This window comes from Achroia grisella, unplaced genomic scaffold (genome assembly GCF_030625045.1).
Source record: "Achroia grisella isolate CSIRO2021 unplaced genomic scaffold, CSIRO_AGI_Agris_v1 utg17285, whole genome shotgun sequence".
NCBI lineage: Eukaryota > Metazoa > Arthropoda > Insecta > Lepidoptera > Pyralidae > Achroia > Achroia grisella.
Genome location: NW_026712674.1, coordinates 45 through 126,845, shown reverse-complemented (window position 1 = coordinate 126,845; position 126,801 = coordinate 45). Strand labels below are relative to the sequence as shown.

The window sequence follows — 126,801 nt, the reverse complement described above, 5'->3', positions numbered from 1 at the left end:
GGGCTCGCTGCAGCGGAAACATATTCCGCTGCTGTCCTCCGTAGCGGTGCATCGCACTCCCACGTGTCCCGTAAGGAGGCAGCGATAGCACCGCTGGGGACGCGGGTCCAGCGACTGCACCCGCGCCATCACCCACCCTATCTTAAGCCGGCCGGCCTCGGCCAACTTCTTTGCGGCGGCCACAGGGCACCGCACCCACACGGATCCCGTTCCCTGGGTGTTGCGCCGGATCTCCCCGGTTTTCACCGAGGATTCCAGGCAACCCCCCTCACGCATCACGGCTACGACCACGTCGGCCACCATTACCGAGTCGTCCAGATCTCCAATGCGCAGTTCGGCCGACTTCACTGGCCTGGAGACCCGGACGGTGTCCTCGGGCAGGACCTCCTCGATTTTGGCGGCCAACGCGTCTGCCGCCTCGCCTGTGTGCGTTCCGGGGATCTCCAGGATACGGGACCCGGTTCTCCCTACTTTGAACCTCAGGTCGGTGATACCGAGCTGGGCCAAGGAAATCTTGGCCTTCGCTTCGGTGAGCACCGACCTGTAGGTGACGCCCCTCTCCTCGGCTCCCGGCCTCATGGTTAACACCACTGCCGATGAGCGAGGGGGGCGTGCTTTTACCTTCTTCCGCGCGGGTGCCTTCCGCTGCGGAGGTGCCTCTGTTGGGCCGCCGCGTGGCCCCTTCGACGGGCGCGCATTGGCAGGAGCCGTCTGGCTAGCGCCAGCGCCCTTGCGCTTCCCGCGCCGAACCACCGTCGACCATCCCTCCCGGTTGGCTGATGTCGACGGTTGCGGGTCTCCTCCCCCGCTGGGCTCCCCGGTTTGCGGGACCCTAGTGACCGCTGGGCCGGATGATCCGGCAGCAGGCGAACTCTTGGCAGCTTTTGGCGGCCGCTTGCGCTTCGCCGAGATCCGCTCCTCCATCTCGGCGAAGCGGCCGCTCATCATTTCGCCTACTCGCCGGATAATCCGGTCTTCGGCTTCTTCTGTTAGGGTCCGGGGCAGGGCGGTTTGCGGCGCTTCCGCCACCGTCCCCCCGATGTTCACGGGCAGGAGCTCTACGGCCGTCCTCGCCTCGTCCAGGTCCCGTTGCGCCTGCAGCAGAGAGGCCTGGGTCTGAGCGTTGGTCTTCTTCAGCTCCTCAAGAAGCCTTCGACTCTCCCGGGCCTCCCGCTGCAGTTCCTCCCTTTCGGCCTTCAGCTGCGCAATTTCCTCTGCCAGAGTGGCAGAGGAATGGGCCGTTTTGCGGAGCGCGTTGATCTCGCGCTTATCCGCCTTTGCCTCCTCGATCGACGCATTGGCCATCAGCCTAGCGTGGGCCAGGTCGTTTCGCAGGCGGGTGTTCTCTCTGTTGAGAGTCGCCACTTCGACATTAGCCGACCTCTCCTTCAGGGATTCGGACGCCGTCAAGATGTTAGCGATGGCGTCCTTTATGTCCCTAATGATGGTGCCCTTAAGGTTGCCGGAAACCTTCACCGCGGCAAGAACCTTGAGGGCACTGTCCGCAATAGTGGCGCCCAGCTCATCAGCGCGCTTCACGTCCGTGCCTAGTAATCGGGAGGCAGCCGCCGGAGCGGAGACCGATCTGGAGGGACCGGCTTCAGACGCCGAACCCTCTGTCTCCATTCGGGCAGCTGGCGCCCCCTTTCCACCTTGCTTCGGGCTCGCGCCCTTTTTTGCCCTTGTTGTGGGCACCTCGATGAGATCGACGTCGTCGTCGGAGTCCAGATCTTGCGGCCTCTCGACGACGCGCCTTTTACGCCTGTACCTCTTGGGCGACGTGCTCACCCTGAGGCTATGGCCGTCCTCGGATGTGACCGACAGAGAATTGAGGCAGTCCTCCGAAGCGGCCGACATTCCGGACCCCGTGCACTCGGAGTCCATGCCGGCCACCTGGATTTCGAACTCCTCAATTCCCTGCACGGCCTCAACACACCTCAACACATCCCTCTCCCACTCCTGCCTACGACTGTCCGCGTCCCCCCCAGAGTACTTGGGACGGCCCACCCCCGGCAAACCCGGTGCGGTGGGGGAGGATTCTCCGGCCGCGGAGCGACCGGTACCTCCCTGGGGTATATCCTTTTTACGTGCAGCCATATTCATGTTTTTCCTTTTTACGGGTGTGGTCCCGGACTCCCGCCAACGACGAAACCGAAATAGAAAATGAAACCAAAAAGACAGAAAGATAACAGACAGACAAAGACAGATAAAAACCAAAGACAAACTAAAACCCGAAATAAATTAAAAGAAAACAAAAAGAAGTAAAAACCCAAACAAAACAAAGAAGAAGGAACAAACAAAAAGAAGACTAAAAAAAGAAAGTTGGGCGGGTTCCTGACTCCGGGATCCTCGACTTTTGTCGAGGCATAGGAATCCGCAACCCGCCCAACCTGCCGGGCTACTGGCCGACATAGTAGCCGTATCCCGAAGGAACGACTACTATCCCGCCCGGGGCGTACCAGAACCAAACCATTGCTCGGCCACCGTTCCCCGCGGACGTATCCACGAGGATGGGGAAGCCTCCCAATGGCAGGCCCATACTTGGAGGTTGCCCGACCCACGCCCCTAACCTAACCTAACCTAACCTAACCTAACCTAACCTAACCTAACCTAACCTAACCTAACCTAACCTAACCTAACCTAACCTAACCTAACCTAACCTAACCTAACCTAACCTAACCTAACCTAAACCTAAACCTAAACCTAAACCTAAACCTAAACCTAAACCTAAACCTAAACCTAAACCTAAACCTAAACCTAAACCTAAACCTAAACCTAAACCTAAACCTAAACCTAAACCTAAACCTAAACCTAAACCTAAACCTAAACCTAAACCTAAACCTAAACCTAAACCTAAACCTAAACCTAAACCTAAACCTAAACCTAAACCTAAACCTAAACCTAAACCTAAACCTAAACCTAAACCTAAACCTAAACCTAAACCTAAACCTAAACCTAAACCTAAACCTAAACCTAAACCTAAACCTAAACCTAAACCTAAACCTAAACCTAAACCTAAACCTAAACCTAAACCTAAACCTAAACCTAAACCTAAACCTAAACCTAAACCTAAACCTAAACCTAAACCTAAACCTAAACCTAAACCTAAACCTAAACCTAAACCTAAACCTAAACCTAAACCTAAACCTAAACCTAAACCTAAACCTAAACCTAAACCTAAACCTAAACCTAAACCTAAACCTAAACCTAAACCTAAACCTAAACCTAAACCTAAACCTAAACCTAAACCTAAACCTAAACCTAAACCTAAACCTAAACCTAAACCTAAACCTAAACCTAAACCTAAACCTAAACCTAAACCTAAACCTAAACCTAAACCTAAACCTAAACCTAAACCTAAACCTAAACCTAAACCTAAACCTAAACCTAAACCTAAACCTAAACCTAAACCTAAACCTAAACCTAAACCTAAACCTAAACCTAAACCTAAACCTAAACCTAAACCTTGGCCTTACACGCCATCTAGCGCGCACGACTATGATACTTTCCGCTTGTGCAGTAGTGGGCGGGCGCATTACTTTTAGCCGCTATTATTTGGTTTGGACATGGTTGAAGTTTCGTTTTCATCTCCAATGGATACGGATACTTTTTTTTTTTTTTTTTTTTTTTTTTTTTCTGCACGATTGTTATTAAAATTACATAATAGACTACTGGAATTATATGTCAAGTGACAATTAAATTATTAATGTTGGTACCATCGAGACAATATACGGTTTGTTTTTTTTTTAACGTACATACACTATTCAATATGTCTTCAAATTCAGTGGAACAGTTTTGTTCATTTCTATATTAACTTGCTGAGCGGATTGCTGTACGTAACCTAGCTATACGACCTTTGGTTAGAAGTTTAGGTTCTTTTAATGGAATAGCCATCGTCTCGCCACGTGATATTGCAGCTTCTCGTTCTTGGTTGGCCGCTTCTTGCATCGACTTTTTTTTTTTTTTTTTTTTTTTTTTTTTTTTTTTTTTTTTTTTTTTTTTTTTTTTTTCCAGCAGGTATACGCCAAATTTATGCAACATCGTCGTGTTTATTGCTGTATATTATATGTTTATTGTATAATTGGCAAATCTATTGAAGCATTGAGCTCGTTGGGATTTGACAAACCAATTCCCACCTTAATGACTCCGGTGGGCACACCAGCATTCACAGAGTGTGGGTCGGAGCAAGCACCATCGACAACGATCTCGATGCTCCGATCAGCGAGAAAGCTGGCGACCCATTTGCATACCTTCGCAGGCAACCCGTAGGATGGCAACTTTCAAAGAAGAGCTTTGTGCCAAACCCGACCAAAGGCCTTCGCAATATGCAGACTAACAGCTAGGGCTGTGATGTGTCAAATACACTAGAAGATCAGCTGAGCGACCCTGGCGAAAGCCATGCTGACGGTCGGAAATCAACTGGTTCACTTCTAGGTATCGTATCTTTTACACAATCATTGTAAGTTCACATTTTACAAGTCGAAACATGTGAATACTAATTACAAACCAGCACTAATTTATTTGGGTTCAATATAAATATACAATAAGATTAAATCAGTCGTAGTGCTAAGAGCAGACCAGTCTCTACGAGCAGCACTCGTTCACGGGTATGACGGATGAGCCAGCCATCATATGCGCTCTACCATATTTTAGGGAGTCCGATGACCCTAGAATGATGGCTTAAAACGCCGCCAAAAAAAAAAAAAAAAATTCTTGTTAGATATTGCTACCATCTTATTTTCTTTCTTTCTATCTATAAGTTCATCTATCCTATAATAGGCTTTTGAATTGCTTCTCTGTCAGATTGAGATTGTCAGATAAGAAACCGGCTGTCTTATAAAGCTATAAATGCTTTAGTTTTTTTTTTTTTTAAAGCATATTTCATCAGACAGAGTAAGCTGACCTAATTGTTATGTATCTGTCTGTCAGTATGTTCAGTTCCTCAACGTGAGATGTTCCATTGATCTTGCAAAGTTTTCATTTGTTATATTTTATATATATATGCGGCCGTAAATGGTGCTGCGATTATAATCTATATTTATTTCCTGCCTAAATTTAAGATATTAAAGTTTTCTTTCATGTATTTTTTTTTTTTATAGCAGCTATTGGTCAAGCCATAAACAGCGAGCGCGATGATGTCCCCGGGGAGACCCGGGGGCGCGGGGCGTCGGACAATATCGCTGCGGCCGGCTGCCGGCCGCACACAGCGACACACTGATTTTTAACGCCGTAACAACCGCACGCGCATCTTTAGTTTATTTTCATAGCGTTCCGTACTATTAATGTCGGGCTAAAGCATTGTAATATAAGTTCTAGTAATAAACGCATTGGAGAATCTATAACAGTCCACTCTTTCACTCCCTGACGCCAACAAATTGGTCCTTCAACCACTACTTGGACGACTGGAATTTTATTGCGACGCAAGCAGCATCTAACAACGGCGCACTGGCTTCTTTCAACGGCGCATTGGCTTCATTCAACTGCGCACTGGCTTCTTTCAACTGCGCACTTCAACGTTGCTGTTTAGTCTTCCGACCAGAATTCTACGGGTCTTACAACGCACTAAGAGAAGAACAAGAAGAGGATTACCTATATGGATAGTGCATAAAGACCGTGAGATCGTTCCATTATCTTATCTTTACACATCCATCCTAATATCATCTTCACTTTAACTTCTCCATTATCATAATCATTCCATCATAATTACCATTCATGTAATTATCATTTTCATTACAAACCATAAAAGGTTATTGCCATTTACTTCATTAGTTATTTGCAGTCATAGTATATATATGCGTGATTCCATAGTGTACTGCGTAGTACTGCATAATAATGCGTAGATAGTGATTGATTAGCAAATCTTATTATTATTTTAATCACACACAGTCATTTTACGAATTAATCACAATCAATATCATATTCATAACCATAATACGTGGCATTCTTTCACAAAATCATAACGTAATTAATAACATTATAACCTTAAAACAAATAATTGATCTTGCAACTTGTAAATAGTAGAAATGCAATTAATATCATTAGTCTGCGTTTAGTTGCTTCACTAATAACCAATAAGTATACAATATTTCTATTACTGTGTATTAATTTTTGTTTTTTTTTTCCTAGGTCGTTCGGTAGTTCGACTTTGTACTACTGTTTTGTAAAACTGCGAAGCGCGGTGCAGAAACATTAAACAGATTAGTATCGTTTCTATTTGCTACTTTATAAAAATAGTAATTTAAAACAATCACCTATAACAAAATAAAAATAATTATTCTTTTTTATTTCCTTTTATTTGCAATTCAACTTCTTCATCATATAGTATTCATTCAACTCATCTTAATTAACGTTTACAATGTCAGAATCTAAATCAACACAACTAACTCAATTAATTAAAAGACGTGGAACATTTAAAAGTAAACTTACAAATTTTTGCAATTATATTAATATTTTAAAAGAAAGTTCCGCTGTTAGCAATGCAGCCATTCAATTTGAACTGCAAACGCGTATTGATAAAATGGAATTACTATATTCTGACTTTGATAATCTTCAGGGTGAGATCGAGGAACTCGCTGACGATCCTGATCAGAGGTATCAGGAACGAGACGTGTTCGAGAACCAGTATTACTCGGCTGTCGCGACTGCTAAAACCCTGTGCCAGTCATCATCAACTTCGTCACATTCCTCAAATCACGAGGTAAGCTCTCATGATGCTTGTGCGCACAAACACAATAGTTTCGTACGTCTTCCCAAGATACAGCGACCTTTTTACAATGGCAGTTACCAGCATTGGCTTGAATTCCGCGATACCTACATTTCTATAGTTCATTCCAGCACGGTCATTGACGACATAAACAAATTTCATTACCTTCGTGCTTGTTTGCAAGGCAGTGCAGCCCTTGTCATCAAAAGCTTAGATTTTAAGGCCGAGAAATTATGCTGCCGCATGGGAATTGTTGTGCAAGAGGTACGATAATAAACGCTTGCTTGTAAACAATCATGTTCACGCCCTTTTCAATGTAAATGCCATCAAAAAAGAATCTAGTAAAGCCTTGCGTTACATAGTTGATGTCACAAATAAAAATCTTAAAGCTTTGGCTACGCTTGACCAGCCTACAGAAAGTTGGGATACTTTAATAATTTATATGATGTCAACTAAATTAGATATTGTCACAAATAGGGAATGGGAGGAATACAGAAACAATCGCAACGATCCACCTACTCTAGATATTTTTTTAACCTTTTTAACTAACAGAGCAGATCTTTTGGAGACTTTGGAGGAGGCAAAAAATAACAGAGGTAATTCTGAATCTACTCATATTCACAAATCCAATAGCTTTATAATTTCTTCAAGTAAAAATAAATCATTTTCATGTCCATTATGCTATCATGAGCACTATTTATTTAATTGCGATGCCTTCAGAAAGCTACCTGTTGAGACGCGTATTGAAAAGGCTAAGACCTTTAAAATATGCTTAAATTGCCTTCGGCCTGGTCACCACGAATCACGCTCTAAATTGTCACATTGCAAATATTGCAAATCCAAACACAACACGCTTCTTCATCTCGATATTCATAATGAGCCTGTCGCACATGACAGCGTTGTGTTATCTGCTGAACCATCTCAGTCTTTAATTAACACAAACCATATTTTGCTATCCACAGCTATGGTCCAGGTGCTCGACGGCCATGGAAAATCACATGCCGCTAGAGTCTTATTAGACAATGGAAGCACAGGAAACTTTGTCACAAAGGAATTTTGTGCCAAACTCAATCTTCTTACCAACTCTACGAATTCAAGAGTAACAGGCATCAATCAACAGGTATCCACGAGTTCATTGTCATGCTCTCTTACATTGGAGTCTTATTGTGGTGGCTACAGGACGGATATCAATTGTTTCGTTTTACCTAACATCACGGCCTTACTTCCAAATACATATATAGATGTGCATAACTTAGAAATACCGCCTGGGGTTTGCTTAGCCGATCCAAATTTCAACGTGCCGTCATCCATTGATATCCTTGTAGGTGCGGACGTCTTCTGGAATGTGATCGGTACAAATCGTATCCAACTAGGCAAGCACAAGCCAACTCTTTTGAAACCAAACTCGGTTGGTTGGTTTCTGTGGGCTAATTATGTAACTTCGTTCGCAACGATTTTCGTATGTAACGTAGTGAAAATGACGTCATCTGTCAATAATGCGATCATATTGACGCCATTTGACGCTGTCAACTAGCATTGCAACGTAAACGCAACTTTACATATCGATAAAAATTATTTCTATCGAATGTCGATTTAGTAACCTCGTTGCAACGTCACGTAATCGCTATTTTGCCGAAATGACAGCGTGGAATTGAAACGGTTTTTACATTATGAGAAACAATTTAGAAGGTGTTTCTTTTGGTTACAATCTTTAAAATATCAGCATTAGCAGCATTATTTATCTTGTTTTGGTAATTTTCAGTATTACATATATTTTTATTATATTAAATATTACGTAGAAAGTCGTGAAAAGGTTTTAAATTTATTAAAATGGGAAAATTGTCACGACTCACAACATGACATCAGTGTTGCCAATTCGATATTTTATTTTCGTCCCAAATCACATAGAATGTTGTATTAACTAGAGTAAATGTTTAATATAAAATTAGGGTTGATTATGATATTAATATAATTAAAAAACTATTTCAATGAATACGGTGCTCTGTGAACGGAATACAACGTTTATGATGCTCTGTGATTTGTTTAAAGTAAATAAATTTATTTGTTTAAAGTTTTTACAATTATGTACAAATTTAAAAAGATGTGCCCATATCATTCTAAATTTATATGGATACTTACGTACTTACCTAGGTATCTATAGCAGAAAAGAAAATTTAATTTGTAGGTTTTTTTTTTTTTTTTTTTAATACTACTATGGTGGCAAACAAGCATACGGCCCATCTGATGGTAAATGGTTACCGTAGCCTATGGACGCCTGAAGCACCAGGGGTGTCACGTGCGCGTTGCCGACCCTTAAGAAACCTTAATATACCCTTCTTGAAAAACCCCATGCTGTAGTCTCGTGAGAAAACCTCGGCAGGAAGTTCATTCCACAATCTAAGTGTACGCGGGAGGAAGCTCCTCTGAAACCGCACTGTCCGAGACCACTTAGGTTCCAGCGTGTGGGAATGAATTCCCTGTCGATGGCGAGCGGTGCGATGGTGAAAGGTGGCCGTAGGCATCATGTCGAACAATTCCTCAGAACACAGTCCGTTGTATAATCGGTAGAACACACAAAGCGAAGCGAAGTCTCGCCTCAAACTAAGTGGCTCGATACCGTCAGAGAGATTGGGATCATCGACAATTCTCATAGCACGTCTCTGAACCGAGTCAAAAGGACCGAGCTGGTATCCAGGTGCTCCTGCCCAAAGATGAGAGCAGTACTCCATGTGCGGCCGAACTTGAGACTTATATAAGAGGAGTCTCTGGTCCGCAGTGAAGTACCGCTTCGCTCTATTGAGCACACCGAGTTTTTTGGATGCCAGCTTAACCTTTTCTTCGAGGTGACTACGGAACTCAACTGTGCTAGAGATGTCGATACCGAGAATCCCAATACTCTTAGAGATGGTAATGGACGTGTTCTGGAATTGCGGAGCCACAGCAAAAGGGGTTTTCTTAGCGGTGAACGCGCAGGCTTGTGTCTTGGTAGGGTTGAATTGAACTAAGTTCAGTCGCCCCCAATCGGAGACTCTGGTAAGAGTACTCTCGATTTCAGACACAAGCTGTTCGCGGTTTGCCTCCACAACGGAAAGAGGGATATTAGCACGGCCCGTGTAAAATGCGTCCCCAGTACTGTCATCCGCATAACAATGAATGTTAACTGTAGTTAACAAATCATTGATATGCAGCAAAAACAGTGTCGGGGAGAGAACGGAGCCTTGCGGGACGCCAGCGTTAATGTCCATGCTATCGGAGCAACTACCGTCGACTACGGTTTTGATGCATCTGCCAGACAAAAAACTAGCGACCCATTTGCATAATCCCTCTGGTATACCGTACGAGGGCAATTTCGATAGAAGACCTTGATGCCAAACCCGATCGAATGCCTTCGCCATGTCAAGGCTGACTGCCAATGCCTCACCTTTACTCTCGATGGCAAGAGCCCAACGGTGTGTGAGATACACTAAAAGATCACCAGTTGAGCGATTATGGCGAAAGCCATATTGACGATCGCTCAATAGATCGTGATCCTCTAGGTATCCCAGGAGCTGTGTGTTAATTACACGCTCCATCACCTTGGAGTAGAGATGCGATAGCGATAGGCCTGTAGTTCGATGGGTTTGATCTGTCGCCCTTTTTTGGCACAGGGTGCACAAGGGTGGTCTTCCATGAAGACGGAAATTGCCCAGAGGAGTACGAAAGCGCGAAAAGGCGCGTGAGTACGGGACACAACTCCGGAGCACACTGCTTTAACACCAATGCCGGTATGCCGTCTGGCCCATTCGACTTGTGGACGTCAAGAGACAGTAACTCTCGCCGGACACGCCGTTGCGTTACGGATATTTCCGGCATAGAGTTACCACACCATGGGTTGGTAGTAGGTATGGTGTCCCCGGCGTCCAAAGTCGAATTTGAGGCAAAAAGAGCGCACAACAAATCGGCCTTCTCTTTTGCACTGATTGCCAAGTTATCATCCGGCTTCCGTAGTGGTGGTAAGGACGACTGACTAAAGTTACCTTCGGCAGCTTTGGCAAGCGACCAAAAGGCACGACTTCCAGAAGGATGTCGTGCTAGTCGTTCACCAATTTTACTGACGAAGTCGAATTTGGCTCTAGCAATTACTCTCTTACTAAACCTGGATGCAGCATTTAAATTCCGCCTTGCATCAGATACGTCAACATCACTGTTGGAACGAGCCGTGGTCCAAGCCAGATAAGCAGTTTGTTTAGCCTGTCTGGCTTCTCTGCATGACCTATTAAACCACGGTCGCTTTTTCGCCCCTGAAGAAACAAGCAGATTTGGAATAAAACATTCCATACCCGCAAGTATGACTTCAGTAAAGGCGGCTGTACAGGTATCGACGTCTTCTGATGCAAAGCAGTACTGCTTCCATGGGTACGATGCGTAAAATTCTCGCAATCTGTCCCAATCTGCAGATTTATAATGCCATATACGACGTTGACAAGGAGGTCGGGATATAGCAGGTTTTGTGCACAGTACCTGGGATCGGATAAGGCAGTGATCTGAAGAACCAAGTGGTGCCTCCACGGTCACTGAATATCCGTCCGGTCGTGTAGTCAGCAGAAGGTCCAGTAAGGAGCTCGTATGGGTCTCGATATCAGGTATTCTCGTTGGAGAATGAACCAGTTGCGAGAATCCATAGGCCAGAGCAAACTCGTGAGCAGTTCTCCCCGCGTGGTCGGTGAGCCGAGAACGGAGCCACTCGATGTGATGGGCATTGAAGTCTCCAAGTATCACTAGACTTGCGGAGGGATACTGCTCAAGAACTTTATCAGACGTCAATTGAAGGTGCTCAAACAGACGAGTCGTATCCTCATCACCGCTATGAGACCTGTACAGGCACGCATAGATGCCGGTGTAGTCACCCTGATCAATGCGAACCCATAGGATTGACAGGTCTTTTTCTTCTAGACCAAGAAGGCGGCGACAGCAGATATCTTCCCGGACATACAAACAAACCCCGGCACGACGCACAAATTTGTGCTCGAGTTTATACCCAGGGTACAGCAGGTATGAAGTGTCAGCCGGAGAGGATATCTGCGTCTCCGTAAGGAATAAGAGGGTCGGCTTTGCGGTCTCAAGGTGATGGTGGACCGCATTGATGTTTCCGTGAAGTCCCCTGATATTACAGAAATCCATATCTAATGTGGATTGGGGTGCCGCTGAAGTACTAAGTTTCCTTTTTTTAATGGTAGTATGGCAGTATTTTTTTTTTTTTAAGGTTAAAGGGGAATGGTTGCGCCGTTATCAGAAAGGACAAAAGGTGCATCAATGCACCCCAGCATTGCACAGGTTGGGCGACTTGATGGCACGGCAGCCGGAAGGGCTCCCGGTCCCCCCACTGGTGTAGCAGCCGGGTCCACTCCGGTCTCCTCCTCCGGCACGACTACTACACCAGAGATTATGCACAGGCGGCGGTTCAGCCTCCCAGGGCGGAGATTATGTAATCCCTGGGTTCGGGAACCCAACAACCTGCGGGCGGCCAGCGGTTAGCCGTTTCACCGGGTCTCCCTGAACGCCGCGCCACCACGTCGCGCCTATGCAATCCCGAGGCACTGTTGGACACACAGGTCCACCAATACCAGCACAACCCATCCCCATGGGGCTCTGGTCACCTTACTCACCACAGGAACACAGTGCTGTTGTGTAGTGCAAGTACAGCACTGTTTGGCTGTGGTTTTCCGCTTGGTGGAGGTACTACGCCAGTTCGGGCCGCCCCAAATCGAGCAAGATGTACCGAAATACATCTTGCTGTGCCCTCCCTTCTTAAAATTAATATTAATATTATTAATGATTATAAATAGTTTGTATAAAATATGCTTTTATATTCATAACTAGAGGGTGCGTGTGTGCGCGGGCCTCAAGAGGCCCGCGAGGCGTTGTCGTTGATTTTTTTTGTGAAGACGGTTTTCTTTTCGTTGTTAGAGTTGTCTGTTTTGATACGATTAGGTGACTTCCTATTGTAACAGTGAATTTCTGTTTCACGTGTACCATATATACCTGTGGCGAAACTTTGTATTGTAATGGTCACAATACAAAACCTAACCTAACCTACCTTTCTGTATACTATATTAGTCTGGGGTCAAAGTGTTTAATGTAGAGATCATAATACGAAACCTAACCTAACCTACCTTTTTGTTTACTATATTATTCTGAGGGCATAATTTCTACTGTAAGAGTCGCAATACAAAACCTAACCTAACCTACCTTTCTGTATACTATATTAATTTGGGTTCACAGTTTCTAATGTAGAAATCATAATACAAAACCTAACCTAACCTACCTTTTTGTATACTATATTATTCTGAGGCCATAATTTCTACTGTAAGAGTCGCAATACAAAACCTAACCTAACCTACCATTCTATATACCATTTCGACTTTTTATTTTTTTTTATTTTGGCTTAGCTACCCGGGTGACAAAAACATTTCGTCCATACATTGTCAACTCCTTCTAATAGTTTACTATGAAAACCGATGTAACATCTTACATCGGTTTTCATAGTAAAGTTTTCCAAATAATTTTGATAAAAGCCTTAGGGTTATTATTTATCGTAGGTAAAGGACCTATGATAAATAATAACCACTCAACACTCTTTTAATTAAAATATCATAAATATTAAAATCGGAGAAAGTTTTTAGCGCTGGCAATACTAAGATTCAATGCCATCCCATAAAAGCGGACTCGCTGCATGGTTACCATGTACCAAAATAAAAAAATCTTCCAAATTTTGTTCAAAGTCAACCTCGGCGGCCATCTTGGATTTTTCCATTTTGATACTTCTGACGTATATATTACATGACGACAGATATATTTCGTCCATATATTGTACAGAGACACGGTCCTTTTAAAATATTCGGTCGGTTCCTTAGTAAATATTACTTTCTACGAAAATCTATGCATGGTGTTGCCCCTAATTTTACAAAAAATTGCATAAAACTATTAAGATGAGATTTATTATAGATACCCGTCACTTTTATGTTTAAATGTCGAAAAAAAATTTCCCACATTTAAGGTTTGCAAAATTACCCAAAAATCGGGGAAAATTTGTAGCCTAGATAATATTTCGAATCGAAATCTACCATGGCTCAATAAAGGTCGACTCGCTGCAGGGAAGCCAGGTACCCCAAAATATATTCCTAAATTTATCATCAGAGATAAAATACTTAAACTCGGCCGCCATCTTGGATTTTTCCTTTTTGAATATTTTTAACTTATCCACTTTGGTGACAGTAACATTTCCATACATTGTACAGAGCTAAGGTGACTCCTTCTAGTAGTTCCTTAGTACTGTTTACTATGAAAATTAGTTAATACTTCGCACCGAGAGTTTCCATTCCTCAATACAAGTCAATTCGTTGCAGGGATGATAGGTGCCACAAAACTGAATTTTAAAAAGTTCTTAAAATTGTCATCATAGATAAAGTATCCTAATTCGGCCGCCATCTTGGATTTTTCCTATTGAAATACTTTTAACATATACACAGAGCCCAGGTTACATACACCTAGGACTTCCTTAGTACGGTTTACTATGAAAATCGATGTATGGTGTTGCCAGGAGGTTTTGACAAAAACCACCTAGGGCCCTTTGGGGGATGATTTTGGACCAACGCTCATAACTGTTTTGTTCAACTTAACGAAAAAAATAATTTCCCACGTTTTTTAATTTTTCTCCGAAACTAACCCAAAATCGGGGTATTTTTTTAGACCAGGTAATATTTTCCATCGAGAGTTCCCACTGCTCCATAAAAGTCAACTCGCTGCAAGGATTAAATGTACCCCAAAATTGAATTTTAAAAAGTCCCTAAAATTGTCAACATAAATTAAGTACCCTAACTCGGCCGCGATCTTAGATTTTTACTTTTTAATACTTTTGACGTATTCACCCAAATGACAGAAACATTTCGTTCATACATTGTATAGAGCCTCGGTGACTCCTTCTAGTACTTATTCTCTAAGAAAACAGATGTAAGGTGTTGCCAGATAATTCCGACAAAAACCAGCTAAAATCAATAGGGGGATTGTTTTTAACAGATTTTCATCATTCTTTTGTTTGAAATGTCCAAAAAATATTTTCCCACTTTTTAGGACCTATCTCAAAAATTACCCTATAATCGGGGAAAATTTTCATACCAGGTAATACTTTGTGTGGAAACACATCATCTCTCCATAGAAGTCGACTGGCTGTGGGGTTGCCAAGTGTCCTAAAACTACATTTAAAAATATCCCAAATTTTCTCCGAAAAGCAAAACTCCCCTATCTCTGCCGCCATTTTGGATTTTTACTTCTTAATACTTTTGACGTATTCACCCTAGTAGCAGAAACATTTCGTCCATACATTATGTAGAGCCTCGGTGACTTCTTCTTGTACTATTCCCTAAGAAAACTGATCTGAGGTGTTGCCAGATAATTTTGACAAAAACCACCAAAAATCCTTAAGGGGATGACTTTTGACAGATTTTCATCATTCTTTTGTTTGAAATGTCGAAAAAAAATTTTCCCACTTTTTAGGACCTGTCTCAAAAAATACCCCAAAATCGGGGAAAATTTTCATACCAGGTAATACTTTGTGTCAAGAGACATCATCTCTCCATAGAAGTCGACTCGCTGCGGGGTTGCCATGTGTCCTAAAACAACATTTAAAAATGTCCCAAATTTTCTCCGAAAAGCAAAACTCCCCTATCTGTGCCGCCATCTTGGATTTCTAAAATTTCATAATTTTCCCTAGAGGCCGGGTCCTTTGGCTATCCGACGCCGCACAGTCTGTTGAGCTAGCACACTCGTAGGTACCCTATCAATTTCAGTTTTTGAAGCTACATCTCAATTTCAAAATTTGTACCATGTTGTATGGGTGTTGCCAGCAAATATCGATAAAATCCACCTAAACCCCTTCGGGGACGATTTTTGGTAGACCAACAAGACTTTTTCATTTAAAATGTCGAAAAAAATTTTTCCCACTTTATGGGACTTTTCTCCAAATTTAACCCAAAATCGGGGAAATTTTTTAGGCTTTATAAACCTTTCTACTGAGAGTTATCCAAGTCCGTAGGAAGAGACAAGCTTCGAGGTTGCCATGTGCAGCAAAAACGCGATTGAAAATATCCCAAAATTTTTCCAAAAACTAAATCTCCCATAGCTTGGCCGCCATCTTGGATTTCTGAAATTTCATAATTTTCCCTAGAGGCCGGGTCTTTCAGCCTCCCAACGCCCTATAATAAGGATCGGTAGCTCCCCCGCAAGTACCCTAGGAATTTCAGTTTTTGGAGAGACACCCCAATTTCTATTTTGGTCAAACCATGTATGGGTGTTGCCAGCAAATTCCAACAAAACCCACCTAAAACCCTATAGGGGATGTTTCTCGATAGGCCTTGATGCCTCTTTTGTCAAAAATGCCGAAAAAATTTTTTCCCACTTTTTGGGACATTTCTCCCAAATTACCCCAAATTCGGGAATTCTTTTTAGCGCTGGCCATACTTCTTACCGAGACCCATCATCGCCCCATAGAAGCCGACTCGCTGCGGGGTTGCCCTGTATCTAAAAAATGACTTTGAAAATAATCCGGATTTTTAGGACCAAATTCACACGCCCCCAACTCGGCGGCCATCTTGGATTTTCGAAATTTCATAATTTTCCCTAGAGGCCGGGTCCTTCGAGTTTCCTATGCCCCACAACCGGTGTCGCCAGCACCCTCGCAACTACCCTGGGAATTTCGGTTTTTGAAACCCTCGAAAAATTACAATTTTCATTTCCATTTTTCACGCCGCCATCTTGGATTTTATTTTTTTCTTTTAACCTGAAATGCAACCGTTTGCGGCCCGCTACGAACTACCGCTTGAACGAAATCGATCCGACGGAAATTGACAAAGTTCAGCCGCCATCTTGGTCCGCCATCTTGGATTTTCCCAACTTTCGGAATTTTCTCGTGGTCACCCTAGCGTGAGGTACACTTCCCCCATACATCGTCACGACCCCCCGGCACTCCTTCTGGGAGAACAACTATGTCAATCAGTGAGTCACCGTAATGCAGCTTTATATATTATAGATTATTAACCTTATTTTTTCATTAGAATAGAATAGACTTTCTTTATTTTATTTTATTAAATGTCTATTAATAAAATTAAAATAAAAGAACAAGTGAACGCTGCAGTATATTTTGTAATTTTTGAACGCAATAAAAATTGTTTCAAATCAACCAACTAGTGTATTAACCCAATAATTTAAAATGTATCCCTCTAAAGGTATAAGCTATCTAATGTACTGACTTTTTAAATTGGTCGGATTAACAATATTCCGCTGCAACTTCATAGTAGTGTTTTATCGATAGAAATGATTTATGTTGCGGTCATTCGACCTTACTTGATCGCATTTTTTAAATTGAAATGATTTTATATTGCATCACAACTTCAACAGAAACAATTTCATATCGTGTTACAAAAATTAGCCCACTGGTAGCATTTTTCAACCTAGTCCCAAACAACATATATGTATGTTTTCAAACGACCATACCGACTTAACCCGCTTTTGGGAACTAGATACAATTACATCAAATTATGAGTTCACTCCAGAAGAACAGGCATGTGAACGTGATTTTATAAATTCTACACAGCGTAACATAGATGGACGGTTTGTAGTTTATATGCCGCTCAGGGAGCCTCCTGACGTTTTAGGCAATTCATATAATGCTGCAAAAAATAGATTTCTTTCCCTTGAGCGTCGCTTAGAAAGAGACGTACATTTGAAACGTCTATATATAGAATTTATAAATGAATATGCCAATCTGGGACATTTGAATGAAGATACATGTAGTAGTAATAAAAACACAATTCAATGCTACTTGCCACATCATGGCGTCCTTAAAACTAGTACAACCACACAACTACGTGTTGTATTCGATGGTTCTGCCCCTACGTCCTCAGGCAAGTCTCTTAATGACATACAACGCGTAGGTCCTACTGTGCAGGACGATTTATTAGCTATATTATTACGCTTTCGACAACATAAATTTGTTGTGTCAGCCGACATTGAAAAAATGTATCGGCAGATATTATTACATGAATCACAACGTCCATTACAAAAAATATTATGGAGGTTCGATCCCTCCCACCCAATTAAATCATATATCCTAAATACACTTACTTACGGCACGGCATCAGCGCCGTTTCTAGCCACTAGATGTCTCACACAATTAGGTCATGAGTCCAGTGATTCTCAAGTAAAACGCGCTATTTGTCATGATTTTTATGTTGACGATTTTTTGTCCGGTCATGATACAATTGAAGGCTGTATATCATTATGTCAAGGTGTTATTGATACACTTCATTCAGCCAAATTTAATTTAAGAAAGTGGCATTCAAATAATTTGTTTATTTTAAATAGTATAAACCAAAATAATGTGCAAAAACATTAGGTATTTATTGGAAGTGTTCAACTGATTATTTATCATTTTCTATTAATATTACACCTCAAGATAAAGTAACAAAGAGATTTATTTTGTCTACAATTTCGCAAGTGTTTGATCCTCTAGGTTTAGTATCACCATGCATTGTTGAAGCAAAAATATTAATGCAAAAATTGTGGATACATAAATGCTCTTGGGATGAAAGGGTCCCAAAAGACATAGAAATTATTTGGTCAGAGTTTATACAGTTTCTAGCACAGTTAAATAAACTTGAAATTCCTAGGTGCATTAAAAACGACAAAACAAATAAAACAGAAATACATATATTTACAGATGCTTCGGAGAAGGCATATGGTACATGCATATACGTAAGAAGTATAGCTAGCGATGAATCAATTGATGTCCGTCTTTTGGCTTCCAAAAATAAGATAGCTCCAATTAAAACCACCACCATTCCACGACTTGAACTATGTGGCGCGCTCTTAGGAGCACGACTATTCATGAAGGTAATGACGTCGGTTACTCTTGAATTTAGTCGTAGTGTATTTTGGACTGATTCTACCATCGTCTTAGGCTGGCTCTCTTCTCCACCAAACCATCTTAAACCATTCGTACGTCACCGAGTTTTAGAAATACAAGAAAATTGTCATTATTGGCGGTATGTACCTACCAAATCGAACCCGGCAGATTTAGTGTCTCGAGGTGTTAGAGCAGATTTATTAGGTAATTCCTCGTTGTGGTGGACAGGCCCTGCTTTCTTAAAATTAGATTCCTCTCAATGGCCAACTAATCCAAATAAATACACTTCCAATTTACCAGAAACAATTCAAACATTCCATATTAATAACAAGCTATCAATAAATAATAATAACACCAATTTAATTTCATCACTAATAAATAAATTTTCATCGCTTACAAAATTACAACGTGTACTTGCATTTGTCTTAAGGTTCATTAATAACTGCCATAAAAATGCAAGTAAATTACACAATAACTTATCATTATTAGAATTAAATAATGCCACAAATGTTCTATTACGTACAGCTCAGCAGGATTCATTCCCTGAGGAACGTGAGTTACTATTACTCAATAAGCATTTACCCCATAAAAATAGACTTCTGTCATTGACACCGTTTGTTGGTTCTGACTACCTCATCCGCGTGGGTGGCAGGCTTAGTGAATCTCACTACGACTACAACGTCAAACATCCTATCCTTCTATCAGGTAAACATCGCTTATGTGAATTAATATTCGAAATGCTTCATAAAACATCATCTTAGGCGCGTTTTGGACATGACTCACTTAAACTATGAAGAAATGGCTACTCTTCTTATTCAAATAGAAGCCATCCTAAATTCTCGCCCCCTCACACCTCTATCTGATAATCCATCCGACTTATATCCCCTTACTCCTGCTCACTTCCTTGTTGGACGATCTCTGATCTGTTTGCCACATCCTGATATCGTCAATCGCCGAGCTAGCTCTCTTCAGCGTTTCCAACGCATCGAGCTACTCAAGCAACACTTCTGGAATCGATTTTCTAATGAGTATGTTGTATGGCTCCAACAGAAAACCAAATGGCACCGGTCCTATGGCGAGCTGAAAGAGGGAATGTTCGTCGTTATCAAGGAGAAGACGTCTGCTCCATTGATGTGGCTTCTGGGACGCGTTGTACGTGTCCTGCCTGGAAGAGACGGCATAGCAAGGGTTACAGACATCCAAACAAAGAGGGGTGTCATACGCCGGGCATACAATACCATATGCCCCCTGCCTGTCAAGAGCTATAAACAGCGAGCGCGATGATGTCCCCGGGGAGACCCGGGGCGCGGGGCGCGGGGCGCGGAGCGCGGAGCGCGGGGCGCGGAGCGCGGGGCGCGGGGCGCGGGGCGCGGGGCGCGGGGCGCGGGGCGCGGAGCGCGGGGCGCGGGGCGCGGGGCGCGGGGCGCGGGGCGCGGGGCGCGGGGCGCGGGGCGCGGGGCGCGGAGCGCGGGGCGCGGGGCGCGGGGCGCGGGGCGCGGGGCGGGGCGCGGGGCGCGGGGCGCGGGGCGCGGGGCGCGGAGCGCGGGGCGCGGGGCGCGGGGCGCGGGGCGCGGGGCGCGGAGCGCGGGGCGCGGGGCGCGGGGCGCGGGGCGCGGGGCGTCGGACAATATACCTGCGGCCGGCTGCCGGCCGCACACAGCGACACACTGATTTTGAACGCCGTAACAACCGCACGCGCATCTTTAGTTTATTTTCATAGCGTTCCGTACTATTAATGTCGGGCTAAAGCATTGTAATATAAGTTCTAGTAATAAACGCATTGGAGAATCTATGACAGTCCACTCTTTCACTCCCTGACGCCAACAGCTATTTTTGTTTATAAAAGATAATGCTCGCATGACGCCTCTAAGCACCCAAGTACTCTCCGCTGGCAAACGTGATCTCAGTATCTCACTTGCGTCGAGTCACCAGCGAAATTCGCCAGACAGAGAGATACGAGTAAATTAGTTTTCGGCCTGGCCCATGGACTGCTTGTACTAATTTCCATCATGTATTGAAATTCCTATTTGCAGCCTTATTTTTTCTAACGACTTTTGTGCCTATTGTATTACCGAACGGATGAGACCGCTTCTAGGAAGCCGGTGGAAATGTGCAATCGTTGGTGGTGCGCAGGATCTCTTGTTTTCCCAGGTATCGTCTTGATCACGACGGGGTCACCAATGTTGCGGGTTAATATTACGATGTTGTCGGTCGAGACGATGTATATTACAGAGAGTAATAGACTGTAAATATGTACAGAAAAAAAAAAAATATCTTATATACTAAATGACAATAGGAAAATGTAAGGTGAGATGACACAGTTTAGACACGGCAGTGCTCAGTATACAATATTGGACTTGTCTTACTAGATATTATTATTTTGATGTACCCAGATACATCAAAATAATAATGGCTGTGTCCCATAAACTTATTACAAGCACTTTTGAATAGTCATAGTCAGTCGTTTTGATTCTACCACTCATTCAAATAACTATTTATATTATTTTCATTAATTTTCTACTGAGTTGATTGTCTCGAAGGAAAATTTAAAACACGCACACACGTGTGCGCTTACGGGGGTCGTATCTGGCGAACCGTAGACTGTGTGTTTCGATCGCGGACGTGAACCGCACGATGCGCTGCGGCAGTGAGCCGAGGCAGCTGCACGCGCCAGCGCTCTACACGAGGGGGGGGTGATGTTATGTCGCGCCCCTAGTGCGGCGACGTGTCCCATTTCGTTTAATGTTTTATTTAGGGTCAAAGTAACACGGTGTTTAAAAAAAAAAACAGTTTTATTTGTTGAATATTTATTTGAGATTCCGTTATATTTATAATAAACATTATGACGAAAAGGATAAATATAATAATAATTTAATTAATGTCATATTTGATTACAAAAAAAAAAAAATAATAATAAAGAAATAATAACATAAACTAGTTTATTTTGTTTGTGACTATTATTGTGCATTCATTACTCATTACTCTGACATACATTATACATATTTAGTTTTAATATACAGTGACTGATTCGAGACAGACTGGAATGAATCCTGTTGTCGAGGATTCCGCTTTAAATATATTATGTCGAATTCTTAATAATTTAATTAAATATATCGTTAGAGTGTCTCTTTGGCCTGTGATCTATGTAATAAATTAATCTTCAAGACGATCGGCGTCGGGGCGGTCTCGGGATGTCTCTGCGGCGACCGCGCTAGTGTTCGGGCGCGACCAGGCGGCGGCAGGCGCGGTCGTTGTCGGCGCCGAGCGCGAGCGTGCGGCCGGGCGCGGGCAGGCTGGCGGCGCGGCGGCCGCCGCCCAGCGCCGCCTCGTGCCGCAGCGGCGCGGCGTGCACGTGCGCGCGCACGCACAGCGTCACGCCGTCGTAGAAGTCGAGGTCGGCGGCCAGGCGCAGGCGCGGCGCGGCGGACGAGCGCGCCCAGCCCCGCAGCGGGCCCGCGGCCGCCGACACGTGGCCCGCCACCGCCGCGCGCAGCTCCAGCTCGGCGCGCGCGCTGCGCGACCACAGCGACACCTGCGCCTGCGCGTCCAGCGCCAGCGCCGCCGCCGCGCGCCGCCGCCAGTGCAGCGCCGCGCCCGCCACCAGCGCCGCGCGCGCCTCCAGCGCCCGCAGCGGCCGCAGCGCGCGCAGCACCGGCGTGGGCTCGCTGCCCGCGCCCGCCCACACGTGGCCCAGCAGCTCGGCCCGCCCCACGAACAGCCGCAGCCCGGCCAGCCGCGCGCCGCCCACGCCCAGCTCCAGCCCGCCGGCGACCGCCGCGTCCGACTCGTCCGACTCGTCCGGCTCGTCCGGCTCGTCCCGGTCGCCGGACGCGGCGCCTGGCGTGCCGGCCAGCGCCTCGAGCCCGCGCGTCCACATCTCGACGGCGAGCTGCTCGCTCTCCGCGCCGGCCGCGTCCAGCACGAGCCGCACGCGGCCGGAGCTCAGCAGCCCGCCGGCCGCCACCTGCACGGACTCGAGCCGCGCGCGTTGGCCCAGCGCGGCCCAGCCCGTGCTCCGCACCAGCACCGACGACGTGCCTGCACGGACAGAGGACTCCTTCATAACATATTTTGTCAAATATTATTTTTTTATGTTACAAATACAAGTATTAATTAAATTAATTTGATGTTCATAAGCAGCTACAATGTCCCACACGAATAAATGATTTTTGATTTTGAACAACTAATATCATGGATATTAAAAAAAATAATGCAAGTCTACCGTCAATTCAGAATGATTTCAAGATAAAATGAGCTAACAAGAAATTCAGCTTAAATTATTTTCAAATAAATGTTGTATATGTTTACAATGAAACATACTGATTCATAAGAGTGACCACCAGCACATGCTACTGCAAAAGGAATTAGTCTAATCAGTGTTCATAACCAGAACAGACCGGTCCCTGCGAGTATTATTTTGTTGCTATTTTTAAAATTTTGACTGTGGCCTAATTTCTTTTTCAGTTTTTCATATACAATGTGTTTATTTTTCTAAAGAGAGAAAACTCGTTCCGCACCGGGCTGCGCCTGAGCGTCCCAAGAGACTAGAGTGAGAGGCTGCGCGCGCAGGGCGGCGGCGACGGCGGGGTCGTCGGCGGCGAGCTGCCGCAGGCGCTGCCACAGGAGGCGGCGCAGCTCGCGCGGGCCGCAGGCGGCGGCGGCGGCGAGCAGCGCGCGCAGCTCGGCCGGCGCGGCGAGCGGCGCGCGGCGCGCGGCCAGGTCGAGCGCGGCGGCGCGCTCGCGCAGCGGCCGGCCCGCGCCGCACGCGAGCGCCAGCAGGCGGCGGCGGCGCGGCGCCGGGCGCAGCGCGGCCGGCGGCGCGGCCTGCAGCGCGTGCAGCGCCGCCCGCGCCGCCGCGCCCGCGCCGCGCTCCGCGTGCTCCAGCAGCGCCTCCGCGGTGTCCTCGCGCCGCAGGTTGCCCAGCGCCAGCAGCCGCACCGCGCGGCACTCCTCCTCCTGTACCGAACGAACCGATATTTAGATTCGCGACTCGAGCGCTGGAAGTGTCCGCCCGCAGGCGATCGGGCGCCTCGGACGGTGTACGGTGACCGACGATCTGCACGCGATGAAACTTAACGAGCAGAGTGGTAGCGACTGCGCGGCTGAATACGCGGACTTCCACCGTGCACTACGGGAGGATCCGTGGTACGACGACGCGAGAACGGTGATGCAGGACGGCATACATCGAGGGAACAATGAGAAGGAACCGGAAACTACCGGCATCCCGTATCTACGTTAGAGAATCGTAAACGGCTGTAAGAGTTCGCGTATCAGCGACATAGAAAGCGAAGCACGTCTCTGTGCCGTGAGTCATCACTGTGATATCTACTGCCTCAGAAAGTTTTCAAGGGACAAGGAACAGATATTAAATTATTTATAGGCCGTCGAAATAGATACTCATTCGCGTGTACTTCTCAGGACAGTACACTCGCGAGGTTGGAGCCACGGGTCGGTTGGAGGGTTTGTCCTCCTTCTTCTTAGACAGCGCGGCCGTCGTGAGACATACTCAAGAGGAATGTTTATATGTTTGTATAATAATATATCCATAATATTGGAGACAAACAGTGATAAATTTAGAGGTTTCTAATGTGAGGTCGTAAATAAACACATTTTTTTTTTGCGATCATTTTGCAAACGCTGGCCGAACTTCACGTAGTAAATCAAAATATGTTATGTATTATAGTATTTTACACCTTAAAAAGGTCAACAAAAGAAAAAAAAATGTTCACAATGGTGTATGTCTATTTCTTAAAGATAATATAACCATTTTACCCTTCTTTATGAAGTGATTTTAAGCAATTTTTTTTATCCCATTAAGTATCTTAAATACATTGTCCATTTAATGTAGATATAGCTCGATCTTATGTCGTTCTTTTAAAAATATCTCTAATCGAAGCATGGTCGTACTGTATAATGACAAAAAAGCTGTAGACGTCGTTTATTATATTATAAAGTATAGTGAATGCCGCAGTATAAACATTCAGTAGGAGCATCGCAGCCGTGCGATCGCAGTGGAGGGCTCACCTTGCACCTGGCGAGCGAGCGCAGCAGGTGGTCGCGGGCGGCGGCGGCGGCGGCGGGCCCGGCGCGGGGCGCGGCCGCCGCCGCCGCCAGCAGCGCCGCGCCGCCCGCCGCCGCGTCCCGCGCCTCCCCGCCCAGCCGCAGCAGCGCCGCCACCAGCGCGGGCCGCGGCCGCGCGGCCAGCGCCGCCGCCGCCAGGTACTCGCGCGCCAGCGGCGGCGGCGCGGGCGCGGCCAGCCGCAGCAGCCCGTCCGCGGCGCGGTGCGCGGCCGCCGTGCCCGCCAGCGCCAGCAGCCGCACCAGCGCGGGCCGCACCGGCTCCAGGCTCTCGCGCCGCAGCAGCGCGGCCAGCTCGGGCTCGCGCGCGGCCCGCAGCGCCGGCAGCAGCTCGGCGGCGGCGGCGGCCTGCTCCGCCCCCCCGCCGCGGCCGGCCTCCTCGGCCTGCAGCGCGGGCCGCGCGCGCTCCACCGCCTCCTCCAGCGGCTGCGCACCACACCGCCGCGTGTATTTCGATGGACGGTCCGCGCCGTCTTTTCGCATACTCTCACAAAATAGATTGCAGCGAGGTAAATGCATTGTATGTGACGTGGCGATAAACGTAGTCTACGCCACTTATCACATTAAATATCTTAGAATTAAGTCGTTTCAGAGATTAACAGTGTGTAATAGTAGTACCCATAGTAAGATGTTAGTTCCTATAAATAAAACTAAATGGCGTCACTGAGAAAATTAATTCTCGCTACCTTTTCGTTTTTGTTGTTTGCCATATCTTTAAAGAAAAATATTAAAATAAGTTTTTCGACAGTGTACAATCGAACGAGATTACGTTTGTTTTAGTTCCTAAGTGTGCCACTAGATGGCGTTGTTTAGTTTTTATACTTTTTTCTACATCACGCTATTTAGATTTTTTTTGGAACACATATAGTCTTTGAATAATTATTAATATAAATAATATAACAACCACTGTGGAAAGGTTTCCGTAGTTTAATTTATTTAACTACCCTAATCAAAGTACACCCTTGGGGATCCGTGGATAAGATTATTCATTGTGGTCTATGGGACACAGTCACTTTACAGTTAACTTTTATAATTTTATTATCTGTGTGTGTAATATATTTTTTTTTTCTCTCAAGGGGGGAATATCTATGGGACACAGTCACCTAGATACATAAAATAATAATTGCATTTAATAATGTCTAGTAAGACAAATTCAATATTGTCTACTAGGCACTGCTGTATCTAAACTGTGTCACCCCACCTTACATTTTCCTATTTTTATTTAGTATATAAGATCATTATTTCTATGTACATATTATCAGTTTATTACCATCTCTAATATACATCGTCTCGACCAACAACATCTTATTAATCACCCGCAACAGTGGTGACCCCGACGTGATCTGCCCGACGTGGTCGAGACGATACCTGGGAAAACAACGAGATCAAACGAAGAGATCTATGTCTGACGGCATCCTGCGCACCACCAACGATTGCACATTTCCACCGGCTTCCCAGCGCGGGTCTCACCGGCTCGGAAATTCAAGAGGCATAAAAGTCGTTGGCAATACTGCGCAACAAGGATCCTGCCGTGCTACGCCCCCAGTAAACACAACTGCCTGCTGGATATAATCTCTGGACGAAAAATTGAAACTGGAAAAATAAAGCAAAAATGCTGTCTACAAAAGTACAGCCAACAGTCACCGCCGACGTCATTGCACACCTGTCGTCACTAATTGCGACAGAGCGCGAAATTGCTGTTATACGCGAAAATCGCTCGCCACACACAAACAGAAGCAGCAACTACCGATCTGGGTCAAATTCGCACCTACGGTCATTGCATAGTCAGAAAAATGACTATTATTTATATTATATCATCGCAAATATAAAGAAAAGGCATACAAACGTGACATGCTCCTATAGACAACCGTCGGAAAACTAGATTCGACGCAGAATAAGACGGAACGCTGTGCTGTTCATCCGTCTAACCGCCTAGCTATAACCGACTCTAACAGTGGCTATAGAATTTTGGTGGACACCGGAGCAAAAATCTCGATGAATAAAAAACAAGCACAGACCAAAGAGAGCGCTAGCGAATTCAAACTATTCGCCGCAAACAATTAATATGAGCAAATGCGAGTTCTTCACAAATGAGTTAGATTTTCTTGGTTATCATATAACGAGCCAAGGGATGAAACCGACGCAAGAAAAATGACAAGCAATCGACGAGTACCCTAAACCCACGACAGTCGAAGATTTACGTCATTATTTGGGTATAATGAATTTTTATTGTTACTAAAGTGCATAATATCTTAGATTTTACAGTTAACTTTTATAAATTTTTTTGTGTGTAATATATATATATTTTTCTCTCAAGGGGGGAATATCTATGGGACACAGTCACCTAGATACATAAAATAATAATTGCATTTAATAATGTCTAGTAAGACAAATTCAATATTGTCTACTAGGCACTGCTGTATCTAAACTGTGTCACCCCACCTTACATTTTACTACTTTTATTTAGTATATAAGATCATTATTTCTATGTACATATTATCAGTTTATTACCATCTCTAATATACATCGTCTCGACCAACAACATCTTATTAATCACCCGCAACATGGTCCTTCGAGTGCCGGATTCGGCAGGCATCCTAGTGGTGGTGCATTTTTTGGCACATGAGAACTACGGGCAGTGGATTGCTGTTGCAAACGTAGTTACGAAGCAGAAGCAGAAGCAGAAGCGAAGCAGCAGAGCGGAGCTTCAGACGGCGTGGGGGCGCTGTCAGGACAACAGGACTGGAGAAGAGTAAAGCAGAGCTGAAGGCGAGAAGTGAGGCAACACTGTGTCTCATTGTGTAAGGCGAGCAGTGGCGGCAAGTACATCAATTTGTGTTGTGTTGAAATAGTGGGAAAACAACTGTGAGTACATTTTATAGTTATTTCGTTTTGCCAAGTGATTTTGAGTCTTAAATACTAGAAGATTTTAACTTAGAATTTCAATAAAATTTAGAAGATATTAAACTATTCATAGAAGAGTGAAAATTACAAGCAATATTGAACTTTATATATAGGAAAATAATAACTTAGAAATTTTAAAATTAATTGTATGTAGTTAATAGTAATTTTAGGACTTAGAATAGTTTTACAAATATTGAAGAGACGGGGAATCCATGCCCGATTTTTATTTAAGGTGCAATCTTTTCTAAACACTTAGAATAATTTTAAAAATTTTTATACATAGCAGTTTTAGTCACTACAATAAATATTAATTTACTTTTAAATTATAAGGAAATAAATTTTGTGTGTTTACTAAAGATAGAACTTTGTTTAAAATATTCTATTAAAAATTTGTTTTTTATTTGTTTATAATATTATTACTGTGTAAACATGGAATCTTTAGTTATGTTTCAAGAGGATCTTAATTCGCGTATTAAAAAGGCACAAGTTAATTTTAAAAAATGTCCGAAAGAAAGACTAACAAAGGAGTACGTAGAAGGAAGGTTAGAAAGTTTAGATCAGTATTGGTTTGATTTTTTAAATGGTCATAAGGATATAATGCGCACTGTAGAGCCAAAATTATTGAGATCTTCTAGTTATGTAGCGAATGATTATTATGATGAAACTGAACAAATGTATCTGAATTTTAAAGGTGATTTAAAAAGAATTTTGTCAACTTTTAATAGCGCTCAGTCAAATATTAATACGGAACAGTCGCGTGGTTCTACTAGTGGTTCTACGCATGTAAAATTGCCGAAAATAAATATAAAAGGCTTTTCAGGCCAATATTCGGAGTGGAGTGCCTTCCACGATTTATTTAAATCCTTAATTCACCAAAATCAAACTTTGGATGATGTCGAAAAACTACATTATTTGAAGGGCTATTTAACAGGCGAAGCCGAACAAGTTTTAAAGCATATACCTATTATGGGCAGTAATTATGAAAGGTGTTGGTCTTTATTAGAGGAACGATATAATAATAAAAAATACATCTGTCATCATATATTGAAAAGGTTTTTAAGTCAGAGAAATTTAACATGTGAATCCGCTACGGGTATCAAGGAATTGATAGATACAACTAATGATTGTTTGGCGACTTTATGTAATATTGGTGTTGATGTCAAGGGATGGGATATTTTAGTTATACATATTTTAACTTTAAAATTAGATTATGAAACTAGGCGACAATGGGAATTTAATTTTACAAATAATAGTAAGTCGTCTGATGAGTTACCGTCTTACGAACAATTTAAAGAGTTTTTGACTAGTCGCTATCGTGCTATTGAATTTTTAGATAATAAACCTAATGTAATAAATAAGTCTCAGAATAGTAACAAAGGGTTTCAAATTAGTAAGCCTAAATCATTTCATGTCACCAATGCTAAATGTCAGTTTTGTATGGAAGGTCACAAACTCTGTTATTGTAAAAAGTTTGCTAAAGAAAATGTTAATAATCGCCGTCAATTTGTACAAACAAATAATCTTTGTTTTAATTGCTTGGGTAGCAACCACTCTGCCAAAGCATGCTTTATTCCAATAAAATGTCGTGTGTGCAAAAGAAAACACCACTCTCTTTTACACCCCACGGGTAACAGTGATGTTGTTAATAGTGATGAAAGGTCATCGTCCAATGAGTGTGTTGTCCCGTCTACTAGCTCAGGTGTGGAAGTAGATAAACCAACTCAGTCTATAAGTTGTTTCTCGACAGGTCGAATTAGTAATCAGGTTTTACTAGCTACGGCGCTAGTCGAAGCCAAGTCGAGAAATGGTCTGGGTTACACTATACGAGCTTTGATAGATCAAGGATCACAATCTTCATTTGTCACGGAGTCTATAGTTCAATATTTGGGTTTAAAAAAGATCCCGATCAGAGGGCAAATATCTGGATTGGGTGGAGATAAGGATATCATCTCCAAGGCTATGGTGAACATAGAACTGAAGTCTCTAGTTGACACTAATTTTACTATTATTATAAAGGCATATGTTTTGAAATGTATTACCAGTATTCTACCAACAAAAAGAGTGGAATCATTAGAATGGGAGGATCTCAAGAATGTTACTCTTGCGGACCCAAGTTATAATACTCCCAATCGCATAGATTTATTATTGGGAGCGGAGGTATATTGTCGTATATTACAAGATGGAATAAAAAGGAGTCCATCGGAGACATTGGTAGCACAATCTACTAGATTAGGCTGGATATTATCTGGAGTAGTTCAAGTGTCTGCCAACCCGCATCCTGAAATAAAGGTTATGCACTGTATAGAAGAAAATGAAATATTAAAGAAATTCTGGGAATATCAGATACAGAATTGACAAGGGAAAAATTACTTACCGATGAAGAAAAAACGTGTGAAAAATATTACACTGATACTACTTATCGAGATATTGATGGTAAATATGTTGTTCGTCTTCCATTCAAGGAGAGTCCGTTGGTGAGTAGATCCCTGCAGATATCTGAAAAAAGATTAAAATTATTAATGATAAGATTAAATAAAAATGAAGATTTAAAGAAAAGTTATGAAGAAGTAATAAATGAATACTTATCTCTTGGTCACATGGAGGAGGTACCTGTAAATGAAATTGAGAGTGTTGATGCTATTTACTTACCTCATCATGCTGTAGTAAAAAATGATAAAGATACAACGAAAGTACGGGTGGTCTTCGACGCCTCCTGTAAGGGAACAAATGGACGTTCACTGAACGATTATATGTTAGTAGGACCTGCTTTACAGTCTGAATTAAGACATATTATGATACGGTGGAGAACTTGGCCTATTTGTTTAGCTGCTGATGTAGTCAAAATGTACCGTCAAATTCGTGTTAATAAACAAGATATTAATTTTCAGCGTATATTATGGCAAATTGAAGATCAAATTAAACATTATAGATTACTTCGTGTTACTTTTGGGACAGCATCTGCACCCTATCTGGCAATAAAAACGCTGCAACAAATAGCTGAGGATGAAGAAAATAGATACCCATTAGCTGCTGGAAGGGTAAGGACTGACTTTTACATGGACGATCTATTAACGGGCTGTCAAGATAAAGCTGAAGGTATAAAAATATATAAAGAAATGAATGATTTACTAATAAAAGGAGGATTTGAGTTACAAAAATGGACTACGAATGATAATGAGTTGTTAATAGAAATGAAGGAATCTAGAAAGACAGATGATCTGAAAGAAGAATTAAAAAACAGATGAAAGATTATTATGATCTGAAAGAAGAATTAAAAATAAAGACAGATGATATTTATTAAAATTGTAGGACTTACCTGGAACCGTAGACGCGATGCCTTCCACTATACTGTAAAGCTGCCAGACCTGAAAGAACCAATTACTAAAAGAAAAATTATTTCTGATATATCACGTTTTTATGATCCTCTGGGATGGGTAGCGCCATGTACAATTCTTTTCAAAATTATTATACAGAAACTATGGTTAACAGGAATTGATTGGGACGAAATAGTACCTGAAAAAATACTTCAAGAATGGATTAAATATCGAAATGAACTAACTATTTTAACTGAAATTGAAATACCGAGATGGATAGGTACCAAGGCAAGTGATGTTAAAGTTGAGTTGCATGGGTTTTGTGACGCATCACAATCGGCTTATGGGGCGGTTGTGTATGCTCGCGTAGTTGATTTGGAGGGAAATGTTCGAGTCACATTGATCTCTGCAAAAACAAAAGTGGCGCCGGTCAAACAAGTGTCGGTTCCCAGATTGGAATTGTGTGGAGCAGTATTACTGACTAAACTTTTAATTGAAACTGCAAAGGTATTGAACATCCAAAAGACTTACCTGCATGCGTGGACTGACTCTACAGTAGTGCTCGCATGGATTAATAGTCATCCAAATCGTTGGAAGGTATTTGTTGCAAATCGTGTGTCTGAAATTCTGACCAATTTAGATAGTCATTATTGGTCGCATGTTGGTACCAAATGCAATCCCGCTGACCATGCGTCCAGAGGGTTGTATCCATCAGAACTGAAAAATAATGTAATGTGGTTTGAAGGTCCACGATTCTTGCATGATAAGGAAATACTGTACGTAAAACCAAAAGATGTCGAAACAGAACTAGAAACAGCCAAAGTTCATATTACAGTTACAACTTGTTTTATATGGGATAAATATTCTTCGCTTAACAGATTGGTAAGGATAATTGCATACTGCAGACGTTTTCTAAATTTCAGAAAAGGACGGAATGATACGTCTCGTAGTAAGTACCTCTCTGCGAAAGAATTGAGTGATGCTCTGGAAACGTGCGTAAGGCAGTGTCAGAGAGAACATTTTCTAAAGGTTTTTAGTAACACTAATAGTACAATGAAGACAAATAAACTGAAGGGTCCACTGAAACCATTGAACCCGTTCATAGACCAAAAGGGCTTGTTGAGAGTAGGTGGAAGATTAGAACATTCCCAACTATCCTATAATCAGAAACACCCTCTATTGATCCCTAAACAGTCTTCGTTAACCACACTTTTGATAGCGGATGCACACATGCAAACTTTACATGGTGGACTGCAATTGACTCTAAGCTATCTTCAGTCAAAATTTTGGATATTGGGCGGGAAACAGCTAGTAAAATCATACTGCCGTAAATGTGTAACATGCATAAAAAACGCAGGTACAACTCAAAGCCAATTGATGGGACAGTTGCCATCAAGTAGAGTTACTCCTACACGTCCATTCAAGCACAGTGGAGTAGATTATGCTGGTCCCATTCAGATCAGAACAACTAAAGGCAGAGGTTTCAGATCCTATAAGGGATATATATGCCTATTCGTTTGTATGGTCACTCGTGCGGTGCATATAGAGGTTGTGAGCGACCTTACATCGGAAGGATTTCTAAGTGCTTATAAACGATTTGTGGCTAGGCGTGGTTCCTGTACAGAACTCTGGAGTGACAATGGCACGAATTTCGTTGGTGCAGCCGTTGAACTTAAAAAACTGTTCCATGCAGAAAATAAAGCTGTAATGGACGAAGTAGCAGAATCACTGGCAATACTTGGTTGCACATGGCGTTTTATTCCTCCGCACGCCCCTAATTTTGGAGGACTTTGGGAAAGAGGGATCCGATCAGTGAAATACCACCTGAAACGAATAATAGGCAATTCAACGTTAACGTACGAAGAAATGGCTACAGTACTCATTCAAATCGAGGCTTGTTTAAACTCAAGGCCTCAATCAGTACTCAACGATGATCCTGATAGCTTAAATGTATTGACGCCAGGACATTTCTTGATAGGAGAACCGTTGAGAACAGCCCCTGATTATGATTTTACGTCATCCAATGTGAGCTCTTTAAGGCGGTGGCAATATACACAGAGGATAGTGCAAGATTTTTGGCGTCAGTGGTCTAAAGAATACCTAACTAAATTTTTCCATCGTTATAGATGGGCATCACAAACTCCGCAACCAAATTTAGGGGATGTAGTAGCTATAAAGGAAGAGGGTTTACCTCCATCTCGTTGGCTTTATGGCAGGATAGTTGCTACTCATCCAGGACAAGATAATATAATTAGAGTAGTAACATTAAAAACTAAAAATGGATGTCTTAAAAGGCCCACTTCAAAATTGTGTATTTTACCAATAGCCAAATAATGGCAGGTTTTTGTTTAGTTTATATTATTTGTGTTCAAACTTCTTTGAGTAAGGTACTCTTTTGAATGTAATATTTTATTTTCGTTAATAATAAGTAGTTACAGTAAATTTATTTGATTAAAGTACATCACGGTGGGCAGGTTGATAATTGTAAAGGACAAGATGCAATTTGTCCTTGGTGGGCAGAATGTACAATCGAACGAGATTACGTTTGTTTTAGTTCCTAAGTGTGCCACTAGATGGCGTTGTTTAGTTTTTATACTTTTTTCTACATCACGCTATTTAGATTTTTTTTGGAACACATATAGTCTTTGAATAATTATTAATATAAATAATATAACAACCACTGTGGAAAGGTTTCCGTAGTTTAATTTATTTAACTACCCTAATCAAAGTACACCCTTGGGGATCCGTGGATAAGATTATTCAACAGTAAGTTAATGGAGTGCTGACAAACGATAAAACATTCAGAATTTTTTTTATTGTAAGACACCATATATACTTTTACATGGATTCAGTAGAAATTTATTAATGTTTAATCACAAACAAATTTCAACTTTATGTATTTGTGTAGGTTAATTTATCCATATCTGTCATCCCAGGCAGCCTAGCTTTTTAATATGATATACAAATTTCATTGTGTTCTATTTGTTTGACGAAATATATTTTCGTCAAATATTATTTACATAAAACAATGCGTCAAATAAAAAAATACATTTTGCAATTTTTTTATTTGAATTTACCTTATTTTTCAACTAATTAAACGTGATAACTTTACTCGGTGACAAGATTACGACGTGAGGATGCGATCTCGGGCAGTCATTATCGGAGTGCAGGGGTCGCGGAGAGATAACGCCGCACATTATAACGTTTACCGAGTGGAACAACACACGGCTGTGATAACACTATCGCGACCGCTTCATGTCGAGGACGGACTATGTAGCTTCGTAAATACGAAGCTATATAGTCCGTAAACGAGTACATCGTAAACATCGAGAGAGAACGAACTATTTCTTGCGAATGTGAGGTTCCGGTGGGGGAGGGAGCGTGCGAGTACCGTGTGGTCGGCTAAGGGGTCCTCCCCGAACACCGGCGCCAGCCCGAGCGGAGACAGCGCGGCCGGCAGCGGGCCGGGGGGGGCGGGGGCGGGGGCGGCGGGGGCGGCGGGGGCGGGCCCGGCGCGGCGCGCGCTGGCCCCCGCGCGCAGGCCGAGCGCGGCGCCGCGGGGCCCGAGCCGCAGCGCCTGGCGCGCGTGCGCCGCGACCAGCGCGCCGGACTGCGCGTCCACCGCATACTCCAACTCCGAGCTCGGCTCCGAGTCCTCCGAGTCCTCCTCGGACCCGTCCTCCGCCTCCGGGTCCTCCTCCTCCGCGGAACACCTCACCTGTTCGACGACCTTATCGTGACTTACGCCGCCCATAAATATATATATATATGTATATATATATATATATATATGTATATAAACAATCATACATATAGGTATATGAGAATGACTAGAAAATAACTCTACCAAACTTATTAGTCATCATTTCTCAGTTATTGAGATGTCAATGTCTACAGTAAATGACAATCCTGTGCAGGGACGAGTTGCCATACACAATTGTCATTAAGTATTAAAATAGTAAATTGTTATTTAATACTTTTTCTTTCTTTCTTTCAGCTAAATATGTTCCCTGTCTTAAAAGTATAGACAGCTGGTCACATGTGATATCTTAGTGCAGCGAACAGGTGCCACTTGTAAGCACCCGACTGCTCTCAAACATTATATTTTGTTGTCTACTTCTCTAGTAACTATATTTAATTTTGTACTCTAATTAATTAGTTCTATTCAATCATTTGTTTTCAAACAATATCTTAAAAAATGTAAATATGAGCAAAGCAACAAAAAACTTTATAACTATGACTATATTCCAAATCAAATACAATATTTGATTTATCAGAAATACATAATATGCTAAATTCAGATGAATTCTATTTTGTTTCTATCACTACATTTGTAATATAGTTGCAGATTGCATGTTAGATTGCAGATTATAATGACATAATTTGCCATATATTGAATAGACTATTATAATAATACTGACACATCTAAATGTGGTTGGGTTAGGTTGGCTGTCTGACAGTGACTATGACAACCTTGTGAGCAATATGTACATGGAGCCCACTACTATACTGTACACACTGTTATATTATTTAAAATAAAATTTTAATAACAGTTTCATATACTACATTTCAATACAGTGTCACACAGTTCTCTTTCTTATAAATTCAATATATAAACACTGGATAGTTCCCACCAGATACCTTCATGGACATACCTTTGTTTTCTTGAAGGTTGTTGTAGATATGGATTCATAAATCACATCACATTTTCCTGAAATATCCGACTCCACATGTTCTCCATCGACAGCTTGAAACTGAAATTAAATAGTAATTGTAACACATCATGTGTCAATATGATTAGCAAAGTATTTATGAACATGTCACTTGTTTGGAAGCTGACGGTAGTGAGTATTTACTTACCTGAAATAAACTGATGAGTGACTTTTTATAGTTGAGTACATCAGGCACATCGCTGGGGTCCAAGTGAGCACTCTCAATGACTCCATTCTTCCAATGGGCATAGAAAATTGAATCAGTATGTGAGTCCCATACGGACGGGTGCGGGAGGAACTCTGCCTTCAAACGATTACGTCGCAGATGCAACTTAGGAGACTGCAGCTGCAAGTATAGTAATGATGAGAAAATTATTATATTACTAAATAGAGCAGCAGTTTATAAAAATCTATACAAATTTATGTCTATTTGTAATTTAAAATTAAAAGTACATATGGTACTTGAACTTACATCAAAAACATATATAAAAAAAAATTGTCTGTCTGTTTGTTGTTCTTGCTAATCTTTGAAACGGCTGGACCGATTTTGACGGGACTTTCAATAGCAGTTAGCTAATGTTATAAGGAGTAACTTGGGTTACTATTATTTTTAAAAAATTATTAACTACAATAAAAAAAAGTTAACTTCTTTGCGGGCGAAGTCGCGGGTAGGGTAGCAGCTAGGTACTAAATACGAACGATGAAATTTCAATAAAATGTCACTATAATCGGGCGCCGCCCAAGTGGGCTCCACGAGCAGGGAGGCCTTGATATTGTATCCGGTGGAGGACCCGTTGTGGGTCTCGTCCGTCATCACCACCCAGCTCTCCACCTCGTACCTCGCCGGCGAGCGGAACAACTCCAGTCGGCCGAAGACGCCCGCCGGCGTCGTAGAACTTGACACTAGATTTACTACCACACCACATGGCTGGGACAACACAAATATAAATATAATAAAATACATCATTTTCCTTCAAAGTAAACACAAGTTCAGAAACTATTGAACATCATTCTAAACTTTTGAACTTAACAAAGTATGCGCAGCGTACACCAATAAAGTTTCAACAACAAGTGTCAAAAAGTATTCGATTCGAAACATTGAAACACATGACGTCATGACAGACGGAGTGACGGCTTTAGAAGCGTTTGACATGAACTTTGTGACTTGTATAAGTGACATTGGCAGTGGCAAATGATAAGATAAAATACTATTATATTTCTTGTTATGAATCAAGACAAATATAGCAAGAAATATCTGGTAAAAATAATAGTTTTGATTCAAAAAGCATTATAGCAGCATACACAGTAGCCGGCTAACCAAATAGATGTTATATTTTTTTCGATATGCGGCTGCCACAGATCGATCATGGCTACATAGTATGTCCCTAGTATCATTTAATGAATTATGCTTCGTACTCGGCCATTTGTATTCTACAGACTACTACAGAAAAATAGTGTCTAACTGAGAAAATATCAATTAGTATTTAATGAAATATATCGGTAATAATTTAAACGATCATAACGCTATATGCATGCATATGAACAAGAATAATCCATTAATGAATACACGTACAAATATAATTCTAGCATTACTCTTTGTATTTACAATATTCAGATTTATTATTATTACATTCGCGGTATATTGATCGAGATGGAAATCGAACTGACCGATAACAACTCGACGCCGACGCGGCGACGCGGCGAGGCGTCGTATCGCTCACATGTCAGAAATGTATCTCAGTCTCTGCGTCTGTGTATCGGTACTCATGTGAATCATAACATTCGTAATCGTAAGCCGTTCAATGGAGTTCATTGCTCTGTTCGCTTTATTGTATCCGTCTAACTAAATGAACGACCACAATCAGTAACATATGATTCTTTTCGGTCATTCGGTTGGTTAAAAAGACCAAATCACAAGACTTAGGAATGTATAGTATTATACATTTAAGAAAGGATTCTGTCTAGGACAGTAACTATAAGAGGATCGTTAATAATGTGGACTGATGACTATGTACCATATCAGTTTGACCTCCACGCGGTTACCACTGGAAACAGAAATCCCGTATGAATATCTGGGAGTGGAGGAGCGTCCATCCGGAGGCCGCGCGTGTTGCGGCGCGAGCCGCGCGTCCCGACCTCAGGTGGAGGTGAGGAGCATTGTCGGCACGGCTGAATATGACGGTGCCACTATTCCCTAAATATTTAGTGGAAAGTTAGGAGCCCCTAGAGGTAGCAGCAGTAAGTGTGAATCGTTTACAACAGTGTTCATTATGCACAATAACTCGGGACGATTCACACAGCGCCATTCAGAACCAAGCTAAGCAGAGCTCGTGTTCAGGGTACTAGACAACTGATAGAAATATATTTAATATTTTTTTTTGTGAATGGATGCCTACATTGTTCTGGATGTTTTCTATGTATGAACAATACAAATCATTATATATTTGCAAGGAATCGAACTGGCGACAATCGGAAGTAAGGCAGTGTGCAAAACAACGCCACGATCAATTATCAAAATAAATAGGTTCTGATAATTGATGCAGCCAGGCGGATGTGTTTTTTTTTATTCACAAAGAGTAAATAAAAGCGGAAGTCATCAGGAGCAGTAAGGACAGATTATTTTTACAAATAAATAATACACAACTGTAACTATTCATTAATGGTATTTTATTTGGTTTAAAGTTATACAAGGACTTGGTAGTGTCACACGCACACACACACACACACACACACGCGCAGCGCACGCGCACTGTGACAGTGACCACGCGCCGCTGCCGCACAGTATAGTGGCGGTGACCACTGCGGTGTGATACCTGCGGTGGTGTGTGGTCAGTGTGCGGGTCTACTCTGGAAATTAATTACGAAACAATGACACTGATTGGCGCCGTTTCTTTTTATTTAATTACACAATACAACTGAATTCCACATTTGGTGATGCTCGAATCAATTGAGCACTATTATCATCGGTTTCGGTTTAGTCTGGATTACATTTTAATAAGTGTCGGCTACAAATTGCTATTAAGTTCAGACTCCACAGTAGACCTGCTGCTCCTCCCTCTTCACATTTGTTGCCTTTACATGTGAAGTGACTATGTCAAAGAACATCTATTTTAAAAAAATTGCACACGATATATGTATATTAACTTAGTAGGTAATACCAGTATCTACCAGATAAGTACTTAGTTCCGATTATAAACATTCTTCAAAATAATATTATATAGTAACAGTAACATTGATGTCAATGTTTATGATATATATATATGTAATATAATTTGATATAATCTACTGTATACAATCACATATCCGAGAATTTATTATATTAAGAATTATATATTATCACAATTCACGTTACCAGAAGCAAGAACAACGAGCGTAGGTTTAAACCTAACTTTTAAAAGTTGTAAGTATATGTTAATATATGTTATGTATAGTATTTTGTACTGTGGACGATCCAGACAAATGGAACAAATAAAATCTTTGGTTACTGCACCGCACCGCACAGCAATACATCGACGTACGAACGTAGAGGTAGCCACATAAATACTGGACGGAAACATTCAACACACGCTACCTAGGTCTAGTCTCTCTCTCATACACACATATATATATATATATATATATATATATAGCGAGCAACTATAATATGTGAACACTTTTGTATCGAGTTACAATACATGTAGCAATTTGCAGGTAAGGTTATGTTTGGTGAATAAACAATATGACTGCGACAATGTAAAGTGTTTGCATATGATAGGTGGTCATGGTGTACTGCGTGCTGCGTACTGCGTACTGCGTACTGCGTACAGGAGGCAGCAGACGTGGCCTGTGGACGCACGCGAGGACGTCAGTACCGCGGCGCACCACCGCCGGGCTCACGAGACAACTAACGTGTGACATTATCTATGTACTTAACAACTATATTAAAATGTAAAAACACAACGAATGGGTATCAACGATAACAAAGTATTAACAAAACAGTGATCGTCTTGTAACTAGTAACAACTCGACCGCGCCCTGCCGCTCCTCGACAGGCACCGTCGTCTCACGAATAGATTGTCATCAAAATCATCTGGAAAATGAGAAAATTTCTACGTATAATGCTCGTTATTTTGTTATATAACTGGCTACTTGTAGTGTTGAACCTATGACAGTATGAAATATATTATAAGTTAATTGTAGATAGTTTTACACGTGTTTACAACGTACGGAACTCGGACATTAATAAATTATAGTCGGAAAATAAGCATATAAGGAAGTAAGGATGCACGAGTAAGAAATAAATAGGTCAGTAAAAACGTAATCAACGTTCACGTACGTACCTCTTCTAAGGAGAGAGGATTCGACTTCAGCTTAGTGTCGAGACTCCGATATCGTTCTGAAACAATAATCGCAGATATAAGTATACGGTATCGTGGGAGCGTGGGTGGGAGTGAGGCGGCGCGGGTGGCCGGTACGCACCGTGCGCGAGGTGGAGGCGGGCGAGCGCGAGCACGCAGGCGTCGGCGGAGAGGCGCGAGCGGCGCGCGTACCGCAGCACGAGGCACTCGAGCACCTTGTTGGAGGCGGTGAGGCCGGCCGCGTACAGCAGCGCGCGCAGCCGGTACGAGGAGCAGGCGCGGCCGCACGGCCCGCCGCCCGCCACCTGCAGGAACGCGAGCCGCCAGCCCGCCACCAGCGCCAGCAGCGCGGGCAGCTCGGCCGCCGCCACGCGCCCGCTCACCGCCGCGTCGCGCAGCGCCACCAGCGCGCGGCACGCCTCCAGCGACGGCCGCCACCCGCCCGCCGCCCGCGCCGCCGCCCGCAGCCGCGCCGCGTCCACCTGCCGCCGCGCATACACACCCCGCTCGGCTTCACTCGCATACCATAAACTCTAAGTCGAACCACACATAACATAATATGCTAAACCTGACGTCGTACCTATACAACACCGCTTCGTAGTGAGATCTGATATCGTCGAGTCGGGTCGTCACCATCACCCGTGTCGTAAAATAAATGTAGCTACTCCACTTTAGTGCACACACAAACGATACTTACCTCCTCGATGCCCCGCTTCCCGATAAATTTAGTGACGGCCGCCCGTATCTCCGCCTGCGACCCACAAACGAGAAAATATTTAAAAGCAAAATGTCACAACTCGCATACTAATATGTATATTACCGGCGTCAACACGGCACACAGTCATTTAAATCGATTTGATATGATAAATTTAGGGTTGTATAATATATTTATAAAGTCATATAAAAAAAGCCAAAAAAAATTTTTGACTACAAAAATTAGTTATAAACCTATTCTGAGACTGAGACCTACTGAACATACATATAAAATCGGTCATGCCGCTTCGGAGGAGTATATACACGCAACCTGTCACACAAGAATTTTATATATTAGATATCGACACAAGTTCATTACACAATTAATTAAAATTAAAATTAATTTGTCTAGTGGTAGTATTTATCTAGTGTATATATTAATATTTTTGAATCTGCAGTCCAGCTGCAAGAAAAAAAATATGAATATCTACAATAAACTTGACGTTCATAAACGACTAAAATGTTCTACACGAATAAATTATTTTGAATAATATTTTTTGGTTGTTTCTGGCTCGATGACATAATATTTATTATATTTATTTTAAGTTAAATGTATTTACTTGGTATCACACATATATAGATTACTATTTTATAATGTACTAACTACCGTCCTACCTTACGTAGGTACCGTCCTACGGTAGTTAGTAACGGTTCATAAGCTACTGACGGTTCCATTTCGACTACTGCGATAGCTATCATAGACAGAGACGACTCCACAACGACAAAAGTTAATAAAATCTCATATTACCGGTATAGTGTGCTCGTCTTCCAAAAACTCTGACGATATGTCTCTGATGATCATGTTGTCCTCATTTACTTCCCTGAGAAAGATTAGAAAAGCTGTCATAACGTAGGGTAAACAGGCCAGGCCAACAGCAGTTAGACGAGACGAGACATTGCGATGGACAGTCTTCTACATTTAAGATTTAACAGATTTTAAGTCTACCCTAGTCTCATTTATTTCAGTCAACAAGCAGCTTGCTACGTGAGCTACGATTCCGTTGAAGAGTGTAGATTAGGCAGTTACATGAAATTATTTATTTTATTATTTTTTAATTTTTTAATCATCTTAGAGTCCTGGAATGATCCTAGCTTTCAATCAACTCACAAGAGACATCACGATTGTCATATAATAACGAAATGTTCTTAGTGCTGCTCATGTATGTAGGCGACGGTCACCGCTTACCATCAGGGGACGCATCAACTCGTTTGCCATTCTGGTTACATAAAAAAACTTTATAATATTATAATTTCATAGGTGCGCGTGCACTAACCAGACGTCTGTGTGCTGGTCGGTGAGGATGCGCAGCAGGAAGGCGGCGTCAGTGTGGGGGCGGCGCGTGTGCGGCACCACCAGGTACTGTCCCGGCGGCAGCGTGAAGAACGTGACCACCTCGCGCGCGCGGCTCTCGTGCGTCACGTCCAGCGCGCGCTGCACGGACCGACAGGTTAGTGTGGGGCGGACGAGGCGGCGGCGGGGGGAGGGGGCGGGCGGCGTACCAGGCCGAGCGGGGAGCCGGGGCGCGGCGCGGCGGCGGCCGGCAGCTCGTACACCGCGAACCCGACGGCGTGCAGGCGGCGCGCGGCCGGCGCGTACTGCTGCGTCACCGACACCACCACGTGGCACTTGCGCGCGCCGCCCGCCTCCGCGCGCGGGATCTGCACGTGGAACCGCGGGTTGGTGCCCGTCGTGTCTGCACAGAGAGCGGCGCGTGAGTGTCGCCGGGGGCGGGGCGGGGGCGGGGGCGGGGGCGGGGCTGCACTGACCGCGGCAGGAGGGCGGGCCGCCGGCGTTGTACCCGGCGCGCCAGCGGCGGCGGGCGAGCACGGCGCGCCAGGGGCGGCGGGCGTGCAGCGCGGGCTCGCCGGTCCAGTCGTCGGGCCCCACGTGCACCAGCTCCAGCCGGCTGAACTCCCGCGCGAAGTCCGCGAACGACATCCTGCCGCCCGGCCCGATGTCTCATTAGTACGCGACCTCGTATCTGAGCCACGCGTAGCCCGCGAGCCAGGGACGTGTCCGATTACGTCATGAAGTCCAAAAATTATAAGACACATATGAGTTGTGTCTTAGTGAAAATCAGGTGGGTTCACGAGGGTGGGCCGGCAAGGTAAAACAGCAGCACCCTCGCAAACATATTAGCAAAAATTCAGTCATATTCTCCTGGTTCAAATCATAGTTAAACCTATATATAGAAGATAATAAATCAGCCGGCTGCAGCGTGGTGTACGTATACGACAGCTGATAGCACGAATATACCAACAATATTTATGGTTTCCTCTCACTCTAAAATTTCTCTAATGATAATTTATGATGATATTTTGAATAATTAAAATTATGATATAACTGTAATGTGGTTGTCTTCTGTGAGGTGCTGTTTCTCAACTCACATTTGATACCGCACCTGACTTTCACTAAGCGTGATACTCGGAACACAACCATCATAACCACTTTGTAAACTTACCACAGGAAATAATTCATGAAAAAGGCCTCTGGCTCGCGGTTTGTCTCTACACTCAAATAATTATGCACAATTACTATATATATACAATGTATATGTATACATAGCGCCACACACTAACTGTCTGTTACGCTCAAGGCGCCAAACTTACTTATGACGTTCTCACTGCACAACCGAGACATGTTCTGCCATGAACTGTTTTTTATTATTTAGTCGTTTATTGTATAACAGAAAGTGAATTAGCAAAGTATTATATATTATTGGAAGCATTGAGGTATTAGGATCGGTTCTCGTAGAACTAATGGAGCGTTGCAATGTAGTGGTGAGAGTGGCAATAATAGAGCGGCGGCGGCGCGAGGCGCGGCCGCCGACGCTCATGTGGAGCGTGGGAACTGCGGCCACCACGCCACCACACCACCACACCACACCGCCGCCGTGTTAATGTACTCCCAACTTAGATTATCATATGTCCTATTAACAATACGTACACGCTTCACCCACCGTTATAATTCAAAATTATAATATTGAATTTTGTTTTGAAATAATTTAAGAGGCAGAGAGGATAAATCAATAAACGTAATGTGCAGTCAACTTTACTTACTTTACAAAATTACCAACTACAATTACAAATCTCTGTTCAAAATGGTTCAAAGACAAATTAATGAAATGGCTGATAAATAAGTGGTTTTACTCAGTGAAAGATTATTTTACATGCTAAATAGATGACATTATATAATTTTTTTAATAATTATAAATATTAACATTAATTAATTTATATTGATATTTGAATGTATTTGTGGGTATTCATAATCTAATGACATAATTTTATATTAAATTGAATATGCTTTAATTTGATTATTTGCATACCTCTAAGGGGTGCTGCATGTCATGTACTTTTATTAGTTAATAATTATTAGTCTTCGTGGAAAAAAAAATAGAGATGAAAAGAGAAGAGCGAATTCTTAGTGATTTAATCATTGTTCATCGTAGGTACCGCGGAAATTGACTCGATAACTCGTACTGTACCAGGGCCCTCGCGGTACTGACCAGAAGTCGGCGGGGTGGTCGGCGCGCTGCAGCAGCTCGCGGTCGGCTGCGGGCAGGGCGGGCGGGCGGCGGGGGGCGGGGGCGCGCAGCCGCACCAGCGGGCCGGCGCCGCGCGCGCGCGCCAGCCCGGTCACGCAGGCCGCGCCCGGCGCCGCCACCACCAGCGTGGAGCGCGGCACCGCCGAGTGCAGCACCTGCAGCGTCAGCGCGCGCGGCTGCCGTCGCAGGCAGAAGCTCTGCACGATGCCGCCCGTCAGGTCCTGCAGCGCGCGCGCCGAGCTGCCCTCGCGCAGCGCGCGGTACGACCCGTACAGCCTGCGGGGGGCGCTCGCTCAGTGATCGTGCGACGGCGGCGCTAGCCGTGTGGCGGCGTGCATCACTCACTTGGCGTACGCCTTCTCCAGCAGCGGCAGCGTGAAGTCGTCCGCGAGCGCGGCGCGGCTGCCCAGGAGGCGACCGCCGCGCGTCGGCAGCCGGTCGTCCACGGTCACCTCGCGCCATGTGTCGAATATCCAAAATCTGAAACTATACCAAAGTTTATATGATGAGACGCTGGCGAGGTTCTCGGCTGATAACATCGTACACGACACGACACAGGCGAGTCCAGCGTGAGCCAGTTTCGCTAGTTTTACGTTTTTTATATTCTGTTTGTAAAATACCTTTTAGACTAATCTCAGTAAATATGCACGTTCTCAATGAATCGATCTCGGTTACATAAGGCTATGGAGACCCACGGAGCGCCACGGTGCTGTGTGTGTTACCTGAAGGCGCCGCAGTAGTGTGCGCGGAAGGAGTGCGGCGGCGCGACGCGCGCCAGTAGCCGCGGGGTGAGCGCCAGCGCGGCCACTGCGCCGCACACGTGCGCGTCCGACACCTCGCCCGCCTCCCCCAATATACACTCTATACACTCTATACACACGCCACCCAGCACACGGGCGACAAGCGCGGGGTGAGCGCCGCGTGCGCCGCACACGTGCGCGTCCGACACCTCGCCCGCCTCCCCCACCTCCCACCTGCGGTCACCACACACTCTATACACTCTATACACACTATACACACGCCACCCAGCACACGGGCGACAGCAGCCGCGGGGTGAGCGCCAGCGCGGCCACTGCGCCGCACACGTGCGCGTCCGACACCTCGCCCGCCTCCCCCACCTCCCACCTGCGGTCACCACACACTCTAGGCGACAGCAGCCGCGGGTGAGCGCCAGCGCGCCACTGCGCCGCACACGTGCGCGTCCGACACCTCGCCCGCCTCCCCCACCTACGTTTTTACACACTCTATACACTTTACACGGGCGACAGCAGCCGCGGGGTGAGCGCCAGCGCGGCCACTGCGCCGCACACGTGCGCGTCCGACACCTCGCCCGCCTCCCCCACCTCCCACCTGCGGTCACCACACACTCTATACACTCTATACACACGCCACCCAGCACACGGGCGACAGCAAATATGCCGCACACGTGCGCGTCCGACACGCCCGCCTCCCCCACCTTCTCACCACACACTTGATCTCTATACACTCTATACACACGCCACCCAGCACACGGGCGACAGGAGAGCGACACGTGCGCGTGCTGTGTGTGTGTCACCACACACTCTATACCTGAACACGCCACCCAGCACACGGGCGACAGCAGTGTGCGCGGAAGCGCCGCACACGTGCGCGTCGGCGCGACGCGCGCCTCCCCCAGCGGTCACCACACACTCTATACACTCTATACACACGCCACCCAGCACACGGGCGACAGCAGCCGCGGGGTGAGCGCCAGCGCGGCCACTGCGCCGCACACGTGCGCGTCCGACACCTCGCCCGCCTCCCCCACCTCCCACCTGCGGTCACCACACACTCTATACACACGCCACCCAGCACACGGGCGACAGCAAGGTAGCAAGCCTGTTCAGCTCTTCAGAGGAATTGTGCAAATCTTTGTTATACATGAATCAGTTCCCTCATACATGTATCAATTAAAGTAATATAAGAGAAAGAGGCTTCCTCCTGTTCTCCGTCAGCAACGCTTTAGTAGTTTGCCTCCCTTATGAGTGTCCTGGGATTAACACGACAAGACCCAACCGAATAATGAAAACACGTTGAACGTTGATGCAACTCCATTACGCAGTCAACTATTGCGATCCATTATAAAGTAAGCCACGTGTCTGGGCTGCTCCGGGTCTCTCTTACTGTCTCGTCGCTCGACACAATCTTTGTAATAATGGTGCTATATAGACACTATATATATATATATATATATATATATATGTCATGTTACCGGGCTGCGTAGTATTCGTCGGACGACGTAGAGTCTGCGTCGTCGCCTGCGTCGCCTGCGTCGCGCCGCTCCACTGTCTCGTCTCCGAGGAACGAGGGCCTCGCACACAGCTCCTGGTCGACACGACACGACACGACACGCTACAGTTCACGTTTGTAACAGTAACACGGTACACACGACAATCTGTCTTGGAAGTCATTTGAAGTGTGTAGTAATGTCTGGTAAGAGGTTTACCTGTCTATACACAAGTGTGATGGTCAAGTGATATTGAAATGAGTGCATACATAAAAAAATAATGACTATTCAAAAATGCTTATCTTACATCTATACATATAAATAAAATTGGAGTGTCTGTTTGTAATATTGAAATAACCGTTTTTTACTCCATGCATATGAATATATAATTTATATATTACATTTTATATAGAATATATAAAATATAATATATGTATATAAATACGATATATACACCAAGATAACATTTTTTACGATTTTTGTCCGTCTGTCGGACGTTTTTTTGGCAGGTACCCGGTATAACTTAGGCATTTATTTTAGAAAATAAAGTTAAATTCCACGCGGTCGAAGTCACGGGTACAGCTAGTACTTAATATATTAAGTACTTAATAAGTACTTAATAAATGTAATATGAGACATGTAACCTATTATATATTTCATAATACACATATTGCACACGCGGCGCCAGGGTCACGTGTCATCACATATAATCGATATAATTAAGGACATGCTGTTCATGTTTGTTGTCTTGTGTCGTCTCTGTCATTATTTGTTTTGATTAAAAATCCGCGCTGCGAGGCCACGCGTGCAATCCATGCGCGATCTACTAATATTGTAGGCAGTACACAATTAGTTTTTTTTATGGATGATAATATAATGGTGCTATCGCCTGCGCGGTTTACGCTGGCGGGGCACCAGTGGGGATGATAAGATGAGCACGAGCTCAGGTCAGTTGGTTCATCGTGATAAATTCACCAGGAATTTGGTTTCCAGGGGAAACCGCATGGAGGTCAACTTGAAATGGTACATTGCTAGTAATGGGGCTATGAGTCCACATTACTAACAATCCCCTTTCCCTCGAGTACTTAATTGGTTTAATTGGGGGGTCTGTGTTTTATACTATTATATATATAAACCTTTCTCTTGAATCACCTATTACAAAAAAATCGCTTCAAAAGTAGACAGCGACTTTGTTTTCTATTACTATGTAATGTAATGTAATGTATAGGTCCGGCGTTTGAGGTGCGTGGTGCGTGGTGCGTGGTGCGTGGTGCGTGGTGCGTGGTGCGTCCGGCGGCGGCGGCACCGGCGTGAGCACGTCACCGGCGACTAACTGTATCCATCTCATAACCTGGTTGCCGTATTCACATGCGTACAATAACAATCTCGCCGCTTACATTAACATATCTAAGTTGCAGGTCGGCTGGCGGCTCGCGGCTGTTCACATACAAACTGTGCAATAGAAATAGGTCAGAACGTGTTATGGGTCAGAGGGCAACGGTCAACACACTAGTAAGGAGCCGCGTCGGGCCGCGCTCCCGGCTCCGCGACACTACCACATATGTAACACTCACGTATATAATATGTATTAACTATATTAATAACTTTACGTGACATTTATATATTACGTAATATAGTCAATCGAACTCAGATCTACTATTTTAATTTTGATTTGCAGAACAGCAGCAAAAAGAATATGAGTACACAATAGGGTTTAGTGGTATTAGGTATTGAGGCAAATAATATATTTAAGTAGTCTTAAGTATTAGTCCAGTGTAACAACCAGCCGGTAATGAGATAGTTTGGTCCGTCCGTTGTACGAAGTAGCGGACAACGGAGATCTTTGTTAATTGGATAGTCATGTCTAAGATAAACTGATAAGCACGTAATACTCAGACTCTTTTCTTAATTCCCACGGGAACGGGAAATGCCGGTATCGGGCAATCGTTATATGTACGAGTGGAGACGTGGGGGTACATTCAATGGATTAGATGAACTATTGTGGCGAAAATGCAATAAAAAATGTATCTGGTGACCTTGAGAGGTGTTCGCACTATAAGTAGGCGGCCGCAGCCGAACAGAAGTTCAACAACCAAAGTAACTGTCGGCGCTCGGCCGCAATGAGAGCGGGAAGCGATCCGATTCACGGACTATTTCGCCGCACGCACGGAGCCGCGACTCCAAAATAGAGCATTACTGTATGCGCGCTAATACCTTCGGGTCCTGAACAACCTGCGGTCCACATATACTATATTCATCGAGATCAAATACGGCTTTCAATTGTAATAACATACGAAAATAATTATATCCCATCAAAAACATAAATGAGTGTGTGTGTTAATATTATGATCAAAACTAGCCAAGTTAGACCTTACCAGTATATTATCCTAAGTTATAAGAAGAAATGATTTTATTTTGTTATAAATACATTTCAGTACAGACCATTGAACTTGGCACCAATTTAGATCTCATCTCTTTTGTCGTAGAAGTCAACAATCAAGGCATATATCATAATATTAAACTGTTCATTTCACATTTATGTTTTTGATGGGATATCAAATAAATTATACGGTACTTATTTATAACTAAATTAATACCAAATTATTTTTGATAAATTACTTATTTTCAATTGTAATTTTCTATATTTTCTTGTAACTTTTAAATGTTCAAGAAAATTCAGTATCAGGAATTTTTGGGCAAATGACACAGTGACCGTTCAGAACAATCTCGATGACTTGGATCTAAATTGTTAAGACGTAACATCGAAGGTTTTAACTGTAGATTCCGCCTGCCCTTTATTAAATATAGAGGAGCCTATGTTGAGAAGAGGACTGCCAAAACTAAGGCCTTGTGATTTGTGGATAGTAATAGCATATGTAAGCAAATACGTAATTGTTCTCTGTCAACATATACATTATTTAATATCTGAAACTTTATTGACACGTTATATTTATTATGTAACAAATTGACTGTTATCTACTGAATTCTCAAGAAAACAATTTGTGACCAATGAGTTCTCATTCTCGTTAACTATACATTCCTACTTATAACTATACTAAAATTGTTATTAATTTTTTTTAAAATATATATATATTTACTAAAATAATGTAATAATAATATAACCACAAATATATAAGTATAATTTAAAATCTATTGTAATAAATCGCAACCTTATAGGTTAAAATTTTATCCATCCTATACCGAAATGCCTATTATTGAATAATTATTTATAAAAATAATGATCTTACACTATCGAGTGCGCTAAATATTGAAACAATAATTAATACCAAATCTCAGTTAATAACATAATAAATACGAAATTCACCATCTGGTACGAGTATATTTTAGACAGAATCTAAATTATAGCAACTAGTGTTTACCGCTCAATGCAATATTTGAAGTTTGCTAGTTATCGACACAGATGTGAAGGGGTCCACGTATATTGGTAATGATCGACGTTTTCATACAATATTACTTTCCGTCCAGTACAAGATGAGCATTTTCAGGGATCAATGTCAATTGGTGGCTATCGACGTTTTCATAGTTTTAGTATTCGTCCAGTATAAGCTAGAATAAAAAAAAAATTATAGTAAAATGATAACAATTTACCAGTTTCAGTTACCTATCTGCATGCCAAATTTGAACTTCCTAGGTCATCTGGAAGTGGGTTATAATTTTGATCTATAGTTGATCAGTGATAAAAATGACGATTTTTGGACATTAATATCTAAATAACCGTTTGAGATATGTTTATGAAATTTGGAACACATATTTATCTCGCAAGTCTCAATATATGAACCAAATTTGACAGGTTTATGTGAAAGAGTTTTTGAGTTATGAGGGGGTCAAAAGTGGCTCCAAATGGTTCGTGTAATAAATATACACACGGTGCTGCTCGCCAGTTACTTGAAACTCGGCTTGACACGCTACCGCGTGTCTAGATATCAGTGACAGTGACCGTTCAGAACAATCTAATCTAATCTAACACGAAGACGTACCGCGCCATCGCATCGCCATGTTGAACGCGACGAACAGTGTAAGTTTATATGTAATTTATTCAATTTGAGCAAAACTATTAAGAAGCTTTGTTAGATTCTTAATAGTAAAAGAACTTTATTAAAATATTTATATTAGCTACAATTATTAAAGTCAACACGAAACACAATAAAATATATTGTAATATTTAAAATACCATCCTGATCATCTGGATGAATGGCGGTCCTCCACAGTGCGGTTTTCTAGAAACTTTATATATAAACCACATTGTGGAATCACCTTATATGGTATTTCCGAACTGATACGATATTGAAACCTTCAAGAAAAATAGCTTATTCCTTCTTAAAAAGGCCAACAACGTACTTGCAATTCCCCTGGTGTTGCGGGTGCTCATGGGCGGCGTAATCATTTACCATCAGGTGAGCCGCAATTTCGTTTGTCCCCTGTGCTATAAAAAAAATATTAGCTATTTGAGGTCAGTTGATAGTTAGGAGTTTAAACGCGGGACGGTACACGCAGTGCAGTGCAGTGAGAAAGGCACGGGCCGGGCCGGGCCGGGTCGGGCGGGCCCACGGTGGCGCAACATGCAAAACACGAGTGTGCACATTTGAACTCGACAAGTGTGTGTGTTAGTACATCGTACTGTGTGTGTGTTCGAGCGACCAACAAGTGTGTGTGTGTGTGTGTGTGTGTGTATATGTGAGTGTGCGTGTGTGTGTGTGTGTGTGTGTGTGTGTGTGTGTGTGTGTGTGAGTGTGTGTGTGTTGTGTGTGTGTGTGTGTGTTTGTGTGTGTGTGTTTGTGTGAGTGAGTGTGTGTGTGTGTGTGTGTGTGTGTGTGTGTGTGTGTGTGTGTGTGTGTGTGTGTGTGTGTGTGTGTGTGGCGCGCGGTGTGTGTGTTTAGTGTGTGTGTGTGTGTGTGTGTGTGTGTGTGTGTGTGTGTGTGTTGCGTGTGTGTGTGTGTGTGTGTGTGTGTGTGTGTATGTGTGTCAGGTACTCGGAGGTATTATTCGGCAGTTGACTGAATATAGCTATATCTAGGCGTAGTAATTTCATTGGTGCGTGTTTCCTTATACCCCGTGCAGAGAAGACGACAGAATTAAATAGCCTGGACCTTGAATGATCTTATATATGTAATAAGTAGTAAATATCTTTCATTATATAATATAATACGGTTGGAATTCAATGAAATAATTTCGATACTAACACTACAGAGTATAAAATAAGTAGTAATTTTCAAGCAAACAACTGCAACACAGTTTTTATAAACTAATGTAGTTGTTTACGTTTTAAATGTTATTGTTATAATTTTGTTGTTGGTTTTAATAAATTCTTAATTTTTTAATATTAGAAAATAAAGTCGCTGACCGTCCCTATGTATGCATAAATCTTTAAAATTACGAAACGGATAATGAGGCGGTTTTTTAAATAGATAGAGTGATTCTAGAGGAAGGTTTATGTATATAATACATGTATATCCGTGCGAAGCCGGGGCGAGTAGCTAGTAGACTTGTGATTTGAACCTGTACCATAGGTTTTGGTGACGCGACGCGCGCGTTGATGTCTTTTGTAGGCGCACGCGCGGCCGCGGATGTTAGTCACGGCGCGGCGCGGCGTATACTCGTAATACTAAATTACTAACGTATTTGTATTCGTGGACCATAACAATCAGCGATTACAGCGGTGACAAAGCCATTAAGGCACTATGTCCCCGACAGAACAGTACAGAACATGCTATTGTGACAGTTTTATACAACAATAAATTACTCTAAAGAATTTTGTTCAAAGGATAAGGCAAATTATATCAACGTTTCACACTAGTCAGATTGTTTTAAACATAATTGCTTCAGAACTACACGTGACCGGAAATCTCGATTATAACAGAAGTATAAAAGATTTATCTTTAATTAATTCGTAAGAACAAATCAATTAAAAATGTGAAAGACTTTCGAATTATAATAAATTTTCATAATGAATAGAAATTTGGTAAAATAATAGAGTAAATCAGGAAAAAGAGGATAAGTAAGGAATACGTAAATATTTACGGCTAAATTACAAAGTATTGCTGTCACGCATAGGTGAGGAGAGACGCAACGTCTCTGAATAGAGTTAGGACGAAGATTGAACAATACCTATATCGTAATATTATTGCGTGGACTCACTCCTCTTAACAGAGTGCGAGCGGTCCGACACAGTATCCACCGCGGGAGGGGGGCGGAGGGGGGGGGGGGAGCTTTGTAGAAGCCGCGCGAAATTGTTACTGTAATATTATATTTCCTGGGCCACTATTACGTCGCGTCGCGTCGACTTATTGGATTGATGGATGCATTTCTATTTACAATCGCGTCCTTTACATATATAAATGACGGCCGCGGTGGTCTAGCAGTTTAGCACACCGCCTTACTTCCGATGGTCGCGGCGAACCCGCGACCATCGGAAGTACCTTGCACCGTATAAACATTTCTTGAGTATGATGGTTTGTCTGTATATGTGTGTATTTACGAAAAAAAAAGTATCTATGTATTTGTATCAGTTGTCTAGTACCCATCTTAACTTGGGTCTAGATAGCGCTGTGTAAATTGTCCTGGCATTATTATTATTATAAATTATTTTGATTGGTTATAAATGATTATACAATACAGATTACAGTTACTGTCTCAATATATTGGTACCAATTGACAGCAAAACGAGAGAGCGAGCCGGCGCGGCGCGGCACGGCGACGGTGACGGCAACAGTCGTCGCACCACCGTTATATCGCAATGAAAATAGACGCTGTTCGTGACTGGTGACGCTGTCAAATGGTGGACAGTACAATATAATTGTAAAACAACCAAAATGTAAAGCAACAGAACAAAACAACCGACTCAGTACAACGGTAATCGTGTAGAATTACTTACTGTTAAACGAACACACGAACACACAGCCAGACAACCATACATTTCTTAACAAACGGGACAATATCAACAATAGAGTGTAGAATTGTTGGTAGTTTGATATTAATCTAAAATGTCTCTAAATGTAGATAAAAACAACAATATTTATCATTATTTGTACCGCAACTCTTTAGTTTTCCACTTAACATACATGTGTTAGCGTCAACTATTGGCAAATTGGTCCAGGTCACAGAATTCAGATGTAGCCGGGATGAAGTTGGCTACTTACTGTCAATTGTGCCTCATCTCATTCTATATATATAAAAATTAATTGCTATTAGTTAGTCTCGCTAAAACTCGAGAACGGCTGAACCGATTTTGCTAAATTTAATCTTGAAATGTTCGTGGAAGTCCAGATAAGTTTTAAACGGTGATAAAATATGAAGAAATGCAAGTAAAAAGTAAAAAGAACAAATTTATATTACCATATAAACTGCGATATCTGTCAAACAGTGTGCGTTCAAATATGTATTGCGTAACTAAACTTAAAAAAACCTTTGATATTTTTAATTCTGAGGCGGAGCGGAGTAGGCGGGCCGGCTTGTTTAAAATATTTACAATGAGCAACGATTCTCTGGAAAAGAGACGAGTTAATTAATTCAATATGTAACTATTAGATTATGTTATCTGTGCTATTAGTTTAGTAACGACAATGATCAAATAAATACAATTGTAACGTCCTCGGTGGTTTAGCGGTGTAGCACACCGCTTTAGTACCAATGGTCGTGGGTTCGATTCCTCGCACGGTGTTAACATTTTTATTCATGAGTGTAATTGTTTGTATCGGTCTGGGTGTTTTCTATGTATAATACGTATGTCTTTACGAAAAAACGTATCTATGTATTTGTATCAGTTATGTAGTACCCGTAACACAAGCTTTAGCTAGCCTAACTTGGGTCTAGATGGCGCTATATGAATTGTCCTGAGATTATTTTTTTTTTTTTTATTTATTGTGATGGTGTCCTGTACTGGATAAATAACAATGGCCACTGTAGCGCCACAACACAATCGTCCTAGTGGGGGAAGCGGATTATTATTAGTAATGTGAAATCATGACTCCATTGCTGGCAATGTGACATTTGTCATTATGGGCTAACTGACCTGACCTCACGCTCATCATATCCTCCTCCACTACCGCGGTACCCCGCCCGTGTAAACCGCTATCGCGGAGCACCATTCCATTACTATCAATTTAAAAAAAAAACCTCGTCCCGGTGGACGGCGACGATCGCACGCGTCACGTGGTCACGTGGGACCGCACTAGCCGCGCTAATAAACTTAATCTGAGGATAATATTCACACCGTGATCTCAGCGAGTACGACGCGAATGTGCACTAACTGCGGAGTGTTGCGTGACTGTAGCTACGTCAGTTACGTTACACTCAATTAGTGGACGAGGCGGACGCCGCGGCCACCATCACGCGCACGTTGTCCATCCACCTGAGATATCTAGATAACACAATATTATTAAGACGGACTTCTGCTCATGTGTGGTAGAAATAAACGTGGATATACTCAATTTCTAAGTTCATCACATTCTCATGATCTTCGCTCTTCATCTAATCTCCTGCTTTATACTCCTTCTCATCGCTCTAATTTCTCATCTCAATCTTTCACTATTTCTGCCATTAACCTTTGGAATGCACTTCCTGTTGGCCTTAGAAGATGTCAAACCAAATTTACCTTGAAGAGGTCCTTGCGTGAACATTATTCCAAATTTCTTTAATAGTATTCAACCAAACTTCTATTGAGATATGATATTATATAAACTCCATGAGATTATATGAATATTTATTATTATATATTTAGTTTAAATTTATATTGTTTATATGTAATCCATAAACTAATATATTTTATATTGGTATATTAGTATTTTTATATATTTGTATCTGTATATATATGTACTATTTTTATGTATCTATTTGTTATAATTTTTGTTTTTCTTTTTTTCTTTCAATTAATTATTAAAGTGCACCGCCTTATTATCTCTAATCAACGCGACTGTTGACTGGTAGAGAATGCCATCAGGCATTAAGTCAGCCATGTATACATTTTTGTGTGCAAAAGAATAAATAAATAAATACTCTATACATAGCCCACAGTACAATCCTATTTATTTCTTAACTATGATTTAATTACTTAATTAGACTTTTTGTTTTATATCATATATAGCATATGCTGGTGGTCACTCTATTCTCACAAATCTCAATTTAAATCAATCTGTATCATTGTATACATGTACAACATTTATAGAAAAGAATACGAGCTGAGATTCTTGTCAGTTCTTCTCATCTCGAAATCATTCCGAACTGACGGTAGATTTGACAAATCATAAGAGTCTGTAATAGACCTACATGAATAAAGATATTTTGAATTTGAAATTGAAAAATGGTAATTAGTGATATTATATTAGGGTGGCCACGCGGTAACAATCTTAGTTAATTCTTGCCGAATAGACAATGATTCCTCTGGTGTACTGTTAGCATAAAATGATTTAAAGTGAATGAACATTGAATTGAATTGCAGTGATGACGTACGTTACGGTCGGAGTCGCGCCAACAGGCGAGTGAGTGTACCTCGCCGCGGGTGAGTACGACGGAAGGCGGTACCGTTGCGCACGCGCACCGATGGATATCGATGGATATCGCATTATGATGATAGTGTAGAGCTCGCGAGCGGCGATGCAGACATGAATATCGATTGGAGCACGATTTATTGTGACTATATTAGTACCGGCACGGGCAGGTCGAGCTGCGCCCGCCGCCGCGCCGCCTATTATTGTACAATCAAAAAAGGCATCACTCCGTCCGTACGTATGCTGAATACGCGCATTTATGTATTCTATTGTAGTGTAAATGTATAAAGTATTTTTATTATATTTAACACGGGGTGATGGTGATGTGACACCTGACCACCATGACCAGTACATATATACGGTACAACACACGGCGTTACTACCTACTTCACTATTCATGAGTATAATTATTTGTATCGGTCTGGATATTGTCTATGTATAATATTCTGTGTATGTATTTTTGTATCAGTTATGTACCTAAAACTTGCTTTAGCTAGTTTAACTTGGATGGAGCATGGCGCCGTATGAATGGTCCTGATATTATTATTATAATATATTATATACTATAGTTATTGACAGTATAACAGACAATACAACAAATAATACTTCACACAACTATATTTGTAACTGGCGACTGAAATACTCGTTGTAAACTCAAAGAGGCAACGGGATCCAGGCACACGCGTTATACGCGCGGACCGAAACTAGATACAGTACCTTATCTAGGTTCACGTGCGTTTATTACCGCGAGTGAAAATATACGGAACTACTGTGTTCTACCTGTTAAGTATTTAAACTAAGTTTGTAAATCTAATACAAACATTGTTAAAATCGCCGGTGTGGACGGCGACGGCCGCCTGCAGTGGCTGCAGTCACTGATAAACACTGAGTACACACGGTGCGCTGGTACCTACCATTACCTATTATTACCTACCACTACCTACCACTACTTACCTACCTACCCAGCTACACACACTTGCCTACTGCTACTGCTGCGGCCGACGACTGTACAATTAGCACAGTTGTGATTCAATACCAATGGATTGTTCGCGCTGTAAGTGGAACAGTGTCATTGACTAAAATATTTATATAGCTACAAATACACGTGTTACAAAACAAAAGAAACAGTTGCGTATATATTACCATATGGTATACAAGTAGAGCGCGTAAACAACAGCCCCTTTAACATGCCACCTGTGCGGACGTGCCTAACTTAATTTGGAGCAAACATTTGATTCGATTCCTTATACTTTAGCTCCGGTGTGTTAAAGCGAGACTTTGTCGCGATCTCGTCTACAGAGTCTCACTTAAGTAGGAGAGGGCCATAACCTATTGTATTTTATAATAGAAAACAGCAATTATCAAATATAGTTTATTAATAAAACGAATAATAAATGTGTCGCAGCAAGTAAAAAAGGCACAGAGCAGAATAGCCAACAGAGTAGGTTGGTATTTAGACGCACAAATGGCGCTAGTGCTAGTAGTATTTACAAAAGTTTCATTATTTCATATGACCCTGGGAAGAGGGGACGTTAGTGTGGACTAATAAAATAATCCCATTGCTAGCCACGTACCATGTAAGGTGGACCTCCATGTGGTTCTCCCAGGAAACCATCGTGATAAATTCTTGGTGAATTTGCCACGATGGGCTGTTTGACTTGACCTCGTGATCATCTTATAATCCTTCACTGGTGCCCCACCAGTGTACACCGTTAGCACAGGCGGGTGCACCATTCCATTATCATCCATGAAAAAAAACCTAGTACCCTCACCTGAGCAGCTCGCTTCTCGCGTCGCTTCTACAGAAACTAAATACCTCCACTGAGGGTGGTTAATGTATTGTGATGTGGGGGTGTTAAGATGGTGGGTAGTGATGTGGGTGTGTGAGTGGTAGTTGGTAGTTACGTGTGGTCGCATCCAGCGCACGCCGGCAGCGTAGCGCTTGTCTCCGAGCGCGCGCCACGTGGCCGGGAACTGCGCGTCCTCCCACAGCTGCGGCGGCGGAGGCCTGCTGCCGCCGGAGCCCTCCGACTCGCTCCAGTACCTGGAGAGAGTGGAGAGGTGGTCGCCGTGACCGCGGGCGCTGCCCGCCACCCCCACACCGCTGGTACCATCTGTAACAATTAATATGCATTAAACACATACATCAATTACGACAGCTTATTTTACTTGCGTTTCCAATTAGCAGGTATATGTTATACTTCGTTTATTGAAGTCGTGACACCATGTGTGCTATTATTACCATCGCTTTATATATTCTATACTAGCTGTACCCACGACGTCGTCCACGTGAATATTACAAAAAAAATATTAGATATTTTTTTTTGTCCAGCCATTTCAGAGATAGCCGGAACAAACAGTCAAACAAAAATTGTAAAAAAAAATATTTTGGTGTATGTACCATATTTATATTCATATGCATGTAGTAAAAGACGATTATTTCAATATAACAAACAGACACTCCAATTTTATTTATAGATAGACTAGCTATTCGCCTCCGGTTCGCACGGGTGTACATGTATCGTTATATATGTATATAAATCTTCCTCTTGAATCACTCTATCTATTAAAAAACCGCTTCAAAATCCGTTGGGTAGTTTTAAAGATTTCAGCATACATAGGGACGGACATACAGCGACAGCGACTTTGTATTATACCACAGACAGCACAATATTACATAATTATACTAAGTAATGATAATATGATTTGGGGTCACGGTTTTAATAACCAACCGTTTGGTGAAGCCTCTCAGAACACGAACGAATCTTAGACACTACAGACTTGTAAAGGCGTCATAATTATTAATGAAATTCCTTGTAGTCTTTTTTTTCGGACTACTCTAATGCTGTTGGCCGCAGCTGGCCTTTACAGCTTCACCGGACGATAGGGGGCGAGTGCAGATGACACTCCAAACCCGCGGAAGGACTTATGGAGCGGCTGAAGGCCAACTCCCGCCTGACGGATACGACTTTAGTTTGAAGTCACCGCTAGAGATTCGAACCACGGCTCAGGTCGTCGTAATATCGATCTCCGATTGAATTGGACGTGGGATCGGTCGGAGGGGCTCAGTATTCTTCGCGAATAGCAATATTTGAACAGATTGGAGGGTCAGGTTGTGTTCCCCATTTGCCAAGTGGTTGTATACATAACTGTACCCAGTGGTTACATAGTGCTAAGTAGTGATATTAACAGTCACATATAAACATAATACAGCTGGCGGATTCGGCTGCCACTTCTGTATTGTGTTATTGTAGACAAGTGCGTGTTACGAGCATGTGTGCTGTCAGATTGTTCGTCATTCCACCTCGCATCATACAAAATAATTTATATTATAATATGTACATTTAAAAGACACGAATCTGGAATTCAAATTCAAAAAACGTAGTAACATGTAGGTCAGTTTAGCCGCTTATGAACCTCAATTTTTTTATATTATAATTAGTTCCCTGCCGTATAGTTCAGTATATAGATCCAATTGAGAAGAACTGATAAGAAACTCAATTGAATATTTTATTTATTTACTGTAAAGCCAGTGTATTTACAATGACAGCCTCAGTGGTCTAGTGGTTTAGCACACCGGTTTCCTATCCGATGGTCGTGGGTTCGATTCCTCGCACGTACAAACATTTGTATTCATGATATGATTGTTTGTATCGGTCTGAGTATTTTCTATGTATAATATGTATTTATTTACAAAAAAATGAATCCATGTATTTATATCAGTTGTCTAGTACCCATAACACAAGCTTAGTTTGGGACTAGATGGCGCTGTGTGAATTGTCCTGAGATATTATTATTATATTAATGTATATTTATGTAGGTGTCTATGACTAACATTAAATGAAAATCCCGAACATGAACAACTATTGCCATGCTAAAACTTTGGCCGTATCAAATCGCGGCTGAAGTACTACATAATATATTAATAATACAAAAAAAATGTGATAATAAAAACAGTAGAGAAACAAATAAATTTAATAAAAAAAAAACTATTGCCATACACGCTCGTCATTCAAGTAATCGTTTAGTGAGTAATAGGCTTTGCTCAGTAAATATGATTTAACAGATGCTTTGAATTGACATAAACTGTTAAAAGTAATTAAGTTGTAATCTAAGTAACTGTGGTATCTTATCTTGGTATGAAATAACATGGAATCATAGTTTAGGCAAACCGTTGTGAAGGTCGATGGATGCTATAGTACATATATCAGTATAATGCGTGAGTAACTAACTAACAGTCGAGGGCCGACCTCGCCGCGCCGCTGTACCCGCCAACATACTCGCGCTGGCTCACTTGCGAACATGTCCACTAACATTGTTTGCACAATTCAATATAGTACACGAACATGTGAATATGTACGACTGTTGCAAACTCTTTGCACATTATTATATACCAGCTACTAGCTACTCGCCCCGGCTTCGCACGGCTGTACATGTAATATAGGCATACATAGGGACGGACAGACAGCGACAGCGACTTTATAAAATAAAGTCGCTGTCGCTGTCTGTAGTAGAAAAGTAAATCATTACATAGTATAAAATACTATGTAATGATTTATTTTTCTACCACCAATTTTAACAGTATTTTCTTTATAGAATCGTCGTATTTTTATTGTCTTGCTACTGTTTGTACTTGTATCTTCATTATAAGTGTTTACCATTTTCTATCCGTGGTCCATTCATTCTATCACCCAAAACGACCGCACTCTCATCTTTTAATGTATATTATGCAATGACTGGACACAGCCTATTTCGCCTGTACCATATGAGACTCTAGTATTTTTCACTGCAGCTCTGCCCCTATTGGTCGTAGCGCGATGTTATATAACCTACAGCCGTACTCGGCGATTGTGCTATGCAACACTAAAACAATTTTTAGACAATTGATATTCCGTGTAGTTGTAATTGGGCCGACAATGTCAAGTGCGGGGCGGGAGGGGCGGGAGGGTCGTGGGATGATGAGGTAATCAGGTAATATGAAGCTCGGGCCTGTCGGGTGCCGGCGGCGGCGGCGAATCACGTAACGTGACGTGACGTGACGTGACGTGACGTGACGTGACGACTCGCTACAGAGTCAATAAAACGTCGGTGTCGTACCCACGTCCCACCTCCACTCACCGAGCAATTAATAGGCGTGCGAAGAGCCTTCTGAACGTGATTACATTACACTAGAGAAATTGTAAAACGGACAAAGTGGGTCTGGGATATACACTGGCAGGGTTCCGCAGGGTATCGTGTGCCGCTCATATATGACCAATGTATGTAGTAAGTGACCAATATAAGAGACCAAGGCGAGTAGAGCGTAAGTATGTTGGCCGATCTACAGCGCTAGTACAAAACTGTAATAAATGAATAACACTTTTTCTACCGTCGTCGTACTGAGAAGTTCAGGATTTTTAATATTTTCTTCCCAATAAACAGTAAACTCTCCTCAAAAATAATGAAGTGTAACAAGAATGGATGATATTTCATTATTCGACATACCTACAATGTAGTTTGGAAATACGTGAAGGAAACACGTTGAAAGTTTTTTTTTTCCAAATTTGCGTTGACGGAGAAGTATGAAATTTCGCACACACATGGTTTACATGGAAAAGAAGTGCAGAATGCATTTTTTTTAATTATGCATAAAAACTACATTAAATAAATAAATAAAAATGACCATAACAAGCACCAAGAAACCGTATGAAAAGAATAATAATAAAAAATTTCTAATAATGCCCGACTGTATGTATGTATGTTAATGGTCTGAATGAGCAATGAGCAGTGTAAACATCACAATAAAATTCGTGATTTCGCTAGAAAGTTCTAATCAACAAAATTCTTGCGAGTTTGTTTTAGTGGCGCGGCGCCGGATTTTAATCGTGTTCGAAACTAACCGCGCTACTTACCGAGCACCGAGCACCGAGCACCGAGCACCGAGCACCGAGCACCGAGCACCGAGCACCGAGCACCGAGCACCGAGCACCGAGCACCGAGCACCGAGCACCGAGCACCGAGCACCGAGCACCGAGCACCACTACCACGGTCGGAGTTCACTGCCGCTGCCGTTACTACTGCTACTACTGCTACTACTCTGTACTACTGCTACTACGCACGAGTATGTAGTTTTTTTTACGAGATTTCTTGAACAGTATTTTACGCGATAAATAGTAATCATCATAAGAATAGACAAATTCACATAGAGTGTAGTCGTGGAGCGATGTCGTCGCGAACACTATGATCTATACATATAAATAAAATTGGAGTGTCTGTTTGTAATATTGAAATAACCGTTTTTTACTACATGCATATGAATATAAATACGGTACATATATCAAAATAACATTTTCTACAATGTTTGTCTGTCTGTCTTTTTGTTCCGTCTAACCTGGTTGACTGGAATGGTTGGACCGATTTTGACGGGACGGGACGGGATTATTTATTGTTTGGTAGCTGACGTAATAAGGAGTAACTTAGGCTACTTTTATTTTAGAAAAATAAAGTTAAATTCCACGCGGACAAAGTACCTGTACCCGCGACAGCTATATGTTATATAGTAGATCACATCTCCGTTGGGGCCAACTGGAGGCGCGCGGACTGCAAACCGTTATGGACTTACCGATTATGGTATTTATTTTTTTGTAGTAAGTCAAACAAGAGCTCGATCAATTACAAAATGAATAGGTGTAAGTAATTAGTAGGCAATTACGTTAGCTAATCCGATTGTTTATTAATAAATTTTTCACGGATACAAAATATGAAATCGTCTGATAATGAAAACACATCGATGCTGCGCAAACGACGAGCGTGCTGCTACGAGTAAGTACGAGAGTGTAGCGCGTTGCAGTTTGAGATTGCAGAAACAATGAACCACTCGATAAATGATCACTAATCATTAATGATAAATTGGAACAAATTGCTGTTGTACAGCGCTAGTATTTCAATGAAACGACGCGACGCGACGGTTTAAATGACTGTTACCGGTTACGTGCATCGACAGAGAAGTTTTCTTTTGATCTATAGTTACTAACATTGTATACAACCAAGTGTGCATGTCGACACGTGCATATAGTTCCGCAGTCGATAATTATTTTACTTCATTAGTATACAGAGTCGATATTGACCCGATGGTCCTGCAAACTAGAGGATGGTAGAATTTCTGAAGTTCCAATTGTGCTACCTGGTTCAGCTTGTGTGTTCCAATCAGAACGATATAATATAATTGTGTGGAAATTGTAACCAATTTATACTTTGAGAAATTATAAGACTCAAGCGTAAAACAAATATTTTCAAGTGATTCAGTCCAATTTATATTATGACCTAATTGTGATAAAGGCTATTTTAGGTAATTAGAGTAAAAAAGTAATTAGGAGTCGTAAGAGTAATTGGGTGTCACCATTCGGTTAACTAAAAAAAGATGATCAAAATACATTTTTGTACACATAATCCAAAGTGAGAGGGTTTATCATGTGAGAAACCTTTATCATAAATAGAATAGTTCAATGTTTCATAGGTTGGCTATATATATATATATATATATATATATTAATGTATTATTCAACACTGCTATCAGTTGCGTACCCCCATACACCCCGTACACTTACATTGTGAATGTAATGAACTACTCACCGAGGTTTGCTTTAAAGACTACAGCGTGGCGTTTTTCAAGGTTTCTTAAGCGTCACAACACCAGGAGTGACATCCCTGGTGTTTCAGGCGTCCATACATTTACCATCTGTGCGATGGTAAGTGCGCTAACCGTTTACCATCTGTCGGCTGTATTATTGATTGTCACCGCCGTGATATATGCATATGGACCAGTCTGGGTTCAGACGTCGCGTCGTCGTATTTACGCTGCATAAGTATATCGTTCCCTTCCGATCGATCCCCCGTCCAATTCAAACGGGGATCGAAATTACGACGGCCTGAGCCGAGATTCGAACCTAGCACCAAGGGCACACCTTAGACTAAAGTCGTATCCGTCAGGCGGGAGTTGGTCTTCAGCCGCTCCATAAGTCCTTCCTTGGTTTGGAGTGCCATCTGCACTCGCCCCTATCGTCCGGTGAAGCTGTAAAGGCCAGCTGCAGCCAACGGCATTAGGTATTCATAAAAAAAAAAGAAAAAACGTATGGCCTATGTGTTTGGTTGACAGTTGACTGCGTTGCTATTTCATAACACGAATGTAACAGAGCTATGTGTCGGCGTCGGTGGACCCGCGCGCTGTATCTACTTGCGTTGTGAACGGTACCGGAGACGCGCGGGAATGTGCTCGCACGCTACACCGACCGACCGACAGGTGTATGCCACTCTACTGTACTATACTGTACTGTAACACCAGCACCAACGCAACTATTGTACTATATATCACACTAATGTCTACGAGAGCAAACCGATGTAGGATCAGCACAAAAGTAGGTAAAATGTGTAATAATTTTAAGTATGGAACCTATCGATCTTTTCCTTCGACCTAAGTATATTTATGTTCGCGCAATTTTTAAACAGATCGAGTGGTATGGTATCGTTCCCCATATCTTCATCCCTTTTCCACGCCTAATTGCCTCGTCTACTAGCGGTTAAGACTGAATGGTGACATCTAGTCGCGACCGCTCCACTTTAAATTAATTACTACAATATATTAACGTTATATTAAAATAAGTAACATTTGATTGTGTGCGTGGCTGTGTTAAACCTAGTGTTCATCGAGTGCAGCAGCTGTTCATGAATCCCGCTCAACAGTCGCAGTACGTGCTGTGCATCCCTTATTTCTGTCCACTTACCTTATCCGTTTTTCCTTATTTCTATAATTTATTTGATGAGTAACTCTAAAAGAGTTCACACGAGTTACAAGTAGTTCTTTAGGCGGTAAAAGTAATTAATTATATACAATTAATAATAGACAAAGTTTGGGTATGTTCGTGTCTCATGGCGGTACATCCTGAGGCGAAGTCACGACCCACACGGTACCAGACCGCGGAGTGGAAATCGTGAGATATGTGTACCGTCCGAGGGAGCGGCGACCACGGCTTGCGGTACGCATTTGGAAAACTTTCACTGTTCATTCAATACAATTGAAGTAGTTTACTTGTAATTACCTACATGTAAACGAGTCCGTATAATAATCTATCTATTAAGTTGGGCAATAAACTACCGCACTGCTGCGTACTGAACACCGTTACTCCAACACCATGGTATCGTACAAACATTCGTACAAAATATTTATGTAGTTTGTAAAAAAGCTTATTATAAAATTGAGGAATTTATAAATGATAATAATGTTTTTGTAGAAAATATCTAACTTAAAATTCATAGCGCTGACAATGTTATCTGATTGAACAGAGATTAAGTGCGTAGCGGTTTCTATGTTGATTGTCGCATGCCTAATCCTTGTTAATGTAAATATAATTAAATCAATATTTATTTAAAAGACCAACACATAAGTTTATTGGTCAGTCCTCTTATGATGAGTCTGCATTCCGAATGAGCGGTAGAATAAAAAAACTTGACTATTAATACTTGACTAAAGTGCTTATATATTAAGTATATTTGAATAAAGATTATTTCTATTTCTATTTCCAAGTGTTTCCAGTCTGGCCCAAGTCGCGATCTATCAATACAGACTCTCAGTCCGACTATTTTTATTTGATAGTAGGTACTTTAGCGGCTATATTGGAGCCGCTATTATTTATGTGTATCGCGTGTTCCGTGTATTGTAGTAGCAGCAGGAAAGGAGGAGGTGAAATGACGAGTCCAGTGATGCCTATTTCATCATCATCATCATCATCAGCTCACTGCAGTCCACGCCACTGGGCACGATCTTCAGTCCTTCTCTTCCAATGACTACCCTACATATGTCGTGCGGGGCATCTCACACTATGTTTGCCAATTCGCGGAAATGTTCAATAGGAATGGAAATTCGTGTGGCGTGCATGGTGGCAGTAGGGGCTGATGTGTGGGGTGGGTACTGACTGTGAGCCGGCGCGTGTCCGTTGAGCAGGCGGTGAGTATACGTATTGGGTGGGTACTGACTGTGAGCGGACGCGTGTCCGTTGAGCAGGCGGTGAGTATACGTATTGGGTGGGTACTGACTGTGAGCGGACGCGTGTCCGTTGAGCAGGCGGTGCGGCTCCGCGCCGCGCGTCCGCACGAACTTCTTCATGCGCGCTCACACGCTCACCATCACCGCCGCCCGCCGCGCGCCTCGCGCCGCCCGCCCGCACTCGCACGCCGCACGCCGTCTGACAACAACACAAACGCACACAATGTCATAATAATGCATACCAATAGTAGTCGTAGTCATTATGTTCGAGGCAAAATTAACGAAGTAAAAATTGTACACTAAAACATCAACAACAGTAGATATATACTATAGATATGTGATGTACACATATGTAATATATGTATACACTACATTAGATCACATTATATAATTACGATTATAAGTACTTTATTTAAGACTAATTATTCCGTAAAGTTGAACCAATTTATTATTGTAAAAACTAAGGATCGTTGAAGTCTTTTGTATGTAAAGTAACAAAAAATAAACTCGAGTGTCGCAGAGAGAGATGTCGCGCTCAGTTTGACATGAGTGGCAGTGACGGCGCGTACTCGGTCGACATCGAACAAAAGGGACATAATTTTTTTTAATAGCATTCAGAAAATATGCCAATCAACAGGCCTCATCGTGCTTAGTCAAAGTTATTACATAATTTTTCTTAAAACTAATATTTGGACAGTATAAAAGTAACTTCTGTTTTTCTTCTTTGGGACGGTGGACATTATGCTCAATTTCTTTAAGGATTTTGTCAATCTCGCTTTGAAACAATATAATTTGTAATCTTTGGCTGTTCTATGATTATGATCACATAACACAAACGCGTGCGTAAAGTTGCACCCCGAGAAAATAAATGCATCCACAATATGCAACAAAAAAGTCTCGTAAAGTCCATATTTATATTTATCATAATTAGGCTTAGTGCAGAATACAAAACAATAAACTAGTTAGTACTATGCTGTTTTCATGTTATGGGACCCAATGTTTTCCAGGAGATCTACATGACACAGGAACTATATGGAAACCGTCATAATTCCTGGTGAATCGACCACTATAGGTGACCTGACCTGGTCCGCTCGTTCCAATCCTGTCATTATAACCCATTAAAAACACTTTGAATTACTAAGAAATAGCGGCTGTATTCATGACATCAGTGCGCACAATGATATCCGTCAATTTAGTTCTATTCTGTTTACACTATAGGAACACGGTTATGACTGATCACAGATAAATGTTGCAAAGAGAATAATAATAATATCTCAGGACAATTCACACAGCGCCATCTAGTCCCAAGTTAAGCTAGCTAAAGCTGTATGGGTAGTAGGTAAGTGATACAAATCTGAATCATTATCATTATTATCATTATATAGTATAAAACAAAGTCGCTGTCTGTCTGTACCTATATATGCTTAAATCTTTCAAACTACTCAACGAATTTTGAAGCGGTTTTTTTAATACATAGATTCTAGAGGAAAGTTTATATATTAAAAATTACGGTAATAGTTTCTATGGCCGGTGCTGTGATAGCATAAGTAATACACTGTTAGTGTGAGGATAGGGTTGCCAACTTTTAATAGAAGAAATAAGTTCACAGACTTACAAATAAGATCATTTTTAAATTGACATAATGACATTAGTGGCTGCCATCAGAAACGTCTGTATATGGCTCGAGGAATTGGTGATACCAAGGTTGTTAATATCTTACGGTAAAAAGTCGACTATTTTTGGTTCTGATAAAGGATTTGCATAATATTACATGATTGGCACGAGTATAACAAAGATTGTGAAAATAAGAATATTTTAACATACTCTATTAGTGGCATTAGATTGTAGAGTATGCCTACATGATATAGAGTATAATGCTCTGTTTTAGAGCACGGTTGGCAACCCTATGTGAGGCATACAAGTTCCTGGAGCAGTCACCCAAACATGTAACAATCGCGCTAAATAAACTACTTAATTAACGAACTTGCTGGCAGAGAAATTAGGACCGACTCGAACTTAAAATAATTGTAGAATTATTGTTACCAGATAGGTCATAGGTATTTTTTTTATTGATGATAATGGAATAGTGCCCCCCCAGCATAAATCGTTAGCCCAGTACCCGACTGGGCTAACGATTTATGCTGGGGGGGCACCAGTGGAGAATGAAACGACGATTATGAGGTCAGGTCAGTTTGCCCATCATGACAAATTTACCAGGAATTTATCACGATGGTTTCCAGGGAAACCGCATGGAGGTCAACCTGACCCATTGCTAGCAATGTACCATGCATTGCTAGCAATGGGGTCAACAGTCCATATTACTAACAATCACCGTTCCCCTATGTCATAGGTATTTCCTAACCTTTCTTAGGAGAGGTTTCTTAATATAATTATACATATAACTAGCTGTCCCAGCAAACGTTGTTTTGCCATATAAATTAATAACGCTATAAAAAAAATAGGGGTTGATGATAGAAGGGTGAAAATTTAGGATTGTATGTATTTTTGTATGTTGTATCATAAAAAAATAGAAACTAAAAATTTTGTCTAAAAAAAAAAAATTTTTGGGGTGGACTACCCTTAACATTTAGGGGGATGAAAAATAGATGTTGGCCGATTCTCATACCTACTCAATACGCTCACAAAATTTCATGAGAATCGGTCAAGCCGTTTCGGAGGAGTATGGGAACGAAAACTGACACGAGAATTTTATGTATAAGATAATATATCTCTATATATTATTGATGGAATACAAGATTGCGTTTCACAAGTCACGAGGGTCTGAAGATCACACTCTCTATAATAAATGAAATAAATAATATATGTATGTATAATGATACATACGCTATAAATAAGGAAGTAGATGAACTGATTTTATAAAGAAATGTTTGTATATATTTTTAAATATCCGTACACATTGCTAGCAGACTGTCGCAATGGATCCTACATCAAATATATTATAATAGCGACTGCATTACCTACTCATTAATATGTACACAGCAATTTCAGTCGTTACGTAAACGACTTATAAACACAATGTCACTGTAGGAAGATTCATAAAAAGCAGGTCAATGTCGGCGCTACTCACAAGCGAGCACAGAACAGAACAGAGGGGTGTCCGCTGGCGCCGCGCCGCGCCACAGCGTCCGGCCCCGGACGGTGCCTGCTGGTGTAGATGCTGCACTACACTCCACACTCGTCACTATCCACACTGCACACTACACTGACAGTGACAGGCCGACAGTAGCGTCACCCTGCGCGTGCGACGATCGCGCGCGGACTGATCGCGTCGCGTGCTTCACTTGACATGGTTGCACACCGCGCCGCGCACCGGTAGTGGGTTACCGCACTCGCCAGTACGAGACCGCGGCGGCGGCGCGGCGCTGCAGCCAGCTGGAGACGGTGGCCGTTTGTTGAGTCAGCTGACGACGACGACACGCACCACTGCAGTCCGTAACTACCACTAAGAAATGCTACACCTAATGTCGTTCATAATCTGATTTCTACATACAAGTTACTTAAGTTGGTACAATAATAGTATGCAACCAAAACACTGCGCATTTGAATAGACACAACTATATTCGATACGCATATGAGTGGTAGACATATGATGTCCACTAACTAGTACCCTACTGAAAGTTACGTTTGTTATACGTCTGTATTAAATTTTATTTGACCCTGATCATCCAGGGACGCCATCATTATCCAGATCTCGGTGCAATCTGAGTCAAAGTTACTTTTGTAAGACAAGCTTCTTATTACCTTATTTGAAAATTATTAAAATCGATTACAAAATTAATGGTTTTTAATCTTATTTCTGCTTAAGGTCAAAGACTCGACAGACCAAAGAATGTGGGGATTTAAGCCCACAGTTCGGTGATAATGATATGAGTTCATATATTGATTATTTGATGAGGGGTTTTGCTAAATGATTTCGCCTTGGTTGAATGCTACTCGAACACTGATTTTATTGCTAAAAGAAATGTAATGAGGTGATATTGTATGTGGCGGCAATTGTGTATTGCACAGTAAGCAGACTTGTACGGTAGCCCAATACCTAAATACCAGCCCCGAAGGATTTGTAATTGCTGAGAAAAATTAAGGTTTCTAAGGTCAATATTAAGTGACTCTTCTCATTACGCTCTTTTCCCACTCATATAATATATCTACATACTTTGACAATATATGGTAATATTATATGGTATACTTTTTTTAAATCTTTAGAATGGGTACTTACGAGTGGAATGAGCGACTCATCACAATACTTACTACTTATATTTAATCCAATGCCTTGATTACAATCTGCGTGATGTTGGTAGTGTAATGAGTAGCGGACTGCGGCAGCTCCTCAACATGAAACACTTTCTGGCAAGTTCACAATAATGCGTCGCGTCGCTGTATAACAATGTGGGTAACTGGGTATGTCACTCGCACGCCGCTACTGTACCCACTGTATGCAAATGGCGTTAATGTTGGCCACTGCTAGTTGTTAATGATAAAAGAGTTCACTGAATTCGACTGGATCACAGTCAGCTCTATTAATATGTTACACTAGCTGTTCCCGCGACTTCGTTCGCGGAGAATTTAAAAATTATTTTTTAAAAGAAATAAATGAATTTTCTAAAATAAAAGTACCTTAAGTTACTCCTTATTACATCATCTACCTGCCAAAAAAAGTCACGTCAAAATCAGTTCAGCCATTTCAGAGATTAGCCGGAAAAAACAGACCGACAGACAGACAGACAAAAATTTTAAAAAGTGGTTTTTTGGTGCTTTGACCGTATTTATATTCACATGCATGTAGTAAAAAACGGTTATTTCAATATTACAAACAGACACTCCAATTATATTTATATGTATAGATTACTGACACGGAGCGTCGCATGTTATCGCTAGTATATTAGTATGTAACTAGCAGCCGACAGTTCCACGTGTACACATATCGCCCACGAGAATCTAATTCGTGGCGGCAGCAAGGACCCGGTATTGTTCAGACTAAGAGTTATTTAATAATAATAATAATAATAAACTCAGGACAATTCACACAGCGCCATCTAGACCCAAGTTAAGCTAGCTAAAGCTAAAAGTGTTATGGGTACTAGATAACTGATATAAATACATAGATAATTTTACCTCTACCTCTAGCCTACGACCGACCCAGCCGTGGCGGATATTCTACAGTGCCAGATAATTATCTTACGAATAAAGTAAGTTTCATGTAAATTTAAATAATTCATCTTTGTTTTACCCATTACAAAGTTCCGTACCCCTAAAAAACACTTTATACTTGTGTTTTGAACCGTGCAAGGGAATTATTTGTACTGTGCGAGTAATCGAACCAGCGACCATCAGAAGTGAGGCGGTATGCTGAATCTTTAGACTACCGAAGCCGTCAAATAAATTTCAATAATAGCTGCCTCACGGTGGGTAAGGTATAGGTACCAACACTAAGAACTACAACATGTGGACCCTGGAAATGATCCTGACTTGGAAATATGACACACACCGAACTGAAATGAAACAACTGTTGTGTTACATAAACAACTTGGATATTTATTTATCGACAATCAAGTGACTTACTTACATTACAATTTGGCTACGATTCGTAAATACGAGACTCGAAGGGCAATAGTTCTACTAGTACACGACAGCATATTACACGATAGATCACAATGGTAACCATAGAAAAATAGTTCATAACATATTAAGATTCAGATCACAATGTATTAAAAATATAAACTACGTAAACACGAGCGGCGGAGCTGCTGTCCCAGCTCGCGTGCAGCGTGCCGGGACCAACACGCACCAACACTCCGCGTGGTGTCTCTTATATTACATACGACGAGCTCCCGCCGGGCAGAGGAAGAGCACCGGCCAATTTTCGAATGAATTTTCTTACTCCGTATGTAGTAATACAATCCAAAATGCTTATTCAAGTTATGTTTAATAGAGAATATTTGTCAAAGAAACGATAATTATTATGACATATTCATATGACAAACATCTCGTTTTATATACATTCGTTAGAAGAAAACTTGTTGATTCACTTTGGATGTATAAACACCCTTACCTTATCATTTGTAGGAACTTAAAGTTCTATACAACATTGTAACTACTAAATGTTCGACGCTAGATTGGAAATGTATACAATAGCTAAACAGAAAATTAAAATAGTTCAATAGTTAAAATACGACTGTAGTTACACGTTTGACGTTTTTAAGATTAATGAATATATTTATACATGTCTATACACATACTACACTAAGTGGGTAGCGGTGCGCGGCACGGTCACCGTCGGCTGCGGCCCTCACCACGTGCACATACCTCCCGCCGCACCACGACACGTGGCCGCCACTACAGGACACGTGGCCGTCACTACAGGATTCGTGGCCGCCACTATAGGACACGTGGCCGCCACTACAGGATACGTGGCCGCCACTACACAACACGTGGCCGCCACTACAGGACACGTGGCCGTCACTACAGGATTCGTGGCCGCCACTATAGGACACGTGGCCGCCACTACAGGATACGTGGCCGCCACTACACAACACGTGGCCGCCACTACACAACACGTGGCCGCCACTACAGGATACGTGGCCGCCACTACACAACACGTGGCCGCCACTACACAACACGTGGCCGCCACTACACTACGACGTGCACCGCACTGCGCACAGTCGGCGGTCGGCGCCACTACTGGTCGCGGTGGTCGCGGTCGTCGTTGTTGTCGTTGTCGCGGTCGCGGTCGCGGTCTCGGTTGCGGTTGCGTTCTTCCTCCTGGGCGTTGAACGCCTCCCACACGCCCGACTCGCAGCACATGCGGCCCTGCAACTGTGACGACGAGTCTCACCCGGGCGTACAGGGGAACGGCTACTTACACACTCAGCTCGAGGCACTCACCGGCTGGTAGCGCTGCGGGGGCACGCGGTGGCTCTCCGGCAGCAGGTGGTACGCGCAGGTGCCCCGCGGGACCACGGCGAACATCGGCGGCGGCGAGCGGGGCTCCGCGGGGGCGGGCGGCGGGGGCGGGGGCGGCTGCGGCGGCGTCGGCCGGCAGCGCGGCATCAGCACCAGGCCCTGCGGCAGCTCCACGTGCAGCGCGCCGCACGACGCCGCCATGCGCACGCCCGGCCCCGCCCCCGCCCCGCCCCCGGCGCCGACCCCACGGGCCCCGCGCCCGCCGCGTACCCCCCGCCGCGCCCCGGCGGCCGCACGCGGGGCCCCACACCTGCACACACACACACACACGTGTACACTCGCCGCGACGTCACGACCAACAGCCGACTAACAGATAGCTACGCACCCTGGAGTTGCGCGCGCTCGTTGAACTCGAGCGTCTGCGAGGAGCGCGCGTGGCGCCGGCAGCCGCGCCAAAACCAGTAGCCCGCGCCCGCCCCGCCCGGCCCGCCCCCCGGCCCCTGCATCCCCGGCCCCTGCATCCCCTGCATCCCCTGCATCCCTGACATCCCTGACATCCCCGACATTCCCGCCATCCCCGGTAACGCCAGCGCCCCCGCCGCCCCCGCACCGGCTCCGCCGAACAAGTTGACGGACTCGTACACGTCCACCGACGCTGCCACCTGCAACACCACACATCGTTAACGACATGTTGGAAATATAAAACGACGTTCCAGCACCGACGTAGATAACTTGTCGCATGTGTGTTACAGTGTCGCCCCCTTCCCCCTATCCCGCACGTACCGCGGCCGCCAGATCACATTCACCGTCGGAACCCCGTCCCGTCGCCCCCTTCCCGCCCCCTCGTCCCCCCTACTGGAGGAGCACGTACCGTGTCTGCTCGCGGTGGGCGGCGCGCGAACCGCGGTCGCCAGGTTACACTCAAGGTCGAAACCCCGCCCCCGATCGCGGCCACGTTCGCGTACCTGTAACATAATTATGTGAATTTACATACACATTACATAACTCTTTATTACTATCTCCGAAACTAAAAATCCACTAATCGTGTCGAAGTAATACTACAAGTAATATGAGAACATGTGGTTGTGTAGCTGGAATGGGCCTCTAGAACCGGGAAATACTTCCACCCTCACCAATACCTAATCACGGAAATTCATTCCAATCTCAACGCCGTGTACCATCACCTACAGACGGCGAGGCCGGCTATTCTTTTCTTTATGGACACACAAATATCCTGTCCTGACGAAATTTCCTGCCCTGGAAAATAAATTGGAACAGCAAATGCGGGAAGAACTGTTCATGGTTGCGTTTCGATGGTTGCGTCGACGCGACGTCGTGTCAATATTTATTTTTAATTACATGTCCTTGTTGGTGGTAGACTTCAATCCTAATATTGCGATTCCAGTACATCGGTATTTCGCCGTAAGCAAAAATGTGCCCGTCCCTGGATTGAATCTGTTAAGTCGTGTGATCCTTTGCCCTAATAGTATGTACACGTATCACTCCCTTTCCAGATCCTTCGTAATAGTTATAGCCCAAATCTGTGACTTTGCTATGGCTATAACTCTTTCTGTGCACATCAGCAATCGGTAAGAGTTTGACCAGTCTTCCATCACGATACCGAGCTTTTTGCTGAAAAAATTCCTGGGCTGCCCAGGAATTTTTTTGTAAGCCATATTTTCCACCAGTGCACTGAGAGTGCACATAATTCGTTCGCCCAACATGCTACAACAGTCACCGCAGGCAATCTCACGGTGTGAGACTACGATGCCTAAAGTAAAATTCACTCAAAAGATGGTAAACAAGTCCTTTTCTACCTAGACGTCCAACTCGAATGAACCCGACGATATCCTATTGGGCTTAGGACGTGTGCACCTGATTTGGCTCTGGTACTAATGCGTCTTTTCCGGTACTGGCTACTCTACAGGTATAGGCCCGAAACTTTGGCTTGGGTTCACCCGATCCCCAAGAACGGAGATCGCTGAGATCCGGCTACCTATGGGCCCAAAGCTATCACCATTCTCAAAGACTATGGAGTCGATTGTCAACCGCTAATTGGTAAGATCCGTAGCTAACCAGTTGATTTCTGATCGTCAGTATGGCTTTCGTCAAGGTCACGTAGCTGGTGATCATCTAGTGTTCTTGACACATTGATGGGCAGAGGCAGTTGGGAATAAGGTATCTATCATATAATATAGTCGCACACAATACTACTTACTTATATTTGACTGCATTCAGAACCGACAACCAGAAACATTCTTTATGTGAATTTCAAGAAACTATATGCCAAGGAACGTAATTATCAAATTCCAAGCATTGTTAGTTTTATGATTTCTAGGTATGTCTAATGTTAGGTATGTCTAATTATTATTATTACATATATGTCGAAAATTTAATATAATTTTGTAACATTATCTATGAAGATACAAAAAATAATTTGTTATTCAGTTGGATTTGGAATTCAGGAACAAACAGGTCATCCTCGTTTTCGAATTTCATATCCGATTATATATCATATCATAGTGGGATGAGTCACGTACCCGGGTTCCGGGCGCAGCGACGGGCGGTCTTCGGAGGGGCCGGGGACGGGTTCGGGGTCGGGATCGGGGGCCGGGGCCGGGGCGGGGGCGGGAGCGGGGGCGAGGGCGGGGTCGAATTCGGGGTCGGAGTCGGCGTCGAAGGCGGCACGGAGCCGGGACATAGTGGAGGGCGGGGTGGGCGGGCGGAGGGGGTTGCGGGCGCGGGGCTCGTCGGGGGAGGGGTGCGGCGCCGCGGCGCCGGCTCGCATCAGGGCGGCAGGTCCACGACGGCCACGCCCGCGTACGAGCGGCCCACGGACATGTCCGCCTCGAGCTGCGTCCAGGCGTCGGTGGCGGGGTCGAACACCTCGACGGTGGCCAGGTTGGCGGCGCCGTCGTCGCCGCCCACCACGTACAGGCGGCCCTGGTGCGCGGCCACGGCGGCGTTGCGGCGCGCGGCGCGCATGGGCGGCGCCGGCGCCCACGCGGCGCAGGGCGGCGGCCGCAGCCGCTCCACCGAGCGCCGCACGGCCGGCCCGTCGTGGCCGCCCAGCGCGTACAGCGCGCCGCCCGCCGCGCCCACGCCCGCCCCCGAGCGCCGCGCGGCCAGGGCGGGCGCCGCCTCCCACGCGTCCCGCGCCGGATCGTAGCGCTCCACGGACTGCAGGCACTGCCGCGAGGCGCCGTCGTAGCCGCCCACCGCGTACACGAGCCCCTCCAGCACGGCCACGCCCACCGACGAGCGGCGCGTGCTCATGTCGGCGACGGGCCGCCACGCGCTGGCGCCCGGGTGCAGCGCCTCGGCCGAGCTGAGCCCGGCCGCGCCGTCGAACCCGCCCACCGCGTACACCACGCCGCCCACCACGGCCACGCCCAGCGTCGAGCGGCGCGCGCCCAGCGGCGGCCCCGAGCTCCACGTGTCCGTGGCCACGTCGTACACGTCCACGCTGCGCACCCGCAGCGTGCCTGCGACCACCGCCCCCGCGATCACCTCATTCGCTTTCGCTCGACGATCACCCCGTCCACTCGAGCGATCGGCGGTAATAGATCTCATCTCATTTTATTCCATAATTTATAAGTAAAAATTACAGAAATAGTATCGTCGGTAAGAGCAGTCTTTCTGACTTGATTTTATTTATTTAAACTAACGTACTTGTGATCTACTATGGGTAATAGACAACCATAGTCTGTTTTAAAATCTCAGAGTCAAATTTGACACTATCTATGTAGCCAGGTATTTGCGATTCTTAAATAGTATTGGGCACAATCGATAATTAGTCAAACGAGTGAATTAGTCAAACAAACGAATGGCATGGCAAAACGAGAATCTCTTCCTAAGTACATTTTCGGTTTGAAGGTGAAGTTGGTGCGTGTACGTGAATACTGACCGTTGAATCCTCCGACGGCGTACACCTTCCCGGGCAGCGCGGCGAGGCCGGCGCGGCAGCGGCGCGCGGGGAGCGGCGCGGCGGCGCGCCAGGCGGGCGGCGCGGCGGCGCGCGCGGCGCCCGGCGCCGGCAGCGGCAGCAGCTCCGCGCCGCGGATGGCCTTGGGCGCCTGCCCGCCCGCCACCAGCAGCGCGCGCGGCGGCCGCGGCGGGCGGCGCGGCCGGCTGCGCGCGCCGCCGCCGCCCGGCACCAGGTGGTACGAGAGCGCCTCGATGAGCAGGTCCTTGACCCGCAGCCCGGCGCCGGCCAGCGGCTCGGCGGCGGCGCGCGCCACCAGCCGCTCGCGGGCCAGCAGCGGCAGCCGCACGTGCTCCAGCAGCGCGCCCAGCGCGCCCGCCCGCCGCTGCACACACACGCGCCGTCCGTACTCCGTCGCGACGCCGCGCGACACCAAGCGACACCAAGCGACCGAAGCTCCGACGTACAATTTTGCTTTTACTTCGTCTACGCACCCGAGCGCACCTCGGCACTCGCGCGGTCGCCCGCATTATTTCGAATCTTAAACCTCATGTACGTTATCCGTAAAAAAACAGTGACCGAATTCTAGCGGACCGTAGTTATCTTTTCTACGCCGCTATCGGTCTTTCTCTTTCTTGCACGACGCGATATATCGTCTATCGCCTTCGCACTGCAACGACCCTATTTCGTGACCAAAAAATCCTAATGCGGAGTAAATCAGGACATTTTGCTCACGAAAAAGTATTCGACACAGAAGTGTAACTTCAAAAAAGACGCGCGAGAAAGTAATGTACGTACCTCTGGATCGTGCTGCATCCAGCGCACGACGCCGTCGAGGACGACCTCCTCATCAGGAACGATGATGCGGTCACTGTCGAGCAGCTGCCCCAATACTTCCGGTTCCAGCGCCAGGAACTCCTCTGTGTCCATGACCTGAAGGCCGAAAACAATAATAATAAATGTCTATTACATATCGGGTAACACAATTTAGCTGTAGTTAGTTGCTTCGTTATTATATAAATATACGAAAAGAAAGTTAAACGATTAACACAGATATTTACAATTTCGGTACAACCCGAAAACCCAACATATCAGATCGATATAAATAATTACACGCATGAATATGAGCGTTTCATTATGACGATAGCTCGCAGTCGCGACGAAAGTGCCGTACACCGAGGGCGTCGAATATCATTAAATAAAATAAGAAAACAGATGATCGCTTAGAAGTGAGGTAGAGCAGGAGAGAGCGGTGGTGGTGGTGGCGCACCTCTAGGAAGTGGTCGTGCACGTAGCGCGCGGCGGCGTGCGCGAGCTCGTCGCAGGCGTGGAGGTCTGCGAAGGCGCGGATGCCGAGCGCGTTGTCGGCCGCCAGCGCCGCCGCCAGGAACGAGCACGCCGCCGCCCGCACGCCGCCCACCTGCAGCAGCGACGCCGCCGACAGCAGCGCCTGCGGACACCGAGATACACCGATCCTAAAATCTTACTAAACTGCTTAGATCAGTACATACATGGAACAGAAACTGAATCTACAGGAATGCGAAAGCACGAATACCGTATCGTCATCATATCGGAAGTATCGGTCCTCTTCTTCTGCAAAGCTAAAAAAAAATTCACTACGATTCATGGACTGACTTCGTTAGAACTCTAGCGGATTATATTACCTGCACGTTGTCCTCCGTGATGACGAGGGTCTCCGGCATGTAGATGTAGTCCACTATGGCTTCCAGGGCCTCGGGCTCCACATTCTGAAAGCGATAAAAAAGTAAGTATCCATCATGCCCATAGTTTAGAACCAGGAGGGGTCGTCTGCGGACCTGTATGGTGACGACGGACTGCGTGCGCTCGTCGAACTGCGTGAACATGGCGTGGAAGTAGGGCGAGGCGGCGGCCAGCACGGCGCGGTGCGCGGCCACGGGCGGCGCGGCGGGGGCGGCGGGGGCGGCGGGGGCGGCGGGGGCTGCGGGGGCGGCGGGGGCGGGGTCGGGGTCGGGCGCGCGCTCGGGCCGCGCGTGCAGGAGGACGTCGGTGAGCACGGTCCCGCGCCGCAGCTGGCCGAGCGCCGCCAGCAGCGAGGCGGCGTGCGCGGGGCCCGCCTCCCCGCCGCCCGCGCCCCCGCGCCCCCGCCGCCCGCCGCCACCGCCGCGCGCTGCGACGACTCGTCCAGCGACGACTGCGACGACCACCGCGCCAGCAAGCTGCGATACCAAACGATCCACTAAACGATACTATTGTGCGATATTGTGTCGCCGGCGGGCTTTTCAATTTTACCCTTTAGTAGCTTGGTTAGCAGCCCACACTAACAATGACCCTTATGACACTAGGCTCGAATATGTTTATGGTATCACCTAATTAGATATTAAAACATGGTCAATTTCCTGCACCTGGATTCTCCGGGAACGATCTTATCTGTCTCCTACAACATAAAAACCTAAGCCTACCGTCGTTCGTCTACGTAGTTTTGCTAGAATTGACAAGTCCACTTTGGAGAAGGATTTAACTGATTTTGATTGGCCATGCATACTGTCCGCCTCTTCAATAAACGATAAAGTATTCGTTTTTAAGTCTGTACTCCAAATCTTTGTCAGACATGCTCCGGCTCACCTTGTCAGAGTTAAAAGATAGCCAGCTCTGGATAACTTTAAGAGTGCACGTGGCTTTGCGTAATCGTGCGTTTAGAATTTATGAATGGGATCATTGTGTAAAGAATTGGAGGTCATTCAAAATTGCGCGCAACCGCCGCAACTATACTGTAAGAGGTGCTAAACGCGGTCACATCCACTCGAACATTCCAAATAACTCTTTGGCCTGGAAGTTTCTTAAGTCACATGGACTCTGAAAACAGTCTGATGATACTCCTCATCTTCATCTACAAATTTCGTTAAATAACCTAAACAGGCAATTTTACACCGTTTCCATATTGAGTGATGCTCTGAAATCTACTTCTTTGGCTGAAATAACATCGTGGCCTAAATGTCCTATTTTTATTTTAAAATCCTTCTTATCTAATGCTTAATCATTCCCACCCTTGATTATGCTGATGTGTGTTCGCTTTGACTGACATGAATATAGCCCTATTAAACAAATTGAATCGTCATCTCAACAACTCTATCCGTTTAATTTTTAATCTCCGCATGTTCGATTATATTATCATTCACAGCTTAAATGGCTACCTATCCGCTATCGTAGAAATACACATATGCTACTCTCTATTCCATTCCATACCATCCAAATTCTCCTGATTATATTAAGAGTATCTAAATTTTATTTCCATGGGGACAAAACCCGTCACCGTATTCGTACAACTAGAAAATTTCTACTTGATATATAAATTTCATCTTGAGCTCAGGTTTCGTTTATTTAAGTATTATCTAGGAAATTGTAACGTTTTCTTTTCTCTCTGTTCTCTTTCATAATTTTTCTTTCTCGTCTACTTTATTTCTGTGACTGTCAGACTATTTGGTATATATTAGGTTGTTCGGAATCTAATTTCGTTTTTTCCTAACAGAGGATTGAATTGTATTTTTTGCACCCAACTTTACACTTAAACTGTTTAATTTTTATATGCTTTGAGAGTTCATATAGCAAGGCTTGTGTGTGAAACATTCTAATTAATTCTACGCAGTAGTTTTGGTTGGTGTCCTTTTAAATATGGAGAGCGATAAGCAGCATTTTCGACATATCTTACTGTTTTACTACAGAAAGGGCAAAAATGCTGTTCAAGTCAAAAATAAATTGACCGATGTGTGTGGAGAAGGTGTGTTAACAGTACGCCAGTGCCAGAACTGCTTCGCTAAATTTCGATCCGGCAGTTTTGATGTCAAAGGTGCACCACGCTCGGGAAGGCTGGTTGAAGCTGATAAAGATGCGATAAAGGCATTCATTGATGGGAACCGGCGAATAACAACACTTATAATAGTTCCCAGGCCTTTCAAGTGGTCATAAACTGTTAAATTTGATAAATGTAACCTCAATCCGATCTCACGTGTTGTTTTTCGAAGGTTCGCATCAACCAATGCCTTTATCGCGTCCTTATTACCTTCAACCGGCCTTTCCGAGCGTGGTGCACCTTTGACATCAAAATAGCAAGATTCGATACTGTTAGAAACAACCCGTCATTGGTTCACTGCAAATGGAGGTAGATGTAAAGAAATTTTACGTACACAAGTCTGACTAACAACAGAAAGTATAAATTGAATGTACATTTACGACCATACACCAAAATATAAGACCAGACAGACATGCGACACATATGTGTGTGAATGAACACAAAAAAGCATTACAATAAAAGGAACACAAAAAGAATAAAACATTTTTATTGCTACCTTCACATTATTAATCACTGATTCCGATCTGAACTCAATACTGTTGTATTGAGTTTAGATGCAAGAATATTAATAATAACTAAAATTATATTATATAATTCTATAACTATTTAGACTCGAGAGACATTTAGCTATTTTATAAATATGTCAGATTGTGTAACATGTCACCACACACCTGTACCTGCCTCGGTCCACATCACCTTCGGCAGCGCTGTTGTCCACATCCAATCTGTAACAATGTTACAAAGAACGTCAACAGTATTATGTCTTTATAATAATAATAATAATCTCAGGACAATTGACACAGCGCCATCTAGACCCTAGTTAAGCTAGCTGAAGCTTGTGTTATAGTTACTACACAACTGATATAAATACATAGATTTTTTTTCGTAAATACATACATAAAAAATACCCAGACAGATACAAACAATCACACTCATGAATACAAATGTTTGTGCCGTGCGAGGAATCGAACCCGCGACCACCGGACGTAAAGCGGTGTGCATCGGACGTAGACCGCTAGACCACCGATGTTGTCTTTAGCTCTCATTAATTGTATTGGAAACAGTAATTGATCAGTTTGTTGATTTGATTCTGAATAATATAACAATAACAACATCAATGCAGCACTGCCCTCAAGGAATATATCATACTAGCTTTTGGCCGCGGTTTCGCTCGCGTTAATTCCTTAAATCCTCTTAGTAGTGGAATTTATCAAAATCCTTACTTAGGGGATGCCTACGTCATAGTAGCTTTATGCATGCAAAGTCTCAGCCCGATCAGTTTAAATTAACAAAGTTTCATATAAACTTTCATCTCCTATCCCTTTGGGGGTAGAATTAATCAAAATCTTTTCTTAGAGGATGCCTACGTCAAAATATCTACCTGCATGCCAAATTTCAACCCAATCCGTCCAGTGGTTTGGGCTGTGCGTTGATAGATCACTATGTCAGTCACCTTTGAGTTTTATACATTTAAATAGTACTCACAGATAATGTGACAGTAAGTAGCTTTGAAATTAGTAAGTGTATTTGAATAGGTTTGTATTAAAAGAACAAACAATTATTTTTGAACTTTGTTTTATTCTATACATTAATGATTCTGCCCAATAGTACAAAGGAATATTATGTATTCTTTGTTGACTGTTGTATAACAATAATTGTGTGTGTCTTTTATTGTCACCCTCAATATAACTTTTTATCAAAAAAGTCAAATATGTAGGGTACTCAAACATAATCATTCCATGTAAGCCTCAATACAAGCATTCATATTAAAAAACATGTTTCTAAAATATAAATGTGTTTTAATCCATAATATTGGCGACGAGTGATAAATTTATAGTGATAATAAATGTACAAACATGCAAGCAATTAAATTCCACGAGTACCGACCCGGGAATGAAGATTTTAGCCACTACATAGATAGGCTAAATTATTGTTTTGTGGCAAATGGAATTTGCGACGATAATGTGAAACTTGCTAATTTCTATACAATTTGTGGCTCTGAGGTGTTTGAAACGGTGCTAGCTTTGATAATACCAAGAAAATCACATGAAGTCAGTTTTAACTATGTGGTTGATTTATTGACAAAACATTATACACCTAAATCTAATGAAATCACCATGTCCTACAAATTTTACAACCGCAACCAAAGGGAAGGCGAAAAGGCGCTCGATTACTTAACAGAATTGAGGAAAATAGCTGCACATTGTAACTTTAGTAATTTGGAACGAAATCTTCGTGATCGTTTAGTATGTGGGATGCAAGATGAGAAATTGAAATTTGAGTTACTGAAACGAGACAACTTAACATACAAGGAAGTGGTGGATTGTCTAACAGCAGCAGAAACAGCACATCGTGACGTCACAATGATGCGTGCAGTGCAGCCGACCCCAAGTACATCCAGTTCAACATTTGAACCAATGGATATTGGTGCCATACGTGACAAAAATACCACCAATAATAGATACAGATTCTGTTATCGATGTGGTGATAAACATAGTGGTACATGTCGACATGTGAACTCTAAATGCCATTTTTGTCAAAAAATTGGGCATTTAGAAAAAATTTGTACACAGAAACGTAAAAATCAGAATATCCGTTACACAACTGAGGAAGATTCGAATATTCAGAATAATGATTCACTTAACGGTATATATTGTGTGAATAATATAAATAATCTACAGAGGATACTGCCTATACAGGTTGATGTTTTATTGAATGGTTGCGAGACAAAAATGGAAATAGATTCGGGGGCATCATATTCAATAATAAATGTAAATACATTTGAAAAATTGCCTAAATACTTAAGGAATAAGTTACAACCAATGATTCTACGTTTATCAACATGGACAAATACATCACTGCACTTACTAGGACAATTAGATGTTGATGTGACATATAATAATAAGCAATGTCCATTAACAGTTATTGTTGCTAAAGGAAAAGGCCCTAATTTGTTGGGTCGGAACTGGTTTCAACCTCTAAATATTTCTATAAATAATATAAATTTAATAGAGCATGAGGGCATACAGTGTGAAGACTTACTAAATAAATATAAAAATATTTTTTCACATGGCTTAGGTACCTACAAAGGAGAGCCTGTAGCAATTCATTTAGTCCCAGGAGCTGTCCCTAAATTTATAAAGGCGAGACCAGTACCATATGCTCTGAAAGATCGCGTAGAACAAGAGATAGACAATTTGGTCAAAGACGGTGTATTGAAACCCATACCGTATTCAGAATGGGCAACTCCCGTAGTACCCATTGTAAAAAAGATGGCAGCATTAGATTGTGTGGTGATTACCGAAGCACAGTGAATCAAGCTACAGAATCGGATACATACCCGATGCCGACTGCTAATGAAATTTTTGCGCTCCTGGCAGGAGGACGATTTTTTACAACTTTGGACCTGGATCGAGCGTACACACAGGTGCCAGTTGATGAACAGACATCAAAACTACTGACATTAAATACAACCAAAGGTCTGTTTTCAGTACATAGACTAGCATTTGGTGTTAAAGCCAGCCCAGGTATTTTCCAGCGAGCAATGACAGCATTACTTGCAGATGTCCCAGGAGTTGCTGTTCTGCTCGATGACATTATTATTACTGGTCATACACTAGAGAAAATGAAAACTCGACGGAATATTGTTCTGCAACGTTTAACAAACAAGGGACTAAAGCTTAATCAAAACAAGTGTAAGTTTGCAAAGACGCAAGTTGAATTCTTGGGATTTCTAATAGATGCCGAGGGTATACACCCTGCAAAAAGTAAAATTAATGCAATAATAAACACGCCACCTCCAAGGAATGTTCAGCAACTTCAAGCATTCCTTGGATTATATAATTTTTATGAACGCTTTGTACCTCACAAAGCAACAGTTTTGGAGCCACTACATAGATTGTTGGACCAAAAGCAGGATTGGAAGTGGAGTAAAGAGGAACAACAATCTTTTAGTACCGCAAAAAGCTTACTTGCAAATGTCTGTCTTACACACTATGACACAAAGAAGAAACTGATTTTAACTTGTGATTCATCAGACTATGGGGTAGGAGCCGTTCTGGCCCATATTATGGATAATGGTGATGAGAAACCAATAGCTATGGGATCAAGAACACTACACCCACATGAAAGACGATATTCTCAATTAGATAAAGAGGCCACGGCAATTCTGTTTGGGATTAAAAAATTCGACAATTATTTGATGGGTCGTCGATTTACAATTATAACGGACCATAAACCGCTTCTGGGAATATTTGGGACTAAGAAGAAAATACCAGATATTCTTTCACCACGATTGACTCGTATATGTTTGACCTTAGCAGCACATGATTATGAAATTGAATATAAACGTGGTAAGGAAATTAGTAATGCTGATGGACTTAGCCGCTGGCCAATGCCAGTATCATCTCAAGATATTGATACTCCAGGGGAGGTTCTCTTAATAGCAGAAACACCACATGACTTGCCATTTGGTCCAAAAGACATTGAAAGAGCAACTTCTGTAGATCCAACTCTCCATAGAGTAAAATGGTTCATTTTAAAAGGGTGGCCAGCCCAAATTACAGATAAAGAGTTACATACATATTGGTTACATCGCTTGGAGTTGAGTATACAAGATGGCTGTATTTTATTGGGAAGTCGTGTGGTATTACCAAATAAACTTAGAGAGGACATATTAAAACTATTACACCAAACTCATAATGGTATAGTACATACTAAAGCTCTGGCTAGGAGTTATGTATGGTGGCCACAAATGGACAGAGATATAGAGAAGATGATCAGCAACTGCCATTCCTGTTTAGAAAATAGAAATATGCCAACAAGATCATCACATGAATGGATTATGCCTGCTAGACCATGGTCCCGTATTCATGTTGATTTTGCAGGACCTTTTCAAAATAAAATATTTTTGATAGTAGTAGACTCATATTCGAAATGGCCTGAGGTTCACATTGTAAATTCTATGGCATCTAGCATTGTTATCAAACATTTACGATATATCTTTGCGCAACACGGGCTTTGTGAAACATTGGTATCAGATAATGGCACATCTTTCGTGTCAAAGGATTTTGAGGACTTTTTAGTGGATAACAAAATAAAACACATTAGGACAGCGCCATATCATCCCGCCACCAACGGGCAGGCCGAGAGAATGGTTCAAACTTTAAAAAATAAACTAAAAAAGATGACAGATGTACCTTGGGAAGTAAAATTACCAAGAATTTTGCTGACATTGCGTAGTACGCCTTGCACATCAACTAAGAGAAGTCCAGCCGAATTATTGATGAATAGACAGCTGCGGACTTTATTAGACACTGTTCACCCAAATATCAATCATTACAGAAAGACAGAAAATCAGATTATAGATAATGCAAATAGGAAGAATCGTGAAACTCAAGTTGGAAAGAAAGTAATGTACAGGAACTATGCTGAAGGTGAAAAGTGGAAATCTGGAACAATAATAGGGAAGGAGGGTCCTTCTAGCTATAGAATAGAAACAGAAAATGGAGAGTGTATGCATAGACACATAGATCAATTGGTAACACTTAAGGACACAGAGACAGAAGAGTTAAGAACACAGGGGACAGAAAGTGAAATACAAGAACAGGAAGCAGAAGTAGAGCAGGAATTGACAAATGAAAACTTAGGTGAAGATCAGACATGGGAAACAGTGCAGGAGCAAGATATAATTGAGATACCCAGTTGTGACCAATGGGCGGACATGCTGGGAATACCATCAACATCAAATGTGGGAAAGATTAGAAACAAACCCAAAGGACATTCTAAACTCCCTTATGATAGATTGTAAATAGATACATACATTGTTGATTTTTTTCAAGAGTTGTTAATATTAGTGTTAAGCTTGAGGGAAAGGTATGTTGTATAACAATAATTGTGTGTGTCTTTTATTGTCACCCTCAATATAACTTTTTATCAAAAAAGTCAAATATGTAGGGTACTCAAACATAATGATTCCATGTAAGCCTCAATACAAGCATTCATATTAAAAAACATGTTTCTAAAATATGTGTTTTAATCCATAATATTGACAATGTATCACTAATGTTGCGGGTGTATTATATGATGTTGTTGGTTGAGATGATGTATATTAAAGATGATAATAGACTGACATTATGTAGATAAAAATATTGATCCTATATACTAAACGATAATGGAGGATGTAAGGTGGGGTGACACAGTTTAGACACGGCCGTGCTTAGTACACAATATTGGATTTGTCTTACTAGACATAATTAATTACAATTATTATTTTGATTTATGTAACTGTGTCCCATTACTAATAATACTAAAACATAACATTATTTTTCAATTATTCATACCAAATGAATATCTTTTAAATTAAGTAGGTATTGGCTTGAATTCAATAACATAAATATAAATATTGCAAAGATAAAATTTATTTCATTTGCTAATTATAAAACAATATCTTTACTGCAGCAGTTATTATTAAATCACAGATAACTAGAGAAATATCTGCAGTAAATTATTTATTAATTGCAGTTTTGAGTGTTGCATCAATCATAAACCCATATAAAAACATTGACATGTTAATCGCCATGTCATATGTGTCTGATGCTAAGAAGTTCTACATGAGTCATGTGAGACATATATGTCTGACGTATGTGATATGGTAGAAGGTGCTGTGTTCAAAACAACAGGTTAATGCTTGTTGTATCTTGTTTGGATGCGTCAGACAGATAAGACTGACATGGCTTGTTGAGAATAAAAAAAAGTTTTAATATAGGCTCATATATGTCACATAAAAATTAGAGTTTTCACAGGAATTTTGGTAAAAATAAATTTTTCTGTGATACATTAACACATTTCCTTGATATATTTTTAACTACATTATCTAATAAAGTTACCAGGGCCCATGTGAAAATATTTCTGATATTGTTGTGGCAATTAACATGTTAAATCAAATAAACATGATAATTGGGCAGTAATTCAAATATTTTAGCTGTACACTAAACTCCAGACACTCACTACCAAGCGGTGCACCTGCCTGCAGTAATGGTTTACGCTGGCTGGGCACCAATGGAGGATGACAAGATAATTATTTACATTATTAACCAGGTCTTAAAACTAATAATTTTAAGGCAAATATAGGTATTTACCAGTCAGCTCGTGACCATGGCTAGTGCAACCTAGTTGAAACGTTGAGAGAAGTAAATACCTAAATCATTTGTGTTAAGACCCAGTTAATAATATAAACAATGTATTTTAAACACGAAAGTTTAAAAATAAAGATAATAAGATGAGCATGAAGACAGGTCAGTTAGCCCATCATAACATGACATTCACCAGAAATCTTCACCACAAGTTATTATCACCATCACCCATATATCCCACCTCACACCAACTTCTGGACGTGATACAAAAATAATATAACTTTTTTTTGTTTAAACAAAGTCAAAACCAATTAAATGATTAATCGTTTTAGAGTTCTTCTTAAAAATTTAATCGAAACCTAACCATGGATCTTTTAAAATAGTTAGGTATAGGCCTCGCACTGACTTAATCTAGTACTTACTGGGATTAACAAAGGTAAACAGTACAATGTAATGATGTACTCACGGTGAACGTTCTTGGTCAGGGTCCCCGTTGCCCTCCATAATAAGGCTTAATTTCACCAGCTTACAGACAGAATCCACCAGCACTCCTCACCAGTCTTCTTCTTGACACAGAGCGTCCGTAGACATCAGCAGATCGCTTCACATAAATTTATTATCTATACTCCCAGAGGATTCACAATAACACGCACACATTACAGTCATTCACTTTTCTTGGATATGAAATAATCAAGATATCTTAAAGAAGATTTTTCCTATAAATTATTACTATATCTTAATATTAATATTTACAAAAAACAAGGGTGTTCGTAGAACTTTAGATGACTGTATGACAGATGGAGGATATTGAGTTAGACTAATGTCAGACTTCAAGTTTACTCGTTATAGTGCCATCTACGTGTATGTTGTGACAGTTTGTAAACGTGTGCTTGCGGGGATATTAAACGATAATAAGCTAGTTCAGTATTTTTCGTACAGATGGCACTAAACAAGTATCTTATTTTATGTATAATCTGGTCGAGGCTCTACCAAATTGTATAAAGATTTGTTTTTTTACAGGCTTATTTACCTGTAAAAAACACAAATCTTTACGCTTGCTTATGAAATTTTAATTGTGTTTGCTCATGAAAAATTAATATTTCTCATAGAAATTAGATTTTGTGATAGAAAGATACAAATTATTAAATCTTTCAAGGATATTTTCCTGCGCTGATAGTTTACGCTGGCGGGGCGCCATTTCCTGAAAACCTAGACTTTTTTAGTTATCTCAGTTGAATGAAACAGAGTTCGTATGGGGTGTAATTAATTAAAATTACATTTAGATTTATAATAAACAAGCTACCCGCGCCGGCTTCGCACGGGTGTATATGAACTATACATAATAACATTTCTCTTGAATCACTATCTTTTGCTAAAAACTTCATTTTAATCTGTTGTGTAGTTCTAAACGAACAGATAGTGGAATGGACTTTATTTATACTATGTAAAGATAACGTAAGAGCATTAGAAAATTACCAACAAGGGTTTTGTGAACACAATCAGATAAATTATCAATTAAATTGTAGTATATGATAACCGCATTTTTTGTATCAAATAATAATTTCAAGGCTGTTGAGATAAAAGGAGTAATTACGTATATTTAATCTTCTACATTTTTAAATTTATATCTTGTAAAGTTAAAAAAAAATTCCATTGCTTTTTTTATTGTTTCATGAAGATTAGGTTTATGAAACAGTAAAAAAAGCAATGAAATGGGATTTCCAATAGAAAGTATATTAGTTGAAAATAGAAACAATTGTAAAATTGCAGCTAAGCACTATATTCCTTCCATCTGAGTTATAACCTCTGCATATCTTTTGATTTTATATAAAGGATACATTACATCAAGTGCAATTTGGCGGACTGTGAAATTATTAATGTAAGGAACACTTTAAACACTTTTTCGATGTTGTATATATATTTTTAAGTTATATATAAGTATTTAGATAAATTATCGAATGTTAAAATTAAAATTTATGCATGTTCCCTATTGAAAATATATCGGGATGAAAGCGCAGCGGCGTCTCGGCGCTTGTAGTGAGTTGAAGGGTGGGCGCAGGGTGCAGGCTGCAGGGTGCAGGGTGCGGGCCACTGCGGGGCGCGGGCCGGGGCCGGGGGGGCGGGGGCCGGCGCTGTGCGAAGTGCATCGATCGGGAACAGCTGTGCGCACCGCCGGCCGCCGGTGTTTACTTCCCTTGAAGTCTTCAAATTAAAAACATTCAACGGTATCCGATTGCAAATATTTCGCAATTCCGTGTACCTACCTGTGTAGAAGTTTATTTAGAAACGACCTAAATTAATTACAGAATCGTAAGTACAACAAAAGCATAAAGGATGTGAATGCGATAGGTGATAAAGGGTTGTAGAGTGAACGGGACGGCTGTACCGGTGTGCAAGGGTGAGGACCAGCTGAGCGTGGCGCAGGGTGCGGGTTGCGGTGTGAGGGGTGTGGTGCGCGCGCCGCGGCCGTGGCCGTGGCTGCAGGCTCCAGCTGATTTTGACTGTTGCCAAGGGGTGCCTCGAACAAGAGTCTACCGTACTTACATACCTATTGCAGCCACTTACACTCCTATAACGCTAACAATCCCTTACATCTGTATATACGAGAGGATACGTAGACAACTATAACATGTGAGAGCGTTGTGTCCTGGACTCCTGGTCATTAACTACGCGACTTTAACCGATAGTTCGAATCTGAATAACACATAAAAATATATGTATTATCACGTATTCTATATATATTTCTAAACGACTCTCCGGTGACGGAAACATCGCAAACCCGCCAAAATAAATTAGAAACACTTCTGCTAAACTGAAACTGTTGATTAATTTTATTCAGCAGACTTACAATAAAAAATGAACAGACTTGATCAAATATGAATAAGAAAAAATGTGCCTGCTTTAGCAGATGAACTACTTCTCGATTCTTCGATACAAATCTTCGTATAGTAATCCGTTTCAGGGAATGTAGTCAGAGAGACTGCGGTAGGGTCGTTACCTGCTACTTTACATTCAATTTATTATGTTATCTGTGATTCAAATATACTCAGCGAAACGTATGCATGTCTCCTATTACATTTAGCGCAGTACTGACAAAGCAAAGTGCGGACCTACATTACTATGTTTGTTTATTGTTATGCGTCTGAATGTATGTATTTATGTACCTATATAAACCAATCAGGAGGGGGAAAGGGGACAGTTAGTAATGTGGATTGATGATCTTATTGCTAGCAATGTACCATGTCAGGTTGACGTCCACGCAGTTCTCCCTGGAAATTCTTGGTGAATATGTCACGATGGACTAACTGACCTGACCTCATGCTCATCTTATCATCCTCCACTGGTACCCGGCCAGCGTAAACCATTATAACAGGCGGGTGCAATTTTTGTCTGTCTGTCTGTGTGTTTCGGCTAATCTCTGAAGTGGCAGAACCGATTTTGACGGGAACTTTATTGGCAGGTACCTGATGTAATTAGGAGTAACTTGGCTACTTTTATTTGTAGGAAAATTCTCTATTTAACTTGTCTGGTCTAGTCTTCCCTAAAAAACCCTGTCACCAGTTCGTGAGAGGTTGTCACGGCACATGTTTACCGGAGACCTATTGATGCTCCAAGTCAGTGCTTTAAATTGTTAGACCACTCCTACGTTATGAACTGGGCCTGTTGGCCTGTTATCAATCAAAATACTTATCTACTTTCTTTTTGTTCTCATACAAACAGCGCTGAGTGTCAGCTCATCATTACACCGGTTTCTATCAAAAATGCCTACAGAGGTGCTCTATTTTTTGTCTATAGAAAAAACATAACATAAAGCGACCTCCGGCCGGATCGGAAATGAAACTTCCTCCCGGAGGAAGTGCCGTGGAACTCTATAGTTGGGTGCTTTTTGTAGACCTCTTCGATTCAAGAAATTAATGTTACATGTACACAGCGCGCAGTATTAATGAAACTAATGGGAAAAACATCGTGTCTTAGGGAATTAGATAATAGAACTGAGTCGATTGCGAAGTGTGGAGTGCGTAGCAGTTTCTATGTTGACTGGCATGCCTAATCCTTGTTAATGTGTATTTAGTTAGAACCTCGTTTATTTAAAAAACAACACGCACGTTTCTTTCTTGTTATACTTGTGATGAGTCTACGTTCTAAATGATCGATATAACCAAAAAATGTGACTGTTCAAAAATGCTTATATTAAGTTTATTTGGGTAAAGATTATTTCTATTTTTATTATTATTGATGCGAGTCTTATAAAGTTGTTGCTAGGATTATTCAGCTGAAATGTCGACGAGATAAAGTGTTTCACTTTACACTATATTAGCTAATAAACTATTAACATCATAAAATACTAATATGTAGTGCAGTTAGAAACAATCGGATATTTTTTAATTCACTATTTCTAAAAACAAGAATAATTAACTTATTAATTAACACGACTAGATATTAAAGTATTTATAGATTTTATTTCCAATTTGTGTCAATAAATGATGTACATATATTTATAAATTAATAATTATGTAATTTATTCATTACAATAATATAAAATAAAATAACATTAACTTTAAATTAGATTATTAACAACAATGCAAAACAAGACATACTAAAATTAAATGGAGACTGTAGTATGGGTACTAACTGACAGAAATACATAAACACACTTTATTTGTAAATAAATAATACACAAAAAAACATAATAAAGAATACAATGAATGTTTTACTCGTGCGAAGCATCGAACTCTCGACCTTTAGATGCAACGTGTTACACCGCTCGACAACTCGAGTCAAGTAAGTTTGCAGTTGATATCTACTACGTGCAGTGGTAAACATAAAAAACAGGATGTATGTAGGACAATAGACTTTCATTTGTCACAGACAGACGACTACCATGTGTCGACTGTCTGTATACAATATATAGTTACGAACTAAATAGCTTTTACTCTATATGTGTAATGCTCGGGTTTAGATTTGTTTTTATTATATGTAGATATATTTAGATTCCTTAGTATATGAGTAATCAGTAGTTAAGTTGTTTGTTGTAGTGTAGCCGTTCAGTTGTAATGCCGTAATGTTAATAAACAAATTAAGTAGGTATTTATTTGTCTTTGTACTCTGATATTTATAACGAAGTACGCGATACTTGTGTACCGGTGGAGCGTGGCGTAATATTTCCTCGAGTGGGTAATTGTTGGCGGGTGAGGAGCGCGGGCTCGGCGCGGCCGGTGTGCGGCGTGCGGGCGGCGTGCGGTGTTCGGGCGGCGTGCGGTGCGGGTGCGGGGGCCCCGCGGGCGGCGGCCACGCTCAGTCAGCCGCGCGAGCCGCCGCCGCTCCACACCGCCCGCACCGAGCCCGCGCGCCATGGAGCACTTCATAGAGACCGTGCGCAAGTACCCGTGCCTGTGGAACACCACCGCCATCGAGTACCGCGACCAGGAGCTCAAGGACGCCGCCTGGGCCGAGGTCATGAAGGAGACGGACCTCTCGTCTGGTGAGTAGCAGTCGCCTGTAGCCGTTGGCCGGGAGCCTGGAGCCGGTCGCCGGCGGTGCTGAGGTTCGAGTCGCCGGCCGCCATTGCGCGTCGCGCGTCGCCTCACACACGTCTCGCGTCCGTCCCTCCCCCCGCTGGCCCCCTGTCCCCTCCCCCCCTCCCCCTCACCACCCGCCGCACCCCGTCCGCCCGCGGAGCTCGCTCCACGCACCGCATTCACAATATAATGTTGTGTCGGACTATAGTTACGATGCCCACATTTCACATTGTGGCATATGCAACTTGTTTCTTTTAATTCAGAAATAGAAATAAACTTCATTCAAATTAACTTAATAATAATAAGTACTTTTGAATAGTCATATTTTTTTATTCTGTCACTTAGTTTAATTAAATATACGATTACATTCATTTTATCCGCTGCCGGGTATGAATGAATATTTTATATTTCAATCTGGTTTTAAAAAAAAACATATTCCATTTTCTTCTTGGCCTTTCGGCGGCCTTAACTAGTTCCCTATAGGGTTGTATTGTAACTGACGTATCATAATATTCTAATAACTATTAACTTTTGTCTAACTAAGTAACAATAATAATAATTCACACAGCGCCATCTAGACCCAAGTTACGCTAGCTAAAGCTTGTGTTATTGGTACTAGATAACTGATACAAGTACATAGATATTTTTATTTTCGTAAATACATACATATTATACAAAGAAAACACCCAGATTAATACAAGCAATAATGAATACAAATGTTTGTGCCGTGCGAGGAATCGAACCAGCGACCATCGGAAGTAAGACGGTGGCTAAACAGCTAGACCACCGAGGCTATCGTATATATGAGTACGTTTCATATATGGATGATGTCAAACAAGCACCGGTCGGTGGGTAGGTGTGCCGCGCCGCGTGGCCGCCTGCCGCCTGCCGCCTGCAACAGTAGGGGTGCTACTCGCGTGATGACTACCCTTGTCATATCTCACCCTTCATTACAAAGTGCCTCCAGCTATCAAATATAGAATATTATTGTAACTATAAAGGCCATTAAATGTGTAAATGATGCAACTACTAGCTGTGGGGTGGGAGGGGGGGGGTTGTTAGTAACGAGGACTCATGACCTATTACTAGTAATGTACCACGTCAGGTTGACCTCCACGCGGTTCCCCCTGGAAACCATCGTGATAAATTCCTGGTGAATTTATCACGATGGGCTAACTGACCTGACCTCATGCTCATCTTATCACCCTCCACTGGTGCCCCGCCAGCGTGAACCGTTAGCGCAGGCGGGTGCACCATTCCATTATCATCCATAAAAAAAAACTACTAGCTGTGCTCGTGATTTCAAACGCATGAAATTATATATACTATATGTTATGTAAGTAGATGTATAATCTATATCTTCTTGTATATACAATTTTTTTTTGTGCATGATAATGGAATGGTGCACCCGCCTGCGCTAACGGTTTACGCTGGCAGGGCACCAGTGGAGGATGATAAGATGAGAATGAGGTCAGGTCAGTTAGCCCATCGTGACAAATTCACCAGGAATTTAACACGATGGTTTCCAGGGGGAACCGCGTGGAGGTCGACCTGACTACTAACAATACCCTTCCCCCCTGTATATACAATTCTCGTGTCACAATGTTAGTTACCATACTCCTCTGAAACGGCTTGACCGATTTTTATGAAATTTTATATGCATATCAGTAGGTATGAGAATCGGCTACTATCTATTTTTCATACCCCTAAGTAATAAGGGTTGTCCTCCGCTAACATTATTTTTTTATATCTATTTAATTATTATATCATTAAAAAATACATTCAACCCTAAATTTTCACCCTTCTATCATCAACCCCTATTTTTTATAGCGTTATTAATTTATATGGCAACACAATGGTTGCCGAAACAGCTAGTTATTGTATGGTTTTATTAAAATCCGTTCAGTAGTTTTTGCGTGAAACAGTCACAAACATCCATCCATAGGTACTCACAAACTTCCGCGTTTACAATACACAATATTATTTATTTATATTAATAATTGCTAGTATGTAGGTCTATTTCGGGATAAACCGCTTGCTTACAATGTACGGATACACTGTGGTTTGTATTAATTTGCAAATAAATTTAATTAATACATAATTACAATTAAATATCTATATATATATATATATATATAACTTAAAGGTGACTGACATAGTGATCTATCAACGCACAGCCCAAACCACTGGACGGATCGGGCTGAAATTTGGCATGCAGGTAGATGTTATGACGTAGGCATCCGCTAAGAAAGTATTTTGATAAATTCTACCCCCAAGGAGATAAAATAGGGGATGAAAGTTTGTATGAAACTTTGTCAATTTTAAACCGATCGGGCTGAGACTTTGCATGCATAAAGCTACTATGACGTAGGTATCTCCTAAGAAAGAATTTTGATAAATTCCACCCCTAAGGGGATAAATTAACGCGAGCGAAGCCGCGGGCAAAAGCTAGTATAATATGTTATTACAAATTTGCAATTTAATTAAATAATTAATTATGTCTAAAATGTAGATACAAAGAAACATGCAGGTTCTAGAGTTGAATATAGTGTTGGACTTTTTACTCTCATACATGTTCTCGGCGGTTTCGGTCCGGTACTGCCAATGGTCGCGGGTTCGCTTCCTCACGTGCTACAAACATTAGTGTTCAAGGATATGAATGTTTGTCTGTCTGGGTGTTTACTATGATTGAATTATTGATTAGTAGCCTAACACAGTAAACAGTTACTTGCAATATTACATAGCACAATCGTAATGCATCTAATTCCGGAATGCAGAACTTTACAGATTAAATAAATATAATAATTTTAAAAAACTAATAATTATGTATCATAAATATAATATAAATATTAATCCACACATACATTCATAAAAAATGTATATAATGAATGAATATTCATTTATTATGTTATTTGTTTTTAATGTAAATTTAATTTAGGAAATATTTGGTCTTTATTCGAGTTTGTCAACGAGTTTCACTAGTAGTGTTACTGTCGTGCTGTAACAGTTATTTTACGATCTTTAACTACTTAACTGTCTTTAACTGAAAACTTATAAATCAGTTTTTATGTTGTTTTGTTGTGTAGTGTGTATTTTTAATAATATACATTACTTTCCCGCCTCCGCTTACTACGTCTGAAGATATTATAGTAATATAACAGGGAATATTATGAGTGATTTTATTGATGTGAATATATGAGTGACTATATGATTTTATGAGTGTTTATGACACAAACACGCCTCTCGTGTTAGTACTGTAATTTATTTTATACTGCCCACCTTCATGAAAGAGGACTACTGGCCGAAAGGTGTGGTGTATCGGCGCTACCGTGGCAGATTACTGTCTTCAGTGCCGTGATCACACAGACAATATTATTGTATTAGTTTTTAAATATTATATTATATGTATGTTAGTCTATAAGGTATTTATAATATGGGCCTAGTTGCCTGAAATAAATGAATAAATAAATAAAAAAATATATATATTAACATTTCTATCCGTGAGAACCTATAAGTGGCCGTTCTCATTTAATTATGTTTACAACTATGTTTGTAAATAGCCTTGGTTTTCCGAAAAATAAAATAAAAATGAAATATGAAATTAATAATGATTTAATTTACGTTTTACAGTGAAAGAAGTAAAACTGAAATGGAAGAAACTACGCGACAGTTACCGCGACGCGCTCAAGAGACAGAGCGAGATGCTGGCCAAGGATCCCAGTAATCCGACGAAGAAGAACTACCCCTGGAAGTATATGGGGCTGATGCAGTTCCTGCAGCCGTACATGAGCAACCGCAAGAAGCCCGTTGAGTCGTCGGGGTTCCAGGCGCCGCCCGCGCCCGACAACGGCCACGCGCAGAACGGCGTGGACGGGCACTCCAGCGACGAGTCGGAGTCCGAGGCGGAGTCCTCGCCCAAGAGGAAGAACTGCGAGCAGCTCACGGTCATCGACCGGAAGCTCGACTACCTGTGCAAGGCGCAGAGCAAGCGACAGTTCACGGAGGCGCAGTACCAGGAGAGGAAGCGGGAGGCGCCGGCGGTGACCGTGGACCCGCTCGACATCTTCTTCAACAGCATGTGCCAGTCGACGAAGAGGTTTCCGTTCCCGACGCAGATCAAGATAAAGAAGACGCTGTTCAACGCGGTGATAGAGGCGGAGGAGGCGCTGGTGGCGGAGCAGCAGAGCTACGCGAGCCTGTGGGCGCAGGGCGCGGGCAGCTCCTCCAGCAGCGAGGCCGGGGAGCCCGCCGACGACGACCGCCCCCGCCCGTCCTGAGCCCGCCGCCGCGCCGCCGCCCTCCACCCGTGGCTGCGCCAGCTGTACGCCACCTACGCGCACTACGCCGCCCTCGCGGCCGCCTCCCCCGCGCCGCACTGACCGACCACAATTACACTGATGCGCTCGCTACGTCTCTGTCCACTTGTGACGTGTACTGCTCTTGTAAACTTGCATGTTTAATATACATTATTTATATTATTAACCGGGTCTTAACACGAATAATTTTATGGCAAATATAGGTATTTACCTCTCTCAACGTTTCGACTAGGTTGCACTAGCCGCGGTCACGAGCTGACTGGAGTAACAGCGATGTCAATGTAGATAGGTGACAGCAGTTTTTTCATCTACAGTCACTAGATTGTTCAACTTATCGACTGTTGATGCTACTGATCTTTGATTGAATTTATTTATGACTGCAAACGTCTAGAGAGGTAAATACCTTTATTTGCCATAAAATTATTCGTTTTAAGACCCGGTTAATAATTTAGATAGTGAACTCTATTTGACTACCTGGAGTAGTCCGACCACCAAAAACACTTTCTAGTCCTAAAAATTAATAAAATTAACGTCTTGACAAGTATTGTAATCGTGACTTAAAAATTGGTGGTAGATGTACCTACAAGTCTGAGTGCTGCTCTCTCTGGTCACTCTCTAGTATTTCTCTTACCAATGTGTAACAAGTATTATTCCCGAAACGTGTGACGCGTGCATGAATGTCACCATATGATTACGTAAGAGCTGTGAATGTTATTATTTTGACTCCTTTGTGATGTCACAGCGTTCTGTGATCTGTTTGATAAGCCAGGGTCATTGGACACTACACGGGCAGACCCTTCAGCTCGTATATAAGTAATGTATAAACATGTGAATAAAATAATTATATATATATATATGACTATGACAGAATTGTCACAATTAAAATTTAAGATATGACAACGCACACATTTATAATTAATACGATTGTAATATGATATTTTTATAAACTATAATTATGTTATTTTAATGCTGTTGGCCGCAGCTGGCCTTTACAGCTTCACCGGACGATAGGGGGTGAGTGCAGATGGCATACCAAACCCGCGGAAGGACTTATGGAGCGGCTAAAGACCAACTTCCGCCTGAAGGATATGACTTAAGTCTGAGGGTACCGCTAGGGGTTCGAACCTCGGCTCAGGCCGTCGTAATATCGATCCCCGTTTGAATTAGACGGGGATCGATCGGAGGGGAATAATTATTTTTGTGGCACCAATAATAATGTTATAAAAGTCTACTTTCTAACAGTTTTATTCTAGTTATTATTATTTACATAGTTTTTATGTTCCTTTGTGACATTTCATGAAGTGTGTTATATGCACATTATTATGACTAAGGAAGTATTATTATGTCCTTATGTATAAAATCTAAACTTCAAGCGACGTCTGTACATACATGTGTATTTCTAAAGATTTTTACTTGTATCACTTGGAGTGGAGATCAGATACAAGTTTTTTTTAAAGTAAATTCAATAAACTTAAAATTATCACTTTACATGAAAATGTTTTTAAATTTTTCAGTTTACTAACTTTTTCTGTGAGAACGTTGGATATTCTACGTAATATTGTCTCTCTAATCTGGACCTTATATATTTTTATATGATGTATAAAGTAAGTTTTTAGCCCAATATAAACGAGTAATGAGGTTGCGTATGCGGTATGCCAGAGTTGTAATTAGTGATATTATGCAAATACTTTGGTACCTTGTCACAATAACAATTGGTGAACGGATTGTTGTATGTGATGATACTCAATATAATGTAAATATATTTGAATCAAAATTAATAATGTGACTGAATTGAAAATAGATATTATCGTTAGCTTTAAGACTAGTTAGTTACATATATTATATGTCAGAACTAGTTTCACAATTGTAAAGTTCTGAAATATGTAGTAGAATTAAGCAATTCCCATTGTGTATATCTTGAATAAACATTTTTGTATTACATTTTATTTGTTGTAATTATTTACCATATTCTTTGTGGTTGCAGTCTCATTTCTTTAAGCCACTTTACTAGTTAAGTCAGCGGTTTCGATTGTGTAAAATTTTTATCTTATCTGTTATTCTGATGTATAAGCTATATTACTGTAAAGTGTTATTAAAATCTGTTTAGTAGTTTTTGCGTGAAAGAGTAACAAACGTCTATCCGTACTTTACCATTTACTTGGAATGATAATGGAATAGTACACCCGCCTAGGATGATATGATGAGCATGAGGTCGGGTCAGTAGGCTCATCGTGACAAATTCTTCAGACATTTATCACGATGGTATCCTGGGGAAACCGCTTGGAGGTCAGTCAACTAGAGCTATATTTATACTACACTACACTACATATGTACTTACTACGTACTACCACAGGTACTACTTTCTTCATTACATCACAGATAATATAATATTACATAGTACAAAACAAAGTCGCTGTCTGTCCGTCCCTATGTATGCTCAAATCTTTAAAACTACACAACTTTAATAGATAGAGATACAAGAAGTTGATGGAGTGTCTGTTTGTAATATTAAAATAACCGTTTTTTACTACATATATGAATATAAATACAGTACATACACCCTAATTACAATTTTTACAATTTTTGTCTGTCTGTTTGTTCCGGCTAATCTCTGAAATGGCTGGATCGATTTTATCGGGACTTTTATTGGCAGGTAGCTGATGTAATAAGGAATAATATAGACTACTTTTATTTTAGAAAAATAAAGTTAATTTCCACACTTACGAAGTCGCGGGTACTTTTCACTTTTGCGGCACTTTATGTGTCACCTATATTTCTTTTATTAAATGTTGAATAAAGAATTTATCTATCTATAAAAAAATCGGGTTGTGACTGTGTCGTGGACACGGTCGTAGCCGTTTTACGTGAATACGTAAATATACTTAACGTGTGATGTGATGTGATACTTACTGTGATAGCAACATTTTTCTTTCATCGGGTTCAGGAGTCAAATTTATACTAATTAGAAATTATTTGACGCAGCGAAATTACCTAAAAATAGCAACGCTCACCCCTCCCCCGCTACGATTCAAAATTTAAAAAAAAATCAAAATTCAAAAATAATTATTCATGTAGGACATTTTAGCCGCTTATGAACGTCAAGTTTTTACATTATAATTTTTTTTCCCTACCGTCCAGTTCTGTATATAGATCCAATTGAGAAGAACTGGCAAGAAACTCAATTGAATAACTTTTTTTTTAAAAGCCAGTTTATTTACAATGCATAGATAGGTATTTATACAGGTGTCTATGTCTAACATTAAAATCCCGAACATGAAAACTATTGCCATGCACGCTCGTCATTCAAGTAATCGTTTAGTGAGTAATAGGCCTTGCTCAGTAAATATGATTTAACAGATGTTTTGAATTTATTTAAGGGTAATTCCAATATATGCTTTGGTATCTTATTATAAATTTTTATATTTATATATTCGTTACAATCCTCAAACATCGTAACCAATTGTTTGATTCATTACCTATCCAGTGTAATCCTTTAATTTTGTATATACATTATATATAAGTAGCTACGACACCAAAGGGTATCCTCCGATTTTGTTGTCATTAGTTTTTTAATTGCCCCTCACTATGAAAGCAAAATTAGTATTCACGTCAAAAATCACATTGCACCGAAATATGTGCTCAGTGCCTGTGGCCTCGGATCAGCTGTTTTGTTTGGGGTAAACACGTTCGGTGTACGTCACCGTAAATAATATCCCCAGCAGTGCGGGACGACTGAGAGAGCTTTCAAACGCGCCGCATCCTGTTTACTGGAAATAGCGTGAACCACGCTCAGCTGATTGCCGTTACCTTTCTCGGGGGAGCTGATGGCTGCTGCACCATTCTCCACCCTATAACAAAGGGGTAGGTTCCACGCGTGGCGAGTTCCGATTTGGAACGCGTTAGTGTTTCCTAGAACGTGCAACAGCTGTTTTCTGTCAAAGGAAACATATGTTTCAGGGTGGCGTCGGCGTGCGCGCACCTTCCCATAAACACTGCGACGGATGGGATTCGCAGAAGCCGTAAAGATGATATTCGTCGGTTTTTTTATATAAATCTACGGAAGGGACACGTACAGCCATTCATAATTATGTCAAAAAAACATGTCGTACACTGTGTTGTACTAATAAATATATGAAAATAAACAGACGAGGGTATATGTACTTAAATGTAACTTAAAAGTAGTGCAGCCATGTCATAAAAACGATATATTTATACTCTTTGGCCAACATCGGAATTTTGTTGCAACATAGTAAGTGCAATGGTTTTATTGAGTAGTGATTTTTTTTAAATAGAATAGACTAGAAAATTCTTTATTCGAATAAACTTAAATTAAACACTTTTGGATAGTCATAGTTATCCTTTTTTTAATCTGCAGCTTATCCACAAATCAACTTATTCTGTCTCATCACAAGAAGAATGAGAAAGCAATTTTTTTATTGATAATAATATTCCTAGAATACTAGTACGTAACTATGTGTGTATATGAAATTGGTTAGGTTTGTGATTTAGGTATATTTCGTTCCTTTATAATTAATTTTCTTTTTGAGCATTTAATTGAATTAGTGCTAATTGGTGGTTTGTATTCACACACTTAAACTTAAAAATGTAAAGTAATAATAAAATTATTTAAAAGAGCAACACGCAAGTTTCTTGCTCGTTCTTCTTGTGGTGAGACAGCTTTCCGAACGAGCGGTAGATTAAAAAAAAATGTAATGACTATTCAAAAGTGCTTCAATGTAAGTTTATTTGAATAAATGATTTTCTATTCTATTCTATTCTAACAAAAATTAAAAATATTAGTTTTTACACACACACACACACACACACACACACACACACACATGAAGTTTGTATATTATAATATTATCAGTATTATATATTTTTGTTGTTATTTTAAATGTAGGAATCTGATGGTAAAGAATTTCTAAATCGGTCCAATAGTTTCAAGTGTCTATTCAATGCAAACATCAAATCTTTCATCTAACAAAAAAAATATCGAGCTAAAGTAAAATATATATGTACCTAATAATACCTGTGTCATATATCATGTATTATAAAACTAGTAGAACTTCTGTGGGAGAATATCTGAGGTCTAGGATACTTACTCACTGATAGCGGGTTCAAATTCCGCATAATACAAACATTTGTAGGCAAGACAAGGCATTAAGCCTTCATAATTAAGTCTAGACTTATCATTTTTATATGTCAAGTGTATATTTACAGTAAATATACTTGTACACCAACTTCGCTTACTTTGACACCAGATGGCGCTGTGTGCCACGTTCTGGCGAACTACTGCCGTTATACTGTTTAATGTTTTACAACCAAAATCAAATCACATCTGTCTTCATTCCTGTAGGTCTAATTACATACAGTTTTGATTAGTTTTTTAATAACTTCTTAATAAAATTTACAAACGTAAAGTCAGTACGGGGCGTAGTTTGAATCCGAGAACTGATAAGAAACTCTGCTCTCATTAATTTCAATCAGATTGTAATGGATCGGATCTAAATGATGAAAACACGTAGTTTATGATAATATTATATAAGTACGAAAAATAGATAGTAGTCGATTCTCAGACATACTGAATATGCATATAAAATTTAGTATAGTAATTAACATTGTGATTAATTAACCGAGAATTTTATATATAAGACTAGCTGTACCCGCGACTTCATCCGCGTGGAATTTAACAAATAAGTTAATTAGAGATTTTTCTAAAATAAAAGTAGCCTAAGTTACTCCTTATTACACCAGCTACCTGCCAATAAAAGTTCCGTCAAAATCGGTTCAGCCATTTCAGAGATTAGCCGGATCAAACAGACAGACAGGCAAAAATTGTAAAAAATGTTATATTGGTGTATGTACCGTATTTATATTCAAATGCATGTAGTAAAAAACGGTTATTTCAATACTACAAACTGACACTCCAATTTTATTTGTATGTAGAGATTGCATCTCACGTGACAACAGATCGAGTTCTCTAATTCGCTCCATAAATAAGGCGGGGCGCACACGGCCGACTTGCAGCCCAACGTACCGACCTTCCGCCGCGCCGTAACATAACGACAACCCGCCACATGTTTCCTATCACAATTAACATTCCTACAGAGTTCCAGACAGAACGGTGCTCTGGCTTTACGGCCAAAATAATAAGCAATGCTAAATATAGCCATTCCATGGGAGAAACGAAGAAATGTGTCAGACTCGGGTAATAGCTCACTAAATCAAGATAGAGTTACGTGTGCGTCTGATGTCACGTGACCGTGACGAGATGTGCCGCAAGCCTCGCTCCTCCTGTCCTCCTGAAGGATGCTGTGGATATGTCGACTATATCCGTAACAAATCTCAGTTAAAGAAAGAATAAAAAGTCGTAAATAATAATTATTGTTTATATCTAATAAAATATAGTAAATATTTAATCGGTGGTCTAGTGGTTGAGCACACTGCTTTACTGCCGATGGTCGCAGGTTCGATTCCTCGCATGGCACAAACATTTGCAGGCATGAGTACGTTTGTGTGTTTCGGTCTGGATGTTTTGTATCATACATATTGTATGTATTTACGAAAAAAATATCTATGTATTTGTATCAAGTTAACTTGGGTCTAGATGGCGCTGTGTGAATTGTCCTGAGATTATTATTATTATACTAAAAAGAGGAATACATTACGTTTGTATGTAGTATCATATGTGTCCATTTACCAGTACGTATTACTTGATTTATAGTGTTGAGTTAGGACAGGATGTTGCAAGTCATCGAGCCTTAGTCCGAAGTTCAGTTCTCGACCGTAAGTGTGTTCTCTTACAAGACTTCAATGTCGATTGATGACCGGTGTTGTGTTGTGGTCGCGCCTCGTCCGACCCTCGTCACTTTCGCCCTTAGGTTCCTGATGTTTTCATCCCTCGCTAATACGTTATGCCAGGGTTTCCCAAACTGTCGTCGTTGTTCAGAGGCATCGCGTGTCAGAGCGCCAGGCACATTAACAGAAAAACTACTTAGTACTAGTCTAGTAATAGGTTAACAGAGAAACACTATTGTTAGTACTAGTCCAGTAATAGGTTAACAGAGAAACACTATTGTTAGTACTAGTCTAGTAATAGGTTAACAGAAAAACACGAATTACGTAAGTCTGGACTAGTATTAAAAATTTTAAAATTACATATTTGAACAATAGTGTTTTTCTGTTAACCTATTACTAGACTAGTACTAGCAATATTCTTTTTCTGTTAACCTATTACTAGACTATTACTAAAATTGGTAAGTATTTTGGGGGCTGGGTTGAGGGGCGTCGCAAAAAATAGCAAAGTCCCAAGGGCCTCACAATGGGGGCAAGGGGATTGTTAGTAATATGGACTGCTGACCATTTCTAGCAGTGTACCATGTCAGGTTGACCTCCACGCGGTTCCCCCTACAAACTATCGTGACACTGTGAACTGACCTGACCTCATGCTCATCTTATCATCCTCCACTGGTGGTCCGCGCTAATAAACGTTAGCGCTGATAAGATGAATATCTTGTCATCATGATAAATTCACCTGAAATTTATCACGATGGTTTCCAGAGGGAACCGGGTGGAGGTCGACCTGACATGGTTCACATTAATAACGATCCCCATCCCCCCGTACTAATTGTAGTGTAGTGAGTGCTGATTGAATTAATTAATACATGAATACATTAAGTGAATGACGACCTCGGTGGTCTAGCGGTTTGGCACGCCGTTTTACGTCCGATGGTCGCGGGTTCGATTCCTCGCACGGCACAAACATTTATATTCATGAGTATGATTGTTTGTATCGCTCTGGGTGTTTTCTATGTATAATATGTATGTATTTACGAAAACAAACATCTACATATGCATTTGTATCAGTTGTGTAGTACCCATAACACAAGCTTTAGCTAGCTTAACTTGGGTCTAGATGGCGCTGTGTGAATTGACCTGAGATTATTATTATTATTATTAAGTACATTGTCTAGAATAACTGCCCATAAAAAGGGTGGACGGATCAGTGTAGGTTCAATGTTATCATTGGCGACCGGGCATTCTGTTGCTCTTTGTTGCTAAGTGAAAATAGGCCGGAAAAAGGATCCCTTTTGGAGTACATAATTGGTTTATAGAATCTCATTATTATTATAAACGAGAAATAAAATAGAATAGAATAGAAAATCATTTATTCAAATAAAGTTACATTGAAGCACTTTTGAATAGTCAATACATTTTTTTAATCTACCGCTCGTTCGGAAATCTATCTCATCACAAAAAGAACGAGCAAGAAACTTGCGTGTTGCTCTTTTAAATAATTTTATTATTACTTTACATTTTTAAGTTTAAGTGTGTGAGTACAAACCACCAATTAGCACTAATTCAATTAAATACTCAAAAAGAAAAATATTGAATACATAACCAACTGGTTAAACAATTAATAAGAGGAAATCAGTCATAGTGATTAGAGCAGACCATTCCCTACAAGCAGCACCCGTTCACGAGTATGACGGATGAGCCAGCCATCACTGCGCTCGACCATATTTTGGGGAGCCCAATGACCCGACCCACCACGCCGCCACAAGTCTGGACATTTTAGTGATTACTCAAAACACTAGACCACGTCAAAGCTACTCACAATTGCCATCTGATAGTTATAGTATTCACATTTTACATAAGAATGCATGCGGCAATCAATACAAAAACCGCTACGCTTTCATATTTCTAAAATCAATCAATTAAATCAAGAAAGCAATGAGAAAATTAAATTATAACGTCGTATGCTAATAAACTAATTATTTACTTAAATTGGAAAAGTATTCCTTTTTTTATTTCAAAATCAGCATAAAATTAATAAATTACATTTTGATAGGCGATAATAGGTATAGTAACATTATATGACATTAAAATTATTTATTTTTTTGTTAACGCAAGTATGAACTTGTAACGATTTATATGCGTAATAGGTCTGTCTCTTTCATTTTATTATCATAACGGTCAAAAAAAAAAACGCGCGCGGCTACTGACTGCGTTCCGAAATGCAGTAAAAGTCACAATTATTACTCAATAGCCCTTATGTTTTGTGGCTGTTATTATATTAAATTTGGTCGCGTTTCGGAACGCAGGGTGAGTGAAAAATATTGTAAATGTACCGATAATATGCATCATAACTAGATCTTAGGTAAAATATGCTATTACCTCTGAGAATGGCTAAAATATGCAAATGCATATAATCCGGTCTATGGTTATAACAATAAATAGTTTTGAGAAAGAACAATAGTAAACCTGTTCAGGGTGATTCATTCAATTGCGACAGTTGGAGAGTCCGGTAAATCTATTGCGATGTTCATCGCTGCCTCTATAATCCGTATGTAGCTTATAATCCGCGTCAGTTACGGCGGGGCAATTAAAATGTCCATTTGTATGCGTGAGGGGTGCGGTGCGGAGGGTGCGGGGTGCGGGCCCCGAGGGCGCATCTATTTAGATAGCTACCTAAGTAGGCCTCTCTAAAATTATGTCCCAAATTCAAATTTGCCAATCCAGAGGGATGGGCGCGCTGCTCGTAAAAATGATGCCAATTTACGATAAAAAGCTGATTCCGTACATTCCGTACCAAATCTCTGAGATCGCATGATGTCAGTTTTAGTGTCGCCCCGGGCCGCCGCCCCGCACCCCTCGCCCCGTCCGCCCCTGTGCTCTCCGACCCTCCCCCTCACCAGCGAGCACCTTATAGGTTTGCATCGTCTATGAAAGTGAGAATTTACTGTTCAACTTTGGGAATTGTTATGAAGATAAGGGTTGTTTCAACAACTGCTGTAAACACGCGCCTGGTCGGAGAACCACCGCTTTCAATTTATCACCGCGTGTTGTTCACAACATCCTGTACGGAACACGGACCGAAATGAAATGTTTATTTAATATTAAATATATATTATTAACGTGTTATTAAGTTCTCAGGACAATTCACACAGCGCCATCTAGACCCAAGTTAAGCTAGCTAAAGCTTGTGTTATGGGTACTAGATAACTGAAACAAATATACTAAAATTTTTTTTTCGTAGATACATACATATTGTACATAGAAAACGCCCAGACCGATACAAGCAATCATACTCATGAATACAAATATTTGTGCCGTGCGAGGAATCGAACCCGCGATCATCGGAAGCAATGTGCTAAACCGCTAGACCACCGAGGCCGTCAGTCAATATGTATATTTTAGCGTGTTATTAGCGTCTTTTGTAAATGTTTTTCAATTCAATTGCAACAATTTCCGCTGGAAACCATCGTTATAGATTTGTCACAATGTGCTAACTCATCTGACCTCATCTTCATCTTATCATCCGTAAATACTTCAGACTACTCCCGATATAATAATTCTGTGCATATGTATGTATGAACGTGTATGTGTTTGTAAGTGTTACAATTAATAGTTACAACTCCAATAATCGACTAGGGATGTTATGGATATGAAATATCGGATACGGATAGGTTTCGGATACAGGAATGATTATTGTACCGGATACGGATACGGATGCGGATATGAAACTATTTCGGATTATCCGTTACTTTCCGATAATTTCAGTGACGGATATTAATTTTTTAAAGAATTTAAAAAGTAAAATACAAATAGCTAATAAAATGGTTACATAACATATTTCAATCAGGCTCCGTCCCTATCCGATGTTATCCGAAACCTTTATTTCGGATTCGGTTACGGTTACGAATGTTTTTTTATATCGGATATCCGATAGTTACGGTTACGAATGTTTTTTTATATCGGATATCCGATAGTTACGGTTACGAATGTTTTTTTATATCGGATATCCGATAGTTACGGTTACGAATGTTTTTTTTATATCGGATATCCGATAGTTACGGTTACGAATGTTTTTATTATATCGGATATCCGATAGTTACGGTTACGAATGTTTTTTTATATCTGATATCCGATAGTTTCGGTTACGGGGTTCCCCAACATATATAATATACATTATTAAGCTACTAGCAGTATCACTATGCTGATTATTCACAGTACAATATCTTACAGGCGCTTATAAACTGTGAAGATTGAAAACAACATTTTCTAATGCTAGTTTATTTAAAAAATAGTATTATTGTAATAATTACTAATATAATTTAATATTGTACAAAATTACATAAATAATAAGGAATTCGAATTTTGCATAGAAATTATGATTTATTTATGACTAGCTGTGTCCGTAACTTCGTCCGCGAGGTATTTAACTTTATTTTTCTAAAATAAAAGTTTTTTATAATAAAAGTAGCCTAAGTTACTTATCATTACAGCGAATAAAAGTCCCGTCAAAATCGGTCCAGCCATTTCAGAGATTAGCCGGAACAAACAGACCGACAGACAGACAGACAAAAATTATAAAAAATGTTATTTTGATATACCGTATTTATATTAATGTGCATGTAGTAAAAAACGGTTATTTCAATGTTACATACAGACACTCCAATCTTATTTACATGTATAGATGAACTATTACAATTTGAAATTTTGCACACCTCTTACGAGGTTAATGTACGGATCTCAACAACATATTTATAACACCTTATTGTTTACCTACATTTGGCAAATAAAGTATTATTTTTTTTTTTTCCCAAAAATTCTCATCTCCCCTCTTAAGGAGAGGAGATGGCAACATTATTATTATTATTATTATTACAAAGTAAAAATACAATTCGTTACGATACAGTTATCTGTATGGTAGGTCTCGTTTAATATTTCACTAACAATATAAACGTATTTAGGTAAGTCTGTGTAGACATGAAAAATGTATAAAAATAACCTTAAAGTCGTAAATTCTTTAAATTGCAGGCACTCTACGTTCTTTTGGGAACGCGCGGTATATCTTAAAAGAGACGTTTAGTTGCGGCTCTATCCTCTAGAATATACTGAGTGGACTAGATATATACTGTTTTAAGTTTGACGCGGTCATTATTTATAAGTATAATTAGTAAATCACGGGATATTACCACGTTTTTTTTTTGTTGAGTTCCCGATATTTCGGGTGATGATCACGGGTATATGATCACGTGATCATGGCCGTTGAAACACTGCCGAAATATCGGGAACTCAACAAAAATAAAACGTGGTAATATCCCGTGATTTAATTAGATTAAATATAACTCAATAGGATCTAGAAAAGTAGCAATTACTCTAAAGTCTATTTCATCATAAGTTCTATATCATCGTCATCAAATCTTTACTTGTAGAGATTACAAATTGAACAGAAACTGCAATGTGGTGTCTTTAATGATAAAAAACATGACAAATGGTAGGAAGTAAGAATAGATTTTTAGAAATTTTATTTTCTCTGTATGGAACAGATATGAGATGGAAGGAACGAGTATCTAAATATATATAACTCAAAGGTGACTAACATAGTGATCTATCACCGCACAGCCCAAACCACTGCACGGATCGGGCTGAAATTTGGCATGCAGGTAGATGTTATGACGTAGACATCCGCTAAGAAAGGATTTTGATTAATTCTACCCCCAAGGGGATAAAATAGGGGATGAAAGTTTGTATGAAACTTTGTCAATTTTAAACTGATCGGGCTGGGTCATTCCCTAAGAAAGTATTTTGATAAATTCCACCCCTAAGGGGATAAATTAACGCGAGGGAAGCCGCGGGCAAAAGCTAGTATTTATATAAGACTCTGACTAGTCTCTACTTAGGAATTATGTAAATAAAAAAAAATATTTATATATACAAAAGGTAGCTGCAAGGATCCTGGTTATCGATTAGTTCAGTGTCACTATTATGATATAAAGTAATGTGTGACTGTTATAATATGTAAGTAGGTGGTTGCTCAATGTGCAAGTCGGTTTCTATAAATTGAGTGGCCAGTTCAGATCCGTAACGATGTCAAGTAAACAATACATCGCCATAGTGATCCGCCTCGAAGCCAAAACTCGTCTCTCAGTTTACTACAGTTTTACTGCTTCATAACAACAACCGTTCACAGCGAGCAGTAAAAAAGAATTGCTCTTAAATCCTTAGACTTTGCCGTCTGTTTACCATCAAATATTTGGTATTGACGCGAACTTTACGCTTGTATTATTCCATTGTGGAGTTTGTACTACTTTGTGTGACGAGATGGTATATAGAGCCGTCGATGGAGAGTTTTGATGACGATAGTTACTGTAGGAACATAAGAAAGGGCTTGTGATATGAGATAAGGAAAAGTTACGTCGTCATGAGTCATAAACCGTGTGTGCGAGGAGATGAACTGGGGGCTCGCTCTCCGGCAGCCTACCACTGCGCTGGTCGGGTGCGCTTTGTTATTACTTACCTGATAAGTACCGTATTTTTTTTTATGGAGAATGAAATGGTGCATCTGTCTGTGCTATTCTTCTCCATACAAAACTTGCTACTACGAAAATATTCTATGAAACGATATTGAAACCTTCAAGAAAAGAGCTTATTCCTTTTTAAAAGGCCGACAACGTACTTGCAATTCCCCTGGTGTTGCGGGTGCTCATGGGCGGCGGTAATCACTTACCATCAGGTGAGCCGCATGCTCGTTTGTCCCCTGTGTTATAAAAAAAAACTTGATGGAATTCTGTTCATAGAATTAAGTAACTAATATAACTGTTTGACACTATAATCAATGCAGAACAGTATAAAAAATTGAAATAAGTTCAACGTATTGGAGTTATAATGAAGTTTCAGAATAACCAAAAAAAATCTTTAATATTTACTGTAATATAGAGTCAGTCGAGTACGAGTACGACATGTAGTATGTACGACAAGTAAGACCAACCGTTTTCCCAGGACATGTTCCTAGTGTTTGTAGTGCTCTGATACGTCCTGTACAGTGTTCAAACAGCGTTCTGGGTTTTTAAATGTCAAAATTCGCGTGCCTCCTTGTAACCAAGTTTTCAATACTTTTATTAAATATATTATTAATTTAATTACTTAAATTTCATTTCACCTATTTTTATTACATATTAATTTTGGTTATTGCAACTCTATTATTGCGTTCTGTTTTTACATTGATCAGTCCTGGTGTTTTCAAGTAAAAATCCTGCTTTTATAAATTTGCAGTTGGCAACACTACAGTAAATTTGACATGACTAGTCCCAACAAAGGACAATGGTGGTAAAATGTAATCGCTGACTGCTGAGTGATGGACGTATCCAATTACAACCGTTGTGTTCTTGTAAGTGTAAACAAAGGAAAAAAGCAAAATAAATCCATGGATGTGATATGTTTATATTTCATTACTAGCTGTACCAGCGACTTCGTCCGCGTGGAATTAAGTAGTCCAAGTTACCCCTTATTACATCAGCTACCTGCCAAAAAGTCCCGTCAAAATCGGTCCAGCCATTTCAGAGATTAGCCCGAACAAACAGACAAAAATTGTAAAAAATGTTATTTCGGTGTATGTACCGTATTTATAGTCATATGCATGAAGTAAAAAACTGTTATTATATATATTACAAACAGACACTGCAATTTTATTTATATGTATAGATGTAGACTATGAGTCTACTGCGAACTAACGGTCAGCAGCGCCGACAAGCAGGCAGTCGAAAATAAAACGCGACGTGATGGAAAAAACGCCACTCGCCGCGTCCGGCGCGAATCGATAACCGACCGAGTGGAATTTATAAAAGTAGCCGACCGAGCCCCCGCCGCCCCCGGCACCCCCCCGGCCCTGCCCGAGCGTCTGCGCTCTTGCTTTTTCACGTGTTTCCGTGTCTGCGCTCCTCTCTCCGGCAGGTGGGTGCCGCGTGCGAGCGAGACGGCCTCGTTTGCGCGTTTGCTTCTCAGTGCGCGTGTCTGTTTGCCGTTATGCGCGTTACCGTGTCTGCTTCGCGGTGTCGGAGTGGCCTGACGTGCTCTTCATATTATAAATTTCTGCGTAAATTTATTAAGTTTTTCGCCGAGTGAAAGTGGGAACGGTTAGTTTGTCGCGGGTCGACGGTGCAGTGGCGGTGCTGGCGGCCATGTCGCTGAGTGTGTCGGGGGAGGAGGGCGGCGGGGGCCGGGGGTCGCCGGCGGAGGGGGCGGCGGGGGTCGCGGGGGCCCCGGGCCGGCCCGACGGCTGCGACGTGGGCCGTATGGTGGACTCGAGCCAGGCCGACGACCGCAAGATGATCCGGCTGGTGCGCGAGCGGCGGCTGCTGTACGCCCGGAACAACATGCCCGTGGCCAGCTTCCACTCGCAGGTGAAGAGGCTGTGGCAGCAGGTGGCCAACGAGATGGGCTGGAGCGGTACGTCACACATACACACACAGAGTACATAGTACAGGAGACAAACACCATCATTACCATATGTTTTGTTTACGTAGATTCTTCAAGTGGTTGATCTACTTACCTATATTCACATATACACCGCGCATTCTAACATGACGCGACAACGACTTGACGGTACCGGTGGTCTAGCGGTTTACCACACCGCCTTACGTCCGATGGTCGCGGGTTCGATTCCTTGCACGGTACAAACATTTATATTCATGAATATGATTGTTTGTATCGATCTGGGTGTTTTCTGTTTATAATATGTATTTACGAAACAAATACATGTATCATCTAATACCCATAACACAAGCTTTAGCTAGCGTATCTTGGGTCCAGATGGCGCTGTGTAACTTGTCCTGAGATTATTATTATTTTGTTAGGTTTTGGGATAAGATTTGTAGAATGAAATTATTATTTTTTTCTTTATACAAAGTGATATGTACTCCCAAATAATGATGTAATTAAATGTTGCTTGTTTTGAAAACAGTTTTGATTCCTGCAAGCGCCATGTTATAATGCACGCAGTATAGGTGACCTATATGCAACGACCTTCACGGCTGTGGGAGGTGCGTTTGTTTGCGCGTACGAGGACCCCGTTTCGATTCTCGGGCGGGTCAATTTAGAAAGTAGTCTTTTCTAATTTTACTCGAGCGGTACATAACATAATGTATACCATTATTGGTCTTTCTAACTATAAAAGGATGTTTTCAAATCGCTTTTACCTACTTTTTGTGACTTTCTATTATTATTTATTTATTTATTATTACAGTTACGACTATACAAACTTAAAGACCGATTATGATGATTATTTGTCGCATTTATTTTTTGTATGATATACATATATATGGTCAATAGAGATATATAAATCAATTTGACACAAAAATGATCAGATATTAAATTTGAATAATGACAACACTTTCCAATTCGATCTCTCGTCCAATTCAAACGGGGATCGATATTACGAACCCCTAGCGGTGCCCTCAGATTAAAGTCATACCCGTCAGGCGGGAGTTGGCCTTCAGCCGCTCCATAAGCCCTTCCTTGGTTTGGAGTGTCATCTGCACTCGTCCCCTATCGTCCGGTGAAGCTGTAAAGGCCAGCTGCGGCCAACAGCATTATAGTGCGAAAAAAAAGCAACATATGTATATCTAAATATATATAACTCAAAGGTGGCTGACATAGTGATCTATCAACGCACAGCCCAAACAACTGGACGGATCGGGTTGAAATTTGGCATGCAAGTAGATGTTATGACGTAGGCATCCGCTAAGAAAGGATTTTGATTAATTCTACCCCCAAGGGGATAAAATAGGGGATGAAAGTTTGTATGAAACTTTGTCAATTTTTAACCGATCGGGCTGAGACTTTGCATACATAAAGCTACTATGACGTAAGCATCCCCTAAGAAAGGATTTTGATAATTTCCACCCCTAAGGGGATAAATTATCGCGTGCGAAGCCGCGGGCAAAAGCCAGTTTCCCTATATTCCCCTCTCAGTTGTAGAACACAACACAGTGTATGATAGTAATGTAATCACACAGCTCATGTAATCAGTGCTCTGATAACGATAACAGCTATCGCGTTATCCGATGTGTGCACTCGTCTCTACACAAACACCGACACGAGAGCCGTGTGTATATATATATACAGTTGTAATGTAAGCCATAAGGCTTAGGCATAAGGCCGTGCTTACAAGACTATATATAAATACATATATATCTTATATATAAAATTCTCGTGTCACAGTTTTCGTTCCCATACTCCTCCGAAACGGCTTGACCGATTCTTATGAAATTTTGTGAGCGTATTGAGTAGGTCTGAGAATCGGCCAACATCTATTTTTCATCCCTCTAAATGTTAGGGGTAGTCCACCCCTAATTTTTTTTTTTATTTTAAGGCAAAACAACGTTTGCCGGGACAGCTAGTCTTATATATAAAATATATATTAGTATATATATATTTGTATCTTATGTTTTATAACAATTATGCACATTGCTTAAAGGGGATTTAGAGTCGCGGTAGTACTAGACCACCGCGGTTGTGTGCTAAACCGCTACTTTTTTCTTATGATGGTCGCGGGTTCGATTCCTCGCACGGTACTAACATTTGTATTCATAAATGACTGTTTGTATTGGTCTGGTTCTATTCTATGTATATTATGTATGTACTAGTTGTTATATATATTACTAGCTGTACCCGCGACTTCGTCCGCGTGGAATTTAACTTTATGTTTCTAAAAAAAAGATTTTTTCTAAATTAAAGTAGCCTAAGTTACTCCTTATTACATCAACTACCTGTCAAAAAAAGTCCAATCAAAATCGGTTCAGCCATTCCAGAGATTAGCGGGAACAAATAGATAGACAGACAAGAATTGTAAAAAATGATATTTTGGTGTAGGTACCGTATTTATATTCATATGCACGTTGTAAAAAACGGTTACTTCAATATTACAAACAGACACTCCAATTTTATTTATATGTATAGATGTATAGATTATTATTAATTAACATTGTCCTGTGTATGTGTAGTGGCGGATGTACGGCGGAAGTGGTCCCACATCCGCAACTCGTACTCTCGCCACCTCCGCAACGAGATGCACGGCGCGCGCACCGCCCGCGGGCGCACCGTCTCGCGCTGGTACCTCGCAGACGAGCTCGAGTTCCTCCGGGAGCACATGGCCACTGACACGTTAGTACCTCATCCTACCATCGACCACCTACATACAATAATAAAAATTGAATGGTACACTAGCTTGTGTTAACTGCAGTAAATAAAAAATATATAAACATCTGAAATACTACATACAAAATACCTATCAACTACACTTTAAAGATAAAATACTTTTGTAAGAAAACAACATCTAATTGAATTTAAGTTTGTTCGAGAAAACAATTTTCGAATAGAACGCGTTGATAACAATGATCAGGCAAATAAGACAAGACAACATATGAAGGTATATAAATTGAGACTTTAGATAGATAAATAAATTATTTATTCACAATTACAGACACATAACATACATGAGATTAGGTCAGGACAGGACAGGACAGGACAGGAGGTTAGGTCAGTTAGCCCATCGTGACAAATTCACCAGGATTTCATCACGATTGTTTCCCAGGGTATCCGCGTGGAGGCCACCACCCACATTTTTTTATTAGAATAGAATAGAAAATCATTTATTCAAATAAATTTATTTAAGCACATTTGAATAGTCAACAATTTTTTTTTAAATCTACCGCTTATTCGGAAAGCAGTTTCATCACAAGAAGAATAAACAAGAAATTTGTATGTTGGTCTTTTAAACAATTCTTGTAAGTTCACATTTTACAAGTCGAAACGTGTGAATACAAACTACCAACCAGCACTAATTTATTTAGGGTCAAATATAAAAACACAATAAGATAAAATCAGTCGTAGTGATAAGAGCAGACCAGTTCCTACAAGCAGGACACGTTCACGAATATGACGGATGAGCCAGCCATCACTGCGCTCGACCATATTTTAGTGTGCCCAACGACCCGGCTCACCACGCCGTCAAATGTCTGGACATTTTAGTGAGCATGACTACTCATTCCACTTGACCACGTCATAGCTACTGAATACAATAGTATGGTGCATGCGCCTGCGACGATTTACGCTGGCGGGAGTGGAGCATGACAATGATGAAGTCAGGTCAGTTATCTTGGCACATGACGATTCACCATGAAAGTTAGAAAGGGAACCGCGTGAAGATTCACCTGGTGCGCATAGTTATGTCCACCATCCACATTGTGTCGTGGCAACATAGACTCCAACAACTTACAATTTGCATCCACGACCCGGTTATCAAATTAATCGGGTACAGTCGTGATTTAATCGACGAACCGGTTCTACCAGCTACTGCTGTAGTATGAACTTAGACCACAAAAACAACTACCAACTTTATAATAATAGTGTTTGTTGAGAGCGTGGACTGCAGGTTGCTGATGATAAAAACCTTTGCTGGACCAAACTAATTATATTTAAATTATACAATAACTTAATTACACTGAGCAACGTACGTACGTACGCGTGTGTTAGACAATATCGTGGAAGAAAGTGAGATAAAAGGAATTCAATGACTCCACCACCCACCCTCTCGCACTCATGCAATGGTATTACCATAGACATAAACATAAAATGATTATTTGTTGCTTGCAACATATCTAACAACATTAATTTTAAATATGTTTTTCTTTAGTATAATTAGACATCAACAGCATCTATAAACTATTCAATTTCTATGATATTATTATTCTTGATACTATATCTCAATTCAGGTATTAGAAAATATGTATTTATGTCATTACTGATGTTCCTAATGTCATGTTATATCTAAAGATTTAGGTGTCCACTTCCCACTCCATCATAGTCAGGCCACATACAGACCGACAGATTTTAGATAGATAGATAGATAATTGATTTATTGCCAACATAACACAAATAATACAGTTTACAATACGACACAAAATGAGAAATAAATAATAACATAGAAAGTTGGCAATAGGAGCTGTCTCAGCTGTTGCTGATGTAAGTACAACCTCAATGAGGTGCACCTATACAGCGCTGGTATCCAGACATCCCCCATTACTCATTAAAAAAAAACTAAGATGCGGGTTTTTTACTATATAAAGATACATATAAATTAAACAAAAACAAAATTGTAATGTAAACTCAGAGCCTGGATCAATATTATACTTTTTGCTGGAAAACCATCTCATTCCCCGGGAGAAAGTCGTCCGTGTAAACGAGTTCGCAGGCACATCTAATATTAGATAATTACTGCTGCCTGTCTGTCACCCTACAAACTGTGAAGGTGCTGACATAAATAAACAGTTATTTTTCGCCTACAGATAATGTATAAATACAGTATATATTTATATTTCTACTATAAATGAGAAAGGGCATATTATACGTTAGGTCAAGCGTGCAGACCTAATGTCAGAGAAAATATGGCGAAGTAATGGAAACGATGAGTTTAATAACTGTGAGAGGTCTAGATTTAACGGGCCCGGTGGTCTAGCTATTTAGCACATTGCCTTACTTGCGATGGTCGAGGTTTTAATTTCTCGCACGGTATAAACATTATGTATTCATAATACCCTTGCAGCGAAACTGAGTGCAGTAGCTTTTGCCGTGCGTAAGGTTAGACAGTACACTGATACTGATACTTCTAGATTAGCCTATTTTAGTTATTTTCATAGTTTATACTCTTATGGAATATTACTATGGGGAAAAGCGGCAGATATTAAAAATATATTCATATTACAAAAACGTGCCATTCGAGCGATCTACTGTATGAAGAGTCGTGACTCATTAAGAGAGAAATTCAAAGAGGCAAATATTCTCACCGTTGCTTCTCAATTTATATATTCAAATATCCTATATGTTCATAAAAATCTTGACTTATTTCCAAAAAATAGCAATATTCATAATATTAATACTGGATTTAAAGACACACTTGCTGTCCCCAAGTATCGTTTAGAAAAAGTCAATAGATCTTTTACGGGAATAGGTATAAAAATTATAATAAGATACCAAAGGATATATTGGAATTACCCTTAAATAAATTCAAAACATCTGTTAAATCATATTTATTGAGCAAAGCCTATTACTCACTATAAACGATTACTTGAATGACGAGTGTGCATGGCAATAGTTGTTCATGCACTGAATTTTCATTTAATGTTAGACATAGACACCTATATAAATATACATTGTAAATAAACTGGCTTTAAAAAAATAGTAATACAATTGAGTTCCTTGTCAATTCTTCTCAATTGGATCTATATACCGAACTGGACGGTAGGGAAAAAAAATTAAATTATAATATATATATATATAAATATATATAATATATATATAATTAAATTATAATACCGCGGTATATTAACTGATCCTGTATCATCGTCAGCAAAATTTTAAATTTCATTATGCGGGAGATGTTGAGACTGGCTACTCATGCTGTGATAGAGGTTCCTAAATAAATCTAAGATTTAAAAAAGTTCTCAGATTTGTAACATGTACTATTCAAATTGAAAACTTCATCTTACGTAGCTAAATTATGTTTACAGGCGGCCGTCGTACCCCACCACGTATGCGCCGAAGTTCCTCGAGATGGACCTATCGGAGCAGACCCCAGCGACGCCCACCGACCACGTCGACATCAAACCCTTCATCCAGAACCCGTGGTTCTCCCTCAGTACATCGCATATGAACACGTCCTTCGAGACCAAGACAGAACCATACAACCACAACGAAGACAGCACCAGCTCAGCCTTCGAGCCGGACGAGAACTCCTCCTACTTCCAATTCTTCCGCGGCATCCACAATGACTACTTGGAACTGACGCCGAAGAACCGGAGGCTTTACAAGAGGCAATGCTTGAATTTTCTGCATGGATTGTTGGACATGCAGGACAACCAGCTCGGCAGCAGTTACGATCAGAATGATGCGATGAACCTTTCTAACTCGGTGAGCCTGAGCGACGAGGAACCGGAGCGGAAGGTGTGCGTGGTGGATAACGTGGAGAGTTACAACATTGTGCCCGGCAACTAACTAACGGCCGGCACACGGTCATTGGTGTACTGACGTAACAGTTCCTTCGTTTATGTACTTTTAATGTTAAAAGAAAGTTCAAATTTGTGGGTTTCCTAAGCACATTCCTAAGTTTGGGATTCCTAAATAGTACAATAAGATTTTTTTTTGTTTATACTTTAAATGAAAGAGGAATGACTATATTCCTAAATTCCTTGCGAGTTTCTTAAACACATTACTAAGTTTGGGAAATCATGAATGGTAAAAATAATAGTTTTTTTTTGGTAGTTCATACGTTAATAATTTTTATTCATATTTTAAAAGAAAAGATGAATGACTATATTCCTAAATGGAATAGAATAGAAAATCATTTATTCAAATAAACTTACATTGAAGCACTTTTGAATAGTCATTACATTTTTTTTAATCTACCGCTCATTCGGAAAGCTGTCTCATCACAAGAAGAACGAGAAAGAAACTTGCGTGTTGCTCTTTTAAATAATTTTATTGTTACTTTACATTTTTAAGTTTAAGTGTGTGAATACAAATTACCGATTAGCACTAATGAATTTGTTAACACAGGAAATTTACAATTTATGGTTATTTTACTACAAATAGTTACATTTTTAGAACACAACAGGTGAATGCGAGGATTTATAAGAAATGCTTGTTTATATAGTTCAAGTGAATTTACAGAACCGTCAGATGAAATTCGAAGAATAATAAAATAATAATATCTCAGGACAATTCACACAGCGCCATCTAGTCCCAAGCTAAGCAGAACTTGTGTTATGGGTACTAGACAACTGATATAAATACATGGATACATTTTTTGTAAATAAATACATATTGTACATAGAAAACATCCAGACCGATACAAAGAATCATATACTCATGAAAACAAATATTTGTACCGTGCGAGGAATCCAACCCGCGACCATCGGATAGTAAAGCGGCGTGATAAACACTAGACCACCGAGGCTGTCTAATACGAGCGATAAACTGTAAATATTAATTGCAGATTTATAATTGTGATTTTAAAAGGAATAATGTAAAATATTTATTCAATTACTTATAAAATGTTAGTAAGTACAGAGTAACAATTTGGGAGTTTTTTTTTGTTCTTGGGTTGCAAACATCATACTTTCATATACCTATATTTTTTAATTGTTAAACACAATAATGTTTCTTATAGACATAGTGGTGTAATGGTGAAATGTGGGGCAACCATGTGGAGTGATAACAATAATATTTATTGAAACAATAATATCTTAGATACTAATTAATAATTACAAGTATAATAATAATTATTACTAAGCAATAATTTAAGTGAAAGGGAACCTAAGGAACTATTATAATTTTAGTTTAAATTGTATTAAATATACGTAACATAATAATATAATTTGCATTTATAGTTGAGACTAGCTGATCCCGCGGCTTTGTCCGCGTGAAATTTAACTTTATTTAGCATTAAGCACATACACCAAAATACAATTTCAATTTTCGCGTGTCACCCTAAGTATAAGTACATCTATACATATAAATAAAATTGGAGTGTCTGTTTTTAATATTGAAATAACCGTATTTTACTATACGCATATAAATATAAATACGGTACATACACCAAAATAACATTTTTTTACAATTTTAGTCTGTCTGTTTGTTCCGACTAATCTTTGAAATGGCTGGACCGATTTTGAAGAGACTTTTTGGCAGGTAGTCTTTACATGTAAATAAAATTGGAGTGTCTGTTTGTAATATTGACATAACCGTGTTTCAATACATGCCTATGAATATAAATACCGTACATACGCCAAAATAACATTTTTTATCATTTTTGTCTGTCTGTCTGTTTGTTTCGGCTAATCTCTGAAATGGGTGGACCGATTTTGACGGGACTTTTTTTGGCAGGTAGCTTATGTAATGAGGAGTAACTAGGGTACATTTATTTTTGAAAAATATAGTAAAATTTCACGCGGACGAAGTCGCGGGTACAGCTAGTCATCTATAAAAAAGAATTGCATCCATGTAGTCCTAACACTGCAACACGTCTTCTCCTTGAGCTGATTTTATTTTTGTGAAGGCTTTCAGTCTGGATATCTTTTAAGAGTCTTGGATTCGAATCCTATCGTATCGAAATATTAATATTCACTTTTTTAACCTAATGATTAATTACATATACAATCAACGCAATGTTAAGCATTAAAAATGAATATTTATTCAATAAGATTTAAAAATAAAAGTATTGTAAGGTAATAAAATATTTGTTACGTAGTTTTACGTATACACAGAATGTTTCCTACATTGATTTATATATAGCTAGCTATCCCGGCAACCGTTGTGTTGCCATATAAATTAAAATCGCTATTAAAAATTAGGGGTTGATACTAGAAGAGTGAAAATTTAGGGTTGTATGTATTTTTTAACGACATATAATAAAAACTTATAAATATAAAATATTGCCCAAAAAATAAGAAATTAATGTTAGGGGTGGCCAACCCTTATCACTTAGGGGTACGAAAAATAGATAGTAGCCGATTTTCAGACCTGTATGGTGTACATGTATCTATACATATAAATAAAATTGGAGTGTTTGTTTGTAATATTGAAATAACCATTTTTTATTACATGCATATGATAAATACGGTACAGACACCAAAATATTTTATTTTTAAATTTTTGTCTGTCTATCTGTTCCGGCTAATCTCTGAAATGGCTGGACCGATTTTGACGGGACTTTTTTTAGCAGGTAGCTGATGTAATAAGGAGTAACTTAGGCTACTTTTATTTTAGAAAAGTAAAGTAAAATTCCACGCGGACGATGTCGCGGGAACAGCTAGTTAAAAATATAAATAAGCCAGTGTTAATATGATTCACAATAAATTTTAAGAATTGTTTTAATTGATACAACTGAATAGGTTCTCAGTTCATTATATTGGTTACTAAGGGCAGATTCAGCTTTGGCGCCAGGAGGGGGGCGCCAGGAAGGGGGCGCCAGGAGGGGGGCACATAGTCGTGGTCAAGTCAAGAACTTATAATTTAATTTTGATAACAATAGATACAATTAAAAAGTAGGTTTTTTATTAATGTTCGTAAGTACTGTACTTAAAAAACATTTATTCTTGATTGTACACTTGAAAAACTTAACACATAAAAACTTGTACATATACACGTACATATCGCCATCTTCTCTTGAAGACATCCAGAGAAGCACTATATAAATATAATTAATTAAATATTGAAGGTATGTAGTTACATAAAATCTGTATGGTGACAAAATATATAAATAAAATCATTATGTTCGATTAGTGGTCCACATAAGTTCTGGGCTCAGGGGGGGTGTCATGACCCCCACAACCCATGACCCCCATGACCCCCCCTGGATCCGACGGTGTAGGTTACTAATATGTTAATTTTTGCATTTGTTACGAAAACATCACTTCATAATAATTGTAAATAAATATTTTTTTAAATACGATATTGTAGTTTCAATTATACTGATCATTCCTGGACAATTCACACAACGCCATCTAGTATCAAGGTAAGCTCCAGATTTTGTATTATGCGTACTACACGACTGATAGACTTACTTGGATACATTTTTTTTGTAAATACATATATAATGTGTACATAGAGGAACTCAGATCGATACAATCAATAATAGTCATAAGGGGCCGGCCAACTATTACGTAAGCTGTATGGGGAGGGGGGGGAGGGGGTGATCTTTGCTTTGCTTATATTGGATGACATGGGGGTGGGGGAATCTAGGGGGGAAGCTTGGCTTACTTTTGCTGACAAGGGCGATGGAGGGGGGGGGGGGGGGGTACATAATTGTTATATATTTTTATTCTCACTTTTTGCCTTACAACCGTTTTGTACGCGTATCTTCATTATAAGTATTTACCATTTTCTATCCATTGCTTCATTTACATCACACATACAATCCACTCACTCTATCGCCCACATTCTGGTCCTACTTCGATAGAATTCCATCATTTACATCATACATTTTGATTTATCTTCGCTAAAAAACCAATACAAATCTGCTTACGTAATACTTGAACGGCCCCTAAATACAAATATTTGTACTGTGCGACGATCGAATCCGCGACCATCGGAACTAAAGTGGTTTTCTAAACCACTACACTACCGAGGCTGTCTCAATTTCACTGCCCAAATTCAACTCGACATCGAAACAGCTTACAAAGCTAAGTGCTTGGCTAAAATAGTCGCGACTAATGTACTCATATACATAACTTTTTGCAATATCTACCTCGGTAGATTAGTTGCTAAATAAATAGCCAGTTTCTGGAAAGCGACTACAGTTATGAATACGACTGTGGCATATGCCTGAAGAAAATATACCCGACAGCCGAGCGGACACGTGAGTAAATAGAAATAGAAATAATCTTTATTCAAATAAACTCATTACAAGCACTTTTGAATAGTCATATTTTGATTCTACCACTCATTCGGAATGCAGATTCATCACAAGAAGAATGAGCACGAAACTTGTGTGTTGCTCTTATGAATATATGTTTTTTTATATATATAAATAGAGGATTATATACAACAACAAAAACTGTCTCCACATCATTCATTCAAATTCAATATCATTATTCATGTAGGTCTATTAGAGACTTATGATATGTCAAATCTACCGTCAGTTCGGAATGATTTCGAGATGAGAACTGACAAGAAACTCAGCTCGTATTGTTTTCAAATATATGTTGTACAGTTTACACGTTTTGTTTGTACATGTCTGTCTGTATTATACAGATTCATTATTAAATTAATATTTGGGGTGAACAGCGTACACCACACCCTTCGGCCAGTAGTCTTCTTTCATAAAGGTCGGTAGCCGGTGTTGGTGGGCCACGAACGTGTTGAAACTCGCGTTGTGGCTCGACTCCAGCTGCGTCACCCTCAATGTCAGGGTGTACGTTGTCGACAATGTTCTGCCCCACATTGTTAGTACCTAGTTGCTATGTGTTTTATTTTGTAGTTGCATGTTGTATAACAGTGTCGCCGCGCAGGCGTACTGGCGACTGGCCTTGACTTCATTCAAGGTCAGTCAATAGCTAATAATGTAAGGCATACACACAGATTATGTTATAATTTAGGATTATACCGTAATGAGCGATATACATCACAAATTATATAAAATCTCACGTAAACAATTCAGATTTAAAATATCATGACACATTGACGGCCTTGGTGGTTTAGTACACCGCTCTACTTCCGATGGTCGTGGGTTTGAATTCTCGAACGTTGTATATATTTGTATTAGTGACTATGATTGTTTGTATCTGTCTGGGTGTGTGTGTATTTATTTACAAAAATAATGTATTTAGGTATTTCTATTACTTCTATAGTATCCACAATAAAAATTGAAGAATTCGTTAACGACAATAATGTTTTTATAGAAAAACTGAAAATCCATAGCACTGAGAATATTATCTGATTACACTAATAATTAGTGCATAGCGATTTCTATGTTGATTATAGCATGCCTCTAACTTGTTATACTGTAATTATATATATAAAAAAAACATCTATTCAAAAGAGCAACACACAAGTTTCTTGCTCATACTTCTTGTGATGAATCTGCATTCCGAATGAGTGGTAGAATAAAAATATTGACTATACAAAAGTGCTTGTAATGAGTTTATTTGAATAAAGATTATTTCTATTTCTATTTCTATTTCTAATACAAGTTCTACTTAGCTTGGGACTAGATGGCAAAGTGTGAATAGTCTAAAATTAAATTTATTACTTAGATTTTTTTATTTATTTATTCATAATTGCACATGCATATAAAATAATTTTACATATAAATTACAAATAATAATAATAATATATAAATAATAATACACTCTTGGACTCTGTTTAAAGAGTGTAAAAATTGTGATGACACTGCATAGTTTAGTCTGTGTTACTTATATATAGTTATTTAACTAAACCGAAAATTATTTAGATCCACAAAAATATAATCATGTAGTACATAATACGCCTCGGTGTGAGGGGTGAGGGTGAGTGGACGGGGAGGGGCAGGTCCCGGTTCTCATCAAACTAGTGCAGTTACCCTCAACATATTCTGTTATCTGTGCCCTCAACTATGCACTAATAAGGCCCCGGGAGTCCACATGGGGTATGGGGCTGCGTTGAATGGACCCTTGATACCACTTCAAAACTCGCTCCTTCTCGTTGTAGTCAAGCTACATGCAGTTATTATTTGGTAGGTGTTAGATTACATATGTCCCTGAATAACTACAATATATGTACCTGAATATAACTAAATGTCAAGACAATTCACAAAGCATCAACTAGTACCAAATAAAGTAGAACTTGTGTTATGAACAGCACTGTCTAGTTCCGTGCAAAGCTGGACTGGTGTTATGTGTACTAGACAGACAGACAGTTTGAATATAATTAAGGTTCTATTGTCAAAAACTTCTATGTGTATGTGTGTCAATGTATTGCACACACACACATAAGTATGTGTAATGTTTTTTTAATAATTTAATGCTCCGAGTAATCATCTCTTCATATATTCATAAGATAATATTGCGAATGGAAGAGTCGATTGCTCGGAGCTGCCATCAATAATAAACCTAAGACCTAATACCCTAAGACTTAGACAAAGAGCCATTTTAAGTATCCCTACAGTCAGGACTAAATACAGAGAGAACACTTTCGTCTTACGAGCATGTAAATCCTTTAACCAGTGCCACATGAATAGAATAGAATAGAATAGAATAGAAAATCAATTATTCAAATAAACTTACATTGAAGCACTTTTGAATAGTCATTACATTTTTAATCTACCGCTCGTTCGGAAAGCTGTCTCATCACAAGAAGAACGAGCAAGAAACTTGCGTGTTGCTCTTTTAAATAATTTTATTATTACTTTACATTTTTAAGTTTAAGTGTGTGAATAAAAACCACCAATTAACACTAATTCAATTAAATACTCAAATAGAAAAAATATTGAATATATAACCAACTGGTTAAACAATTAATGATCTTGACCTGTTTCGTTCCAGCACTGCCTCAGTTAGGAAACTCATATGTAACCAATTCTTTAACGGTACATAGCCGTACTTTATTCGTGAGTTCTGTGGATACATCATTACTTGGTACGTTGGTCTGTTTACTGGTACTGTAAAACTACAACTAAAACACTAACACGTCATTACTTTGATTTGTTAAAATTGGATAATGAATAACAACAGAGCAACACACAAGTTTCTTGCTTGTTCTTCTTGTGATGAGACAGCATTCCG

At 41.1% G+C, this 126,801-nt stretch overlaps 6 protein-coding genes across 6 annotated transcripts; 3 read left to right on the top strand and 3 right to left on the bottom strand.

Annotated features, from left to right (window-relative positions):
• The first annotated feature begins 6,476 nt into the window (after positions 1–6,476).
• LOC131841483 (uncharacterized) lies at positions 6,477–19,925 on the top strand. The gene is made up of 3 exons (XM_059189804.1): positions 6,477–6,697; positions 7,256–7,823; positions 19,692–19,925. Exons 1-3 carry the CDS (start codon positions 6,477–6,479, stop codon positions 19,923–19,925), a joined length of 1,023 nt encoding a protein of 340 aa, XP_059045787.1.
• Positions 19,926–21,447: 1,522 nt separating this feature from the next.
• Positions 21,448–36,771, bottom strand: LOC131841482 (microsomal triacylglycerol transfer protein-like). Its single transcript, XM_059189803.1, has 7 exons — positions 36,338–36,771; positions 35,798–35,995; positions 35,593–35,691; positions 34,329–34,655; positions 24,666–25,265; positions 23,159–23,597; positions 21,448–22,679 (listed from the first exon to the last, which is right to left on the bottom strand). Exons 1-7 carry the CDS (start codon positions 36,614–36,616, stop codon positions 21,853–21,855), a joined length of 2,769 nt encoding a protein of 922 aa, XP_059045786.1. The 5' UTR covers positions 36,617–36,771; the 3' UTR covers positions 21,448–21,852.
• Positions 36,772–39,441: 2,670 nt separating this feature from the next.
• Positions 39,442–66,246, bottom strand: LOC131841481 (calpain-1 catalytic subunit-like). The gene is made up of 18 exons (XM_059189801.1): positions 66,104–66,246; positions 57,941–58,149; positions 46,518–46,630; positions 45,978–46,080; positions 45,709–45,932; positions 45,542–45,634; positions 45,305–45,511; positions 45,007–45,258; positions 44,630–44,770; positions 44,246–44,560; positions 42,507–42,679; positions 42,240–42,433; positions 42,014–42,171; positions 41,488–41,560; positions 40,684–40,737; positions 40,108–40,468; positions 39,969–40,024; positions 39,442–39,718 (listed from the first exon to the last, which is right to left on the bottom strand). The coding sequence occupies exons 1-18, from the start codon at positions 66,171–66,173 to the stop codon at positions 39,692–39,694; spliced, it is 2,823 nt and encodes a 940-aa protein (XP_059045784.1). The 5' UTR covers positions 66,174–66,246; the 3' UTR covers positions 39,442–39,691.
• Positions 66,247–75,741: 9,495 nt separating this feature from the next.
• Positions 75,742–88,678, bottom strand: LOC131841478 (kelch-like protein 3). The gene is given in 9 exon segments (XM_059189798.1): positions 75,742–76,459; positions 76,882–77,284; positions 77,698–77,832; positions 78,170–78,349; positions 78,564–78,647; positions 78,717–79,025; positions 79,028–79,097; positions 81,400–81,453; positions 88,328–88,678. Coding segments are annotated over 9 exon segments (1,971 nt in total). The 5' UTR covers positions 88,366–88,678; the 3' UTR covers positions 75,742–75,761.
• Positions 88,679–93,179: 4,501 nt separating this feature from the next.
• Positions 93,180–98,053, top strand: LOC131841479 (uncharacterized). Its single transcript, XM_059189799.1, has 2 exons — positions 93,180–93,343; positions 97,011–98,053. Exons 1-2 carry the CDS (start codon positions 93,214–93,216, stop codon positions 97,655–97,657), a joined length of 777 nt encoding a protein of 258 aa, XP_059045782.1. The 5' UTR covers positions 93,180–93,213; the 3' UTR covers positions 97,658–98,053.
• Positions 98,054–112,665: 14,612 nt separating this feature from the next.
• Positions 112,666–120,371, top strand: LOC131841480 (uncharacterized). Its single transcript, XM_059189800.1, has 3 exons — positions 112,666–112,933; positions 115,489–115,648; positions 119,053–120,371. Exons 1-3 carry the CDS (start codon positions 112,666–112,668, stop codon positions 119,534–119,536), a joined length of 912 nt encoding a protein of 303 aa, XP_059045783.1. The 3' UTR covers positions 119,537–120,371.
• Positions 120,372–126,801: the final 6,430 nt, after the last annotated feature.

Bases quoted from the DNA above. Each gene is read 5' to 3' on its own strand.
- LOC131841483 (XM_059189804.1), top strand. From the start codon at position 6,477: ATGCAGCCATTCAATTTGAACTGCAAACGCGTATTGATAAAATGGAAT. The intron at 6,698-7,255 runs GTAAGCTCTCAT...TTTAACTAACAG, and splicing joins CACATTCCTCAAATCACGAG to AGCAGATCTTTTGGAGACTT. The intron at 7,824-19,691 runs GTATCCACGAGT...TGGCTCCAACAG, and splicing joins TAACAGGCATCAATCAACAG to AAAACCAAATGGCACCGGTC.
- LOC131841482 (XM_059189803.1), bottom strand. From the start codon at position 36,616: ATGATGTATTTTATTATATTTATATTTGTGTTGTCCCAGCCATGTGGT. The intron at 25,266-34,328 runs GTACTCGCACGC...TAAGTGGCGTAG, and splicing joins ACCCCTTAGCCGACCACACG to ACTACGTTTATCGCCACGTC. The intron at 22,680-23,158 runs GTGCGGAACGAG...CTGTCCGTGCAG, and splicing joins GGACGCTCAGGCGCAGCCCG to GCACGTCGTCGGTGCTGGTG.
- LOC131841481 (XM_059189801.1), bottom strand. From the start codon at position 66,173: ATGAAGAAGTTCGTGCGGACGCGCGGCGCGGAGCCGCACCGCCTGCTC. The intron at 45,512-45,541 runs GTAAAGTGTATA...GTAAAAACGTAG, and splicing joins CCGCGGCTGCTGTCGCCCGT to GTGGGGGAGGCGGGCGAGGT. The intron at 42,680-44,245 runs GTCAGTACCGCG...GCCGGGCGGCAG, and splicing joins GACCACCCCGCCGACTTCTG to GATGTCGTTCGCGGACTTCG.
- LOC131841479 (XM_059189799.1), top strand. From the start codon at position 93,214: ATGGAGCACTTCATAGAGACCGTGCGCAAGTACCCGTGCCTGTGGAAC. The intron at 93,344-97,010 runs GTGAGTAGCAGT...TACGTTTTACAG, and splicing joins GGAGACGGACCTCTCGTCTG to TGAAAGAAGTAAAACTGAAA.
- LOC131841480 (XM_059189800.1), top strand. From the start codon at position 112,666: ATGTCGCTGAGTGTGTCGGGGGAGGAGGGCGGCGGGGGCCGGGGGTCG. The intron at 112,934-115,488 runs GTACGTCACACA...GTGTATGTGTAG, and splicing joins CAACGAGATGGGCTGGAGCG to TGGCGGATGTACGGCGGAAG. The intron at 115,649-119,052 runs GTTAGTACCTCA...TTATGTTTACAG, and splicing joins GAGCACATGGCCACTGACAC to GCGGCCGTCGTACCCCACCA.